We start from the raw sequence: 144179 nt of genomic DNA, 5'->3' as shown, positions 1-144179 counted from the left end.
TGGTGACTGAGAATGATATTGCTGAGATAAATAGATTGAAGTCTTATCTGGCTAAACAATTTGAGATCAAAGACCTTGGACTCTTGAAATACTTCTTAGGAATTGAGGTATCTAGATCAAGGAAACGGATCAACATTTGTCAAAGGAAATTTGTCTTGGATCTTCTAAAAGAGACAGGGATGATGGGGTACAAACCAGCTACTTCCCCCATTGATCCGAATCATAAACTTGGTGATGACTATGGTTCTCCTCTTATAGATGCAAGCAAGTACCAAAGGTTAGTTGGGAAGCTAATCTATCTCTCCTTGACTCGACCAAACATCTCCTATGCAGTTGGAGTGGTGAGTCAATTCATGCATGCTCCCAGGAGTGGTCATCTGGATGCAGTGTATCGCATCATTAGATATTTGAAATCCTATCCAGGAAAAGGTCTTCTATTTGCCAGGCATAACCATTTGCAGATTGAAAGCTACACCGATGCTGATTGGGCTGGTTCAGTCTCAGACAGGGGATCTACCTTTGGGTATTGTACCTTTGTGAGTGGTAATCTAGTTACCTGGAGGAGCAAGAAATAACTAGTTATCGCTTGATCTAGTGCTGAGGCCGAGTTTAGAGCCATGGCCCATGGAGTATGTGAACTCATATGACTAAAAAGGCTTCTTCAGGACTTGAGCTTTGAAACTGAAGGGCCCATGAGACTTTATTGTGACAACAAAGCTGCCATAAGCATTGCCCATAATCCGGTTCAACATTATTGAACCAAGCATATTGAGGTTGATCGTCACTTCATGAAAGAGAAGCTGGACTCTGGGTGCATTTGTACTCCCTTTGTGAAGACAAGTGATCAAGTAGCAGATATCTTCACCAAGGGTCTCTCCCCTAGTCTATTTAGTACCCCATTGTGCAAGCTGGGAATGTATGACATTTATTCTCCAGCTTGAGGGAGAGTGTTAGAATACATTGTATAGGGGTAGTTCTATCACTGTCTAGTTATAAGACATGACTAAGTTGTATTTTTACTTTCTTGTCTTATTTCTCTTTACCTCCCTAGGGAGGCTTATGTAATTTGGAAGACTTAAATTAATGAAGCTAATATGTGTGTTGAGATTCACTCAACACACAGAATCGATTTCTCCCATTCTCTTCTCTTCTTCTTCTTCTTCTCTCTTCCCTCCTTCTTGCTGTAAACTTCTCCTCTTACCAGATTCGATCTACCTTTGAGTTTCAACTGTCTATGCCTTCTTTCCACAGCCCCATTTTGTTCATGGGTGAGAGGGTAAGAAAGCTGATGTTCTATTCCCATGTCAGTTAGGTATTTTGAGATTGACCGGAATTCGCTGCCCCAATCACTGTGAAATCTTTTAAGTTTCCGGTCAAACATGTTCTCTGCCAGGGTTTTGAATTTCTGAAAAACAGTTAGAGCTTCAAACTTCAAAGTAAGTGGATATAACTAGATATATTTACTGAAATCATCAACAAAGCTAATATAATATCGATGCCCCTCTAATGAATTAATTGGTGAAGGTCCCCACAAATCCGAGTAAATTAATTCAAGAGGTGCAGTAGAAATTATAGGGGATGGGGAAAAAGGCAGTCTATGACTTTTGCCTTGTTGACAAGCATCACAAATCACATAGTCCTTAGCAGAAGTAACAGGGAGTTGAAATTTATTTAAAACAAAACGAACAATCCTTAGAGCTGGATGACCCATTCTATGGTGCCATTGATTTATTGAAGCCCGTTCTCTAAGATGTGCAGACGGTCCTTTATTCTGGGCATTGCTATTCAAGACTATTTGGTAAAGGCCATCTCTAGTTTGGCCCTGCAGCAGACATTTCCCTGTTCGCCGATCCTTCACATACACATAAGATGGGTGAAATTCAAATAGTACATTGTTGTCTTTAGTAAACTGAGACACAGACAACAAATTTTTCGAGATCAGTGGGACATGCAATATATCCTTAAACTTGAAATTATTACTTTTTGAATCAGTGAGCAAGGAGGATCCAGTGTGTTTTATGGACAAACCTAATCCATCACCGATTTGAACCTGCTCATTGCCCTTGTAAGGGGCTACTATGTGAAGATTTTCCAGATCTGCATTGATGTGATTTGATGCGCCAGAATCCAGGTACCGCACATTGTCAGTCTGCTGTCCAGCATTATAGTCTGCATAGTTTGCACTTGGTGGAGAGTTATATAACTGGGAATAAGCATGGTTGTAACGATTGTAGCACTCTATGGCTCGATGCACTACTTTGTTGCAAATTTGGCATTCAACAGTTGGTGGATTGGCACCATAATCTTTAGCTTGGGGATGAGATCCAGATGTTTGACCCCCAAAGTGACCGGATTAGTTACGATTAGGTGGATAACGACCACCCAGATATCATCCTCGTCCTCCATTTCTGCCCCGATTGGCAGTGGGATAATTGGAATGACCACCTCGGGTGTTCTTATTTGTAGCATAATTAGCATTCAGAGCAAACAAGTTGGGCAGGGTCTCATCATCTTTGAGACGAATGTCTTGGGTCAGCAACATGCCACGAAGATCATTGTAATGTAATGGGGATCGTTGGGTTGTGATTGCAGTCACAAACCCTTGATAAGCAAGGCCTAAGCCTGCTAAAACTTGTAAACAAAGTTCCTCATCGGTTAGAGGCTTACCATACGTTGCCAATTGATCTGTGATCCTTTTGACAGCAAGGAGATATTGATGAATTGTCAAATATCCGCGCTTGGTTTGGCGGAGCTGGTATAGTTGCATAATTTGAGCGGTGGATGCAGTGGAATAAAGCGCTGCCAATGTAGTCCAGATCTCATTGGAGGTTTGCACCCCACAACTTGAGAGCATAGTTCAAAATCTCGCAAAATCTCGATCGAGATTTCGAGAATTTCAACCCCCTCGAAACGAAATGACCCCTCGAATCAAAAAAATACTAAATTTCGATCAAAATTCTCGAGATTTCGAGATATTAATGCTTTATATAAAATACCATGTTTCGATAGTCTCGGTCGAAATTTCGACCGAGACTGAGAAACAGAGCATTTTTCCTCTTTTGCTTGGTTTTTGAAGGTTTTTGCTTATTTCTTCTTCAATCTTCCACTTCCCACTTGAGTCCTTGCCACATCTACGCCGGAATCACTTGGAGAACAAACTTCTTAGCACATCTGTGAAGCCTTTCCACTATTTCAGGTAAAACCATATTCTCAAAATTGATTTTTTTTAGGGAAATGCTTGATCAACATGTTTGTTTGTGATGAAATAAATATATGTTAGACACCGGAAGCCGATCTACGACTTCACGGTGTCAAAATTTTTTTTTGGTATATATATTATTTATTTATTTTTCTATTTCAAAAATTGGATTTATTTACAACAAAAATCAAAAAATAATAGGGGTTATGTATATTGTATGGTGATGAATTAAATATATGTTAGACACCATTGGCCGATCTATGGCCTCATGGTGTCAAAAATATTTTTCTGCCAATAATTAATTATTTTGATTTTTGAAAATTATAAAAAATATTTTAAAAATTCAAAAAAATAGCAAAAAATAAGAAATAATATGAGCTTTTTGTTTTAAAATTACTGAAAAATATAAAAGTAAATTGTACATACTTCTTATTTGCTGGCCATTTACATATCTTTTCGATTTTGTTGTGCCAGGCCAATATTTATTTGAAAAATATTATTAAAAATTGTTTTTAAATATGAGAAAAATATGAGGGTTAGAGGAAAAATACTAAATAGTTATATACTTATATACTTGTGTTAGTGCTCTTAAATCTTAATTCTTAAACATTTAAAATTTTAAACTAAAAGAATTGATGTGCTTCAGTGATTAATGAATTGTCTTTTATTCATGCAACATTATACTAGTCTGATTATGACGAACCGTGGTATACGACAGAGCCAGAGGCAAGAGGGGCAGAGGCAGCCGGCCCAGACCCAGGAGGAGGGGAGCACACCCAGGCGCACTAGGGGTGACATTGCATGGTTGCATGGCACTCCAATTGATGGGGATAAAAGAAAATCCCAATGCAACTATTGTCACATGCAGTTTTTGGGAGGTGGTGCCACTAGACTCAAACAACATCTAGCTGGGAATTCTCCTGAAGTGGTCGCATGTCATATGGTCCCTGTGGAGGTATCTAGGGCTGTCATTGGTTACATGAAGGGAGGGAGTAAGAGGAAGGCTCAGAGGGAGAAGGCAAAAGTAGATCTTGAGGAAGCAGTGAGGTGTACAGCGGGAGGCCAATCAAGCCATCGTGATGATGATGATGATGACAGTGCTGATGTCTATGTTCCTGATGATATAGAGACTGAGCAAGAGGCTAGGGATTGGAGACGAGCACAGATGATGAGCAGAGCCAGTTATCATGAGGATCAGGGGAGAGTCAAGAGACAGAGAGTAGGTGGTAGTGGAGGAGCTAGTACCTCTAGAGCTGGTGCTAGTGGTAGTGGAGGAGCAGGCACAAGTGGAGGAGGTGGGTTGCCTAATCCCTTTAGGAGATCACAGAGTACGAAGGCAGCTCCCCCTCGGCCTCCACCACCACAAGATGACCAAGCACCTGGTGTTTATAGAAAGAAAGGCAACAAACAACCAAAAATCAAGGGAGCATGGAAAAATCTGAAGGGGATGGTGAAGGAATCTATAGCTAAGTGGGTGTTATACCATACCATCCCAGCAAACACAGCACAAGGCCCCTTTTATCAAACTATGATAGATTCCATTGCTGAGGCTGGCCCAGGGTATAAGGGGCCCACCCCATATGAGATTATGAATGTATATTTGCCCCAACAGAAGAGAGAGCTTGAATACTACATCAATGAAATGAGGGGGCTGTGGGAGAACTATGGGGTGACCATAATGTGTGATGGTTGGATTGGTCCTACAAGAAAGTCCATCATCAACTTTATGGTGTATTATGATGGGAGGCCAATCTTTCTGAAGTCTGTTGATGCATCCAAGGAGAAAAAGGATGTAAAGTATATCTACAAATTGCTGAAGGAAGTGGTAGAAGATGTAGGAGTGGGGAACGTTGTCCAAATTGTAACGGACAACGGAAGCAACTACAAGAGTGCCGGTGAGAGGTTGATGCAAAACAATAAGTACCGGTTGTTTTGGACTCCATGTGCTGCCCATTGTATAGACCTCATGTTGAAGGACATGGGAAAGATCAAATTGGTACAACATGTCGTGGAAAAGGCAAGGCAAATGACCAACTTTATCTACAACCATGGGTTTGCACTAAACCTCTTGAGGGAGAAGTGTGGGGGTGACTTAGTGAGGCCAGGCATAACTAGATTCGCCACCAACTACATTGCACTCAAGAGTATAGAAACCAAGAAATCTGGACTGAGATCAATGTTTGCTTTTGAAGACTGGTTCAACTGGAATGGGTCCAATACCCATGGTGGTAGGGAAGCACAAGCTACAATTTCATCAGATGACTTTTGGTCTAAGTTGCATAAAGTGGTACAACTTCTGGACCCAGTGGTCGAGGTTTTGCATATAGTTGATTTTACTATCAAGGGACCAACCATGCCACATCTATATGTTGCCATAGACTTGATGAATGAAGGTGTTTACAATGCAAATCCACGAGGTAGCAAACACTTTCTCAAAATTATTAAGGAGCGTTGGGAAAATCAACTTATGCATCCACTGCATAAGGCTGGTGAGTGTACACTCTTTGTTTTTTATGCAATTACATCTTTTAAAGTTAATTTCAAGGATATATTATTAACTAGTGAATATGTAATGTCAATTTCAGCATATTATTTGAACCCCAAGTACCAATACAGTCATAGGCTTGGGTTGAATAATAGTCTTATTGACGCAGTCAAAGAAGTAGCTGCCAAGTTGAAGCCGAATAGTAAATTACAGGCGATATGCAACAATGAGGTGAGTCTTATAAGTTATAATTCATTTGGAATTACTTAATTCAATACTAAATAGTAACGAGTCATTACTAATTTTAAATATTTTCCAAATGATTATAGTTGAAGACTTTTAGGGATGCATTGGGAAGTTTTGGAACCGAGTGCATGAGAAGGCCGGACACGCGTGATGTCGGTACTCATTAGTCATTACTTCATTAGTCATTACTCAATTCAATATCTTATTCTTTTAAAATGAAGGTGACATGTTTCTTTTGTTGTAATGCAGCTGAATGGTGGGTTTTGTATGGGGGTTCGACAAACAATTTAAGAAAATAGCAATCAAAGTTCTCTCCCAGACATGTTCAGCATCTGGCTGTGAACGGAATTGGAGTACATTTTCTCTCATCCACTCCAAGAGGAGAAATAGATTGGGTTCTGAACGTCTCTCTGACTTAGTGTATGTGCATTATAATTTGAGGTTGAAGATGCAACACATACGCATGGGACAAGAGGGTATCAGGGAAAATATCGATCTCGCCGACATTTTCCAGGTGGAGTCAGATGATGAAGATCCTATTGTTGATTGGGTGAGGGATAGAGGTGAGCCAGTGTTAGATCAGCCTGGAGGTAGACCTGACCCCATGATAGCTGAACACATACAAGCTGATGTGGATGACTTCATGGCTGCAGAGGGTGAGGTACATGCACGGGACACGTCACCCATACCGTTACAGTCTACTGGTGGTGTTGATGAGGAGGATCAAGATTAGTCTATGTCATCTGGTGGAGATGGTGGTGGTGGAGATGGTGATGGTGGAGATGGTGGTGGTGGTCATGGTGGAGATGGTGATGATGGAGGTGATGATGAAGGTAATGATGGACGTGATGATGATGGTGATGGTGGTCAAGCATATGAGGGAACTCGAGTCCCGTTTGTGGTACAAAAGCAGCAAGAGGCAATCCGTGCCCCCACCGGCCCCACACCAGCCACACGGCCCACATCGTCCACCTTGACCTACTTGAGAAAGCAGCGTGGCCAGTCCCGTCCTGGTGGTCGTGGTAGTGGTACTAGTAGGCAGGCTGAGCTTATGGACATTGATGCCCTATCTGGCTCTGTTGGTGGACTGAGTAGTGGCGATAGAGACAGTAGATCGAGTGGGCATTTTCGTGCCCCATCTTTTCATGTAGACAGCAGTCCATCTCCAGCACAATCAGAGCATGGTTCATCTCATTCACATCCATGTGGCGAAGGGCATTCTGGGCAGTACCCTTGGGGGCAGCAGCCTATATCTTCTCCATCCATTCCCAGTTTTGAGTATGACTCCCACTCACAAGGATATAGTGGATCGTCTTTTGTGCATGACTTCTTTTCCTATACTGGCTACCCAACCCACCAGCCGCAGCCGTACAACCCGTACATGCTCCCAGAGCCGTCATATGACTCATATCACAGTGGATCAGTGGGTAGTACTTCTTCACAGTTTGGTGACCTATATCCTAGGATAGGTTACCTTCAGCATATTGATGATGCAGATTACATGGCCACTGTGGATGACTACACTCGCTTCTTCTCCCAGACTATGACGTGGCATGCATTTGTCCTACAGTCGGAGAGCAATACACGTCGGCTCCAGCGGATCATGAGTGGGGTTGATCCTGGACGGCAGAGTAGTTATTATTAGCAAATTTGTAAACATTTGAGATGAATGATGACTAGTTGACTACTTGACTTGTAGCCTTGCAGGGGACAATTGGGGATATTGACATATTGTGATTTGGAATGTTTGATGTCATCTTCTTAAATCTTAACTCTTAAGTTGTTATTTGTTAACTTGTTATTGACTTGATGTCTTATGCACTTAATATTATGATTTATGACTTAACTTATGAGTCATTATGTTTCCAACTTAGTTCCAAGTCAATTTACTTGTTTAATGTACAATGTGTATGTGTAAATGTGTAATTAACTAAGTTATACACTTATACATTAGGGTTCGACTGTACGTTGCCAATCAATGGTGCACATCCAAAACACCATTTTTGGTGACTATTTTTACAATTTGAACATTTAAATGTGTTTATATAGCCTAAAATAGGGTTTCCATGAAGTATCAGGCCTTAACTTGGCCTAAAACCCACCGAAATGACCTATCGAAACATACCAGGAAAAATACAATATTTCGACCGAAATATCCGAAATTTCGAATATTTCGGATATTTCGGTCAGCTCGAAATACCGAAACGAAATGAGTTCTCAAACTATGCTTAAGAGTGAACAGGCTCGGTCAAGGTTGCAATGAGCCAACAAACCAGCATGGTGTCTTGGCGTTTCCATGTAGTGTATTCAGGATTGAGAGCAGCAGGCACAGTAGCTGTGGCAGGAGTCATTTGTGCAGGACATGGAGTTGAGCCATCGACCAAGGAGAAGAGATCGAGGCTAGTGAGCAGCGGTTCAACTTAGGATTTCCACAACATGTAGTTGGAGTCAGAAAGTTTGATGGTCATGAGATTATTAAGGGTGGTGAGGGTGGGAAAAGGTCCCTTGTCGGCCTGAGCTTCTGATGCCATGTTAAGATTGAGAGAAGACATGAAGAAAGATTAAGAGACAAGAAGAACACAGAGATTTACTTGGTTCAGTGGTTAATCACCTACGTCCAAGGGTTCTCTACTTGAGAGAAAAGATTGTATTCACTTACCTTTCTTCACTCATTCTTACATTATTTAAATCCATCCTTGCCATAACCAATGGATTTATTTTAGGGATAGGATGAGAATAAAATCCTTGATTTAGGAGCTAATAATTAGGGGGAGACATAGGAGACATATCTGCTCTCTTTCCTTGATATTTTGAATTATTTCCATTTAGGAAATTGGCATGTGTTTTGTGTGTAAGCTAAGCATTGGGAGAGGATAGGCCATGAGTCAGCATCGACTTGTTTTGGATTATGGTTCCTCTTTGTACCATGGTTCCATGGTCTTGATGATCATGGACCGATTTAGAATCTTCATGCGTCATAACATTCTCTATGTGGCATTTTCTTAACTGCCCAACATTCTGCCTCATACATCATAGTTGGTCGGACAACAATCCTAAAGAACTTTCCTTTATGCTTTAATGGAATATGTCGGTCACACAGTACTCCGGTTACACCTCTCCACTTCATCCATCCCACCTTAATTCTTTGTAAAACATCATCATCTATGTCACCTTCTTTATTGATAGTTTACCCCAAATATCTAAATAACTCACTTTGTGGTATCTCTCTCTCCTCAATTTTCTCAATATCATTATCCATTATAAAGAGACTAAAGTTACACAACATATACTCCGTCTTTGATCTACTAATCTTAAAGTCTCCTCGTTTCAAGGGTTGATCTCCACATCTCTAACTTAGAGTGATCCCTGCTTTAGTCTCGTCCACCAAAGCGATATCATCGGCAAAGAGCATATACCACAGGACCCTGTCTTGCATGTTCTTGTTTAATTCATCCATTCTAATTATCGCAAACAAATAAGGGCTTAGAGCCGATCCCTAGTGTAATCCAATCGTAATTGGGAACTCCTTGCCCTGGCCTCCCACTGATCTCACACTATTCACCACACCCTCATACATATCTTTAATTACATCAATCTGTTTACTCAACACCCCTCTTTTCACAAGGACATGCCAGATTAAGTCTCTAGGAGCTCTGTTATAGGCTTTTTCCAGATCAATGAAGACCAGATGGAGATCCTTCTTGCTAGCTCTATATCTTTCCATGAGCCTCCTCAGTAGGTAAATAGCTTCTATCGTGGACCTACCTGGCATAAAACCAAATTGGTTCTTTAAGATACTTGTCTCTCTTCTCAGATGAGCTTCAATAACTTTCTTCAATAATTTTATAGCATGACTCATTAGTTTTATGCTTCTATCATTATTGCAGCTTTGAATATCTTCTTAATTTTTGTAGATCGGCACTACAATGCATCTCCTCATCCATCTATCATTTTCCTTGAGTTCATAATCTTGTTAAACAGCTTGATTAACCAATATACTACACAAACTCCTAGCAAATCCAAGTCACACTCCCCAATTACATCAAAATGTAATAAAAATTTACAGAAAAAAAAGGTTTGGAGACTGATCTAGCCCTACTGGTTGCTAATAGTAAATCCAAGTCACACTCTAAATATGAATCTAAGATTCAAGCTTATTGACTTCTAAATTTAGCCACTCCTATGGGAGCTACCCAAATATAGAGAATATGAAGTTTAAAGTAAGAACAAGTTGAACTCCATATTCACATGAACTTTCAAAAACAAACATCCTGCCACAATTTGACACCCTTTCATTGAATTGATCATAGCTTTCTCAAAAGAGATCAAAATCACCCAATCCTGATCTTGTTGAAAAGGTAATAGAATAAGATTTAAATGACATTGGAAACAGGCGACAAGAGTAGCATTGAAGGGGACAAAAACATATAGCTTATAAAACTACTCAAAACTCAAAAACATGAAAATAAAAGAAACCTGGACATGCAAATCCATGGAAACATCACTGATCTTGAGTTGGAATTATAAGCAACAAGATGAAAACAATATTAAAGCTAGAGACTCCTATAGAAGGTGATGATTTATTTGAAATGGTCACTTCCAAGAGGAACATACATTTTTTTTGCTAAGAATTAGCAAGTAGATTATATTAAATATCAAAAAACAAAAGAATGAGAGAATACACCTTTGAGCTGCTATTCCACCTTCATGGCCATCAGCAGAAAAGCAACTCAAACAAAAAAAGGAAACACCCAAATAGGTTAAGAAAACCTATATTTGGGTCTCAAAAGAGCATCCCAAGATACATCACCAACTACAACCAAGAGGAATATACAGGTTCAATAGCAAGCAGATAAAATCCTAACGCACATGGAGGGAAAAAACTGGTACAACAATATAGTGAAGATTAATGTCTTCTTGAAAACATTAACCTATTTGGGTGTTTCTTTTTTTTAAGAGAGAGCTTAGCTTCATATGTGCATTGGAGTTTCTACTAATTATCATGTCACAATAAAGATATTCAAAGGAGGCAATCACATATAGGGAGGCTACAAGAAAACATTATAATGCTATGATATTCAAGAAAGGTGCAACTAGGTGACATCAGTGTCTGATTTAGGGCTTGAATCATAATATTCAAATCAACCTCCTGAATCCCAAATCATGAAGAATGCCAACTCGGTTGTGCAATTCACTCACCGAGTCATTGAATTGTAGATATCAGTTCCAACTCATGATCCATGCAAGGCCCTTTTATACTAATTCCAAGCATCTGTTTGCATTTCTAATTTTAAAGAAGAGATTTAAAGATTAGTATCTTAGTACGTTACTTCTTTCTCGTTTAATGGTGTTAGATTCTTATCCATTTATATATGTGACATATGAAGCATACAGAGTAGTGACCAGGGTTCAAGGAATCAGCATTGGATCGGCTGAATCAGCCGATACCAATTCCGGCTGATCTGATGACAGTTTGCCAATTCGGATCGATCAGCAGCAGTCAATTCTGATGCCGATTCAAATCTCTTGAACCATGATAGTGAATTGAAAGCTTTTGACAAATCAATGTCAAAACAATAGATCATACATCTTCTCACAGTATGGGCACGTAGTCATTAATTCTTCACCACATGGCCACAAGATAAAATATATGCATTAAGGTAGGTGGATAATTGGTTATTTCATTGCTTCTAATATTTCATAATTTCTCTATTATCTAAAAAAATCAAACATTTTTTTGTGTGAATAATCAATATATTCAATAATGCGCAGACCTTTTTTTGGTAAATTCTTTCATTTTCTTTTCTCTTAATAAAAAGGATCCTTTACCTAAAAAAAACAACGGGCAAGAAATAAAAGGAGTCCCTTACAATAGATGACTTAAAAAGCCTAAAAGGGAAAAGGAGAAAAAACTTTACAACCATGAACAAACCACCCTTAAGAAGGGTAAATAATGGAACCACTAACCAAGTAGGTAAATCCCAAGAACAAGTCACTCTTAAGAAGGGGAAAAAATGGAACCACGAACCAAGCAGGTAAATCCCAAGAACAAGTCATCCTTAAGAAGGGGAAATAATGGAGCCACAAACCTAATAGGTAAATTCCAAGCACAAACCACCCTTAAGAAGGGGAGACAATGAAAATCACGAATCAAGTAACTAAATGCTCCTTTCTTTTTTCAATATAGGTGTTTACAATGGATAAATCATAAGCCTCAATAATATGTAAGACTGAGATTGCCTCCTCATTCCTCTCTTCAAAACCATATCCCCCATGTACACCTTCATAGCTTTTACGATCTTTCACAACATGTCCATTCAGATCACTCCATATAATAATCTTTTCTCCTTGACTAAAACCAAACCTTGCACTAATCCATCCATGTATTCCCAAAATCGCATCTTAATATTTTCTTCTGATCCTACTGTAGATAGAATTAAAGCTAGCCTTGTCGTGTGGAAGGGAAACCTTATGTCGATGGTCGGTCGAGTAGGGTTGATTAAATCGGTTATGATTAGTATGGCAATTCACAACTTTAGCATTTATCTTTGGACTGCTTTCCTTGTTTTTTTAATGGAGAAATGGCTTTGCAATTTCATCTAGAGCGGGGACCTAAACTCCGCTAATGCTACTATGGTGAAGTGAATTTCTTTGTGCAAGCCAAAGAAAGAAGGTGGCAAGGGTCTCCGGTGTCTGAAAGAGGTAAACATGGTGCTTCTCGCTAAACTCTGTTGGTTTATCAAGCATGAGAATTCTCTATTCCCCTCTTTTATGAGGCGTAGATATCTTACATCCAATGGACAGCTGGGAAAAAAAAAAAACAATTGCCTCTTCTTCCATTTGGCCCGATTTTAAGAAGGTACGACCTTTTTGTTGTTCAATATGAAAGATGGGTTATTGGTGATGGACTAAAGATCAATTTTTGGCTTGATCGCTAGCTTTATGATGAGTCTATTGCTGAGGCTATCCATTTATCCCCTGACGAGGCAATGGGGCTTCAAACCAAGGTTGCAGATTTTGTGCTTGACGATATTTGGGTTTTACCTCCGGTTACTTCGGCTAAGGTAGGCAATGTTTGTAATAATATTTTGGCATTTTCCCTCCCTTCGGTGTCTTCTGCAGAGGGCCTCGTTGGTCCCTCGCCCTATCAGGCTCTATCTCGGTAAAATCGACATGAGAAGGGTTCCGTGACAAATCTCCGATGGTTTCTTGGTCCTCTCTGGTGTGGTAAAGTGGTGTTCATTCTCGTTGCTCCCTCTTTGTCTGGAGGCATGCTCATGAGTCATGGATCTCTCCTCCTGATGATAAAATAGCCAAAAAGGGAGTCCTTGTGGTCTACGATTGGGAAGAAGTTTTGAGTTGCTTTAACTTTCATTGGTTTGGCTTCCCTTAGTTTCAAGAACTATTTTCTTGGTGGAAGCATAAAGCTTCGGTGGTCCCAACAAGGGGATATGGTTGGCTTCCATTTTATATGTCCCTTATCACATTTGGTATGTAAGAAATTGTTGTCGGGTTGAGAATATGGAGCGCACTTTGACTATGGTGAAGAAAGCAATCATTCAAAGTTTTAGGAATCTTGCTTCAGTGGCGCCTTATGTATTTACCTCTCTTCAAGATCTATTGCTAGCAAGGAGATGGCATACTTTATAGATTAATCTCCCTTTAAAGCAGATCGTTGAAGTTTTTTGGATTCTGCTAGCTCTGGATTTCCTAAACTTAACATTGATGGCAGTTTGCTTGGGAACCCAGGACTGGTGGTTATGGAAATATTTTCAGGAACTATCTTGTCGATCATGTAAGGTGTTTCACCAGGTTTGTGGGCATTGCAACAAATTATTGGGCTAAATATTTTGCCTTTTTTGAGGGAGTAAGAATTGCTAAACAAGTGTGAATTTCCTGCTTAAAGATTGAGTGTGATTCACAATCAATTGTCCATGGTATTCAGGGAGGCCAAATTCCCTGGTATTTAGTTCAAAAATGGTTGTTCAATAAGAATTACCTGAATAGCGTCTCCTAGTCTATCTGCCACTACTACTGTGAGATCAACCTTGATGCTAACCTTTGAAGTTAAAGATGGTGGTTTCTTGACGCAGACGGATCAAAACTTTGAAGCTCTGATGAATGGTTCCAAGTTCGTTATTCCTGCAAGGCCTCCTACGCCTAAGAAGAAAAAGACAAAAAAAACAAAATTGTCTTTGTCCCCTTCTGATCCGCAACTTTTAGCTTCATGCACCGGAGAGTCGGCGAGTCATTTTGCATGGGGATGCCCCTTGTCAGATGGAAATTCAAGCAAGCTCTCTAGCGGGGTTGGAATTAATTGTTGATTTGGGGGGGAGAAACATCTCCCAGCCCGGTGGAGGAGTGTGGAAGCCAACCTTTACCCACCTCATTGAGCTTAAAGGACGTTGAGATGGTCGCCATGTTGCGAGCTCTTACGCAAGCTTTGCTAACTCATCTACATTCTCAGTCGGATAATCCGAATGGGGTCATGGTGACCACTCCACATAGTGTGGATGACAGTGTTTTTGACATCAATGTTAGGGGAGTATTTGGATCTAACAATGCTTTATTGGATCAGGAGAGTCATTCCTTAGCTTCTAAGAATCAAAGTAGGAGTTGGGTGATTCCTCGCATTCCTCCCTATAATCTAAGGGGAAGAAGGTCAACTTTATATATAGGAGACTTGTTGCTTAGGACTGATTATTTCCTTTGTTTCTCTTTGGGTGCGGTCTCTCTTCAGCTTGATTAGGTTGTAAGTTTGTCTGTTGTTTTGTTTCGGAGCTTTCTCCTTGTTCTTTCCCTTTTTATTTTTTTGGGGGAAAGAATCTCTTTGCTTCGTTAATATATATTTCATTCATCCAAAAAAAAAAAAACCTTGATGCTGACAAACTTGCCAAGCGAGCTGCAATTTCCAAAGCTCAGGAATCCTGAGATGGTGCGCTGCTTTTGCTTGGATGATATCTCTTGGGATGTGCAAATAAGACCTCGTTTTCATTGTACTTGAAGATTTTGTACTTTTTTATTATTTGTTAAATAGTCTTCTGTTGATGGCCATGCCGAAGGTGGTTAGACTACTTCTTTCTTTGGTCTCATTCTTTATCTTTGTGTATTCCATTCATTCTTTTTTATATTAACATCTTTGCTGATTCCTAGAAAAGAAAAGGGGGGTTATTATACCAGGGGAGAGCCTAACCACACAACATAGATTAGTGGTCATGGATATATGTCTCACTACACTGAATCGTAAGAAAAGTGAGCATATTTGCTCTAGGATAAGGTGATAGAGCTTAAGATTGTAGATAAAGCAAGAGCGAAGAAATATGATGACCTCTATGAAAACTTACTACAAAGGAAGGGTAAAATGTAATTTATAGGATCGCCAAAATAAGAGAAAGGAAGAGCAAAGATTTGGACCATGTTAGATGCGTTAAGAGTGAGGATGGTAGAGTACTAATACGAGATAAGGATATTATGGAGAGATAGGGTGAATATTTTTATGACCTATTAAATGGAGCTACCTTGACCGATAAGATGGATTCGAAAGTGGAGAGGAATAGTTTTGAAGCCAACACAAGTCATGGACAGCTACAACGAGTTGACGAGGCCGAAGTTAAAGAAGCCATATGAAAGATGAAGGTAGGTAAAACGTCAGGACCAGATGAGATCCCAATTGAAGTGTGGAAGAGCTTAGGAACACGGGGGATATCTTGGCTAACCAAGTTGTTTAACAAGATTTTGAGTACAAAGAAAATGTCAGATGAGTGGAGGAGAAGCACTGTAGTTCCGATTTATAAGAATAAAGGTCATATCCAAAACTGTAATACCTATAGAGGCATAAACCTTATGAGTCATACCATGAAACTTTGGGAAAAATCATTAAAGCCCACTTAAGAAGAGAAATTGATATATCGGAGAACCAATTTTGTTTTATGCCAAGGAGATCCACGACAAAAGCTATTTACCTTTTAAGGAGGTTTATGAAAATATTTAGAGCTTATTTAGAGCTTATAAAAGGAATCTCCATATGATCTTTATCGACCTAGAAAAGGCTTATGATAGAGTCCCTAGAGAGCTCATTTGGCATGTCCTAGGGAAAAGAAGGAGCTCAAGTAACTATGTGGATATAATCAAGGACATGTATGCGGGCATGGTGACGAGTGTTAAAACTGCAAAGGGCCAAAGTGGTGAATTCCCTATTACAATTGGGTTACACCAAGGATTAGCTATAAGCCCTTATTTGTTTGCACTCATCATGAATGATTTACCTAGGCACATCTAAAATGAGGTCCCTTGGTGTATGCTTTTCGCTGATGACATTGTGTTAATCGATGAGATAGTGGAAGGGATTAATACAAAGCTGGAGTTATGAAGATCAAGTTTGGAATCACGAGGTTTTAAGTTAAGCATAACAAAAATAGAGTATATGATGAATAACTTCAGTCAAACCAAAAGAGGTGATGAAGTGGTGAAACTTGAGGAGTGAGAGCTACTACAAAGTGATTGCTTTAGATACCTGGGGTCAACCATTAACAAAGACGGTGATATAGAGAATGATGTCCCCCATAGAATTAAAGTAGGGTGGATGAAGTAGAGAGGTGCATCGGGAGTGTTATGTGACAAACACATAACTGTTAAGCTTAAGGGGAAATTCTACAGGACAGTAATAAGACCAACCATGACTTATAGAGAGGAATGTTCAGCAATTAAGAAGAGTAATATAGATAAGTTGAGTGTAGTGGAGATGAGGATGTTAAGGAGGATGTGTGGCAAGACCAGGAGAGATAGAGTAAGGAATGATTATATTAGATCTGGATTGGAAGTTGCACCAATTCAGGACAAGTTTTGTACGAGCCGCTTGAGGTGGTATGGTCATGTCCAATGGAGACCTTTGGATGCACCAATAAGGACGAGTGACCAGATTCAGTTTGACAGAGCTAAAAGAGGTAAGGGCAGGCCTAAAATGACTATTGGAGAAGTGTAAGAAAAGATATGCATGTGGTAGGGCTCGATCCTAGTATGACCACTAATAGAGTTGTCTGGAGGACAAGGACCCGTGTAGTTGATTCCTTGTAGGGGAATGTTCCTGGGATGCTGCTTTGACTTTCCCCTTTACTTATTTCCTATTCTTCTTCCTTTTACTTCTTTTACTTCTTTTTATTTCTCTTATTTATTTTACTGTCATAGCCTCTATTGGGTCCATGTAGCAGACCCCATTTAGTTGGGATAAGGTTATGGTTGTTGTTGTTGTTGTAAGGTGATAGAGCTTAAAAGGAGAATTTTGAAGTCATTTATTGATGAAGTGGTCAAATAAGGAAAGTGGAACTTTGAGGGAGATTCTAATACGATGTGGAATGAGATGACTACTTGTATTAAGAAGGTTGCTAAAGATATCATAGACGAATCGAAAGAAAACCGTCATTCCTCTAGAGAGACTTGGTGGCGGGATGATGAGATTCAAGAAGCCATTAAGACTAAGAAAGTAAATTTTAAGATATGGCAAATGATTAAGGGTGTAGGGGATCTAAAAATAAAAAAAATCTCATGGGCTTCGATTATTTGGGACTCTAAGTTGTTGCCTTGGATCTTTATTTTTTGATGGAGACTTTTACATGGACAATTATCATATGACGATCAAATGCAGATACTTTATCTCAACGTTCCACCGTTTGGAGCCATATCGCAAGCTGATGTAATAATTCTGACTCTTGGACAAATAGGTCTATGTTTATCTTAGCCACTGTCAAATTTTCGAACCTAATTCAATCAAATATCCTCTCATGTATTAGCAAACATTCTTGTTTTTAGCCATCGTCGAATGCCCCTCAACTCCTTGGTCCCTAGATTCTAAAAGCTTTATTGTCACTTGGTGTTGTACTAAAACTTCACATATAAGCAAGGGAATTGGAATCTATCTGTCTATTAAATCTACACCTCATCTAATCTGCCATAATGGTAGATATTTTGTCTGTTGAGATATATCTCAACATGGGCCATTGATAAGAAACCTTTGCCCCAATTGGAAAATATTTCATATGGGCAAAGGTTGGGCACAGAGTTGGGCAGCCTAACCATGTGTCTGCCTCTCTTCCCTGCTCCTATAATGAAAGTCCCCTTGCCCATGGCTATCCGCCTCCCCTATGTCTGTCGCCTGTGAGCTTATCTGGAGCGGGTGACGTGCCCAACTGTCTCTCATTGTATATTTACCTTTCATTTTATAGAAAGAAAAAAAAATTGAGATATTGTTGCACGTGATCAAATTACCTAATCCAAAATCCAAATATATTCTAATAAAGTACTTAGAGGGATTCATTACGTCCATGACAATAATTATCGCCAGGCTGAGTTTCCCTTCGCCCACAATAGAGAGACAACTTCTTAAGCCACAACATTTGACCTTTATATTAGATTGGGGACAGGTAACTTCAACCTCTATAATGAGGGTGTGGGAGCACAACTATGAAACTAAGTCTAAAATCTAATCATAGGCATGGTTTAAAGTATCCTTCTGTATTTGTCGATACTAATCGATACGTATCTTATTTTTAAGATACTGATACGATACGATACCTAAAAAAAAATTGCTATTAGCACATGTAAGAAACCACATCTATATATAACCAAAAGAGTATCTTGCGTCTCTCCGATAGGATATGATACGTTTCTTAAAATCACCTTTCTAATACGATACCCGATACCAATACTTTAAACCTTGATCATAGGTCACATCGATCACCTTGGATAATCTTCGTTGGTGGCAGGAACTTTCTCCATTACGACCATTGTCTTTTATCATGCCTCCACTCCATGTACCAACAGGCAACAGCCCTTCCCATTGCGTAGGATCCTTATCATAAATTGACATATATCCATATCATTTTTTTTAGGTTAAGTTTATATTCATATTAGTTGATGCAATGAACCATGTTAAGAATATATATATATATATATATATATTTTGGTTAAGGAGGTATCCGGCCTTCAGCCGATTAAATTCCCCAGGACTCGTGTACGACCCCGCAACACATACGATCTGAAAGATACTAAGGCCCCCATGTTCGCCAGGAAGTTTCCTCTCAGGCGGGGGTGGCTCTAAGGGTGGAGGCGGAATCGAACTAAGGATCTTTAGCTTTCTTAGGCCTCGTCCCTTGCCAACTGCGCTGCCCCTTAGGTTACCATGTTAAGAATCTTGTAATGGTTATCATCCCTCAGTGCCCCCAACTTACTTTGAGAGAGAGAGAGAGAGAGAGAGACCCAAACGTGTGGAAGAAGACTTGAGACAGAGGGAGAGATTTTTGGTTGAGAGCAGTTAACATTTTCAGAAAAAAAAAAAAAAGAGAGAAGGAACTCAAATAGGTGAGACCAACCACAACCAGGATGAAAGCAGATGTTGTGTTGGGGAAGAAAACACGTATGGAGAGGAAAGACCAATCAAATAGAATGTTTATCTACTGCATTTGACACTCTTCGGTGGGGTGATATGAGGTACTGATAACGACTAGATAAACATAAACAACACTAAAATATTCGAAGGAGAATCCACTAATCCATCACTATGAAGAAATTATAATAATCAGGTGATTAATAATAACCATCATCCATCCCATGTGCATATTTTAGAGATGATTTGCATCACATTCCAGTGCTTACTTTTTGGTGGGTCCCACTCTCAACATCTCAGAATTTGTAACTTTCTCACACCCATCACATTCATGAACTATTCCATCCTTTTGTGAGATTGGGATTAGGAGGATGAGATTCAGACTTACTTTATTCATACAACAAGAATAATTCTTGAGTCATCCAATGGGCTTCCCATCTTCGGAATTAAGGGAATTAATTAATTAATTAGTCCAAAACCTACTGTAATGGTGCAATTCCAATTCCCAAAAAAACAATAATAGAAACACAGTCATGCATGCAGAGCTAGTAAAAATTAATACAAAAACCAAAGATTTAAATTTGAATTAATCACACAACACAACTCTTGTACTGAAGCTATCATATAGTCCAAGAACACCACAGAGACCTCAGATGTCCAAGATATGCATGGAATGATAAAAGCCAAGACAAATAAGGACAAAAAGAAGAAAAGAATTTTTTTTTTTTTAAAAAAAAAAACCCAAAAATAGAAAGAAAGAAGGTGGATATAAAGGGTGGTGGTGGTTCATAGAATAGTACCTACTTTTACTGCGAAGTTGCAATCTTCATTGGACATTAACCCATGAAACCTGCTAGCTTTTCTTCCATAAATCCGCCTCTTTTAGCGTCTTCTCCCCCTATATAGCAAAAAGGAACTGAAAAAGGTAAAGCTTTTAAGGCTGAAAAATGAGAAATGGAGGACACCTGAAGAGTTAAAAACAAAGACAGAAATAGATGAAAGCTTTAGTTAACATAAACTTTTAAAGTAACAACAGCAGTACTAATAGGATTTCAGATTTCGTGGTTGCAGTTGCAGGTTTAAAGATAGAAGCGGCAAACCCGGAAGAAAGACGCTTCGGTGTATGGCTCGAAAAGGATGGGATTCCATGGAAAGATCTCTTGGCTTATTTATAGGCTTTTTTTTTTTGTAAGTTCAGAAATCATAAACAGAACAGCTGTCACTGTTCTTCTCTCCCATTCCTCTCTCTCTCTCTCAATATAATATAATATAATATATTATATGATTAGTTACTTTGGAAGATGTGAATCACTGGTGAGATCTAACTGGAGATTGCAGTGTACGGAAAATCAGTATTCAATGAATTTGGCTGCCAAGTGGATAAGATATGGGAGGATCATAAATTCATAATTCATACAAGAAACAATGAGAAGGAAATCTAAGGCTGAGGTTGATCCCGAGGGAGTTCTGCACCTTTTTAGACTTTCAAACAAAGGGCCTTCCAATATTTCCTTCCCCTAATTTATTTTCGACCAAACAAAACTCAATGATTTTGGCACCATCAAATCTTTGACTTTTTTTACCCCAACAAAAAAATCTTTGGCTCTTGGTAAAAAATAATAGATGCAATATCATACCTCAAATCATGAGTATAATCCCCCATATAAAGATTAACACCTTCATCAGGGATGAGAGCTTGAAACATGGAAGATGCTAAATCCAATGGTGCTTGCTTGAGTAATCCAGTTTTTTTTTTTTTTTTTTTTTTTTTTTCTTGAGTTTGATATCATTGAATTTAATATCTTCCACATATCAAGCTCTCAACATCAAACTGCATTATACTATACTTGTAGGGAATTGAAGAAGATTTTTTTTTTTTCGAATATATATAATGCATCAAACAAATTAGGGAAGTGGATCCCCACATGATTTCATGGGTCCTACTTATGATTTGAGGCATGATATTGCACCATTTTGAAGGTGATTGATAATGATAATTTATCAATGAAATAGAATGGACAAAGGGTAAAATAATAAAATAAAATAAAAAACATTTTTAAGGAAAATCAAATGTAAATTTGTTTGATAAGACTGATATGTACCGATATTGTATGTATCATGTATACCAGTTTTGAAAGTGACCCATACCCAATCCAATACAGTGCACTAAAGCCATGGTCCTATTTAAGATATCATCTTCTTTGTGAACCTTGAATACCTCATAAGTAAATAATCATAGGGTCACTATTTCACTACATCCCTCCTATATATATGGTCATAGAAGGAAGTAGGGTTTTAATAGTAGTTGTTTTAGTAGGTGAGAAGCATTGGGAGATCGAAAACCCATCCCATCAACTTGATATTGTGATATTGAGTAAAAGATATCTCCTTGATGGGACCCAGGGGAATTGGTGGGGTCCAAATTAAGCGTGAGGAAACAAATCCGCATGCCCAAATTCTATTGATGGAATATTCATTCAGACAAGGAAAGAATACTAAATTGTCTCACACGCTTGGGGGGTATCATGTTAATTAGGTCATTAAGATCAACGGTTTCTAAAAGATTGTGCCTAACCCTATCAAATCAAAGATTCTAATCAAGAGGCAGCTCTACCCTCTACCAGCCTCCAGTTCGAAACGAATCCTCTAATAAGAACTCAGGATTTGATGATCTCTACCTCCCTACCCTACTCTAGATAGTCTAATAATTAAGTAATCTATTACTTCCACGGTTCTAGCTCCGGCAAGGATTAATTATTTATTTATATCAAAGCAGGAGGAGAGAAGATCTAGCTAGAAGGGGATGAGAAAACAATCTTTCAACGTTTGAAAAGGACGAAAGAAAAGTCTAAAGCAGAATCCCCAAACTCAAAACTACTGCAATTAGTTAATTACCTCAATCCATCACTGTTGAATCCCCATAAGCCCCAAATGAATCTCGACAATACCTGCTTCTGCAACTCTACTTAACCTGTCCATTTAAGTGTAAATGAGTGAGTTCCTATGAGAAGAAGAAGAAGAAGAAGAAGAAAGGAAACCAAAAAAAAAAAAAAAGTAGAAGAGACATGGCAAGAAACTGATAATACCTTTCAGATCGAAGAAGCATGGGAAGAAGAAAGTGGTAACAATGGCAAACAAGGGAGGAGGAGGAGGGGAGGAGGAAAAAGAAACTACAAAGGTAGGTGAAAAGGACAAGTCTATTGCACTAAGAAAAGGAGGTTAGAAGCATCTAGCCGTTTCCGCAGTTCCTTTATCACTTTATTTTCTTTTTTGGGGTTGAAAAGGTGAAAATTCTTTCATGAAAGAACATCAATGGAGGGAATTAAGATTCCTCTCCAGTCCCACTTAGTTGCAGGAAACTTGTCCTCAACATGTAAGTGTGGCTAGGAATTTGAAGACTTTTTTTTTTGCAGTTTTGATAGAAAGAAGTTTCATACGGAACTGCATCGTTACAGAGAGCTGAAGGCATATGTCACAAAAAGCCAAAAAAGCCAAAAAAACAACAAACCAAGCTTCACTTCATTCGGTATCATTGTACGTAAAGATTATGAGAAGCAATTCTCAGACTCTTCTGATCTCACTGACCATCAGCGAACGTAATTAGGCTTACAGTCCCGTAATCGAAATCCTTTTTTTTTGTTTTTCCTTTCTCAATTACTGACAATTGAGAGGAGACTATAAAAAGATGGGATTGTGGAGTAAAAGTTGAAATGAAGTAAAAGTATTTCACATCTACCCTAAAACATAACTTACCTTGATAACGAAAATTTTATGATCCAATGATTCAATCCATCGTGTCATACATTCCGTCTTTTGTAATCAGATTGTGTATTGACTGACGGACCCAAATAATCATTATTACATAATCTACTTAAATTTTTTTTTTTTTTTTTTTTTGTGGGTAGAATCTACTTAAATCTCTTACTATAGTAAGGGAAAGAGAACAGTACCTAAGTACAATGGGCCAAGCCCCCGGGGATTTTTGTCTTTCCATTAGAACACAGTGGTCATTTGGTTCAGCCTTGTGTCTAGGTGGAGGGGTCGTAACGTTCTTTCTCCTTTGTAGAAATTATACTTAGGGTAAGAGATTGATGCCTAGTTGTGTAGCTCCTGCACCAACGTAGAGTCAATGAGAGCATGCGCAAGGGGATATACATGGAAGGAATTTTTTATTTTCACATGTTTGTATTTAGAGGCTACGTAACTAGAAAGATATATACTTGGTTGCATGGCCCCTATGCCTTGACACAGGAGCGGATGAATTTACTGTTCCTCCCTCCATGAAATCAAATATCTGATCTATGTTGATGTTGTTGCATGTACTATCATTGGCTCTGCGCTAGTGTAGGGACTACACACCCAGACAACAATCTCTTGCCCTTCCTTCGTTTTAAATCAAAATGATTTTGATTGTAAAATGCAAAATAGTAAAGCAAAATTTAATAGGAAGAAAGTTCTCTTTGGGGGGGTGTATCGCCCATGCCAAGACATAGGGGGTGAAATGACCACCCCGCCCCCATGATGCACGGGCTTTGGGTCCACACTCCCCCCCCCCCCCCACAAAGAACACCGACCCAAATTTAAAACTAGGTTTAGAATGTTTTAGAGTTAGTTTCTTTGGAGAAGCTTTCCAACACGTACAGTGTGGGGGGGAACCTACAAACTACATCAATAGATATTTTGAAAAAGGTATTATTTATTTGAGACCTATATTTTTAGAAATAAATTTAAAATTAATAAAAAAAAAACTCATGTGAGAAGAAAATTACTCTCCAACAATGTAGCAAATTCCCTCCCCCTTATTTTTTTGGTGTGTAATCAAAAAATTTGAATAATGAAAGGAATAATATTCTTACATAACCACAACCTTTATCTAAGAAGACAAGCAAAACCATAAAAAGAAAACAAAAACAAGGAACCTTTCGAGATAAGCATTAGGAGAAAATTCCAGAAACCCCTAACATGGCTATTGAGGACATGGTTCGTAATCCAGGGATCGATCAAGGCCGATATTGATCCAATATCAATCTGAATCGGCCAAAAATGACAAAAATCCATGTTTTGCTGGATTGCTTTTGGTATCAATCAAAAATTTTAAAAATCAGTAAGGATTGGTCAAAAATATTTAAAAAAATTCAAAAAATCAGTGAACACCTCCCCCCCCCCCCCCCCCACCCCCAACAAAAAAAAACACATAGGATGGGATCGGATCAAATGATCCAGCCGCAAAGACAGATCCAGGGAGCGATCCACTAATACCTTACCGGATCGATCATTAATCAGGATTGGTCTGGACCGATACTGATCTGATTCCGTGATTTTTAATAAATTTGATCTGATTCCTCAAACCATGATTGAGGATGAACGAGGAATAGTGCTATTCAACTTAGTATTACTATAGATTCCAAAACCGTCCTTTAAAGAAAAACATCTTCAAGGCAATCCAGATACAAAAGACGATAGCTGGCTGACTGCCAATAATAATACCCTCTGAATTCATAAAAGATGATGCAATTAAGGATATAAGACAAGGTCATAGATGGCATCCACAGGGAATAGTCCCTCCACTTTGCTCCTCCCTTGGACACATCAAGACAATCCATCACTCTGCTATGCTCCTTCTCTCTTGGGTACTACAAATAGAATCAAGGGAATACAAGAGAACATATACTCACTGAGGAGAAGATATATTTTCAAACAACTTATTACATAATGAAAATAAAGAAGTACACATCAAGGTAGAAATCTAATGTCAAGGAACCACCCTACTAGGATTAGAGCATCTAGTTTCTACTTCAAATGAGATTTGGCCTCATATGAAGTTAAAATTGTAATATTTCTTTTTTGATTGGTTGAGCATAGTCATGTTTCTTGTATATCTAAAATCGGATTGGTAAGTGTTGACTGCTGTGGAATTGGCTCGCTCCATCCAATAGTGGAAAGTGATATCATATGGATATTGGACTGAGATTTAGCACACCTTAATTGGTATGAAAATATTGCACAATGTGGACCTAACTATCATATCCTTTAATGGGAAAGAAAACTTTTATTTCTTTTTATAGTGTTGGTCCCCGACCCTCACTCTATATATAGTCGACACTGGCCCATTAAGTGAACGACTTTAAAAACCCTAAAGTAGAGAAGAGGGTAGACAAGACCGACGGCGACCATTACAGCTGAGCGGAGATGTTCGTGCAGCCATTGTTCCTCGATGATGGATCTAGGTATGCCGAAACTTGTCTCCGTAATTATTTGTTGTATGCCTATTGAATCTCCATGTCCTACTGTATCCGTGTATTTTCTATCAAAAATATCTAACATGATATTTAAATCTTCTATTATTCTTCTCAACTCAAATATGATCATATGATACAAAATTACTCCTACCCACATGAGTAATATGTACCACCCCTTGAATGATTTTTCTAACCCAATCAAAATCCCCAAGCCATTGCCTAGTTTTTCTAGAAACAAAAAAGACAAATATAGCAAGATAAGGTAATATCCCATAATCTCATAAAAAATGAGCATTCAAAATAAAGATGTTCCAAAGATTCAGCAAAAGCCCAACAAAGCACGCAAGAAGATGAACTTACAATAATTCTATCCTTCAAAAATAATTGAGTAGGAATAGACTTAGTACATAATCTCTGCAAATTTAAAAGAGTCTCTTGGAATGGTAGAGAAAGACTAAACTATGTCTCTCCAGTTCACTTCAGAGGCTTTGAATCGAATAAGATTATACGCTTATTTGAAAGAAAAGTTCCCATTAACCATTGGAGTTGTTAAGACTCATTTGGTGGTAATCTGATATGATTCCATTGAGAAATAAGAAGAATAAATATACAAAGATAAGGAGTGATTCACTCCATAAGAAAGGAAAGAAATAAAAGAATTCCTACCTACCTATTCTGTAGTTTACATAAAATGACAATATTAATACAACATTATAAACATGTGTGATAATGAGTCAAAACTCATGTATATCGTTAACAGTCCCCCTCAAGGTGGAGCATGACGGTCACGAATGCCCAGCTTGGACCGTAAATGTAAAAATTGAGGACGCCCGAGAGACTTGGTGAACAGGTCGGCAAGCTGGTCTAATGACGAAATCTTGAGGGTGCATATGAGATCCTGTTGTAATTTCTCACGCACGACATGGCAATCGAGCTCAATGTGTTTGGTGCGTTCGTGGTAAACAGGGTTAGCAGCAATATGAAGGGTTGCTTGATTGCCGCAATAGAGGGGAATGCGCACCGGAGGAGGTAGACCTAGATCACGTAAGAGATACGTGAGCCAGGTGAGTTCGCAAGTAGTAACAGCCATGGCGCGGTATTCGGCCTCCGCGGAAGAACAAGATAGAGTGACCTGTTTCTTTGTCTTCCAAGATATGGGAACAGAGCCAAGAAAGATGCAATAGCCAGTTGTGGAACGATGAGTCATCGGGCAACTAGCCCAGTCTGAGTCGCAGTAAGCACTACGTTCAAGAGCATTCTTGGCAGGGATGAGGAGACCTTGACCTGGAGTACCCTTCAAATATCTAAGTAACCGGTGTGCAGCGTCAAGGTGCGGCTGACGGGGTTGATGCATGAATTGGCTTAAAATATTGATAGTATGTACAATATCCGGCCTTGTGATTGTGAGATATATTAAGCGACCAACCAACCGTCGATAAGGAGCTGGGTCATTGAGAATGGGCCCCGATGCATCTGAAATTTTTAAATTCTGCTCCATTGGAAAATCAGCAGGCCGACATCCAATGAGACCACAATCATCCAAAATATCCAATGTATATTTCCTCTGGCAGAGATAGAGACCGTGCTGAGAACGGGCAACTTCTATGCCAAGGAAATATTTGAGAACCCCAATGTCCTTTGTATGAAACTGGGTGCAGATGCGGTCCTTGACGTCCTGAAGTAAGGTGGCATCAAACCCGATAATGATGATGTCATCCACATAAACGAGTACAAAAACTGACGCGGGTGCCCGATGTAGAAAAAATAAGGAATGATCAGCCTCGGATTGGGTAAAATCGAAACTAATCAGGGCAGTAGATAGCTTAGAGAACCAATTGCGGGAGACATGTTTAAGACCATATAGAGACCGCTGCAATTTGCTAACCATATTGTCCCCTTTGCGCCGATAACTAGGTGGGGGCTGCAATGTAAACATCTTCAGTAAGATCCCCGTTTAGGAAAGCATTGTGGACATCGAGCTGCCTAATAGGCCAAGCATTTGCAACGACAACAGTAAGTAGAACACAGACGGTTACTAGCTTGGCAACCGGTGCAAAAGTGTCATGGTAATCGACCCCTTCAACTTGGTTGTAGCCCTTGGCAACAAGGCGGGCTTTGTATCACTCAATTGAACCATTGGGCTTCCGTTTAATTTTGAAGACCCATTTTGAACCAATAGCGCGCTTACCAGTTGGAAGTGGGACAAGGGACCAAGTTTGATTGGCTGTAAGAGCATTAATTTTGGATTCCATGAAAGTGCGCCATTCCGGAAATTTCATGGCTTCTACAAAAGTGGTAGGCTCAGAGGTAGCAGTTAGAGCAGTGAGAAAAGATCTGTGAGTATTAGAAAAACGGTTGTAACATAAGGAATGAGCAAGAGGGTGAACCGTACTTGAACCAACCACTGAAGATGGTGTTGCTTGGGCAAGTGAGAGATAGTAATCTTTCAGATAGCTCGGTTTCTTTGGGATTCGAGTCGGATGGGTGGGGGTGGTGAGGGAGGTGTTCAAGGGGTTGGATTGCGAAGGCTCCAGGGTTAGGGGGTGGGTTCGGTTCAGGGTTTTGAGCATCAGGTGTGGCGTGGGGGGGTCACCCGGAATGGGTGGTGGGGGGGTTTCAGCATGATCAGGAATGGGTAAAGGCAAAACCGAGGAGGGTGTTGTGGTGGGGTTTGATTGGAGATGGAAGGGAAAAATGGATACATGAAAAACTACATCTCGAGAAACATAAATTTTTTGTGAAGTGAGGTCATAAATCTTGTAAAACTTTTGTCCATGAAGGTACCCAACAAAAATTCCCGGTAAGGCGCGTTGGTCAAATTTGTGGTGAATTGAAGTATTACGCCCAAAACAAAGACACTCAAATACTTTGAGGTGGGAGAGGGTGGGTTTCTTGTGAAAAAGAAGCCCATGGGGTGTACGCCCTTGAAGCACAGAGGTGGGTAACCGGTTTATGAGATAGCAAGCGGTGAGGACACAGTCGCCCCAAAATTCGAGGGGTAGACCACTTTGAAAGCGAAGGGCATGGGCAACAGCCAAAATGTGACAGTGTTTACGCTCCACAATGCCATTTTGTTGAGGAGTATAAACACAACTTGATTCTTGAAGTACCCAAAGTGATGTGAAATAGGCAAAGGTGTCTTTGTTAAAAAATTCACGCGCATTGTCAGAGCGTATTTTTCGAATGGAGGCATCAAATTGAGTTTTCACCATGAGAAAAAAAGACCGAATTAAATAATTCACCTCAGTTTTGTGGTTCATGAGAAATACCCGAGTGGTGCGAGTGTGATCATCAACAATGGTCAAAAAAGAATGTGCCCCAGAGTGGGTGGGGGTGGGATAAGGGCCCCAAACATCAACATGTATAAGATCAAAACGAGATGTAGTAGATATCATGCTTGAATTAAAAGGCAATCGTGCTTGTTTAGCAAGGGGACAAACAGTGAATACATGCTTAGGTAAAAAGGAAACTGAATTATTTAAATGTTTCAAATAAGAAAATAAAGAGGGAGACGGATGACTGAGTCTCCAATGCCAAAGGTCGAACTGGGGTGAGCTAGTGGTAGAAGCTATCGAAACCAAGGGATCCAAGAAGTATAAACCACCATGTCGGTTATCCGTCACAAAAATCATCTTCGTCCGTCGGTCCTGAAAAATACAAGAATCAGGCAAGAAAGTGAGAATGCAATCAGAGGAGGCAGTAAGCTAGCTAACAGATAAAAGATTATAAGTGAACGATGGGACGTATAAAACATCAGTAAGGTGCAATTTGGGAGAAATAAAAACGGTTCCAATATGGGTGACTAGGGCTATCGACCCATTGGGAAGCCTAATGGTAGAGAGCGATGGTTGGGAGGTTAAAAAAAAATTCAGATCTGAAACCATGTGATATGTGGCTCCAGTGTTGATAATCCAAAAAGACGGGGAAGGCAAGGCCATTAAGGCTGTACCTGCAATGTGGGCTAGTAGGTACCAGTAGGAAGGAGGGATAGGACGGAGCTGCCGTAGCTGATCGGCAGTGAGGGAACCCGTGGGGGCAGTAGAAGCCTGGTCCGATGATTGGGAGAGATGGGCAGCAGGGCAAGCGGGTGGGGCGCACGCTGGTGCAGCAGTGCGCATTCCAGACTTGTTGCACGGGGTCCAATTGGCCGGGTACCCATGTTGTTTGAAACACCGGGAGTCAGAATGTCCATTAATATTGCAAAAATTGCAGTGATAACGGGGTCGTTCAAGGCGGGTGGTAGACTGCTGAGCAGCCATGGCAACCTGGTCCTGGGCAGGTGAGCGCGAGCTTTGCAAAGAATGTTGGTGTTCCTCCTGAAGGAGCAGCGAATACGCCTTGACCATGGTGGGTAGGGGATCCATCAGAAGGATCTGACTACGAACCGCCGAGAACGAATCGTTTAGGTCTTGAAGAAAATCAATCAATGCATCCGTTTCCACAAAGGAGTGGAGTGTAGTCATGGCAGCACAGGTGCATGTAGGCAACGATCGGTAGGCAGGGAGTTCATCGCGAAGGGCCTTCAATGTGGTATAGTACTTGGAAATAGAATCAGTTCCCTGTGAAAGGTTGGAGATGGAGCGCCGTATCTCGAAGATATGGGGTGCATTCTATTGAGAAAAACGTCCAGATAGGTCTTCCCAAACGGCATGAGCATTGGTGCTCCAAAAGATACTGTTGGCAATGGAAGGAATGGTTGAATGGATCAACCATGATGTGACCATGGAGTTGTAGCATTTCCAGGCTGGTAGATCATCAGAGTCATCGGCCGGTTGTGGGAGAGAATCGTCGATGAAACAGATTTTGTTTTTTGCTTGAAGGGCCATGGTGATTGCGCGACTCCATGTCAAAAAGTTGTCGCCGTTGAGAAGTTGGGTGACCAGCGGCATGCCGGGATGGTCGGAATTATGAAGGAAATATGGGGAGGTGGGATCAGAGGCTGCCGGAGCCATTAGAGATGCTCAGGACCGGTATTAGGCTGATACCATGTTAAGACTCATTTGGTGGTAATCTGATATGATTCCATTGAGAAATAAGAAGAATAAATATACAAAGACAAGGAGTGATTCACTCCATAAGAAAGGAAAGAAATAAAAGAATTCCTACCTACCTATTTTGTAGTTTACATAAAATGACAATACTAATACAACATTATAAACATGTGTGATAATGAGTCAGCACTCATGTATATCGTTAACAGGAGTTATAAACAATAAAAGAATCTCATATATTCTTAAGATTAGAATCACAGACAGAATACTCTCCCCAACCATTTTCCGACAGAGCATTTGATACTGAATCATTTCTCTAAATACAAGAGCTTTGATAACAAAAGTTTTCATTTTAGTATTAATTGGATTTCACTTTCCTTCCCTTTATTTCTCTTTCAACCAAACAAGCCTAAGGATTTTGTAAACCTCATAAATTCCTGAGGGACAGTGTTCACATATTCAATACAAATACAGTATACAGGATCTTTGGGCATCAGAACTAAGGGTGTCAATTGTGATGGTTCCTAATCAGTTCCGGTCCCAAGGGTCCACCCTAGAATCGTTGCATTTATTAAACGGTTTCTAAACCAGGATCCGGTCCTTTTCTAAAAGTAAGATGGTCCCGTCCCAATTCCCTAATGGTTCTTGGCACCCAAAATCTCAAATAAGACTGATGCAAGGAGCGGAAAGGTTGGACCGAGAGAGTGAATTAATTGCACAAACACAAAGTTTGCAAATGTGGACAAAACGATAAAATGAAGAATAAAATTAAAAAAATAAAATAAAAGGGATAACTATGGGCTAAAACACTTCTCTTCAAGGATGTGTAGTAACACCAAGGGGTTACAATCTTTTCAAGAAGAAATTTCCATCAGATACTGTAATCCAAATCAACTTGTCATACCTACTTGAAATTAAGACATTATTGTTGATGATGTTGTCTCGTACATCCTGATTATAAATGAGATCTAAGGTTGCCTAATCCCAAGAACCATCTTCAAAAAGCACATCCTTAATACGAATGTCAAGGTGAACATTGAGGGAGCCATCCAAATAGTCTATGAGAGGACCCACTCCAAGCCAGTCATCTAACCAAAATAGCACATCGCCTTGTCCAATCAACTACCTTGGTTTTGAGAGAATAAATTCTCTAAAATCTAATGATCTCCTCCATGTTTTTTATCCCATCTTGCTTCCCATAGCGAAAATAATATGAGTCCCCTTTAGAAACTTGGCTTTAAAGAATGAACACCATAGAGACTTTTCTGAAAGAATGTGCCATAAACCTTTAAGTCACATGGATAACTTTAAATCTTCTAGAGATCTTAAACCCAAACCACCCTCTTGCAAGGGCCTACAGATCTTTCGCCAACTCACCCAGTGATGCCGCTTGCCAAATTCTAAAGCACCCCATAAAAGTCTGAACGAAAAGAATAAAATCTTTTCATCATCATACGAGTAATCTCCAAGCTGGATAATATATGAATTAACATAGATGCTAGCATATGCTTTAGAAGGATTAACCTCCCTGCTGATGTTAGCAGCCTTCCCTTCCAACCTGACGCCTTGTTTCTTACCTTCGCCAATATATCATCAAAGAATGAGACCTTAGCCTACCAGTATAAAGAAGAGCTCCCAAGTAGGTAATCTATAAAGATTTTCTAATAAACCCGGTTATCTCCAATCATCCTAATCCGAGCATCAGAAATTTTAAATCTACTGACATAGCAACTTTTATGTCGATTGACAAGCTGACCTAAATAGCTTTCATTCCCGCTAATAAAACCCATGATCTACTTCAGAGAAGATTTGAGCCCTTTAAAAAATATAATGATGTCATCAGCAAAAAGACTATGGGAGATACAAGAGCACCCTCTAGGAAGATGAAAGTAGGTGGTGTTGCCTTCTACGACCAAAGCGTTCAGGCCCCTTCTCAACACCTCTTCTGCCAAAATAAAGAGACTAGGAGATAAGGGATCTCCTTGACGTAGACCGCTAGAAGACTTGAAGAAACTTGTGGGTCCAGAATCCATCACCACTGAAAAACAACAATTTTTCAAAGATTTCTTGATCAAGCCAATCCAATGTCTACTAAAATCAAACATGGAGAGGACATCTAAAAAAAAGTTCCATTCCAAACGGTCATAGGCCTTGGCCATGTCCAACTTCAACACCACATTTCCACCTCTAGTCTTCCTACTTATATCTTGTACCATCTCTTGAACCAGAGCAATATTATCATGAATGCACCTCCCTTGAACAAACGCTCCTTGTCCCTGTAGAGTTAACACAGGAAGAAGAGTTGTCAACCAAAAAGAAATAATCTTTGCAATAAAAAAACTGCAAAGACTGATAGGTCCAAAATCGGACATATACTCTGGATTATCCTTCTTGGGGATAAGAATTAGATGAGAAGACGTGAAGCTCCCTAGCAAGAAACCCCCTACAAAAAAACCCTACCATCACCGCCCATACATCAACCCCCACAATATCCCAACATGATGTAAAAATATACCCAGTGAATCCATCCGGATCCGGTGCACTATCCGTAGAAAGAGAAAAAACAGCACTTTCAACCTCTTCCATAGATGGGGCTAAAACAAGGTGGGCATTACATTTGTCAGTGACCACAGAGGGGATGACATCAAGTGAACTTGTGTCCCATACACTAGGTTCCAAAGAGAAAATCTCGACAAAATATTTCACCACTTCTGCAGTCACCCCTTCCAATAATCCAATCACTATTACTATTTTTAATTTTCTCCACGCTATTCCTTTTACGTTTGACACTGACCATAGCATGGAAAAATTTAGTGTTTCTCTCCCCTTCCTGAAGCCATTTCACCCTCAACTTCTCTTTTCAGAAGATTTCCTCTTGGAGGAGGGTATATAGAAGCCCGTTTCAAGCATCTCTAAGATGGTTAATGGAGTCTTCGCAAGGATTTAAATCATAATCCACTTCCGTACGATAAACTTCATCCTCAGCATTTTTGACATTTTGGTGAATATTTCCAAATTCCTCCTTGTTCCAACACTTCAAACGAACTTGTAATACATCATACGTCCTTCACAAAACATTTAAAGTCTGGGTGAGAAATCAACATTTGTTGACATTTAAAGGAAGAAGGTCTGTTAGCGGCAGAGACATCCACTTCTAACCAAAGCAGAGATGGTTTGAACATGTTCTATTAAGGTGATGAACCCGGCTAATTTGAAATTGGCCAGACCAGAGACTGTTACAAAGCACCTTGTCCAGCCTTGCTTAATTTATTGGGAAATTATCAGCGCCACCCCCTAACGTTTGCCTATATTTTAAGGCACACCCACTAACTACCATAATATCAACCATTACCCATTTTTGAACGGTGTTAACATATGATATTTCTTTGACCAATATACCCTTTATTGTAAAAACATAAAAAAACCTATCCCTAAACAAATTTCCTATTTTACCCTCCCCATCTCATCCTCCACCTCAACTTCCGCCCCCACTCATTTTCAGCCACCGCGGCCCTGCTACGCAACCTCCACTCCCACTCCCCACTGCTCTCCCCTACCACCACCCATCCCTACCACTCGCTCCCATCCCTAAACAGAACAATAGGAACAAAAACAGTAACGACCAACAACCGAAAGCAAAACCAGAAAACCACTTCCACGATTCTGGTTCCAGACCAGACAACTTTCTTAGAAGGTTTCTACTTGGGGCAGAGACGCATCTCTCATAAAAAACGAGTATTACCTCTGCTGCTCGGTTCAAAAGGTTTAATTAAGAAACCTAAATTTGTTAGAGTTATTATCCAATGTCTTTATTCCCTGGGCTATAAAAAGTCAGCATCTCAATTGGAATCTGAATCTGGAATTTCTTATAAATCATGGAATTCATAGCATACTGCTTCCATTAATATATGGATGCTATGGGCACCCACCCAGAAGTGCACACACTCAATTAACATGTCATGCAGGTATTTGCTATTGAGAGACAAATGTTACAAATACACCAAATTCTTAATGCGAATTGGAATGACTGTATCACCACTTTTGTTGCACTTGAGGATTTGGTAGAAGAAATTCAAGCTTCAGCTTCTTAATCTTCAGGTAGTTTATCCTGGAGTGCTTGAACCATGGAAGCAATGTGGGGCTGGGCTCGGAGGTGGGAACGATGAGAAGGAGCAGACCATTAACCAGTTGTTGACGGAGATGGACGGCTTCTCCGGCAACAGTGGCATAATCATGCTTGCTGTTACTGACAGGCCTGTTGTTCTTGATGCAAATTTTGCTAGTGCCCGACAGAGGGTGAGGAGGAGGTGGAAGGGGTAAAATAGGGTATGATGAACATTTCAACCATATAAAGCTGCTGATTCTCCCATCTAATCAGTACTACAGAGACGTATCTCTCATCGACAACGAGTATTAAATGAATCAGAAACGAAGCTCAGGCGAGAAATTACTGGGATCTGAACTGACGGAGGAGCAGAGCTAGGGCTTCAACAGAAACTCAAAAGTGAAGTAGAAGAAGACAAGGCAACCAAGGAAGCTTCATTATTTCTCTCTCCATCTCACCACTTCTAATGACTTGTTTTAAAAAATATGGCTTGCTCTGTAAGGTTTGTTTACAGAGGAGTGAGAGAAGAGGAAGGGGGCTCAATCGAAATCAGACAAGAAGAAGAAGGGGGTCGCCGCTGCAGCTCAAGTTTGTGATCAAGTGAGACTGAGACTTGGAGAGAGAAATAGCCTCTGCAACTCGAGCTTGGTCGGAGAACTGAAGGATGTACGATTCGGGGTGAGGAAGATGTTACAGTGGATTCTCCAAGGTTGTTCGGTGAGTGTGAGGAAGAAAAGGGTTTGTGGGTGTTTTAATTGAAAGGGTAGATTAGGTACTTTACCAACTAAGAAGGGCAGAATTGTCTTTTAAAAAATATTAAATAGCTGACATCACCACTTAACAACTTTTAACTAACGGTAGGTGGACTGTGTGGAATTAGTTTGGTAAAGCAAGGGGTGGAGCTGATATTATGGTAGTTAGTGGGTGTGCCTTAAAATATAGGCAAACGTCAGGGGGTGGCGCTGATAATTTCCCTAATTTATTTTATTGTTTAGTTTGATTTATTAACGAGCATTGATAATTCATAGGTCTTCACCTAAAACTTGTTCACGAGTAGATACGGGATTGGACGCCCTGTTCATATGGTCGTCAGTTGTCACATTGTGTCGGTTTAATTGGAATGAAATTCTCATCAGTAGGTCACGGTCGGTCCCATATATATATATATATCAGTGTATTAGATTCACAGTGTTTGGTTGTATTCGAAAGAGATGTCCAACATAAATCCACTGCCCTAATTGGGTGAATATCAAGGAGTGTACAAAAATCCAGATCGAGTGGAATATGATAAATTGTTTTGAAATGTTTTGAAAATTAATATAGTTTATTAATTATTATTATTTAATTTCTATAAACATTTTTGGAAATGTTTTCTCGATCCAATCAGAATTACAGAATCTCTATAATTTTTATTCCGATTCACTGGGGTCTTGGCAGTAATTTTACACATGCCCTACTTAATTTAGGTTTTATTGGTTACACCCACTTGGCAGGGTATGTGTAGATAAATATTGTATAGGAAATACATTATTGGACTAACACGTGGCGTGAAGGGTGGAATCCTAATGGATCCTACCCCTTTCCTATTTGTCCAACCCATTTATGTAGCACATCTATTATTTGGTCATAGACTTTTGGTTTACATCCATTGAACAGGGATCCTGATGAGAGATGAGATCTCACACCAAGATAAAAGAGATGATGTGGAAGGGAATCATTTCCCTAGCATTTTTTGAATTGTGAATTCAATTACTATTAAATCTGTTGAAAACCCAATCCTAAAATGATGCGGAAAATAATGGAAATCACAACAACAATCACACAAGCGAACGCAAGGATTTACGTGCTTTGACAAGATTGTCTACGTTCACAATGAGGTGAGATTTGTTTCACTATCAATGGAGAACAGAAAATCGCTCGTCCTCACACCTTTCTCAAATTACATTACTGAGAAAGAACCCTCGCTACATATTTATAGCGAAATCCTATACAAGAATTTTACAGAAATACCCATATAGTACTTAACGACCCTTTGAAATCTACCCACAAACCAAGCAACAGAATACAAAAACCCCCCAACAAAATCATACAGTAATTGTATTACATCCAACTAGATATGATTTAGGGGAGATTTTGTGATTGACTCCAATAAAGTGAGCCAAATCACAAAATATATGCACAAAGAGTTTGTATGTAATTGGGGTATGAGATATGGACCAAGTTTCCCTCCACCCAGGTGAATGGATCCATCGATTTTATAACCCCTAATCCCTCCTTTGGATTAATTTTTGTTAGAAATCTGCATCGGTCAGACGATCTCTGCCTCGGCTTCCGCAACACATTACTCCATAGTACATAGGCCACACTGGCATGGATCACACCTCTGAATCGTGTTAATTGACCCAACCTAAACAGATTTTTTTGGGTCATAAAAGTGGCAAGCAGAAGCAATTAATGGCTTAATAGAAAATACCTCAACTGAAATCAAAGGAGGTATTCCTGGTTTGACCATCAGAAGAGTCCTTTAACCAAGATTTTTACCCTTTCCGTTATCTTACTCTTATCATTTATTTCCCTTCTCGAATACTTCATATTGCACATCTTAGAGCTCTCTCGCCCTGCTTGAAGCCCAATCTATCATGAATGCACTGTCTGACCCAACTCCTCTGACGTGGGTGGACCTCTAACCGGCTTTTATTGAACAAAATAGATGACAAATTGACTAAGAAACAGATAACCCAAGAAGATTCATAAAATGTAGCACAGAACCTGTAAGTTTCTTAATACAAAATGGCACTGTTGAGATACGATCAAGAAATTTTAAAATAAGATTATTTCAGGGTTATATAAATTAACATGAATTACAAACAGAAAATGCATTAAATTCAACATTACAAAACAAAAGCAGCCAACAAATCCATCGTAACAATCTTTAACCAAGGAAATAAAATAGACACATGACAACATTAAGAAACGTAAAACTAGCAAGTTTAAGAATCCAGTAACAAGATAAGAACCAAAAGAACAAATAATGAAATTTAATGTACTTGACAAAATCAAACAGAATGACCATCAATCTTTTCAGCTCATCAAAGCCTGCACAAAAATAAGCAGAAGGGATGATATTTAACGCAGGCACCTGACTCGTGAAAGAGAGAGAGAGAGAAGCATGGATTTTGAACTAATTTATGGAGGAGCTTTATTGATGAGCACAGGGCCAAAATTAGAAATTGCCCTGTTCTTGTTCCATGAAATGGGGCCAGCTCAGATGTCACTCGAAAGTTTTGGCTTCAAACCAGGTAGAGATACAATTTCTGTAAAAAGTTTTTTTCATCGTGTAATATTTGGCAACTTCATTAGCTGAAAGAAAGTGATCTCAACTACAAGCTAAGGTGACTCCACAAAAGAAACTACAAAGGTGGTGGTGACAAGCTTGCAAGAACGGAAACAAATTTTTTGCTTTGATATATGGTCAATGAGTAGACAGAATCATACTTCGACTACAACTACATTCTCTAATTTCACATATCCCGCAATGTACAAAGCAGTGCTAGACATCAAATCACCATTCTCCCAAAGGAATGGGGGGTAAAATAAAAACAAAACGGTCACATACAGATGGAGTGAACTATTTTTCAGATCACCATACTACCCTTTTTTCTTTTTTTTTTGGAAAATCCTCCATATTAAAAAGTTTGAAACACCTCTAAACTGACTTTACATCTCTTACATTTCATTGTGACTGATTGAGACTCCGGTTCTTGAATTTGATTCGAAGCTTGTGAACACCTTCTACAGCCTGACCTTTGGTTTCTACGCTCTTTATCACCGCTTCGGATCCACTATGTTCACTTGGTTTTGCTGACTTCTCTCTGACTTTCTCTTTCATACTCTGCAACGGCCCCTCAGATGTTTTTGCATCCCCACTGAGCAACTTTGCCATCTCTTTCTCCTTCTGTTTCTTCTTCTTCTGACGCTTCCTTTCCAAGTACTCAGGATCATCACGATGCCCTTTATGCTCATCTTTCTCCTCGCGCTTCCGTTTCTTTTCTTTGTCCTTTCTCTTCTTCTCTTTCTCTCTCTCTTTCTCTTTCTCTTTCTCTCTTGACTTTCCACCCTCAGACACTGGAGCCCCATCCTGATCATGCCTGCCCACAGGTAGCAATTGAAGACTTGCATATTTCTGTGCATCAGTCTCTCCATTGGTACCCTTAATGATCCCAGGCGATGACCTATCATCGGACCGAGGCAAAGAAGCACCTTTTCTTGAGTCAGCAGTGCACTGCAATTCCTTCCCAATTTCATCATCATTCACAAGTTTGGTACTACCAATACTGGCAGTCATCCGAGAACCATGGTCATGGCATGAGTTTACTTCCTCCACATTTTGGTTGCTTGTGCTAACAGGCTCATTAGTGACCCTTTGGGGTGCATCCACAGACATGGAACTGCTAGCATCCCGCTCATTTTCATTGTGTCCACCTTTAGACTTGTCAATTGTATTATCAGCATCTTCAGCTCTACTGGATGTAACAGATTGCCTGACTCTGATCTTAACAACAGGCATCCTTCGCTCATTACCATTGGAAATTGTATCTGTATCCTTGCAAGCTTCAGGATTGCGCAAACCATCAGGAGAGAGTTTTAGAATGTCTACAGAAGGATCTTGAGGCTTGGATATCCGTAGCTTTACAGATGCTGAAGGTTTGTTCTTTGGTTCATTACAAGTTTCCGTATCACCCATTGGCTGCAATTGAATTCTAGGGACACCATATAGTGTTGGAGGCCTGAAAAGCAAGTCAAGATCTCAATTGCAAACCATAATGTACAAATGGAACTACAAAATAAAGCTCATAAGCTCACAAGATTTAGTAAAAGTTTTCAAGGCCAGAGAAACAGTCTAAAAACCAAGTTGTATTTTTAATAGAAATGAAACATAATAATAACTCACTTGATACCATGAGAACTTGTACAATACAACAGTTAATTTAATAACGTAAAAACTTCCATAATGACATAAATTTATGTCATTGAGATAAATACATCGTGCTGTTAAAGAGAAGCATGGAAATGGACACAGAGGACTAAGAAATAATATCGAACATATATCCATTTTTATATTTTCAGTGTTTCTAGTAGGGTTTGTTTAGACCTCAATTTTCCCTTCTTTGTCTTGCTTGGATCCATGTAGCCAACTCCATTAAGTTGGGATAAGGTTATGTTTGCTGTGAGTGTTTCTAGTAGGGTGGCCACTTGGATGGGATTACCCGCATCCTCATCATCATCAGCAGGATAAGCATGGAAGCCTTTGTCTTCATCATCATCGTGGACTTCCTCTTTCTCAGCCACGTTGATGTTCTTCCTTCTGTTTGGGCAGTCCCTAGCAATATGCCCCTTGTCTTGACAATAGAAACAAGTGAAAGGGTCATTACGTCCCATAGCAACTTTGCCCTTATCATCAACACGTGGGGAAACAGCAAGGCGAGAGGTGCTGCCTATAGAGGAACCCTGTCGTGAGGTGCTAGTGTTGATGTAGGCCAGCTTGGAAGTAGAACCCGGCTGTTTGCTTGAAGGTAGTAGCTCCTCTGCTTTCAAGGCCTTTTCAAAGCAATCTCCAATGTCTGTAACTTCAACCACCCCAATTGCCCTGTTGATCTCACTTGTCAAACCCAACCTGAACCGGGAAAGCATCTAGATGCCCTCCTCTCTAATACCAGTGCAAGAAGAAAGTGTATCAAATTTCCTCATGTACTCAGATACAGTCATGGTCCCTTGCAAAGGGAGTTGAACTGATCCTGTAACTGAGACCTGAAGTGCCTATGGCAAGTATTTCTTACTTAGGTCATATTTCATGTCCTCCCAAGTGCGGGGTGCTGTTCCATCAAAGTCCATCTCCCTTTCAGTGGTTCTCCACCACTCACGTGCTGGTCCAACAAGTTTAGTACGAACTAGCTTCATTTTCCTCTCTTCAAACAGATCATACCAGTCAAAATAATCATCTAGGTCAGCAATCCAATCATAAAATACCTGAGGGTTAGGATCACCATCGAATTCTTTCAGATCAAGCTTCACCTTCTGGTTGTCAGTGTAGCGCCAATTAGGGCCCTGATCTCCAGTGAAGTAGGATCTCATGTACTCCTCAAATGTAGGATGGCGACCTCTATTTCTGTCCCGGTCTGCTCTATCTCTGTCTTTGTAACCTCTGTATCGAACTCTGTATTCCCGAGAAGGCTCATGGGTACCTCTGGTTCTGCCCCGATGATATGATCTCTGTAATCTTTGTCATATCTGAGTCTGTCTCTGTAATCTCTAGTTCATCTCTATGAACTCTGTACCCATCTCTGGTATTCTCATCTCTGTCAAGCAGCCTCTGTACCACTGAATTGGGTTGATACCTGTCTTCATCGATGGGTAAGTTGCTGTTTCTATCAAGGGGAACTCTTTGTTCTTCCACTCGTTGCACCCTAGCCATGATGGCATCGGCAGCGGCCCTCTGAGCTTCAGTTGCAGCCCTCTGTTCAGCAGCCAATTTCTGAAACAGCTCTAAAATAGCAGCCATTGGATATGTAGGTGGGTTCAATACTTGATTACCAAGATGATCCATGGCTTTGATACCACTTAATGTAGCTCTAAATAGGAGAAGGATCCTATTAGAGGCCAAGCAACAGGATCTCAAAGGGGGCTGCTGGTTCGAATGGGCAGAATTAGGGTTTTTAGGCCAATTTCTAGGGTTAGGCTTGGGGGAATGGGGTAATTCTTATAAGGTTTTAATGGGCAGGTTTTAGGGAGTCTAATAATGTAGGTTTGGATGATGTTTAACTAAAAAATTGAATTCCAGAAAATTAGGGTAAGGGTTTCGGGTTTTGGGTTTTAGAATCTAGGTCAAAATCAGGGTTTTTAATGGGAGTTTAGGGCTAGGGTTGGGATCGAATTTTCCAGGTAAGGAGGGGAAGGTTCGATCCAAACATGGGAGGTTTCTTATGGCTGGAAGTACTGATTCTGGAATTTTGGGGTTTTGGGGAATTAATGAATGATGGGGAATCTGGGGTTTGAATGAAAATTAGGGGCAGAACTTAAGGTCGAGTGTGAGGGGTGAGGAGAAGGGACTGGCTAAATTTTGGCTGAAAACTGATGGAAGGATGAAGGCTGGACAGGTTTAAGACTAACTAGGGTTTATGGGAATTCAAATAAAATAAAGGGGATCGATTGGGGGTGGGGGGAATTAGAGGATTAGGAGAAGATGAATGGGATGGGGTTTCAAACTTACTTGCAGTTGCAGCAGGTCTTCAATGGAGGCAGCAGCTATGTGATAGAAGGATGGAACCACCTTCCAGCTGAAGAAGATCCTCCCAACCGTCACGGCGTAAGGAGTCAATTGGATCCCACCTACCCCTTTCCACCTTGAAATCCACAAGGATGCACACACTCACAAGGAGCAAAGGAGCAGCAGCAATGGCAGCCAAGCTAACACGATTTTTATATTCAATAAACTGTGGGGGAGCCTCCACGATATTCTATTATTTAAACTATGGCCTTAGGCCAAATCCTACTACAAATTAACCTCTTCCTTGATAAATCATGGAAGGGAAGGAATTAAAACTAGGGTAAAATACACGTACCCCCTGTAATGCACCCAATATTCCTCGTACCCCCTAAGCTTCTGATAAGTCCACGTACCACCCCTGCTTTACCCCCCTAATGCCAGACAAGTCCAAACCGTTAAGTTTAGCCATTAAGTGCTAAAAACTTGACCATTCTACCCTTTCTTTTATTTTTACAAATTTGAAAAGACCTAATTGCCTTGACCTATTTGTTCATAATATGAAAAGACCTTTTTTCCCTAACCTAATTTGAAAAGACCCTTTTACCCCCACTATTTGTTTTTAAGAACCTAACCTAACCTACTTACCAAAATGCCCTCATCTTCCCCAAAATCCATCTTCCATTTCTGAAACTTCTCTCAAAAGTTTATTTTACCCTTTAATTGACCCCAAAACCCTTTTTGTGTCTTCTTCTCTTCTGCTTGCAGGTCATCAATGGCGCTGGCGGTAACCAGAGCTTGGTAGCCAAACTCCATGGCTGCTGCCAACGAAGAAGAAGTTTGAACACTCTCCTCTCGGACGGTAATCAGACCTTGGAAGCAAAATCTCCGCGGCAGTAATCTTCCAAGATTGTCCTCCTCCGTTCTATGATGTTAAAACCCAGCTCAAACCTCCAAACTCCACGGCTGCCGCCAACGAACCTGCTTCTTTTCTTTTTCTTCTTCTTTAATACCCTAAACCTGTAAACCCATCTGTTTCTCCATACGAAACTGAAACCCAAGCCCCCATCTCCATCTCCAATCTTCTTCCCGCCTTCTTCTTCTTCTTCTCCAAACACCCTAACCGAACCCATCTCTCCACTGAACTTCAAATCCCATCTCTCTTTTCCTTCCATTAACCAAATTTATCATCACCGTGACCCACTCCCTTTCCAAAACCCCAAAAAACGAAACCCAGGCACCGCCTCTGTTGCGACCTCTGGTTTCAACAATCATGGCAGCCATGGCTGCCCATTCTTTTCCTCCCCTTTTTTTTTTTATTACTTAATGCTGCCACCATCATTCCCTTCTTATATATTCATGGAAGGCTGCCATTAATGGCGGCCATGGCTGCCCACAAAATTTTTTTTTAAATCTGCCAGCCACCGGAGCATAGCTTGAACTCCCCCTTTTCCATCCATAAATAATACCCTTTCATAGAGAGGAGACAGAGAAAGGGAGGGGTACAGAAATGGGGTTTTCTCATTTTCTGCAAATTCTGGGATTTACCATGGTAGCTCTTCTCATGTTCATCTGCTGGGTTTCGCCCATCCAACCTTATAAAAGGCTTCGAAAGAATGGTTTTGGAGGTCCAAAACCGAATTTCCCTTTGGGGAACATTGAAGATATAAGAAAAAAGGAGAAAGATTCTGTTTTTGAATCTGCAGAGAGACAAAATGGGTTCTAAGGTTATCGATTTGGGTGTTGGGGAAAGAAGACTCAAAAGAGGTTTTGGTGTTGAAGAGGGCAAAATTGGAGTTTGGCTACCAAGCTCTGGTTACTGCCGGCGCCATTTATGACCTGCAAACAGAAGAGAAGAAGATACAAAAAGGGTTTTGGGGTCAATTAAAGGGTAAAATAAACTTTTGAGAGAAGTTTCAGAAATGGAAGATGGATTTTGGGGAAGATGAGGGCATTTTGGTAATTAGATTGGGTTAGATTCTTAAGAACAAATAGTGGGGGTAAAAGGGTTTGGACTCAATGGCTAGGTCAGGGCAATTAGGTCTTTTCAAATTTATAAAAATAAAAGAAAGGGTAAAATGGTCCAAGTTTTTAGCACTCAACGGCTAAACTTAACGGTTTGGACTTGTCTGGCATTAGGGGGGTAAAGCAGGGGTGGTTCGTGGATTTATCAGAAGCTTAGGGGGGTACGAGGAATATTGGGTGCATTACAGGGGGGTACGTGTATTTTACCCTTAAAACTAAGGGTTTTTTACAAATGCCCCCTACAACTTTTCTAATTGTAAACTGACTAAACTCCCCCCTACTTTCAAAACATTGTAGCAATTTGATCCCTGCTGTTAGTCTTGAACGTTATGTGCAAATGGACTGACTTTTTTTACCAGTCTTAGACCATTCTACCCTTAAAAGGGTAGAATGACCAAAATGACCCTCTGATAAAACCCATCTAAATTAAAGAATAAAATGACCAAAATGCCCCATTAATAAAAACCCATCTAAATTAAAGAATAAAATGACCAAATTGCCCTCATCTTCCCCAAATTGTTTAGGGTTTGAAACTGAAAATCAAACCCTAAACCATTTGGGGAAGATGAACCCTAAAATCGAAACCCTATAATCACCCATCAATCCAATCGTAATTTCTTCTGCAAATCGAAAATTCGATGACAGATGGTATTGAATCCAAACTTTACATCTATTTTTCAAAAGATCCATTTGCAAGAATCCATTTGCCATTGAGAAGTGTCAAAGCTACAGTGGGAGCAGGGGTTGAGTTCAAAACGGTCTCACCCCACAACTCGCCCAGCCGATCAAAAACCTTGACCCTTCAACCTCCATCCCCTTCCTTGACGAGATCCCTACAGAATGAACTGTAACTGTGGAGAGCAAATTCTTCATCCTGAATCCCAGATGACCCTGCTTTGGGTTTGCAGACAAAGAAAGGGTCTTGCAAGGGAAGGGATTGAAAGATGAAACTCCTGCCATTTCTCTGAATTGTGAATTTTTAATGCTTTCGTGGAGGTTTTATCACCCAAAGGCAGCAATTGGAGAGTAAATAGAATCCCCAAAGGGCTTCAAGTATTCAATGTGAGCCTCTCAAGTGCTCTTAGCTTCACTGGGACTTGGGAGAACAGCACCTGCAGTTTCGCATTCTTGGCTGCTGAGGACTTGTTCAGCTTCAAAGCATCAGATGTCTTCGAAAGCAGCCTCAACAGGAACAGTATTCCAGTGGCTCTAGACTGGGCGATTGGGAATTTAACGTGTGCTGAAGCTGCCTTTGCAGATCCAACTACGTATTACAGCTGTGGGCCTTATAGCCATTGCTCTAACTCCACCAATGGCCCTGGTTATCGATGCTACTGCGATTCGAGTTTGGTCTCTGTGGTTCTACATTGAGGAGATGGAAGAAGAGGGAACCTCAGAGGAACATCTCATTTCCCTGGCAGCCCCAAGATCTTCCAATAAGATAGACAGATCATTCATATTGGTGGGTGATGGGAAGCATTTTATCTTGCTCTGCGAGAAAGTTGGCTTTATCAAATAAAGGCAGTTCTTCCACCCTTGCTTTCAGAAGCTTTTTGTTCATGGAACCAATTCCCTTCTTTCTTTGAAAGAAATTAGATTTGGTGGTGGGTTTCTTCTGGCCATGGATTACGGTGGAGATGTTGGGTAGATGATCCCTGAAACCCTTGGCAGCGGTGGTGCAGGCGATTGGGTTCCGACCATGGATGACGGTGGAGATAGCTAGGGAAGATGAGGGCATTTTGGTCATTTTATTCTTTAATTTAGATGGGTTTTAGCATAGGGTCATTTTGGTCATTCTACCCTTAAAAGGGTAGAATGGTCTAAGACTAATCAAAAAAGTCAGTCCGTTTGCATATGACATTCAAGACTAACAACAAGGACCAAATTGTTACAATGTTTTGAAAGTAGGGGGGAGTTTACAATTAGAAAAATTGTAGGGGGCATTTGGACAAATGGGCATTTTCAGGGGGGCATTTGTAAAAAACCCTAAAACTAAAGCTAATAACTTAAAACAATAAATTGACCTATCTACCCCTAATGACTTAAATTAAAAGACACTTAGCTAAATAACTTAAATTGACCCAATTGAACCAATTGGATGCAACCAATTTTGAACCGGCTCAATTTAAAAACAGAAAATAAACTAAGTATGGAAAATGCTAACAAAGCAATCCTAATCTACGGCTCCCTAACTAAGCCCTAATGTCAGGACTTCTTCTTCTTCTTCTTCTTCCTACTTGGTGCTGCATCAATATGATATATGACATGGATGTGCAGTATAAATGACACTAAACTATAGCTATGGACCTCGTACATGCCAATGGTTGGTGGAGATGATTAGTTTGGATTTATTTCTTGAAGCACTCAGCCAGAATCTTACACATGAAATATCTTCAATTTGACCAAATAATAGTAAAGATAGATTCTTTCTATTTCAAAGCTTGTATCTTGTATCATGCATGCTGAGACCATAGGAGTCATGTCCTGTATATCGTAGATAAGGACCATTTCCATGCTTGCTAAGATCTAAAACAGAAGGGCCAAAGATGTCTAATTGTATTATCAGACATAAAATATTGGCTTCACAGGGAACTCAATACCATTATCAGAATAGTGGTCAATGGAATCATTTTTCAGTTCCATATCTAGCTCGGTTGATTTGGTTTTCTTTTCTTTCCTATATTTTGTGATCTTTGATGTCACTCTGTGACCTTGTATCTTCTTCCTCTTTCTCTCAGCACATTTCTATTGTTGCTTATCACAAAAGAAAAGGAAAAAAAATGTTGCATAATTTACTGCAATAACAGCTCTCCCCTAAACAATGATAACACTAATCAGTCTGACCAATAATTAGGGTTTTGGTACTCACTGCAAACTGAAGATATCTGTACTCACCTTCCTGCTAGGATCTGTAAAATGCAGAACAGGCAATGCCGAAGGAAGATGTTGTTAAATGCTTTATGGCTTTCAAGAAGGTTTAGTAATGCCACTAGCGTGGGGCTCCTAATTTCATCATCAGAGTCAGAACCACATCTTATCTGACATAACCGCATTGCATGCACAGCTAGTTTCACCTGTCCTGCAATCAGAAAGCATTATAGACTCAAGAGATGCATCCTGCATATTCTGAGATCAGATGTGAGCGGTACCAAACCTCGTAAGGATGGCTCTTCCTCTAAATATTTCATAAACAACGATAAAGCTGCATCAGCGCCTTTGCAGTGGAACTCAAGATCAAGGAGTGCTCTACTTGCCTCAATTCGAACTTGCCAGTTTGTTCCAAAATTTTGGAACGGTTTAATAAGTTGAAAAACATGATCCTGCAGGAAGCAAAATAAATAGACAAAATAAAACCAACTAAAACAAATGGCATTAAAATTTTTGAACAAAATCAATTACTACAAGGGGACTACTAAGTAAAAAGATATGACTTGCACTAATCAACAATTACTAATTCTGAAAGATAAAAAATGACTTCAATAAGAATGGTGAAATTTGTTGGTAGAAAGATGCATTACAAGGGGTATGGATGCTGAAAGCTTTAATGCAATCTGTGTCAGAGTGCGGATGCAGCTGATCGTCAAGATCCCATTGTGGCTTGGCATCAACCTGAAAAAAAGCAATTCGAATTTCATGCAATTAATACAGGTATGATTTGATGAACTCACAGAGGACTTTCCTAATATAACACCCAAACACACCTGTCAAACTGTAGAAGTCGATCAATGCATTTGAGAAGGGATGATAAGAAGAGTATACTCTGCCAAAGATACAAAAGGAAACACCTGAGAATAATGGCATCTTCAGAAAAGAGTACGCACCAAAAAATTGCATGCTCCGTATATTGAATTGAAGTAAATGTCAAATCATCTTGTGATACAAAAAAGAGTACTAGCTAAAATCAGTCCAAGCTTGTTAGAGAAAAATGGCCATCAACACTCCCTGCCAGAAAATAATACACACTGATAGAAGTAAAAAAAAAAAAAGTGCATGGTATATTTAATTGAAGTCGATGTCAAATAATCTTGTTGTGCAGAAAGAGTACCCATAAAATCAGTCCAAGCTGAGTAGAGAACTTGGCCAGGAAAAAGATCCTCTCCAACCACCCATCCAACGGCGGGGAGGACTTGGACATGCATCCCCAGGTGTTGGCAGGTGTTGGAATGCGTGTCCAAGACCTCCCAGCCATTGGATGGGTGGTTGGAGAGGAGTTGGACGCCCAAGTAGTTGGAGAGGATCCGGATCCACTTGGCCATCAACACTCCCTACCAGGTCAACATATCCTGGGTCAACTATGTTCCAGCTCATGCAGAGATTTCTTGAAAGAATAAATTTCATACAGACTGATTCAGAATTATCTGAGCAGGGCATTAAATTGGTCAGATAATTCAAATTCTCATCAACATAGCCAGGTCCTTGTCATCCAAGTCGGATCATGATGGTTGATTCACATCTGACAGTTCCGACCAAAGATTGAAGCACAGTTATCAAGGCGGCAAAGAGACCATGGCATTGGAGAGGGTCTAAAATCAAGGCGACACCAACAATGCGGCAACGCGTCCGCCTAGGTGACCAAGGAGCCTGGACGCCTAGGCGACACCTTGATAACTATGGATTGAAGTTTATAATGAATATGGTTCCAAATATTTAAGCTCAATTTTAGCCTTTTTATTCAAAATGATCCAAACCCTTCCCCACACACCCCAAAAAAAAAAAAGGCTCTCACAAGCCAGTAGTTATCATTATAGATCTGACCGGCTCCATTTTAAGAAGCCCATCAGCATGTGTATCAAGATGCGCACAGATATGAAGATCGACACTGACTATGACAGGAATTTGAAGATGTGAAACATTTCTAGAAATCTAGCAGACAGATACACGCAGAGCAAATTTTCCAGCATGGCCCGTTTAGAAAAGCTTATCCTCACAATCCATGTGAGACTACAGTGTGAGCCAAGTGGAGGTCTGATCTATCAAAATCAACAATGGATAGAATATTTACTTGCTCAGGCCCTCAATAACCTAATCACATGAACCTTCTACAGGAAAATTGATTGGCCAACCAGACTAGCTAGTCGACCAAGAGAATTAACTCCCCACAAATAAAGCTGTAGAGCTGGAAACCTGACCCACACTGGGATCGAGCTCACAGATTTGGTCTCCGAACTCGCATCTGGCGACCACATTTTCAGAATCAAGGGCTTGCCATCATAAGTACAGGACCCCAGATCTAAAATAGTTTGACGAGCTTCAGAGCTTTGAAAGTTGAAAATAAAAACGCCAGTGTTCTGACCAAAGATCTACATAGCTCCTCCTGCTTTCCATCTATTCGCAACAAAATGTTTAATCGCCGCAAATGGAGGGTGGTCTACAATCAGGCACAAACCCCACTAAAGCGTATTGCCATCATGTGATCTCTCCCTCAATCTCTTCAACAGGGAAGGTAGCCACCTTCTTCCATTCCTTGATCGAAGGTTGGAAAAACTGAACCTTCTCTGAAGAGAAGAGATAGGGGGACTCAAAGCCATCAACATTTGTCGGAAAACCCTCATCTTCCTTCCTAGCCCACCCACAACCCATAAAAAAGAAAATTCCTCAGCTTCCGATTACATGGATAATTCCTCGTCTGAAACAACGTTTGGTACAACTTCCGATTCGGGATAAATGGGATCCGTCATTGGTTTGCCCATGGGTAACAATGTTCTCAATTGGGTCAATTCTTTCCGAAGAAAATTAAGTAGCTCTCAATATGTACCAGATGAGCATGAGAACTACAATAAGCGGAAGTCATCCAAGCGTATGCCCTGTAGTCCCGAATTCGGAAAGAAAAATACATACATCACAAAAAATCAAAGTAGCAAGAACTTCCTTATCACTGAGAGAGAGAGAGAGAGAGAGAGAGAGAACCAATGTTTTATGGATCAGGACAGCAAACAATCTGAGCCGTTCCAAAGAACTGAATAAACTGGCAGACCACACAGCATCCAGAATTTGGCATCTAAAAACCTAGAGACCAACAAGAGAAGTATAACCTTAGAGCACTCAGGGTTGTAATTATAAATGCAACAGCTGTTGCATATCAGTATCCTTTTTGTGAACCTCCTATTTGTTAGGTTTTTCTCCCAGACATGTAGTACATTAAACTTTATTATATTGAAAGTCCCAAAACTTATCAGACGTAACAATATGACTGCCCACATTGAGGCTCCAAGCCAGTTTGTTTATGGTCAGAATTAGTCAATCACAGGATTCCTTTCAGCAGACAGGCAAGAGCTATCAGCCTATAGCATTTATGTTTTCAAAAGGAATCAAGAAGTGTCAATCGGCAAAAAGACAGGGATTGATTCAATTACTATTATTGTAATAGCCTGCTACAAAAGATCCTTGCATGCTTAAGGTGCATATGTTCTGTTAAGGGGTTGAAGAAGTCCAACCCAAAAGCCTTAGCTATAAGTTAGAGAGGCCCAACTGGTATATGAACGATCCAAGGTCATAGAGTTTTCCAAAGTGGGATTATTCCCAACACTCCCCTCACGTGTTGCCCCTCTTTCGGGTGTAAGTATATGTAGCATGTGTGGCCCTCTTTCGGGTGTAAGTATACGTAGCATGTGTGGTCCCTCTTTTGGGTATCCGTACACAGATATCTAATTAACACAGTGGGCTTGATGGCTCTGATATCATGGTTAGGAAGTTCAAATTAAAAGCTTAAGCTATTAGGTGGAGAGGCCCAACTGGTATATGAAAACATCCAAGGTCCCAAAGTTTTCTAATGAGGGATTATTCCCAACACATGCCGCCTTGATAACCATGTCTCAAAGGTTCTTTACAACACATTATATTCACAAATGTAAGTCAATCTAGGTTCTTAGAAATGTGGAGGCCTAACCCCAGTAACCAACAGATTCACTGAACAGAATAATCATATTAAATTTAGTATAATTTAGGATCACACGAGAAGAGGGGAGAGATACTACTGATTTCATTTCTTTTCCATACAGCCTTTTTTTTACAAGGATAATCAATCAAGTACGAAGAATAATATTCAGAAACTCAAATGGTCCCCAATTTGAGTTATAAAAATGAAACAATGATGATAACTAACCATTAAATGGCCAGCAACAGGCCAAACAATGATTAATTAAGAGTGTCAAATTCTGTACACGTATCGCAGGGGTATTTATTTCTAATCCTCCTGCAGTATTGTTGGTGGCTAAGTGTTTGTTAGTGATTAGGATAGAGGGAGTGTCCCTATCATGATATAATATGGTTGTTTTGTATTTTTTTAGTTTCCTTCTTTGTTTTGTAATCAGTGTAGCATTCTTAGCAGGAGTACAATACCTATTGGAAAGATTTTATAACTAAGGCACAGGCCACAATAGACTCTACATGTGCTATTTATTCCAAGGAATTATCAATCTACAGGATTCAAGATCTATGGATATAAGGGCCGGCGATACAAGTTCTGGAATTTTTATTTTTTTTTACGACATGATGAACTCAAACCCATATCTAGCCAGCAGAATCTTCTCGGCTTTTAGGGGTATATTGTCCCCACTTGGAGGTAAACTCGACCTGTGTTTTGGAATGATCAGAGTTTCTGATATTATGTAATTATTTTCTTCTATCAGCACATGTGATACCCTGTTTTAGGAAGATTTTTCAGAAACTCAATTTCTGAATTTTGTTTGGGTCTGACCAGCAGATCCCTTTGATATTTTAGGGTATTGTTGCCCTCTACTAGAAGGTCCTTCGACATTACTCTGAGGTCCACCTGACCTGTTGATCTCATGCAATTGGAAACATAGTTGTCACGGCGTCATGGCGATCCAAGTCGGTGGAGGGGTGTCTGATCGATATATCGACACGTCGCCCGCCATGGCGATCATGTCGACCATGAAAAAATTGTAATTAAATCCAAAGTTGAATGGCAAAGTTGAATGGCAAACTAGTAGATAAATCAAGATTTATAAGAGCAATGCCAGAATTTTAATTAAATCCAAAGTTGAATGGCAAACTAGTAGATAAATCAAGATTTATAAGAACAATGGCAGAATTGTAATTAATCTGAAGTTGTAAAGGAGTGGCAGAACTGTAATTTAATGGAGTTAAAGAGAAAACTGAATGGGTTAAACAGAATAGCAATAGAGAATATAAGGGGTTTTATATAAATAATATAAGTTGTCCTTACTAGCAATTTTAAAGACTTAATGTCTTCTTCAACCTTGCAATAACACGATAGAAGGAGAGGCAGAGAGGCGGTGGACTGGAGTAGTTCAAGCAAGGAAACTCCTCCTTATGAAGACGATTCTCCCTGCAATTTCTGGACCAAAATCGCAGCACCAAGGTCTGCCGATCCCAACGAGAAATAGCCCCAGAATTCTACTGGCAACCGAATGGTGAGATCTGAAATCAGATCTGACGGATGTCTTAGTTGCAGGTTACTAAACCAAGGCTAAAATAGGAGATTTAGGGAAGCAGGGAGTGGGTCTTAAGGTTGGGGAAGAAACAAAAAATTAAAAAAGAAGAAATCGAAGAGGGAAAGAGAGACAGGACGCCATGGCGAAGGTCGATATGCACAGACCTCCAGCGCCAGGATGCCATGGCGACGCCATGACAACTATGATTGGAAATCACCCAAATTCTGGATTTTTAAGTTTCAGATTTGAATAATTTCATTGCTGGATTCTGGATCTTCATCACCTACCTGTGATTTTATGGGGTTTCTTTTACCAATTGATCTGCTATATCTATCCAGATTTGGAGACCTTCAATCACTGTTTTCATTGAATTTTGCTACAAGGCTGTTTGCTGCCCAGAGGTGCCTTACCTGCCTAATTGATTTTATTCTATTGGCTGCCTTATCTGGTTTTTGCATCTGCTCTTTATTGGTGCCATTGCTGCTGTGCATGATGGCTGATCCCAAATCCCCTTCGGATAATGTTAATGTACAGATTACTACCATTAAACTCAATGGAGTTTCCAATTATTTATTATGGGCACAGGCCGTTCAAGTTTACATTCATGCTAAGGGGAAGATGCAGTATCTTACATCTGAACCACCCTTTGCTGTTTCTAAAGAACCATCAGCAGTCCAAGCTTATGAGGAATGGATGCGTGAGAATTCCACTCTTAAAATATGGTTGTGGGACACAGTATGGATCCCGCTATTGCAGAAAATGTCATGTACCACACTACTGCAACAGGAGTTTGGGATGATTTAAAGGAAAGCTTCTCTCAAGCAAAGAATATGTCCCAGACTTATGACTTGCATGAGAGAATGTTTAACTTCAAACAGGAGGACAAGTCTTTGAATGAGTATTTCAGCACTTTTTAAAGGTATAATTGAAGAACATCAGATTCATCAACCTCTTACTATTGGTCTGGAACAGTTGAAGATTCAGGGGGCTGAATTTCATGTTACTAAGTCTTTGGCAGGATTACATCCTAACCATCAGTCTATCAAGGGCCTGCTCCTTGCTAGAGAGAAGGTGCCTTCACTGAATGAGATCTTTGCTCTCTTCTTCAACGTATGGTTACTCCTTCCATAGCTGACATCAAACCCTCTCCCAAGAAAGGGTCTACATTTGTGTCTGGCCGTGGCCGAGGTTCTACCTTTTCTAGGAGAGGCCGAGGCTCATGGGGAGGTCGTGGTCATGGTACAGGTGGTCGAAGAACAGGTGGACAGCGCCTCATCGATCCCCCGAACAGTATTCCTTCACAACCATACAGTTGATACCTGTTGGGCTAAACACGGTAGACCAGATACACCAGACTGGGCCTACCAATTAGCTAATACTGCTGTGACTAATGGTAGTGCTGAGAAAATGTCTCTACCAACACCACTCTTGCCTCTACATTCGGAGCTTCTTCATTAGGTTCTGTATCTTGAGACGACTACAATCACATACTGTAATGTTTTCAACAGCTCGAATCATCCATCACTGCTTCCTCATCCACAGCCACTCTGAGCCACACAGGTACATCAGCTTTCCTTACATCCACATCTTCCACACCATGGATAATTGATTTTGGTGCTTCTATCCATATGACTGGTAAGTTGAATTATTCTCTTCTTTGTCTAAAGTTCATAACTCTTCAACTGTAATTATCGCTAATGAATCCTCTACCCATGTGACTGGTCATGGACTATGGTATGGTTTCACCAATTTTATCCATGACTTTGTCTTTTGTTCTTCACGTATCTCAATTACCGTTGAGCCTTTTTTCAATTAGTCAACTTACTAAATCTCTTAACTGCTTTGTCAACTTTTATACCTCTTATTGTGCGTTTCAAGATCTTTAGGCAAGGAGGACGACTGGTGGAGGGCTTGAGCAACCTAGACTCTACTATCTAAGTTGCATTGGTCCCTCGACTGCTACTGCTACTACTATGGGTATCCTTTCTCCTCTTCAATTGCATTTTTGGATGGGGCGGCATATATCTTTATCCAAGCTTCAACATATGGTCCTAATTTCAAATTGTATCTCGCCTTGAGTGAGAAGCCTATTAATGTAGCTCTAGATAGGAGAAGGATCCTACTAGAGGCCAAGCAACAGGATCAAAATGGGGCTGCTGGTTCAAATGGGCAGAATTAGGGTTAGGTTTATGAGAATGGAGTTAAATCTTATATGTTTTTAATAGGCAGGTCTAGGACAAGCTAACAGTGAAAGTTTGAACAAGATTTGAATAAAATTTCAAATTTTAGAAAATTAGGATTAAGGTTTTGGGTTTTGAAAAACAGAAAATTAGGTGAAATTAGGGTTTAGACTTGGAATTTAGGGAAGGGCTTTAGGTCGAGTTTTCTAAGGGTAGAGGAGAGGATTCGGCCAAGGTTTGATGAGTCATGATGGCTGTAAGTAATGGTTCTGGAATTTAGGGTTTTTGGGGAATTAATGGGGTAGGATTTTCTAGGGTTTGGATGGGAGTTTGGGGACCAAACTCAGATCGAGTTTCCCAATTGGGGAGGGGGATAACCGATCCAAATCTGAGAGGAAGGTGATGGTTGGAATGGGCTGTGCAGGGTTTAGGGCTTTAGGTTTTAATTTGTGAAGGGGGGAAAGTTAGGGTTGCTGTTTAGAGGAATTAGAAGAAGAGGAATGACTTAAAATATTAAATACTCACTGAAATTGCAGGTTCGTCAATGGCCGCAGCTGAGAACTTAGAAGGATAGAACCACCTTCAAACTTAGGGATCCTCCCGTCACGGCGCAAGGAGTCGTAGGAGATCCACCTACCCTTCCCACCTTGATAAAACCACAAGGATGCAACACTCCAAAGAGCAGCAGCAGCAACAATGGCGGCAGCACAAAAAAAGTCTCTTTTTTTTTAATTCATAAACTGTGGGGGAGCCTCCCACGATTTCAATATTAATAATAAAAGGCCATAGGCCAAATCCTAATACAAATTAAACTCTTCCCTCACTTAAATCATAGAGGGGGGAATCTAATTAAAACAAGTTAAAATTTTAAGTTAAAAGACCTATTTACCCCTAATAACTTAAAACAAAAGACAATTAAATCACTTAAATTGAACCATGGTTTGAACCAGTTCAATTTAAGTTTACAAATAAGCTGAAATAAAACTAAGTATAGAACCTACTAAATGTAAACCTAAGCTATGGCTCCCAAACTAAGCCCTAATTTATTCTTCTTCTTCTTCTTCCTTCGGATGTGGGCACATGGTGCTGCATCAACTCTCCCCGACTTGAAAACATTCATCTCCGATGAATGACTGGAGATCATGGAATGGTCATTCAAATCAAGATCAAACTTCTTAAAATCATCCTCAACAGTTGGATCAGACTTGTAGGCGGACAGCAGCTATTTGATGGGTGAGGAAGGCTGGACTTCTGGCTGAATAGCAGCCTCTCGTATCATCACATGATGCCTCTTGTGTCATTACCCAAGTCTTCGAAGTAATTAGCCACATCATCATCATCATCAGGAGGATAAGCATGCAGGCCATTTTCTTCATCATCATCGTGGGCTTCTTCCTTTTCAGCCACGTTGATGTTCTTCTTCTTGAGTGGGTAGTCCTTAGCAATATGTCCCTTTTCCTGACAATGGAAACAATTGAAGGGTTCACTACGTTCCATAGGAGCTTTGCCTTTATCATCAACACGTGGAGAAGCAGTAGAGCGAAAGGTGCTGCCTATAGAGGGACCCTGTCATGAGGTGCTAGCGCTGGTATAGCTCGGCTTGGAAGTAGAACCCAGCTGTTTACTTGAAGCCAATAGCTCCTCTGCCTTCAAAGCCTTCTCAAAGTAATCCCGGATGTCTGTAACTTCGACCACACCAATTGCTCTATTTATCTCACTTGTCAAACCCAACCTGAATCGTGAAAGCATCTGGATGCCCTCCTCTCTAATGCCAGCGTGAAAAAAAGTGCATCAAATTTCTTCATGTAGTCACTCCGATACAGTCATGGTCCCTTGGCGTAGGGAGTTGAATTGATCCTGTAACTGAAACCTGAAGTGCCTTGGCAAGTACTTCTTACTCAGGTCGTATTGCATGTCCTCCCAAGTGCGGGGTGTTGTTCCTTCAAAGTCCATCTCCCATTCAGTGGTCCTCCACCACTCACGTCCTGGTCCAACAAGTTTAGTACGGACTAGCTTCATCTTCCTCTCTTCAGACAGATCATACCAGTTAAAGTAATCATCCAGGGCAGCAATACTATCATAAAATACTTGAGGGTCATGATCACCATCAAATTCTTTCAGTTCAAGCTTCACCTTTTGATTGTTCATGTGGCGCGGATTAGGACATTGGTCTCCAGTGAAGTAGGATCTCATGTACTCCACAAAAGTAGGCTGGCGACCTCTGTTTCGATCTCTGTATTCCCCGGGAAGGCTCACGGTTACCTCTAGTTCTGTCCCGACGATCTCTATAATGGTCTGTCATCTCTACAATCTCTTAGTCTATCTCTGTGATCTTTGGATCCATCTCTGTGATCTCTGGGTTCATCTCTGTGAACTCTGCATCCATCTCTATGACCCCTGTAATCATCTCTGGGATCCTCATCTCTGTCAGGTAGCCTCTGTACCACCTAATTGAGCTGGTACCTGTCTTCATCTATAGGTACATTGCTGTCTCTGCCAGAGGTGACTCTTTGTTCTTCCAATTGTTGCAATCTAGCCATGATTGCATCAGTTGTAGCCTTCTGGGCTTCAGTTGCAGCCCTTTGTTCTGCAGCAAGTTTCTGAAATAATTCCAACATAGCAGCCATAGGATCTGCTGGTGGATTCAATACTGGATTACCATGCTGATCCATGGCTCTGATACCACTTAATGTAGCTCTAGATAGGAGAAGGATCCTACTAGAGGCCAAGCAACAAAATCAAAAAGGGGCTGCTAGTTCAAATGGGCAGAATTAGGGTTAGGTTTACGAGAATGGAGTTAAATTTTATATGGTTTTAATAGGCAGGTCTAGGACAAGCTAACAGTGAAAGTTTGAACAAGGTTTGAATAAAATTTCAAATTTCAGAAAATTAGGGTTAGGGTTTAGGGTTATAAAAAATACAAAATTAGGTGAAGTTAGGGTTTAGACTTGGAATTTAGGGAAGGGCTTTAGGTCGAGTTTTCTAAGGGTAGAGGAGAGGATTCGGCCAAGGTTTGATGAGTAATGGACGGCTGGAAGTAATGGTTCTGGAATTTAGGGTTTTTGGGGAATTAATGGGGTAGGATTTTCTAGGGTTTGGATGGGAGTTTGGGGACCAAACTCAGATCGAGTTTCCCAATTGGAGAGGGGGATAACCGACCCAAATCTGAGAGGAAGGTGATGGTTGGAATGGTCTGTGCAGGGTTTTGGGGCTTTAGGTTTTAATTTGAGAAGGGGGTGGGAAGTTAGAGGAATTAGAAGAAGAGGAATGACTTAAAATATTAAATACTCTCTGAAATTGCAGGTTCTTCAATGGCAGCAGCTGAGAACTTAGAAGGATAGAACCACCTTCAAACTTAGGGATCCTCCCGGCCGTCACGGCATAAGGAGTCGTAGGAGATCCACCTACCCTTTCCACCTTGATAGAACCACAAGGATGCAACACTCCAAGGAGCAGCAGCAGCAACAATGGCGGCAGCACAAAAGTCTTTTTTTTTAATTCTTAAACTATGGGAGAGCCTCCCACGATTTCAATATTAATAATAAAAGGCCATAGGCCAAATCCTAATACAAATTAAACTCTTCCCTCACTTAAATCATGGAGGGGGGGAATCTAATTAAAACAACATAAAATTTTAAGTTAAAAGACCTATTTACCCCTAATAACTTAAAGCAAAAGACACTTAATTAAATCACTTAAATTGAACCATGGTTTGAACCGGTTCAATTTAAGTTTACAAATAAGCTGAAATAAAACTAAGTATAGAACCTACTAAATGTAAACCTAAGCTATGGCTCCCAAACTAAGCCCTAATTTCTGCTTCTTCTTCTTCCTTCGGATGTGGGCACATGGTGCTGCATCACCAATGAACTTGGGAAGCCTCATCGGTCATCTTTCCCTGCTCGTAGTGTGCCTAGAAGTTCTTTATTTTCTTTAGTTCATTCTAATATTTGGGGTTCATGTTGTGTCAAAAAATGTTAGCTTTTCTTATTTTGTTATTTTTGTGGATGATCATTCCCAGTTAATTTTGGTTTATTTATTGAAAGATTGTTCAGAGTTTCTTTCTGTTTGTAAAAATTCCTATAATGAAATACAGACCCAGATTAATGCTTCCATAAAGTATTAACCGATAATGTTTTTGAATACACTTAGCGTGAAATTCCTAACTTCTGCTTGGCTAATGGTATGATTCATTAAACGAGTTGCTCTTACACACCACAACAAAATGGGGTTGCTGAACAAAAAAATAGACATTCATCTGAGATTGCTCGATCTCTCATGATCCATATGCATGTACCCAAACATTTTTTATTGGATACCGTTCTCACCGCTTATTATTTAATCAACCGCATGCCCTCTTCTATGCTAGCTAACCGTTCTCCTATATTTGTTTTGTTTCCAAAATCTCCCTTATTTGCTTTGTTGCCTTGAATTTTTGGTTGTGTGCTTTGTTCATATATTGCAACCTCAAGATGGTAAGTTGTCTCCCAAGGTTATCAAGTGTGTTTTTTCTTGGTTACTCTAGAACGCAAAAAACGGTACAAGTGTTATGATTCTCTTACTCATTGGCAGTTTGTCAGCACCAATGTTAGCTTTTTTGAAAATACATCAGATTTTTTCCCTCCTGCGATTAGCTCCTCTATTGATACCATAGTTGTCATGGCGTCGCCACGGCCCCACCATGGCGTCCTGGCACTGGAGAAGGTTGCATGGCAACCTACGCCATGGCGTCCCTCTTTGATTTCTTCTTCCTGTCTCTCTTTCCCTCTTCGATTTCTTCTTCTTGTCTTCGATTTCTTCTTCCCTCTTCGATTTCTTTCGATTTCTTCTTTCCCTCTTTGATTTCTTCTTCGATTTCTTCTTCCTGTCTTCTTTCCCTCTTCGATTTCTTTCGATATCTTCTTTCCCTCTTTGATTTCTTCTTCGATTTCTTCTTCCTGTCTTCTTTCCCTCTTCGATTTCTTCTTCAATTTCTGAATTTTCTTATTAAAACTTGAGAAACAATAAAGAAAAAATAAAACATGGCTTGAGTATACATCTATTAAAACATTAAAAATAGAGAAAATAAAAAATAAAACATGGTCGACATACTCGCCATGGCGGGCGACATGTCGATATATCGACGTGACACCCCTCCACCGACTTGGATCGCCGTGACGCCGTGACAACTATGATTGATACAAATACTGGTTGTGCACCTACTCTTCCTATACTTGTGCATTTTGGATATCAATAATGTCTTCTTATCATGGAAGAACTCGGTTTTGCAGCCTACCGAGACGAGATGTGGGTCGAGTTTAAATTCAACCTGGTTTCGACGGGTTTTGACCCTAGTTTGGCCATATTTCGGCAATTTCGCAATTTTCAACCTGAACCCCTCTATAAATTCATTTATCACCCATCAAAATTTGAGCAAACCTGGCTCAAAACCAGGACAAACACTTATTTATGCCATATATCATTCAAGTAAATGAAATTATTTGTTATTTCATTTACTTAGGATATTATTCTTAGACAAGCAATTACCCCCTATTTTTTTTATTTTTTTTTGGTAATGAAATACCCCCTATTTGAATCCAATAAAAAAAGTTAAAAAATCAAATTCTAAAAGGATAAAAAGTCAACCCCCCCAACTCAAGAACAAAACTGGATTTTCGGCGGTAGGTGTAATTTTGAACTTTTAAATGCTGGGGTTTTTCTCCAATCTAAAAATTCCATAAATCTTAAAATGATAAAACATTGTTAACAACCAAAAGTGCGGTATAATATTCATTTGTTTTGATGTCCAAAAATTTATTTCCATTCAAAGCAATTTTGAACAACATTCATGTACACCAAATTAAGTTTGACTAGAACATAACTCCTTCAATATAAATCAGATTTAAGGAATCTTGGATTTGTTTGAAAGTTTTGTTGCCGGTCAAACCTTATTCGATAACATTTCTAAGAACAATATACACTATCAAACTTAGGTCAAAACCACAAGTATTATTTTGAGTGTTCTCTATGTGAAACTAATGCATGGATTGGATTCAAAATATCAAAAATAGGCAGAACAACCAAAATCAAGGCAAAAAAAAAGCTTCTAGGCCTCGAAACCAAGGTTTCAAATTGGCTTGTAGAAAGTACCAAATTACGACTGAGATATGGTCGAAACCTGAGAAATCTTGATTTCTGGCTGGTCGAAACCAGTGTCTGCACCAAGTTCTTGATCCTTGTTTCTTATATGGTGATCTACATAAGGAGGTATCTATGGAGCAACCTCCCGAGTATGTTGTTCAGTTATCAGGGGGAGAATTCTCAGAGTCTGTAAGCTACATAAGGAAATTTATGGTTTAAAATAGTTACCTAGAGCCTGGTTTGACAAGTTGCGTTCAATTGTTACTCGGTGCGGATTCATACAATGTTTTTTTTTTTTGGGAGGGGGGTGACAAAAAAATCATAACCAAAGAAGAGAAGGGAGGAGGGAGAGAACAGACAAAACCAGAAACAAATTACAAGGCCTTGCCTTTACTAAGTGGAGGCAAGGACCTGCAAAAGGGAAGGGGAAGAACCCCAAAGGCCTAATCTCAACTCGGTAACCAGACCCAACTTCAAGAAAGCGACGAACTCAGCGAAGAAGAGGCCGCTAGAAAAAGCTTGATAGCCCACTTTATCATAACAAGTTGTTATTTTGATCATTGTTTTTGTTCTGCAGCGAGACTCTAAAGTGGTAGTTTTGGTTGTGTATGTCAATAACATTATCATATATGGGGATGATGCATCCAGGATTACAAAGGTAAAATCTTGTATCCATAAGCATTTTCAGATGAGTGCCCTCAAGTCTTTTCTTCGTATTGAAGTACTACGAAGTAAGAAAGTTGTTATCACAGAGAAAATATGTGGACATCTTATCTGAGACTAGTATACTTGCTTCTAAATTAGTTGATACTCCTGTAGGTCCACACCAGAAGTTTGGGACAAGTGATAGTGAGGAGTTGGAAGACAAGCAACGATAGAGGAGATTAGTTGGGAAACTCATTTATCTAACTATTACTACACCTGATATATCCTTTGTTGTTGGTGTTATAAGCCAGTTTATGCAATCACCTAAAAGAGGTGGCATGTTGTATTTTAAGGTATCTAAAGGGGGCTCTAGGAAAAGGACTCATTTATCGTCCACATCAACATATTGATCTTGTTGGATTGTTTGATGCAGACTGGGCTAGTTCTAACAGTGATAGGAGATCTACCACCGGTTATTGCACATTTATTGGTGGCAATCTTGTCACGTGGAGAAGCAAGAAGCAAACAACTATGACTAGATCTCCAGTACTAAGGCTGAGTATAGGGCTATGGCTCATACTGCAGCTGAATTGATGTGGTTGAAATCACTACTTCATGAGTTTGGTTTTCGGGTGACTAAACCTATGAAGATGTCCAGTGATAATCAAGTTGCTATCAACATTGCAAATAACCCGGTGTTTCATGAAAGGACTAAACTCGATCCAAATTTCAGCAGGTTCTAACGGTTAGATTTGATTGGGCAGAATTCTCGCCAAAATCACCTTGCATGTGACTTCTAGAAGGGAAGAAGAATAGTTGCAGGTTTTTAGTTCTAGACTTAATTGTGGATGAAGAACAGATTGAATAAGACTTGGGGTTATGTTGTAGACTTGAACAGTGCTTGATGAAGAATCACTCTTGAAATCAGAACTTGAATGTAGACTTGAACGTAACAGCAATGGAGAAAACAAATAACCAATTCGAACCACCCGGGATTCACACCGCAAGGTGTAAATCGGATCAAACACCAATTCCTTTAAACGATCCACTCAGGCTTCATACCGCAAGGTGTCGATTGGATCCAAACACCAATCCCACCAGCCTTGATCAAACACAAGACAAAAATATTCAATGGAGAAGAAGAGCAGCAAAAAGCTCTTCATTAACCAAAATTCGTGTCCAATACTTGCCTCCCTTACAACTTTATATAAAAGACTCAAAAATAGATGCCTACACTAAAAAGGAAAGGCCTAACCCAATCTTTAACCTATTAGGTAACTTAAACTAACTAGGAAAGTGAAATAACAAAAGAAATAGACTCAAAACATGGTCGGACATATAGAGTCCTAATCCAGCCCAACTTAAACAACAATTAAATAGTCACATGACCACTTAACCAAGTCACATGATCACTAACCAAATAAAAAGAAATCTACTAACTAATCCCGTATGTAACCTTATTACTCATATTTTAGGGCCATAAAAGTGGCCTATTACATAGAACACCCATGGGATCAAAGGCCCAACATGTATATAACCCAACCCTAGACTTATTCCTAATAAAATAAAAGCCCATTTGGGTGATGGACCTGCATCACATTGAAGACGATTGTCACTTTGTGTGGAACGTGGTTATGAGGAAGTTGATTGTTATTCCATTAGTTCTTCTACAGATCAGTTGGGTGAAATGTTTACCAAGCCTCTGTTTCGTCCTACTTTCTTAAAAGACTGCTCCAAGCTGGGCATGGGTGATTTATAAGCTCCAGCTTGAGGGGGAGTGTCCCAATCGTGATATGTTATGGTTGTTTTATATTTATTTAGTTTCCTTCTTTGTTTTGTAATCAGTGTTGTATTCTTAGTAGGACTCCTACTAGGAGCACAATACCTATTGGACAGGTTTCATAAATAATTCTTCTTCTTCTTCTCACACCTTCAAGCTCTGTTTGATTGACTGGTTATTGATTTGAATGAAGTTACAAAAAGTTAAGGCACAATAGCATAAAAGAAACACGAAAACCTGAAAAGAGAAGAATAGAAGTATTGCTACATTGTCACAAAAAAAAATTATCAGTAATCAAGAAACAACAATAGTTCAGTGTTGAGATGAAGGAAAATGATACTAATGTTCAAATACCTGTTGTCCAAACTCTAGTTCACCAACTGACTCGACCAATGCAGCAAGCCAGTAGACGTCAGAGTAAGAATTTCCATTGTTATCATTATACTGTAGGATAATCATCAAAAGGCCAAAGAGAGCAAGTTAACATTGTGCATGATAAAAACATACAATCTCAACAACAAACCCAGGAATCCTCATGGACTTCACATATTTGACTAAATAGAAATATTTAAGGCAATGGAGAAAAAACACAAGAGTATACACACGTCTGCACTCATGCATGCATACATGAGTATGCACTTCAAGGCAACAAAAAAAAAATCTTTCTACTTAAATACATCATAAACTTTAAAAGATTGGTATTTTCTAAAGGGAAAATCTTGTTGTAACTAAGCTTAGTGAAAAAGAAGTCATAAAAAACTTCTTTTCAATAGGGGTAAAATCTTGTCCTTTCATATGTCAACTAGAAAAGTGTGCAAAACAATGACAGCACTTGATAGTGACAATGGTAAAAATCCCTTTTTACTCTTGACTTAAAGAAATTTTGGGAACAAGAAAAGGGGCAATCAAAACAAGGTTACAACTTCTAAGTTCACCACTTTGGTGACAAGAAGCACCCTTTTCTAAAACCAGAACCAGGTAATATGAACTTTACGTATTTCTATTAAAGGGAAAACAAAAGATCACTTAAGTGGGTGTCCCAGAATATCACCCTCTTTCCTTTAATTTTTAAAAATTAGTGTTTAGATCCCATTTCTGAAGGTCAATACTTTAACAATCCAAGCATTACCCATTTAAATATTTAGTTGTTTACAATCAATCAATTTATAAACAAAATAAAGGATTCGCCAATATGGTCCACCCAATAGTGAAAAAAAAACAGACTGGAGCTTGACTGTTTGGTACCAGCAGTTTGCAGTCAAAGTGATCCGATCACCCAGCCTGACAGTCAGCTAGAATCATACCAGAAAACCATGAACCATTGGTAATTTTTTGGTTTAAGGTACAAACTGTTCAGCATGACATTGGACAGGTGGCTCCGGGACGTCTGAATCCAGGACTGGTGTATCCACCAGAATGATCTTCGGACACTTGGGTCATGGGTGGACTACACATGTTTAAACTGATTCTGTAACCAAACCTTATTCTATTTTGGAAGAAGTTTCAAGTTGTCACAGAAATCCAACCAAATTCCTCTATTATTCAAAGAACTCCACTGTTAAAGCTTCTATTTCTGTTGTGTGTTTCAGTATTTAAATTCAAGTACCCAGCCCAGACCCAGCTTAACTAGTTTGAGAACTTGTACCACTCTAAGTTACAAGTGAATGGTGTTAACATAAATCCCTCACTGGGCTATAAGATCAAAGTCAATAACAATGGACTGGCCTGTATCCAACAATTGATATGCAGCCTAAATTAAACCAAGATGGCAAGATCCCAGACCATGAAATAGAATCATTTACAAAAACTATGCAAGCAATACGAAACTAGCAAAACAAAGCAAACAAAAAGAGCCATTAAAATTTGAATTGAAAAAAAAAATGTGAAAGATATTCTGCAAACAGCATTGCTGAATGTCATATCATTCCTGTGTCACACAAATAAATTAGTGTCTCAAGCAAGCTAAGTTGATATCTCATTGATTTCTATTTCAGCATTAACAGCTGTTTTGGACAACTTAGCCAAACCTTTCGCTTAATGCTTTCAGTGTCATACACATCATAAATTAATTCCTTTCAGGACATAATAAGAGGAGAGTGAAAGTGCTTCACCTTTTTTTTTGGGGGGGGGGGTGTGGAGAGTGAAGAGGGGAAAGATTGACAATTATGATTCAAAAACTGTGAGAAATCATGTGGGAGGATGGCACCCAACTGTGCTTCAAGAGATTATGAAACAATGGAATATTTCAATAATGTACAAAATAATTTTTTAAATACTGTATTTAGTAATCCGTGGAGGGTATTTTGATCTTATTTATTATTTTTCCACTATAACCGACTCTAATTAAATGGAGTCGGCTATGTGGGGGCAATTCTGTAATTTCTCTCTCCCTTCTTCTATTATAAATAAAGGAGCTTGGATGTTCTTCAACACATCCAAGCATTGAGCTCTATATTTCTCCTGTTAACATGGCATCAGAGCAGGTTTGAGTGTGAGTTCAAATCCCTCTTCTTTTTTCTCCCATCTCCTTTTTTTCCTTCTTCTTCCCTCTTTCTCTTTCTCTTTCTCCTCCTTTTTTTCTCCTTTTTTCTTTCTGGTTTCTTTCACTGTTGCAGGACAGCACTAATGAGGTGATCCATGGATCTAGTTGCTGCCCCTCAATACCTAATTCAAGATCGATAGCAGTTGTGCCAATTCCCACCTGCGATTTTTGAAGCTTCAATTTAGGGACTGATTCTTTTTAATATCAGTGAGGATCAGATCTCTGTTCTTCGAAGATCAAGACCAGCAGGGGTTTCTCGGACAAGCTTCTATCTTACAGCCTCTTCTCTTCATCGATATTAACACTTTTCGGGTTTTTTTCAAAACCCTGACAATATCGAGGGCTTCTGTTGTTGCTGACTTTAAAAGGAGTGTCTCACCACCATCACTGGAGAACTCGACCTGATTATTGGCCTCTTCTGCCTTTTTTTGGTTCTCTTTCAATCGGCAGCTTCTTGCGATTTGGGTTTTGTCAAAACCCTACCAGATATCGATCTCCTTGGTGACTTCTTTTCTTGAGCTGAGATTTGGAGATTTTATTCCTCTACCAGGGTGAGCAATTCAGCTATGATTTGTGGACTTTCTGCCGGTTGGTTTGTGAGAATTATTCACATCTTCAACTGAGCCGATTTCTTCTGACATCTCTTCTGCCAACTCTGGTTCTGAAGGACAAGGTCGCAATGACTACATTCCCTTTGTTGTTAACTCAATAAAATTGGATGGATCCAATTATTTGATGTGGTCTAGATCTACATACCTCGCTATTGCTGGACGAAGGCTCACTGGCCACATTACTGGTACAACTCAGAAACCGATTGCCCTTGGTTCTGCCCAAGATCGCTGGATATCCAATGATTCACTTGTTATGTCGTATCTACTTGGTTCGATGCAATCTGATCTTGCCAGTGGATATTTATTATTGGAGACTGTCTCTCAAATATGGTCTGCTGCAAAGGAAACCTATGGACAGGTAGGGAATTATGCACAGGTGCATGAACTCCGAAAAAATTTCATGACACCACCCAAAAGGATCTCTCTATTTCCAAATACTATGCTGTCCTGCGTAGTTTATGGCAGCAATTAGACCATTACTCTGATTATCAGCCCACCACTCCAACCAATATTGCTGCCTACCGGAAGCATGTGGATAAAATCAGAATTTATGATTTTCTGACCAGATTAAATGTTGAATATGACCAGTTTCGAGTTCAAGTTTTGGGCAAAGTTCCATTTCCTACTTTAGAGCAGTCCTATGCCTTGGTTCTTTCTGAAGAAAATCGTAGGGCAACAATGCTACATACACCCACCACTGACCGATCTGCTCTACAGACTGCTGCAACTGCCGCTCCCATATCTGCTGCTATTGCTGCTTCAAGTGATTCTTCTAAATGGCCTGTGAAGTGTGAACACTGTAACAAGTCCTATCACACCAAAGCTACTAGTTGAAAGCTTCATGGTAAACCAGCTGATTTTGAGCCAAGCGTGCTGCTCGTGGGAAATCGAAAAACAAAGCCAATCATACTGAAAGTGTTCCCACAGCTCCTACTACTGACACTGATCTCTCCCAGGAAGAACTTCAGGCATTCCGTCGTATGTTACAAGCTTCTGCTGCATCTAGTACATCAGCTCCTGCCAATCAATCCACCATTTAAGGTTCCAATTTTACCCATTCAGGTATTATTTCATTTGCTGGTCATTGTGCAGCGGTAGTCTCCACTCCTTGGATCATAGACTCCGGTGCCACCGATCATATGACTGGACCCCCCAGCTTCTTTCATCGTTATTCACCAACTTCTGGGAAAGACAAAGTTCGGGTAGTTGATGGTTCTCTCTCCTCTGTCTCTGGGAAAGGCTCTATCAACTGCTCTCCTTCTCTCACTTTATACTCTGTTTTACATATACCTAATTTTACCACTAATCTTTTATCCATTAGTAGTCCTACTCGTGACTTGAATTGTAAAGTGACTTTTTTTCCTTCTGATTGTGTTTTTCAGGATCTGGCAATGGGGGTGACAACTGGATGTGGTAAAGTGAATGATGGACTGTATCTGCTTGGTGGTGGTTCCCCTCCATCAAAATTCATTAGTCTCTTCTAAACTTCAACAATGGCACAATTGATTAGGTCACCCTCCTTTAGGAATTTTATCCCATTTACTTCCAGCATTAGTTAAGCATTGTAATAAGGATGAATTTTTTTTAGGCTTGTGTTCTGGCCAAACAGACTCATTCAACTTATTCTACTTCTAATGAAAGAAGTATTTCTACTATTAATATGCTTCATACTGATGTGTGGGGTCCTAGTCGGAAACCTTCTTTTTTTGGCCATCGTTGGTTTGTTTCTTTTATTAACCGTCACTCTAGGAGTACATGGGTGTATTTGATACATAATAAAAGTGATGTTTTCTCGTGTTTTCAGCATTTTCAAAAGTTGGTTCAGACCCAATTCAATGCCTCTCAAAACTTTTGAGTAACAATGGCAAAGAATATGGAAGGTCAATACCAAAAATACCTTGCTGCCCATGGGATACTTCACCAGACCATTTGTGTTGATACACCTACCCAAAATGGAATGGCTGAAAGAAAAAACCACCACCTCCTATAGGTGGCTCAGGCTCTTATGTTTGCCTGTAATGTTCCTCCTCAATATTGGAGGGGGATGTTGTTCTTACTGCAACCTACCTTATTAATAGGATGCCAACCCGAGTTCTTGACTCGCGTACCCCTACTGACCTTTTACATGGCATTTCCGCATTTGTAGTTCCCCCTAAAATTTTTGGTTGTGTTTATTATGTTTGGGATACTCTATCTACTGGTAAACTTAAGCCCCGTGATCTTCGCTGCATTTTCTTAGGATATTCTCCCTCCCAGAAGGGTTATAAATGTTTTAAACCCCCCACCCGTTGTACGGTGGCGAGTATGGATGTTATCTTTCATGAAACCCTTTCCTATTATCCCATTACACCTCTTCAGGGGGAGAATTCTAGTGAATATGTGTTGACTCTTAGGGCTCCTCTTGAGGCTCTGGTGTATAACCAGACTTATAACCAGCCTTATAACCAACCTGAACAGCCTGAACCTACTCCTCTTGTTCCTCACATACCATCTACCAGACAGAATCCTACACAGGGGAAGACCTCGGATACTAGTAATGATGTTGTTCCTGTACAGGGGGAGCTCACTCCAGTTCAAAAAACCATTGGAGAATTTCAGAGGAGAATTAATGACTCCAATCTCAAAACATATCAGAGAGGATGTTCCAAATACAAGTAGCTTCCATCCATTACAGCACCAGTACCCATCCAGTTGCTGATTCTGGATCCAGATCATCCTCCCACTCCAGGTAATACTCCTCCTGAGTTACCTATTGCTCTTCGCAAAGGTACTAGGACTTGTACTCAGCATCCTATATCTCATGTTGTTTCTTATAATTCTCTCTCTCCATCCTTTCGTGTTTTGTTTCTTCTCTTTCTTCTGTTTGTCTTCCCTAGAATTGGTAGGAAGCTCTTACAAATGGAAAGTGGAAGGCAGCAATGATGGAAGAAATGAGAGCCTTACAAAAAAAATGACACATGAGATCTTGTGGTTCTTCCTCCGGGGAAAAGACCAGTTGGATGTAAATAGATATTTATGGTGAAACAAAAGGTTAGTGGCAAAGGGGTTCACTTAGACATATGGGATTAACTACCAGGAGACATTTGCACCTATTGCTAAACTTGTGGTAACTGGGAATGATGGTGATGTGATCAAGAAGTTGAAGACTTTCCTTGGTCGTGAGTTTGAAATAAAGGATCTGGGAAAGTTGAAGTACTTTCAAGGGATAGAGGTTACTCGATCTTCAAAGGGCATCTTTTTTTCTCAAAGGAAGTATATCCTAGATCTAATATCTGAGACGGGGTTGTTAGGATGTCACCCTTCGGATACACCTATGGGGTCTACTACAAGACTCAAGGAAAAAGAGGGTGAACCAGTTGACAAAGGTCGCTACCAGCAGCTGGTAGGAAAACTTATTTACCTCTCTCATACATGACCAGACATAGCCATTGTCGTGAGTTTGATAAGTTAGTTCAAGCATGATCTTTTATTCCTCTCATATGGATGTTGTTCTTCGTATTCTTCGTCATTTAAAGTCAGCCCCGGGAAAAGGAATTCTTTTATCTCCTCATGGCCATCTATAAGTTGAAGTGTATACTGATGCTGATAGAAAATCCATATCTGGTTGTTGCTCATTTGTAGATGGAAATCTTGTCACTTGGCATAGCAAGAAACAGAACATGGTGGCAAGGTCTAGTGCTGAAGCAGAGTTTTGTGTTATGGCACAAGGCATTTGTGAGCTATTATGGCTTAGAGGTTTATTACAAGATCTTGGTGTCACCATCTGTCTCCCTATGATGTTGTATTGTGACAACAAGGCTACCATTAGCATTGCTCACAATCCGGTTCAGCATAATCATACCAAGCATGTGGAGGTTGATAGGCACTTTATCAAAGAGAAGCTGGAAGAACGACTAATATGTGTTTCTTTTGTAAAGTCTGTTGATCAATTGTCTGATGCGTTCACTAAAGGGTTAAGTGGGAAAGTCTCTCATCCTATTTTAGTCAAGTTGGGCATGTTTGATATTTATGCTCCAACTTGAGGGGGAGTGTTAAAATACGATATTTAGTAATCCGTGGGGGGTATTTTGGTCTCATTTATTATTTTTCCACTATAACCGACTCTAATTAAATAGAGTCAGTTATGTGGGGCAATTCTATAATTTCTCTCTCCCTTCTATTATAAATAATGGGGCTTAGATGTTCATTAACACATCTAAGCATTCAGCTCTAATTCTCTCCTGTTAGTATAATTGAATCCATCAATAGAAGTTCACCAGACACGCATAAAACTGAAAACAACCATTTATGTAAACATTGCAAAAGCTTGAGAATTTTAAAATGTAAATTTCAATTTTTTAAGATAAAAAACTGCCAACATTGCAATCTCTCCCCAAATTTGGATCTTAAAACAATTGGGAAATTGTTCTAAACCTTTCCATCAATGAATTGCAGATCAGAGGGATTTGGCAATAAAGGACCAGAAGAATCTTCAAGAGTTGAAGAAGACGATTTTCTAATATGCACGGAGTTTTACTGGACTGAGTTTTTGCTTGTACAGAGTCTGGTAGTGGAGATGACAGGAGTCGCATATTACGATTTGTTTTCAATCCTTGTTAATTGATATGAATGAGATGTCAAATATTTGCTCAAATCTTGTACGATAGTTTGTGTATCTTATAATCCATAACATCTTAGCCGTTCGGTCAAACATATCATTTAGTATGTAATTACACTCTGCAGAACAATTATAGAGATTGAAAAAAGATATATAGAAATTTGGGTGGTGGGGGACAAAATGTTTGGGCAAGTGCCAAGAATCACCTTCAACAGTTGTAAAACAAACTCAACTGCTTCTCTTGGACTTTTCTTGTCTGCTGCTCTGACTGTAGCTATTGCATGAGGAATGGCCTAATAAAATAATTTAATTTAGTCCTAAGACAGAATAAATAGAGCTTTTATCAAAGTGGAAAGGCAAAAACTTCTTAATTTAAGGCTTTCAAAAGAAAAAACTTAAAGGTCAGTCTCCCAGCAAGTAGAATTAATTTCCCATTTACAATAGCATATGTCAGATCAACAACAAAAGACATGTTGTAGAGCATTTAAAGCCTTTATGTCAAAGTTGAACAGCTGTAACCACAAAGAAATACATATTATTGAAAAAAAAAGCACCACTTTTTCCTTCCTTTTTTTTGATTAAACAAGAAAAACAGTAATCAGTACAGCAATTTATCCATATAAAGGTATTTATCAAGAAATAACCAACATTAAGTAGCATAGGATGTACAGCATTATTTTAATTAGTTTTACTTTCAAGATTTTTAATACTTAACATAAATAGAGCCATTACCCAGAGTTGGTCCAGCCTATGCAGGGTCCAGGGACGGGTGAATTTGATGACGGTCCTAAACTTCGCCATTTTTTTGCTGAAAGTGGCTGGCTCCCAAGACTCAAACCCAGAAATTTTCAATATTTAATATATATACCCATCTAACTTGTTAGTTTGCCTTTTTTTCGATGAATGACTTAATTTATTGAAAGATGATGCATGCAAACACAACTGGCATCACAGAATAATCATAGCCAAAACCAAGAGAAAGCAAACGAGAAAAAAAAAACAATTGAGGAATAAAGCCCAAAAACTAATATACATCTCAATATACCCTGTTTGACAAGCACATCAGCTAAAACGTTTGAAGTTTCTCTCTCCATTGACTCAGATGTTTCCAAGTGGAGGCCAGACCAGAGCTTCCCAACCAAGATCTGAAATCTCCCCACCCATTAGAATCCCACAGCACTAAATGAAGACTATAGTAGAGTAACCCTCCACAAGGAGATGCCTGAATCCTTGGAGAGGGCTACACTACAGCCAGGTAAGTGACAATATCTTAGAGCAGTTAGAATTACTCGTACCAAGAAGACCACAATAAGCAAATAACAAAGAACCTTAGCTATCCCTTAAGGCCTTGCCACCCCCTCCCCCTCCCAAAAAAAAACAAAAAAAAAATGCCTAGGTGAGCATCCATAAATATAAGGTTGAATTGCGCTCCCAAAGGATGATGCTCTGCCAACCCTATCATATGAGTATTATTCATCAAAATATAGGCATATAAACATGTCCTGAACAGATAGTATGCCAAATTTAACAATTGTTCCGTAATATAACTTTTATAAAAGCCTACATGATCTTTCAGGCACTTCCACTTTCAAAATTGGTTTATACGGGTCGTATGACCCGAGATACCCAATCCATCTCAACAAAAAGACTGTGACCAGCACTTCAGAAACAGGCGGAAACCACCTGTTACCGAGAACTCATTTGTGACCTCCACTTCCCTTTGTTTCTCGATCTGAGCTTGGGAGACTCCTTGGAACTCCCGTACGACTCTGTAGGAGTGATCAAAGTGAAGAAATTTTGCATTTACTAGCATGAAATTTGAATTCGAAACCAATTTGGGCAACTTCAGACAAACTCCTAAATCTCGCTTTTTTTTTTAATAAAAATCTTTTTTTTTTTGGAAGGTTGCTATTTTCTTGTTATGGATCATAAGAAAAAGAAAAAAAAAATATGTGATTACATCAAACTGGTTAGTTTAAAGGACATGTGCATCTAATATGTGCTTTTTACCCAAAACCAAAAGGTATATCTATTTTCAGATCATTTTTTATTATTTTCTTGTGAAAATGCATGATTATGCAAAGGGGGGGAAAATATATATCTATATATATATATACAGGAAATGAGATCTATCATCCTCTTTCATTGTAGTTTTTTTCTGATTTTTTTTTTGTAATTTTTAATTAGTCTATTTTTAGGAAAATAAATACTAGAAAAATGTTGCAGTATATATGTATACATATATATATATACACATATACATATACATATACATACATACATATATAGATATACACACATACATATACATATACACACATATATTTATGGTTTTCTCGGTGGAGCTCTAACATGAAGCTATTCGGCTGAAAGTACCCAGCTCAGGTAAGTAACCTCCATACTATCTCGCCCCCACCCCCGAGCCATGATTCCCCCATTCACACATCCCCAAATCTCCCTTGCACCTCCTTCCCCTGACTTTCGTCCCCGCAGACTTAGTCCCCCAATTTTCTCTGTCCCACTCATCCCTTCACACATTCTCGACAATCTCAATTTCATGAATGTCTCTCACTTCACCCACACCCCTGATTTTCTTCATCTCAGATTTCACCCTCACCTGAAATTTTCTTTGAATATCTCTCACTCACCTATCCAGACCCTTTACCCTCTCGCAGCACCACAACTCTCCCTCACTCCACACTCTTTTCCTTTTTCCGACTATCCCATCCCTAATATCCTTCGTTTCAGATTCCACCCACCCCAAAGATTTTCTCCTAATCTTTCTCAACCACCTCTCTCCATACCCCATTCCCTCTCACAGTCCCACAAATCTCCCTCCCACCATCTTACCCTTTCCTGACTATCCAACCCCATCCCCGAGTATCTGATTTTATCTCCCTCGGACCTCGCCCCCTCCATCCCCGACTCTTCCTCCCTTATCTCACCACTCATTCCCTACCCCCGCCTTTCCCTCACCATTCCCAATTTTCCCTTTAGCTGACAGATTCCCCACCCAGGATTTCTTTTTTAGTCACACCAACTCACCGAGTCTCCGACATTCTAAGTATCTCTCTCACAACCCGACTTTCCCCTATCCCCACATATCAGCACCTCTCTCACTCACTGCACCAACCCCGAATCTCTTTCACGCGCCTGACCCATCCCCAATTTTGGTAAACACCCTCGGTGGCTACCTGAGTGTAGCCCCAAGGCACGGTGGAGCTGCCCCGCGAAGCTCTTTGGTTTTAACCAAGTTCTGCCGTGCCTCCCAAGCTGGTAAGACCCTTGGGAATTGGTGGAGACCTTCCCAGTAGCATTTTCTATTCTGTGCTTGATACTGTACGCTGTCTTCCTTCCTTTTGGTCAGACCTTATTTCAGTAGAGCACTTATTTATATTTTTGCTACTGATTTTGTTAATTGATGAACTAAAATCATAAAATCCATCATCTTCACTTTATTTATTACTTATTTCATTCTTGCTACTTATTTGTTGGTGCATATACTTGTTGGTTCATCCATATGAGTTGCATTTTCCTCTATTTTTGTGTACGAACTGTAAGTATATATAGTCCAGTCCCTATTTCTCTTGTTTCATTATTCTTGCTTGATCCTTTTAAGTTTAGCTGGGCTATATTATTTGCTCATCTCTATTTCTGGTTATCCTAAATTGTCTATACTTCATTCATTTAGATTGCATATTATTATTGTCTTACTTACCTATTATGAGCTTCTACATGGTATTTTTTTACTAACTCCATGTCCCCCTTTGTTTTAAAACCTTTCCATAGTTTAGCGTCATGCTGACCTTGTTTACTTAGTTATTATATACCCCTGTAGTATAAATTCTTATTTTTGTCTATTTTGTTGGTGTGTCATGTAGACAGCCGGCATTAAATTTTATTCAGCCAATCCTCTTTTGCATGGATCCTTTCTTGAGTTCCAAAGACTCCGTCTTCTTTGTTTTGATGCCATATGAAGGAGAGATGCAGTCATAGGATGTCAGAAGACACCTGAGCAGGTATACGCCCTTCCTCTTCTTTGTTTTGATGCCATATGAAAGAGAGATGAAGTCAAAGGAAGTCGAAAGACACCTGAGCAGGTATACCCCCGTCCTCTTCTTCCTTCCTCTTTCTTCTTCTTCAGTGACTGCTGCTGCTACTGTTAATTCTCCTTCTTCCTCCTCCTGCAGCAATTACAGCTGTTGCAGTTTCAATTATTCAATCTTCTCCAGAAGAAGAAGCTGCTGTTTCATCCCCTCTTCCTTTTCTTACCCCTCCACCCCCCCTAAACAAACAATTTTAAACCCATTTTCCCTAAGGTTACCCTTTTCTGGCCCTGTTTCATGATTTTTGTTGAGATAGGCTAAATTACCCGATAGGGGTAATTTAGTCCTTTGGTTTTATTATTTTTATCTTTTTTTTTTTTTTCTTTTTCTGTAATTTTTCCCCTTGACCGATCTCTATTTGGGATTCCTAGTTGTAATGGGAATTCCTAATAGGAATAGGCAAGGGAGGCATTCCTAGTTTGAGACATTCCTACTTTGATTAGGAATAAGTTGTATTCCTACTTTAAATAGGAATAAGTTGTAATTCTGGATTATTATAAATAAAGGGGCTGGGTGACCAATTAAGACACTCAAGCATTCAGTTCTACAGGGCTTCAAACATGGTATCAGAGCAGAATCTGATCTAAGAAGCAGTTCTCAAGCTTTTTCCGGTTTTCTTTCTCCCCCCTCCCACGGTTTCTGGTTTCTCCCTTCTCCACCACTCTCGACTCCTCTCTTTCATTCAGGGCAGCACCTATGAGGTGATCTAATGCAGATTTAGATGCTGCCCTCGCATTCACCTCATTGAAGATTGCAGATTACTGGTGTTGCCTACTGCCGACAGGTTCCCTCCACCATTGGAGATCGAGTTCTTCCCACAAAGCTGAAGATCGATTTCTGTTTTTTCTGGAGATTGGTTCCTGCTATCCCTGGCACACACCTCTTCCTGTTTGAAGACTGCAGTTTTGAATCAAGCCAAGACAGATTCAGCTCTGCGATTTCTCTCCAAACAGCCTTTTTGCCCTAATTTTTTGCTAAAATTAGGGCTTCTTATTTGCTGGTCAGAATCAGCTCCTTTTTGGAGGACTTCTTCCCCACTACTAGAGGATCACTCGATCTATCTTTCAGCCTATTCTGACGGCTGAAAGTGCCGCAATTTCAAGTCACTCGATTCAGTTTTTTTTTGAAGATCGGTGTTTTTCAAATTAGTGGCTCAATTTCTGCCTAGCTGAATTATGGGCGACTCAGAGATGACTACTGCTACTTCTGGAGGAGATGGTCAGATTAGGAATGACTTTCTTCCCTATACTGCTGCCATTAAGCTTGATGGTACGAATTATTTCATTTGGGCCAGATCACTATCCTTGACCGTGGCTGGTAGGGGACTCACTGGCACCACCAAACAGCCTACTGAAGAAGGTGCTGCCCGTACTAAATGGGCTGCCAACGATGCTATGGTGATGTCATTTGTTTTGAATTCTATGACCACTGACCTCTCCAGTCAGTATCTACTCCTTGACACTGCTACTCAGATATGGACTGCTGTCAAGGGAACTTATGGTCGTTCAAGTAGTGGTGCTCAGGTTTATGAAATCAGGAAGACACTCCAAAATACTACTCAGAAGGAGATGTCTGTCACTAAATACTATGCTGCCCTCAAATGTTTATGGCAGCAATTGGATCACTATGCTCAGTTTCAACCTACTACTACTACTACTGACATTACTGCCTATCACTCTTATGTTGATAAGTTTCGGGTCTATGATTTCCTGGCTGGCCTTAATGATGTTTATGACCTATTCGGGTGCAAGCTCTTGGTCGGGTTCCTTTCCCCACTTTAGAGGAGACCTTTTCTTATGTTCACAGTAAAGAGACACGAAAGGCTGCAATCAGCATAGCACACAACCCAGTACAGCATTATCGTACCAAGCATGTTGAGGTGGATAGGCATTTCATCAAAGAGAAGTTAGAAGATGGGCTGATTTGTATTCCCTTTGTGACATCTGCCGATTAACTTGTTGATATCTTCACCAAGGGATTGTCTGGGAAATTGTTTCATCCCAATCTAGTCAAGTTGGGCACGACCGATATCTTTGCTCCAACTTGAGGGGGATTGTTGAGATAGGCTAAATTACCCGATAGGGGTAATTTAGTCCTTTGGTTTTATTATTTTTATCTTTTTTTTTTATTTCTTTTTCTGTAATTTTTTCCCTTGACCGATCTCTATTTGGGATTCCTAGTTGTAATGGGAATTCCTAATAGGAATAGGCAAGGGGGGCATTCCTATTTTGAGTCATTCCTACTTTGATTAGGAATAAGTTGTATTCCTACTTTAAGTAGGAATAAGTTGTAATTCTGGATTATTATAAATAAAGGGGCTGGGTGATCAATTAAGACACTCAAGCATTCAGTTCTACAGGGCTTCTAACAATTTTTTTGATTAAGATCGCCCAGACAGAAAAGCGATCAATGCCCTTGACCCTCAAGAAGTCTTGACAACTATGATTCCTAACCAACCTTCCAATATCTACAGAGGCTGAGGCTCCTTTAAAGTCACTGCTTCAGGGGGCTCACAAGGCAACTCATCTCCAGCCTTTAGGATGATCAAAAGTTTGGGGTCCACAAATTGGATAGTTTTGATTGACGAGATTATGCAGAAGCTGTAGGGTAGAGCTAGTTTGTTACTACTACTGCAATCCCATTTTTGCACTTCTATAAATGGATAAATAATCAGTTATTAAACCTAAAGGACATAAAACCATGAAAAGAAGATCAACATAAACCATTAATTATGTTTTTAAGCCCAAAATAAAATCTCAAGGAAATAAATATAGAATCTATGACATGCATCACATATAATTCATATAACGCCTACCTCATTGCATTACCTCAAGAACAAAGTACTCAGGGAAATCATGAAAGTCATTTGGCCTGGCAACAAAATAAATAAAGAAAGCTAAATGCTGCATAATTAAAATAAGAACAGAAACTTTGATTTGGTAAATATTGCATAGCATTCTGTTAGTCAGCTTGCAGAGCTTGAAGTGAACAAGTTAAGAATCTAACCTCGGGAGTCCAATGTTTGGGTCAAATCTTCGGTTTTTATAAAATTTAACCAGATGGAGTAAACCAGCCCAATCAGTTTCCTGCCAGACAATCACCATGGTCAAATACATACATAGAGCAAAATAAAACAGTACACATATCACCACATAACAAATACAGCCTTTCACTTTAAAAATGTTGAAGGATCCACAAGAATGGTGCACAATGGACTACTGCTGAATCTCATGATCTTAGTAATATATGAAGTACACAAAAGGGTAAATATTTATTTTGGATTTCAGATAGGATGTAAGAAATTCATTTGTCTTATCATATAACTTATGAAATTATAAATCGGAGTACCTAATATTCATCTTTGATGAAATTCTATGCATAATTGTTGGAAATTGTGAACCAGAACTTTCAAGCAGATGGTACACAGTTTCCCAAAGAGCAGGTAAAATATCAAGTCTCTTATGAAAATAGCCTGGGAATCAGAACACCTTCGGCACATACACTGAGGGGAGAGAGAAAAAGAGAGAACAGGAAGCATCAAATTCACTACTGTTGAGAATAGGAATAATGGCTTTTGACTTTATGATCACAGCCTCTCTTTATTTATAATGTTAGTAGAAACATTCTACAATAGGTACAAGGACTGAAATACCCCTATGACAAAAATACACTTGAACCCATATTACAACACTCCCCCTCAAGTTGGTGCATAAATATCAAACATGCCCAACTTGCGAACTATAGAACAAAAACTCTTACTACTAATTCCCTTAGTGAGAATATCAGCTAATTGCTCACTAGACTGGATAAATGGGACACAAATGACTCCTTGCTCTAACTTCTCCTTGAAGTGACAATCAATCTCAACATGCTTGGTGCGATCATGTTGAATTGGATTATGTGCAATACTTATGGCTGATTTACTGTCACAATAAAGGCGCATAGGCAGTTCAACATTAACACATAAATCTTGAAGAAGACCTTGGAACCAAAGAAGTTTGCATATTCCATGAACCATAGCCCGAAACTCTGCTTCAACACTGGATTGAGCAACAACTGCTTGCTTATTGCATCGCCAAGTTACCTCCTACGAAAGTGCAATAACCTAAAGTAGATCTTCTGTCATCTGGACACTCTGCCCAGTCAGAATCAGTGAATGCCTCAACTCGTAGAGGATTTTGAGGAGAAAAAAGTATGTCCTTTCCAAGAGAAGACTTCAAATTCCTCAAGATCCTATACGCTGCCTCCAGATGAGTAGAATGAGGATTATGCATACATTGGCTAACTACACTTACTGCAAAGGCTATATCTGGCCGTGTGTAGAATAGATAAATTAGTTGCCCAACCAGTCTTTGATAGCTGCCCTTATCCACTGGTTCTCCATCCTTGCTCTTTAAATGAGTATTCGGTTCCAATGGTGTATCAACAGGCTTACATCCCAGCATTCCAGTGTCAGACAAAAGATCAAGTGTATACGTTCTTTGACAAAAGATCAAATGTATACTGTCTTTGAGAGAGAGATACCTTGAGTGAATGAGCAACCTCGATCCCAAGAAAATATCGAAGCTTCCCCAGGTCTTTAATTTCAAATTTTGTCCCCAACTAGGCTTTTAGTTTGCCTATTTCATCAACATCACTCCCAGGGATTACTATGTCATCCACATAGACAATCAAAGTTGTAAAATGCTGGCCCGTCTTCTTGATAAATAAACTATGATCAGCATTGCTTTATTTATATCCAATGGACAGCATGGCTCTATGGCAAAGACCGAACCACGCTCTAGGAGACTGTTTTAGGCCATATAAAGCTCTCTTCAGACGACACACCTATCCCTGTCTATGGGGCAGCAAAGCTAGGAGGGATTTCCATGTATACTTCTTATAGCTCCCCATAGAGAAATGCATTCTTCACATCAAGTTGTTGAACATCCCATCCTTGGTTAGTAGCACAAGAAATAACTACCCTAGTAGTATTCATCTTTGCTATTGGGGCAAACGTTTCCTGACAATCAATCCCATAAGTTTGGGTAAAGCCTCTACCAACCAACCTGGCTTGTATCATTCCACCGATCCATCAGCCTTCGGTTTAACAGCAAAAACCCATTTGTAGCTCATGGGTTTCTTTCCTAAAGGAAGTGTCACCAATTCCAAGTGTCATTTTTTCCAGAGCACTCATTTCTTCATTCATTGCTTCTTTCCACCTCGAATTAGCTAATAACTCCTGCCAAGTGTTAGGAATAAAATCAAAGGACAAGGAGGTAACAAATGCATAGAAAGAAGTAGAAAGAGAATTATATGAAACAAAAATGGAAATGGGATGCTGAACAGGTTCTTCTTGGCTTACGAATATCAATTGGTAAGTCAAGACTAGGATCAAAAGCAGACTCACCAAAAGGAGAACTTGAAACAGGTAGTGCCAATTGAGTTGGGGCAGTGGTGGTAGTTCTTTTATGCCACGTTCCTCGAGAGAATGTCTTCAAGGTGTTGGGCTCCCCTTGAATTAAAGGCTGCTCCTGCTCCCTCTGAATCAAAGGCTGCTCTTGTTTTTACCCTATTATACCATCCTCAAGTTCTATGGATGGATCTTCCGTTGTAGGCACATGCACATCTACCAATGGCGCAATGAGGGGCACCTCTTCACTTACAGAGTCCCCCTGAAGAGGTCCAGGGGATGAGAAATAGGCCTCAAATTCCCTAAAAATTACATCCATGGTGACCAAAAACTTCTGTGTAGTCGGGTGATAGCACTTACCCCTTCTAGGTAGCAGAGTAGCCACACAAAAAAATGCAACGAAGACCCTTGGAATCAAACTTCCCACGGACATGATGATTTCGAGCAAATACAACACGACCAAATACCTTAGGAGGCACCATAAAGGCAAAAGATCCCAATAGGACATCAAGAGGGCAGCGAGCTACTAGCACCCGGGAAAGCAGACGATTTATGAAATAAACGGCAAGAAGTACGGCATCACCCCAAAAACAAGGAGGGACAGCCATTGTAAACATAAGAGATCTAGCCACTTCCAAGAGATGACGATTCTTCCGTTTGAAGCAATCCGTCCAGGTATTCCTTCCCATTGTCCGTCCAAAAATTTTTACTTAGGCATCAAACTGAGTCTGAACCATTTTGTGAAACAGTTGAAAGCAGGAGAAAACATCACTCTTCTAGTGCATAAGGTAACCTGAAGTAGTACGACTAAAACAATCAATAAAGGTGACAAACCACCGGTAACCAGAGGTAGAAACACAACGAGTAGGGCCCCACACATCAGAATGAATTAAACCAAATGGAATTAAACTTCTACTATCTGAAACCAGATTAAAAGCTCTAGTTTGCTTTGCAAAAATGCAAGCATCGCAAGAAAATTTTGTTTGAGTTACAACTCTTTACCAAACTGGGAAATAAGGTAGATAAAAATCCTAGATGAGGGTCTCCTAAACGACGGTGCCACTTATGCAGTTCAACCAAAGCATATGCCGACAAATCAGGAAGAGGAGCTTGAGAGACCAAAGTTGATGGGGTTAATGGGGAACTATCAAGCATGTAGAGACCACCAACCACTTTACCACTGCCAATTGTACGACCAGTTTCCAAGTCCTGAAAGATACAATGGGTAGGAAAGAAGGTTACATTCAGTTCAAATCCCGTGTAAGACCACTAATGGAATTAGTAGAACATTTGGGAACATGCAAGATAGAAGAAAGAAATAAAGGAGGAGTTCACTTAATGGTGCCCTTCCCAGAAACAGTGGAAAGAGAACCATAAACTACACGGACTTTACTGTTACCTGACAACGGACAGTATTGAAAGCATTGAGTAGGAGAACCTTTGAACCTTTCATGTGATCAGTGGCACCTGGGTCAAGTATCCAAGAGGTGGACATGACTGAGGCACAGTTGCCACTAAAAGAAATACCTGGTGTGGATGAAGATGAAGCAGAAGGAGCAAAAGTCCCTGGCAGCAGAAGGTGTTGATGAAGAAGAAGTGTCAAGCCAGGTCATCAAATGACGAAGATGCTGAAGTTCCTCCTGAGATAGGGACTGAGCAAAAACAGTGTCCTCAGAAGAAGTCTGGTTAACTCTAGCTAAAGAAGGACGACTCTGCCCATGTCCCTGAGTATCAGTGGGACGTCCATATAATTTCCAGCACCTGTCTTTAGTATGTCGTTCCTTGCCACAAAAATTACACTTCACAGGAACACGATCAGGAACGAAACGATCACCAGTTGATGCAGAATTATCACAAAACTGGGCTTCTTTTATTAGGAAAAAGACTAGGGTTGGAATATATATATATATGTTGGGCCTTTGATCCCAAGGGTTTTCTATGTACTAGGCCACTTTAATGAGCCTAAACTAGGGGTATATAGGTTACATACGGGATTAGTCCAATACTTAGTTTATTTTTATGTTTTTTAATTGAACCATTTCAAATTGGTTGCATCCAATTGGTTCAATTTTAAGTGATCATGTGACTTGGTTAAGTGGTCATGTGACAACTCAAGTGGTCATGTGATGTAAGTTGGGCTGGATTACGACTCTATAAGTCCAACCATGTTTTGAGTCTATTTCCTTTAGTATTCTAGTTTCCTAGTCAGTTTAAGTTACCTAATAGGTTAGGGATAGAGTTAGGCCTTTCCTTTTTAGTGTCTAAGTCTATTTTTGAGTCTTCTATATAAGTTTGTAAGGGAGGCCAGCATTGAATACGAATTTTGATTAATAAAAACTCAGCTTTATGCTTGCTGCCTTTGTTGCTGCTGTTGCTCCCTTGTGTAAGTGTTGCTTTGTGGATCTCAAGGTGCTAGGGTGAGTGGACTCTCACGACTCCTTGCGTCTGTCCAGTACCTGGAGGTTCTTCTTCTTCTTCAATCGAGCTTCTTCAAGCTGCTGCTGCTGCCTTTAAAGGAGATCAAACCAGTAAGTAATTTTAGTTTCCTGCAAACATCCCTCCCTCTCCCTCCTACACTTGATCCCAATTTGAGTCCCATCTGACCATCTAAACCCTAGTTTTCAGCCTAGATCCTTAAACCTAAAACCCAAAACCCTAACCCTAATTCTGCAGATTTTCAAACTTAACCAAATCCAATTATTTTTATCCCATAATAACCCCCTAGACCTGCATATTAAACCTATATAAGACCCATTCCCAAATTTCCATCCTAAACCCTAGAATTAACCAAAAACCTAGTGTTGTCCATTCGAACCAGCAACCCCTTTTTCTATTGATCCTGTTATCTGGCTCCTAGTAGGTCTCCTACCTATCTAGGACTACATTATTTGGTATCAGAGTCCATGGCTGACCCCATGGCTGCAATACTCGAGAAGTTCCAGAAGCTTGTTGCTGAATATAGGGCTGTAATTAAAGCCCAGAGGGCTGCAGCTGATGCCTTCATGGTTAGGTTGCAACGATTGGAAGAACAGAGAGTCACCCCTGACAGATATGGGAATCCCAGATATGGATACAGAGATTACAGAGAAGATAGAGAAAGGTATAGAGAACACAAGGGACAGCAGGTCATTCTAAATCCTCTTAATCTACCCTCCGAGATGCGCAAACGACAAACCATGCGCACCAGTCAGAAGGGGACAGATTATGAGAATAAAGTTTTAGCTGTACCACAGAAGGAATTTGAACAGACCAGCCATGATTCAGGTCTGATCCTAGCCGTGGTTACACAAGAAGTTGCTGCCCAGCTTGAGGTCAAGTTGGCACAGCCCATCAAGGAGTTCTTGCATGATTTTTCTAATGTAGTGCCAGGGGAGCAGCCAAACGAGTGACCCCCATTGAGGGATATTCAGCATGTAATGGATTCAGAGGTGATTCTACAGAAGAACAATGACCTTCAAGATGCTGTTCTTGAAGAGGTGGAGCTTGTGTCTCAAGTATTAGATAAGAAGGTTGCTAACACTGAAGACTCTTTGGGTAGGACATTCACAGTTGGTGCTGATTCAGAGGTAAAGCATATAGAGTTTGTTATGCCACCATGGTTCCTCGAAGAGAAAACTCCACGCCTGGAAGATTATATTCCTAATGTTCCTGCCCCACCAGAGTTTTGTTTGGGAATGGTCAAATCTGCTACTCACATGTTGTTTCCCCCTTACAACTACAAAATTCGAGGACGAATTTTTTCAAGCTAGGGAGAGTTGATGCAGAATTATCACCAAACTGGGCTTCTTTTATTAGGAATAAGTCTACGGTTGGAATATATATATGTTGGGCCTTTGATCCCAAGGGTTTTCTATGTAATAGGCCACTCTAATGAGCCTAAACTAGGGGTATATAGGTTGCATACGGGATTAGTCCAATACTTAGTTTATTTTTATGTTTTTTAATTGAACCGATTCAAATTGGTTGCATCTAATTGATTCAATTTAAGTGATCATGTAACTTGGTTAAGTGGTCATGTGACAACTTAAGTGGTCATGTGATGTAAGTTGGGCTGGATTACGACTCTATAAGTCCAGCCATGTTTTGAGTCTATTTCCTTTAGTATTCTAGTTTCCTAGTCAGTTTAAGTTACCTAATAGGTTAGGGATAGGGTTAGGCCTTTCTTTTTTAGTGTCTAAGTCTATTTTGAGTCTTCTATATAAGTTTGTAAAGGAGGCCAGCATTGAATACGAATTTTGATTAATAAAAACTTAGCTTTACGCTTGCTGCCTTTGTTGCTGCTGTTGCTCCCTTGTGTGAGTGTTGCCTTGTGGATCTCAAGGTGCTAGGGTGAGTGGACTCTCACGACTCCTTGCGTCTGTCCAGTACCGGGAGGTTCTTCTTCTTCTTCTTCAATCGAGTTTCTTCAAGCTGATGCTGCTGCCTTTGAAGGAGATCAAACCAGTAAGTAATTTTCGTTTCCTGCAAACATCCCTCCCTCTCCCTCCTACACTCGATCCCAATTTGAGTCCCATCTGACCATCTAAACCCTAGTTTTCAGCCTAGATCCTTAAACCTAAAACCCAAAACCCTAACCCTAATTCTGCAGATTTTCAAACTTAACCAAATCCAATTATTTTTATCCCATAATAACCTCCTAGACCTGCATATTAAACCTACATAAGACCCATTCCCAAATTCCCATTCTAAACCCTAGAATTAACCTAAAACCTAGGTGCTGTCCATTCAAACCAACAACCCCTTTTGCTATTGATCCTGTTATCTGGCTCCTAGTAGGTCTCCTACCTATCTAGGACTACATTACCAGTACCTCGGGAAGGGTCCCCAAGGGATGAACTTTGTGGACTAGAGAAGAGGGGGAGTAACTGGGTGAACCATAGTATTGCAACGACTGTCCTTTGATTGCACCATGGCATAAGCCTGCTCAAGTGTAGGGAATGGATTGCAGGTGAAGACATGAGCCCGAATCTGGTCAAACTCAATGGTAAGGCCATCGAGGAAGTCGAATACATGAAGACCATCTTCCCATCTTTCGAAGGCAGTAGCATCATCGCTAGTAGCAATAAAGGGCCCATAAAAATCGAACTGAGCCACATGCTACGCAGCTTGGAGTAATACTGGGAAAGAGATAATTCATGTTGTTTGGTAGCATGTATCTTTTAGCGAAGTTCATAGCATTGGGCAGCATTACTGACCTAGGAATAAGTGTCCTTGGCAATCTTCCAAATTTTGGCAGCGGTATCAAGAAGAAAATAACCCCCAGCGAATTCAGGATCCATGGAGTTGATGAGGTAAGATATCACAAGAAAGTTGGATGTCATCATCCATTTATCTTGAGCCGGACCAGCATCAATAGGCTTAACAGATGTTCATGTGATATAACCAGAAAGACCACGGGAACCAATGGCAAGGAAGCAGAACCGCGACCACATCAAGTAATTTAATGAAGCTCGCAGGGAACGAAAGGAAGTCACGCTAATTAGCCCCTTCGTGTCCAGTAGATGCGGTGGAGATCCCAGGATCAGTTATAGTTGCTAGTCAGGGAAGAACTCAACAAATCATCAACACTCCCAAGGGATCCCGAGAAAAAAACATCAACAAATCCCAACGAAGATGGATTTAAAACATGGCAGGGATAACAACCCTTGGTGGGAGATAACTCACCACCAAGGGTGAAGAGAAGAAGGTGGTAGCAGGTGGAGTCGTGACTGAGAGAAGGAAGCAATGGCAATGGCAGTGGTGCTTGGCACTGGCGGCGAGACCGAAAAGGAGAGAGAGGGTCGGTGGAAGCTGGCGATGGTACCAGCAGTGTCTGGAAACGCTATAGGCGAGAGAGAGAGAGAGAGAGAGACGGGAGATGTGGTAGTGGCTGGCAGCACAAAAAACGAGAAAGGGAAGAAGAAAGGGAAAGCTCTAGGGTTTTGTGATGGTAAGCATTAGGGCTCTGATACCATGTTGAGAATATGAATAATGGTTTGTGACTTTAAGATCACAGCCCCTCTTTATTTATAATGATAGTAGGAACATTATAGAATAGGTACAAGGACTGAAATACCCCTATGACAAAAATACCCTTGAACCCATATTAGTACCAACCCAGTAAAAGAACCTACACAAAGCCCAAACCCATTCTTCTACCACACAGCAAATGGAGAGAAAGAGAAGGCACAATTTCAGAGCCCATAAAGGCAGCCCCAACCCCCAAAAGAAATAAAATTAGGACGTGAATTGCAACATTGACAACCAAAGAAGTGGCCTGCTTTTTTTTGGCACAAATTAACACTACCAAACAAAGAGATTCACAAGTAAACAGGAACTCCGTAGAACTAGGAAAACCATAAAACTAAAACCCATCAGGACCACCACCAGCAGGATCACTATAATGAGACTATGATGCAAAACTTCACTAACAACCAACACTTGTCATACTTGACTGTCATAAGTTTCTAGTATAAGGAGTATTTCTGTAATCTGACCTTTAGGACATATTTGGGTTATTATTCAAGTATAAAGGTACTTTGCAATTTTGTTTAGGGCATTTTGTAATTTGGCTCGGGTAATTTTGTAATTTTCTATCTACTTGAAAGTAAAGTAATGCAAGCCCGATCTAGAAATTAGTGTTATTTTAATATCTTTTGGGTATGGGCTATTAATTCATTGAGTTTTTATTTGTGACGAAATGATTAAAAGGCCCAAAAGTGGGGGATCTAAAGGAGTGTACAAAAATAGATATTTAATAGTAATGGGTCCATAAGGTAGTGTAGTTGCCTTTAGTTCAGTCATTAAAGAATCCTCTTTTAGTTAGTTGGTTGGGGTCCAAGTAATCTAGAAGATTTAGGCTTCAACAATTATAATTAACTACGTATTTTAGAGTCCAGTAAGCAACCCATCAAAATAGACAGATTTGAATGAATGAAATAGTTGCTGAGTTTGTGTGTTGCAGTGCAAGCCTGTTGGCTGAATGCTTTCTCCCTCTCGGTTGGTCTCTTCCCCTACTTGATTCAATTTGAATCCTTTCTTCCAGGTTTGTTCCTTCTTATCTTCTTTCTTCTGTTTCTTCTTGTTAACTCTCTTCATACTGGCGGTACTTACAATCCCACAAGTTTGGTTTGATCTCGCCCGTCTCTTCCCCTTCTTCTTAAGATTTTTGGAGTGAGTCCCTCTCCTCTAGGTGACTCTAACCCTAGGTCATTATCCCCTGAAACATATCCTGCTTTGAGAACTCTGTCTGAAACTATCTCTGAACCTACACCCACCGTCAAGTTCTGTTTTCAGGGAGTTTTGTCTTCTGATTTCTGTTTCAAGTGATGGTTGGTCAGAACCAATAGTCCCATGCGTTGGGAAGCTTCTTCTAAAATCTTAGCACCCGATTGGACTCTATTTGAAAGAGTTCTCTCAACCGCAAGCCAATAAACTAACCAATGGTTTGTGATGTGGTAACTCATGAGGCTGAAGGTGACGCAGGTTTTGGCACAGGACAGAAACTTATTATTACCAAACACCCACACTTTCAAAATTGTTTCTATTTTTTCCTCATACTATTCTGAAATTCCAGAATTTTCCTCATTTATTTCATGTTTAATCCTAGAATCTGCTTTCTTACCTGAAAGAGGTCCTATATTTCAATACATTTACAAATTTACTATTGTCTCTTCGAGTTTTCACCTGTGGGCCCATAGCTACCCAAAATTAGAGTTTTGAAACCCTAGGTTGCATTAGCAGTTTTCTCTCCCTTTATCCATCTCCCCCTCCCCCTCCCCCTCCTCCCCTGTGTTCTCTTTTTCTTCGAAGTTACTGTTCACAATCCCAAAACAGAAGCTTTCCCTTACACTTTCCTTGTTTCTTGTATATTCCCTAAAACCCTAATACATCCTACACTTCTCTGACAACCTTTCTATTGTAGTTCAGCCTTAGATTTTGAAACACTAGGTTGTCCTACATCAGCAAGTTTTAGTTAATAATTGTAAGTAACTAATCACTTGTGTTACAAGTAGCTAGTTGCCTAAAGCAATAGGCGACGCCTTGATAACTATGCTTATGCTCCATATAAGTATATAACTAGTTCCTTGGGGCATAAGCAACAAAGGGATGTGGAAGTTCATGTCTATAGAAAGGCTTGTAAAACATTTTGTATGGGTGATTTTGCTAGGGAATGAAAATGTATTTTCTGCTGATGGCTGTTCACTCCATAGAGCTTTGATGTACTTCAAGGAGAGCAAGAGTTAACTGTTAAGTACTAAGTAGAAGCAATTCTACAACTATTTCCTTTTCAATTTTTTGTTACCTCATTACATTTCGCTGCTCTAGCTTTGTTAGACCATAACACACTTCAGACTGTTGTTTAGTTGCAAGTTTTCCCAATTGGTTCTAGCGTCAGATATTTGAAACAAACCAGCCTAGATTTTGTTTAAATCTACCCACCACCTTCCCTTGGGGTTTATTCCCATCATACTACCAAACTGACTACCTTGACCTTCTCTCCCCGCTACCAGCTGTATCTCTCAGATTGCTACTGGCCAAAACAAACAAGCTATGAAATTGTTCCCAAGTTACGGCGGTGTGGGGGGGGGGGGAACAAAAACAAGATTCTTCAAGTGAATAGAAGAGTTGATATCAGCACATGTTCATGTCACTAATGAGATACAAAGTTACAGATTGCAGGAAGGCCCACGCAGAGTTTCTAGTTTGCCAGGAAATTTCTGGCTGTTTTGCCCATAAGATTATCATTTATAACGATTAAATTAACACCTAACACACAAAAGCAAATACCGCTGACATCACCTTAAAATAAACATTCTATTAAAGGTAAAGGAATAGAGGGAGTTCTATATACAACAAAGACAGAAGATTATATGAGGTTTACAAAACTATGAAACAGAGGAAAGGCAACGGATCAGAATACCTCAGACGCTGTATGAGCTAATGCAAAAGCTGCCTCTATTCGGACTCTCCAAAAGGCCTAGCACCAGGAAGAAAACAATATATATAAATCAGAATTATAACAAGAGAATCAAAACAAAAAGTACCTTAAAAGTTGAAGAGATACCTTTGAATCGCTGAGGATATTATTCAGAGCATTCACGACTGAAAAAGAATACTGTGGTAAGGCCCCCAATGTTGCAATTGCTTGTGACTGAGCAACGACGTCTTTTTCCTTCTCCAATTGATTAATCTGAAATAGACATTGTAATGTTCAAAATTCCTATCAAAATGGTCAAAATTTGGCGAAATATTTTGGTTTTGATGGAGCTAGATACAAAATCACATGCAAAACACACAAAAAAATACAATATTTCATTGAAATGAGCAAAGAGAAATGATTGAATTGTTAAAATTATGTCACATGTCTTCATATAAAGTACCAAATTTCGAGTCGAAATTGATGAAATGAGTCAAAATTGTCAAAATTTGGGAAAAGAGTTGAATTTGCTTGAACACTTGAAATTTGTACAAAAACTTAAAATCTTTAGGGATTCAAATCCCTCCCAAACTCATCTAAGCTCCCATGAGAAGATTCCACAGATATATTTGGGTTGAAACTTCAAGAGAAAGGTATGTCCCTAAATCTTATCATCTTGGTTCAATTTTTTTTCTAAAATTTGAGCAATGTTTGAATGCTTACACTAGTAAAATAGGGTGTGGAACCAAACCCCCACTCTGAGTATTCTTTTTTTTTTTACATCTAGTCATTCATATATGCATATTTACGCTTTAAAAACCATCCCTACAGCTTCATTTTAAAACTTTAGTATTTGCCTTATTTCCCCTCATTTTTCTCAACCATTTCAACGAATCTCATCCATTTTGATTTCGATAGGGCTTGAATTAATTTACCCTGTCAAAATCTCAAACCTTAGATCAACAAATAACAATGCAACAGTCAATTAGAGAAAGTGGAAGAACAGAAGGTGCATTTTAGAGAAATGCATCCCATCAATCACTACTGTAGGATTAAATCTGTGTCAATGTCATGCACATCCTGAGCACTAGAAGACCAACAAAAAATTACAGAACTGCAACCAAGGATTTTAGAATTGGTGATTCTTGCCGGGATCAGGCATGGACCATCCAAGTGCTTCAGCTAGATCCGCTGATCCAAGCTAAATTTCAGTAAGCATTGGCCAATTGAGACGAACCAGACCCCTATCCCGATCCCTGGATCCTCCATTGCAAAGTAAAAACTTCATTAACTAACTAAATGTAGCACAGGTTCGTAACTGTCACAAAAAGGAAAAAATTCGATAATACAACTATTAAGTGGAAAGAGGGAAGATACAGAGACAGAACTAGAGATTCAGAATTGGGACATACGGCATTAAAACTTAAAAGAGTGTGCATGAAACAAGCACAAAATATTTTTACCATCCCAAACAAAATGCAAAGGAATTAGCTACCCATAGCAATTTTTCCTTAGTTGTTAAGAACATGCACATGCATAGCACGACATGTACCCAAAAATGCAAAAAAACAGTAAATTTGTCGAATATTATAAATATAGGGAAAGATCATTCATCCAGGAACATAAAATTATTATGATAAATTTAACAGTACATAAAATATAAATAAGAATTTACAGATGGCAGTATAGCAATTAACACTAAAATACAAACCTTACAAGGTTCCAAGGAGTCAATGATTGAAAACTTAAATTATGTAAATTTAAAAACTCTAACTATGTAGATATTAAAACTATGAACATTAATCATTTGGATCATTTGTTGACTTCAAAAAAAGTTCATCATTATACCCTGTTAACACATAGAATGATTAGAAAAGCAAAAGATAAATGTAAAATAACCTCTAACTGCAACAAAAAAAAAAGGGGTTAAAATCCCCTTACCCACATCTGGATGGGTTGATTAAAATTAATTTCCGCAAGATATTCCATTTCCGGATCAGCCCTGATCCATAGTAAAGGAGATTCCACACTGCACAAAGAACTAACTGCATCATACTTGATACGGAAGTCAAAAACACCTGCTTTGATATTAGAACTTGACTTTTAGAGACAAAACAAGATCATAACATACTTAGAACGCATATCTACAGAAGCAACAACTTCCCCATTATCATCTGAGCCATCAGGTTTGGAGCCTTTCTTAGGCTTCTGAATGCGCCTCGCAGCAAGCTTCGAGTGCAATTGTATTTCTAGCAACTGCCAAGACTCTCCAGCCATGGGAAGAATTGGATGGTCATACATTCCATCAAGTTCGTGAACTCTAATGCTCATCATCCCAGGCCACCCAACATCACCTTCTCGGGTTTCAGATTCGGGAATACCATTAGGAATTGATGTAATTGAGTCCAGCATAGCTGTGCAGCCTCGAAGAACCGCCAATTCAATCAAATTTTTCCTTTTGTTATAAGACAATCCCATCCTTCAAAAAAAAAAAAAAAAGGAATAACAAAAGTAAAAACATTAAATAAAGGGAATCAGTTATAGATGCAACTCAAGCAAAAAAGGTGACGAAGGTGAAAAAGTCAGTTTAAATGGCATCCAACCTTAGGACAGGACATCCACAAGATCCCACCCAACGAGGAAAAAATTCTTTAAGAAAAGGACGCTCAAGATTGCCGACCTTATTAGCAAACTGTCGGAACTGCATCACAAAATTAGAAATAAAAAAGGACAAATTGAGGACTATAGAAACACGCGACAACATCATGATATTATCTTCATCCTTTTAGATGAATAACAATTAAATATGATATCTCCAGATACTTGAAAGTGAAATACAAAAAGAGCCATTTTCATATCGCTGAAGTAATTAATTTTAAATACAAACCTTAAAGAGAATATATTTATCGAATATAATTTGATTAAAATGCAACTAGCATGACGAAGATTCTAATTAACAGACAGTTTGCATCAAATGAAACCCTTCCCCTAACATTTAGTTTTTAAAAGTGACATAAGAAAATATTTTGTTTTCACACAAGGTAAAGAATTTTATTTCACAGTACATATAAGCGCATGCCTACGTTATTCAGTAATCTTATTAAAGTTACCTCAGGTCCTCAAAATTTTACATCCTTGTTGCCAAGTAAGAGAATCAAGTCAAAATCTATAAATCCATGAACTTTTACGTGATCCATGAACTAGTTGATGGCACATGCAAAGCACAACCAACAAGCATGTGACAATATGTCTAGTACATGTGCATAGGTAGTTCATTTCATGAAATTGTTTCACAGCTTTGAAGTTTGAAATCAATATACTGTACACCAAGAAGGCAAGAATAAAGATTTTGATCTGTTCATTAAGTTTTGAAATAGAGTGTTACATGGATCTTGAAGGAATCTTTAAAGGATGTGTTACGAGCATCTGTAAAATTTTAAGTTGAAGGTAGAAAAGGGAAAAAGCAAGTAGGAGCTTGAAACGGCAAACTCTCCATTTTGAAGTAGGAGCTTTAAAATGGAAAACTCTTTTTTTTTGGTAAGGGATAATGGATAGGATTGAGAAAGATATCCCACAAAGAGAAAGAGAGAGAGATGGGAAATGGGAACATAATATGTTGTTGGTCCATAAAGACTACAATGAGATTTTAGAGTATCTTTGAAATATTTCTTCAATTGAAAGACTGAAAAGGAAACAAAGAAGCAAGAACATTGAAATGGCAGACCGTCCTCTTGTTATTATAATGGATAAAAGATAATAATAGTTTGGGTACATAGCGCTCCATGATCCAAAAGAAAGATTATAAGTTGATCAAGTATGTTTGAAATTTTCCTCAAGTTGAGGGGTGAAAAAGGAAACAAGCAAGTAGCCAACCCCTTTTCATAAACAGCAATATATAATATGAGAATTCATACAAGCTAGTAATAATATATGAACAAAAATTGTATTTAATTATCTATAATGCAAATAAACGAAGGTGGAAGAACCTCCAAACTAGGAATAATACTTCTAAAATGATTAGACAAAAGACTTCAACAAGATGCATTAAGAGCACGGAAGAACAACCTAGAAAGTTCATGAATACAAAGTCGTTTTTTTTTTTTTTTGAAAACGAGGACACTAACGGGATATACAAGTACTAATAAAATTGGAGATAAGAAAATACATAGAGGTAATGAATCATAGCGACAAGAAGAAGAATGAAAATCATACCTTATTGATGAAAATAAAATACAGCACATGGAAGAGTAATGCATATCATCACAAGAATAAATTACTAACTCTGATAGGCTGCAATTACCTCCTTTGTACTAAGGGTTCTCAAGGGATGAGCTGTATGTTGAGCCCTAAGAATTATCATCTGCAAAATCTGAATATTTGATGGAAACAAAACCCAAAACAGGATGTCATTCAGAGATTAGAAATCCAACACCCTAATTCTATGCATGTGACCCAAAAAACCATGATAGAAACAAAAATTGAAAAATAATATATTTCGCCCAAAGATAGTTATCGGAAGGGGGAAAATACAGATTAATCACTAACAATAGCAAAAAGCCAGAATAAACTGCTTCTAGAGCCTCAGCCCTCACCTTACGAAATGACTCGGGCCCCATCTGTTTTTCCAACATTTGAAGAACCGCCACCTGTCAATAGAGACATGTAAAACAAGAACATGAAGGATATAGAGGGGACCTCAAAAGGCAGCAAAATTAACTTACAGACTTCCATGATCGAATCTTGCCATATAAACCCATGCATTGAGTCCCATACAGGCTTGACAAAGAAGCAGAGGAGCTCAAAGCGATTGCACCATTGACATCTGCCTTGCAAACAGTACAGTTGGCCTGCACTTGATAAAAATAGAAAAACACAAATAAGTGCAAACTTTGCAATTAAAGAACTAGAGCAGTCCAGGAGGCCAATTTCTAGGCTTGTTAAAGGAAAAATAAAGACTGAGACAAGTTTATCAGCTTTAACACTCAGACAAAACTTAGCATTGGAAGAATTTGTAGCTAATCAATAAAGAAAAATAGGGTGCTCAAGTGAGTGAGACCAAATTCAGAGAAGGTACTAAAAAAGAACATTAAGAAATCCAGGTTTATTTTCATGGCATACAATGTGAGATGAATGAGAGGAATGTCTCAAAAGATTCTTACCGGTGGTGAATGATTAGGCAACACCAGCAAACATATGGTAAATTATATTTCCCTGGTACAATTTTTTTTTAAAAAGGGAAAATTGTGATGCAAATCAGAGGAAGGAGAAAGAAGGCTTGCAACTCTATTACAAAACCTGCAGATCTGGCTTTTTCTGAGGCTTATGGCTTAATTCTGGTTCAGGAACTGAACCAACTGGAAGGCCCAGTCCTGGGACTCAAAAGTAAAGCTTGCGATTAGAAAAATCTCCTAAATTGCAGGCGATAAACTCTCAGATTCTGCAGCCTGCGTGCAGGAAGCTTGGTGGGGCCTGTGGAGGAAGATTAGGTGTTTGCGGTTACTATCTCCAATAAAACTAGAAACTTATCCCAAGTCCAAGCTGTGCCTGGCATGTGAAGATCTCTTATCTCTTGAAGACAACAGCTGTGGGCCCAATTAAAGAGGTGATTGTGTGGATTAAAGATTCCTAGATTTTAGGAATCATATCTCCAAGTAACATGGAATTCTTTCTTTAGTTAGTTATTTATTTTAAGAGATTGTAATCAGGCCACGCAGAAAATATATCATCATTGTTTATTTTATTAGTTTCGTTTTTTAGTCGAAGTTGCTGTTAGCATAGGTTTCAGTCATTGGGTCTTTTATTTAAACAATGTACTGATAAAATAGAAGAAACGATTTGAGAAATAATTTAGCATTGAACTTTTGAGTTCTGTGAGAGACAGAAAACAGTTCTTTGGGATCCAGAACTGCTCGATTGTGGGATGCCAACGATGGAGATTGGTGAGAGGCCTCTCTCTATAGCTGGTGAGAAGCCAACATATCCTTTTACCTTTCTTCTTTCATGTGTAAACAAAATTAAAAAAGAGTGTAAGAGAATTTTGTTCTTAAAACGGCAATCCTGTTATGATTGATCACTCGCTAGCTTTACTGCTTCAGGATTGATCCTGCATTAAATTGCCTTTACAGCTTACACTGTCCCATTTTGGAAGAGCTTTCTAAAAGGTCCATCATTTTGAGCCACGTTGACAGATGATGTAGCAATTTCGTCCTTGGATACAGAGGGCACATGAACTGCATTAGCCAGGTGTCAACTTTCAGAACTTAATTCAACCAAATACCCTCCCACGCGGCCACGCATTGACATGTATCCCTTTGTATGTCTATGCACACCTATGGTACTTCAACCACTACTGTGCACTCTCCCATAGTCCTGGATTTTCAAGGATCTATTTTGCCACTTAGAAAACTCTGTGATCCAGTAGGCCCTCCCATAGTCCTGGATTTTTAAGGATCTATTTGCCACTTGGCTAACTCCGTGATGTAGTAGCAATGCCTTAGACCATTACAAACCCATTCGGAGGCATATCAGGATGAACCGGGTCCAACTATGGTTGGCTGGTTGGTTCAGTAGGATATTTTGGGAGCTTTATTTTATTTGGAAAAATATTTAATCGATTATTTTGAGTAGGATAGGAAGGAAGAGTTTAGCAAGTTTTGGAGTTTCTTTTTTATAGTAATCCTAGTAGAGTTGTTTTCTTATTGGAGTCTTTTTCTTTACTTATTATATGTTTGTAATCAACCAATTTAGAAATAGTTCAATATGGAATGAAAATTGAGTTGTACCACACGGGTGAGTGTCATACTGTCATATGCGCTACCTTCTCTCCCCCCCCCTGCGATTCTGAACACGTCCCTCCCAGGTGTGCTCTCTCTTATTTCTTCTTCTGTGCTTAGTTCTCCTCCTCCTCTCCTCTTCTCTTCCTAACCCGTTTCTTGTCTTCACTTCCTGATATCATTCTTTGCTGGTATATCCTATTCTGGGCGGTAGTTGCAGCCCAGGAGAACCAAACTGTCCTCCCTTACCCCTAACCCTTTCACCTTCAAACTTGGGGGCTGGAATCCTTACCCTAGGGAGACCTAAGGCCTAGAGTTTTATCCCAAACCAACTCTCCTGCTGTGAGATATCTCCTTGAGTTTAAACCTGGTTCTAGAGTTACATCCCGGCCTGATTTCAGAACTTTTCTTCAACTGTCGGGCTTCAAATTTGGATGCTTGATGTGTTGGTTAAACAAGACAGTGAGCTAGGAATCTTCCCTAAAATTTCAGTTCAATCCAATACCAAGTGGAAGAGTTCTCTCCATCGTAGTCTTGCTGGTTTTTCCACCCCTGGTTGATGGAAAAGAGATTGAAGACAACCTCATATAGTGATGTCTTTTATCCCTTATTTCATTATTTCCAGTTACCCCTCCTGACTTTCCTAACCTTGCCCGTTCCAACAGCCCTTCCAAGCTGCTGATTCAAATAGGGCAACTCAGAATCACCAACCAAACCGGAAACTCAATCCCAAAATTCAGAGTGGAAAATAGCAGAAGGCAGGTTCTCTGGATGTTGGCAAATGGGCATGAGAAGGAGCACCGTTCCCTACTGGAGATCCTTTACTAAAGCCCCAGGAAAGCCACCTCTTCTTCATTTTGCTTTTCTGTCCAAGGCTCTTTTGGAGCGGAATGAATTCTGCTAATGTGTACGGAGTTTAGATGAACTCAGGGAGGGCCTTAGGGCTGCTGCCTCTCATGCCACTGCAGAATTGGGGGTTTGGAACAACTTTGACAAATCCTTTAGTTACTTTCGTTCTAAGATTACCCCTGTTCAATAAATATAACTCCATTTTGCATCCTTTTCCTATTTAGTTACCAAATACTTATGACTTGCAGATATAAGTATTTACCACTTCAGTGGACCCATAGCGACCAAAATCTAGGGTTTTCGAACCCGTGGTCGCATCACTCCGACTTAGCTGAAGATTGACATGTGATCAAGAGACTTAGGGTCTACCTGTCCATAAAATTTGGGCCTACACTGATCTGCCACATGGCAGTTTTTTGGGACCGTTTATGTAATAGGCTTCTTAAGTGGACCATGTAGGAAACCTTTACCCTTTTAAAAAAGGGACCGAGCATCAGATCATTCAGGCAAAAAGGTTTGTGGTTCAACAGCTGACCAACTAGTCCAGCAGTCCAAACGGTTTGATGTCAATTAGTTTAGTATAAGCTTGTGTTTGTAATTAATAAACAATGATCAATAGCTAAGAAATAACCAACAACATATTGATTGGGATTGCATCACATATGTTGCATCAACAGTTCAAGTCTTGTCACTTACATGAGGTACCTCCAAACTGTTTTCAAAATAATATACATCACGGTCAAACAGCTGGACCAAGCAATTGAAACAATAAGTCCAACTTGTCAATGGCTTCTGACTACCCTTATGTCAGCAATCACCACAATCAGCACATTACAACAAATCCTCTAAAAAGGTCAACAATTTGAACAGCCAACCACAGTCCAACAGTCTGTGAAAACGCTGCCCCAGAGTTTGGTATTCTAACTCATCTTGCACCTTTTCTTTAAGTTTTCCTATTCCATTTTATTCCTAATGCCTTGCAAGATTTTGGGGACATTGTATATTTATGAAACAAATGGTGCCCCCAAGGCAATGAATAATCATGAACACCATGCTCTGCACTGATGTATGGTGCAGATTGCATTAGAACCAGTCATTTGCCTCAACTCTAAACAATTACTGACCATTGCTTCTTCAACATGGGCCATTTTTTAGACAGGAAACTACTTATATCAATGCCCAAAGAATACAAACCTTGTATCGACGATAACGTGCCTCATTATTTCCAAGAAATCTCTTAATAAATGAATCAGTGAGAAATCCAGCAAGACCATCCAACAGCCATTCTGCAATCAAATAACCAGTCATATGGGAAGCAAACAATTTTTCTTATTAGATATGACTTCAACTACACGTAAAATTTAAACCATAAGACTGCAATTAGCAGATTCCAGAAAATTACCATCATTTGGTGCTTCAGCAGTGATGTATACTCCAAACCACTGTCTAGCAAGGGCAAAAGCAAGTTTTATCCTTGTATCTATGGTCTGTTTCAAAAGATCGTAATGGAATGTTAAAAGAGCCCTCAACCAATTGGGTCAAGAATGCACCATGAAGTAAAACATTAACAAGAACTAATTCAGATAAGTTAACTGATATTAGTTCAAAATTTTGAACGAAACAATCGAAATATTTCAGTTTTCATGGACCTTATTTCAGTTTTGGTGGACCTGAAAACGAAATCACGTGAAATACAAATAATACAATATTTTGTCAAAATTAGCAAAATGAAATTGGAGAAATATCGAAATTTTGGCCAAAATAATCAAAATGTCCTCATCCTTCATATAAAATACCAAATTTCAGGTTGAAATGAGTTGAAATCAGCAAGACGAATGGAAATTAGGAAAATGAGTCAAATTGAGAGCACTTCAAAATTGTTCAAAAATTTACAAATCTGTCAAGAATCAAACCTCTCTCAAATTCATCTAAGCTCACAACAAGAAAGATTGCATAGAGAAATTTGGGTTGAATCTTCAAGAAAGAGTATATTTGGCCGATTAACAGTAAGGTACATAAGTTTCCCAACTAATCTTCTATACCGATGTACATTTGTAAAGTCCTCACTCTCACTGGTCCCAAGCTTGTGATGGGAATCCATGGGAGTATCTGCTGGTTTGGATCATGGAAAACGAACTCGGTCAAAACCAACCAAAACCACCGAGATATCTCGGTTTCGCAAGATGAGAAAGAGTGCGAGTTTAAAAAGTTCAAGGTTTCGGTTGGTTTCGGTCGAAACTGGTCGAAACCAGTTGAACCAAACCAAACCGGGACTTAAAAATAGCAAGTTTCGCTAGCAAGTTTTGATCGAAACATAGGAGAACTCGGTGGGAGTTTGGCTAAAAAGTGTGGATTTCTTTGCATATTTCATTCGTTTGGTGCATCTACAACCTACATCAATTCTCTTAATCCAGTGTGTGAACCTCTCTTCTCAAAGGTAATAGTGTTATGGTACCAAAAAACAAATTGGCCTCAAAGCATGTCATGGGATACATATGTGGTACATTCAGAGGAACGGCTCCGAAATATTCAATGGTACGCAGCTCGTGAATTGGACCCACCAAAAAACTCAGAATGGAATGAGCGAGTGTTGACTGTTGAGCACCTTAATGTTTTATTTGGATAACATGTATTACTCAGTGTTCTTGTACTTTAGCTTTATGTGAACTAAGTATTTATAATACCAGATTTAGTGTATCCTTCAGCGCACACTAGTAAACTTGGGCCAATAACCACAAGTGCCATTTTGAGTGTTTTTTTTTTGTGAAAATAGTTCGTACATTATGTTTAGAATATCAAAAATAGGCAGTATACAAAAATCAGACCTAAAAAACTATTTCTGAGCCTCGAAACCACAATCTCGAGTTCGCTGGGGAAAAAGTACTAGGTTTCGACCTGGTTTTGGGCTGGTCGAAACCCGAGAATTAGAACCTTGATTTGGAAGCAAGCATTCCAGTCTCAGATAGAAGGTCAAGAACATATTTCCTTTGAGAAAAGCAAACACCTTTCTTGCTACGTAAAACTTCAACACCAAGGAAGTACTTGAGAACGCCCAAGTCTTTCATCTGAAAATGCTAATGAAGATATGATTTAACTTGAGCAATACCAGAAGCATCATTACCAGATATAATGATATCATCCACATAAACTACCATCACCACCACCTTTGAACTTTGGCGGCGAACAAACACAGAATGGTCTGAATAACACTCTGAGAACCCAAACTGAGTGACAATGGAGCTGAACTTATCAAACCATGCTCTTGGAGATGTTTCAACACATAGATTGCCTTACGAAGCTTGCACACTTTAGTAGAATTCTTCCCTTGAGGAACATACCATGGAGGTTGCTCTATATAAACCTCCTCTTGAAGATCACCATAAAGAAAAGCATTTTTGATATCCATCTGATACAATGGCCAGTCAAAGTTGAAAGCCAAAGAAATAAGAATACAAACAGAATTCAAGCAGACAACAGGCAAGAAAGTCTCAAAGTAATCAACACCAACCGGGCCTAGAGCCGCTCAACAGAACCATCTAGATTATATTTGATAGTATAGACCCATCGACACTTTACTAGATCCAGTTAATGGAACCAGAGTCCAAGCAGTTCTAGATAATAAAACATCCATCTCTATGTCCATTCCAGCCTTACAGCCAGAGTGAGAAAAAGCCTAATGATGGGTTTTAGGAACAAAGTTAGTAGATATAGCAGAAGCAAGTGAGTGATAGTGGGATGGAAGATGTGATAGTGGGATAGAAGATGTGAAATGGACATACTACTCAATAGGGTTAACAATTAAAGACTTGTGTGACTTTTGAGTACAAGAACGAATACCTTTACGAACAGCGACTGGTAAGTTGACAGAGCCTTTGGCATCAGGATCAAACTGAATGGATGGAGGAGCAGCATTTGCAGTAATAGATGGCATCGTCGGGACACTAGGAACAGCAATAGGTACAGTGGTATTCGAAACAGTAGTACTGGTAGTGGTGGTGGGTGGTATGGTAGGTCGATGGGGTCGTTGATAAACCTGAACTAGTTTAGGTGATGGTATGGGCATGGGAACTGGTAGGGGTGGACCCAAAAGATCTTCCTTGTTTCTTGTAGACCGTAAAGCAGAACTAGGAGAAAAATAAGTAGTTCAAAAAATGTTACATCAGCACTAATAAACTGTTTACTAGAGACTGGGTCAAAACATTTATACCCTTTCTGGGTTCTGGAGTAACCAAGAAAAATACATTTAATAGACCGAGGAGGTAATTTATCAATAGCAGGTTGGAGCTTGTGAACAAAGCACATACAACCAAAGACCCGTGGTGAGGAAGCAAATAAAGGATGATCAAGATAAAGAATAGAATAAGGAACTTTATTGTCCAAGACAGACGACGGCATGCGATTAATAAGATAACAGGCAGTAAGGACCGCATCACGCCAAAAACGTTTGGGAACATTCATGTGGAGCATAATAGATCGGGCAACTTCCAGTAAGTGTCTATTCTTGCGTTCAGCCACCCCATTTTGTTGTGGAGTGTATGAACTAGTTTGGTGAATTATATCATGAGTGAGACAAAAATCAGAGATCTCATTTTGGATGTACTCAAGAGCATTACCAGAACGATATATTTTAATGGACACATCAAACTGTGTTTTCATTTCTTGATAAAAAAATTTGAAGACAATAAGAAATTGAGATCTATCTTTCAACAGGTAAACCCAAGTAAAACAGGAGTAGTCATCCACAAAACTAACAAAATAAGAAAACCATAACCTATTATTGACTCAACACAGACCCCAAATGTCAAAGTGTACTAAAGAAAATAATGAAGAACTTCTAGGTGCATCAGGGGCAGGAAAGGAGGTACAGTGATGTTTTCCCAGTTCATAGGCTTCATACTCAAGACGAGATATAGACTTGCAACTAGAAATCATTAACTGGAGCTTAGGTAGAGACGGATGACAAAGACGTAAATGTCATTGCATGGAGGATGGTATGGTAATAGACGTAGTAGCAGTAGAAGGGCCCATGTCATCCAGGTAATACAGCCCATCGTGCTCAAGCCCTCCACGAATCATCTTCCTTGTCTGAAGGTCCTGAAAAAACACAGTAAGAAGGGTGGAAGGTTACAGAAAAGTTAAGGGATAGTAAGTTGACTGACAGATAAAAGGCTTAAAGGTAATTGAGGAACATGAAGAACATGAGAAAAGGTAATGGAAGATGTTGGAGAAACAATTTCATGACCAACTACCTTAGTAGAGGATCCATCAGCAAGGTTAACATTGGAGGAGGTTTGAACTTTATTCATTGAAGAAAACAAACTCGACTTACCAGTCATATGACACGAAGCACCTGAATCAATAAGTCAAGAGGTAGGAAGAAGGAAAAATAGTAGAGTTACCTTTATAGGCTAAGGCAATTGTAGAGGCAGAGGCAACTTCAAGTTGCTGAAGGCGTTTAACTAGCTGATTGTAATATCTGTTAGAAGTTATGTAATAAGGAGAGTTTAGGAACTAGTTTTATGTCTAGTTGCCTTATTATGTATTTTCTCTTTTTTATCCTTTTTTACCTTTTACCTCCCTAGGGAGGTGGATGTAATAATTCTCTTAATATCATTGAAATAATATAGAAGTGTAGAGATGTCTCTCCAACACTAAGCCATTACAACCGAACTCTTCTCTCTTTCCTTGTCTTCCTCTTCTTCTTCTTCCTTCCTCCTCCTTCAACTTCCTTTCCCTCTACTACTCACATGATAACCTAAAACTCAACTCAGTATCAGAGCTCTCAGGTTTGAGAGTCGTACCCCTCTTTTTCTGCTCCTCTTTTTCTCTCTTTGGAATCCCTTAAACCCTAGGATTCCAAAGAGAAGACCTCTATGTGAAACAGCTGTGAAGGAGTATGGAATAGGTTCTTTACAACCTATTTAGTTGTTTGAAGTCCATCTTTGAGCTCTATCGAAGCTCTCTTGAAATTATGAAGCTGCTTTGCAGATTTGGAGCTCCATCCAAGGTTACCCCCAGCCCCTAGTTGCAGGCCCTATATTTCTCTTTCTCGGCATGTGTTTGGATCTTGGAATAGCTCTCTAGGAACATACAAAGGTGCTTATTAGGCCCCATGTGTTCCTCCTTGATGAATGAGGATCTTGTTTGAGCATAGCTCATTTTCGTGGTACCACATTTCTGCCCAGGTAAAACCGAGACTGCTACTACTATCTTCTTCTTGCATTTGGAATGACATGGGCTTCCACCTTGGTTGAGGAGTGATTATGGGCACCTTTAAATGAAGTCTTGGAACTTGTTTAAGCTGGTATTGCCTCTTGGAAAATGTTTGGGTTCAGCTTAGTCCAGCTTATACCTGTTTTTTCTTCTTTGCTGGAATTTCTTTCTTGTGTTGGGTTCATATTTGAGTTGAGTGTGTACTCCCCACTTGTCTTTGGCACTCTTGTTTGTGCTTCCTTACAATATGGTTGATTCAGCTACATCTGAGCTTGGTTCGGCTGATGCACAGTCCACTCCAGCTCCTCCGTTTGCTTATGAGAACCCACATCCACAGATTTCCATTGTGAAGCTTGATAGCACTAATTACTTGGACTGGTCGCACTCTGTGAAGCTTTCCCTTAGGAGCGAAGGGAAACTTGGCTACATTACAGGCGCTATTAAAGCCCCAGGGCATGGTTCTCCTACCTATGAGAAATGGGAGACCGAAAACTCCACAATCATGACATGGCTAATCTTCTCTATGAAACCCGAGATTGGGAGAAGGTTTATACGAAAAGAAACTGCCAGTGCAATCTGGGACAGTGTCTCCCAGACTTTACACAGGGTAGGTGACTCTGCTAAGGTCTATTAGCTCCATCAAAAGATTATTGCAATGAGTCAGGGTGACAGGACTATTTCTGAGTACTACAATGCTTATATTAGTCTTTTGGAGGAGTATGACCACTACAAGAACCTCCAATTGACCAACCTAGAGGATGAAGCAAAGGTGTATCGCACTTTTGAAAAGGAGCGTGTCTTCACTTTACTTGGTGGCCTGAACCCTGATAATGAACCAATTAGGCTCCAGATCTTAGGCCGGTCCCCTCTCCCATCTCTTGATGAGGTTTGCAGTTACTTACAGAGTGAGGAGACCCGGCGTGTTGCTATGGCATCACCACCAGCATCATCTCTTGAGAGGTCAACCCCCAATTCTAGTTCTTTCCATAACACCCATGGAGGTGGTAAAGGCCAAGGGCCTAACAGTGAGGAAGGCAGAGCAGTGGAGACAGGTGGTGGTAATGGAGTAGGTCGAGACAAGTTTAAGTGTGACCATTGTGAGAGGTCTTGACACACCAAGGATAGGTGTTGGACTCTTCATGGCAATCCTTCTGGCACACAAGGTGGTGCTAGTGGTACTCGTGGTGGCCGTAGAGGGGGAGCTCGAGCACACTGTATGATGATTGAGGCTGATGCTACACCGGATAACTCCACTTTGGCAGATGCAGTGTTTCGCAGGGTCATGTCACAGCTGAGCACATCTCCTACACTTATAGTGGTCAACTCCTCGTCATCCTCCGCTTTGCAGGTCTCCACCTCAGCTTCTACTGCAGCCCAATCTTGGGTCATTGACTCTGGTGCCACTGACCACATGACTGGTACGTCCCATTATTATGATTCTTATACCATTTGCTCTGGTAAGGATAAGGTTAGGGTAGCTGATGGCTACCTTTCCTCCATCTCTGGTAAGGGCAGTATCCCTGTTACATACTTACATCATCCATTTCCCTTACTTCTGTTCTTCATGTCCCTAACCTTACTCTTAATCTTCTATCTGTGAGTCATTTAACTTAATCTTTGAACTGTTGGGCCACTTTTTTTCCTTCTCATTGTTTGTTTCAGGATTTGGTGTCGAAGAGGATTATTGGCAATGGTCGTGCGGAGCAAGGCCTTTATCTTTTTGAACCTTTATTGCCCACAGCTCAATCCTATGTGCGTGAACGTAATGATAGTAGTTCTGTGGATTCTGTTCTTTTATAACATCGTCGTCTTGGCCATCCATCTTTTGTTGTAATGAGGAAACAATTACCTCACTTATTTTCTTATATTGCCTCTTCTCATGTTTTTCAATGTGAACCATGTGTGTTTGCCAAACACTGTCGTTCACCTTATCCATATCATGGTAATAGATCTGCTTCTCTTTTTCAAATTGTGCATACAGATGTTTGGGGACCTTCCCCTACTACCTATTTATTTGGCTATCGTTACTTTGTTTTCTTTTATTGACGATTTTTCTCGTGCTACTTGGACTATTCTTATGAAACATAAAAGTGATGTCTGTGATGCATTTAAAAATTTTTATCAAATGATTCTTACTCAGTTTGATACTCGAATCAAAATTATTCGCTCTGATAAAAAGGGGGAGTACATGTTTGGTGGCCTCCAAACCTTTTTTTACTGACAATGGCATTATCCATCAGCTAGCGTGTGTTGACACCCCCCAATAAAATGGGGTAGCAGAGAGGAAAAATCGCCATTTATTGGAGGTCACTCGGAGTCTTCTCTTTGGCATGCATGTCCCTAAGACCTTCTGGTCTGAAGCTCTTCTCACTACTTTTTTTCTCATAAATCGCATGCCTACCAAACTCCTTGGTTCCAAATCTCCCTTAGAAACCCTATCTCCATAGGTTTCTACTTTCTCTCTTACTCCCAAAGTCTTTTCCTGTGTTTGTTATGTGCATGTTAACAAACCCCATCGCACTAAACTTGATCCCAAAGCTCTCAAGTGTCTCTTTCTTGGGTATTCTTCTACTTCCAAAGTCTACAAGTGCTATCATCCTTCTTCTCATCGGTGTCTTCTCTCCAAAGATGTCACCTTTCTTGAATTTGTCCCTTTCTTTGCCCATTCTCAACATCCTCTTCAGGGGGAGAATTGTGGAAGTGAACAGGCTGCTGATTTCCTTCATTCTCCTCTACCTATCTCTCCTTTTATGCTTGACATTGGAAAACACAAGATTGTGGATGTGGTTGATACTGCTGATCAAGTAAGTGTGAATATCGAATTGGTTGTTGAAAGTGATTCTGGTAATGAGAAGGATTACCACATTCAGTACAAAAAGGGTGAAAGCTTGAAGAGTAAAGGAAAGAAGACATGTCAACAGTCCTCTTTGGATCCAGATCCACATCCTGAGATTCATTCTCCTCAATCAAGTGACATCCCTTCTCCTCCATATGATTTAGACCTTCCTATTGCTGTTAGAAAAGGGAAAAGAGCTTGAACTAATCCTATAGCCCAATTTGTTTCCTATGATGCTCTTTCTCCTACAAGTCTTGCCTTTATTGTTTCTCTCCCTACTGCTTCTATTCCCAAGAATGTTACTGATGCTATGTCTAACCCAAAGTGGAGACAAGCTCTGCCTGAGGAGATGATGGCTCTTCAGAAGAATGGTATTTGGCAATTGGTGGATCTTCCCAGGGGACGTGTCCCAGTTGGATGTAGATGGGTCTACACAAACAAGTATAAATCTGATGCTACTGTTGAGAGATACAAAGCAAGGTTGGTGGCCAAGGGGTACAGTCAAGTCTATGGAATTGACTATCAGGAGACATTTGCTCCTGTGGCTAAGCACAATTCTATAAGAGTTCTTTTATCATTGACTGCCAATCAAGATTGGTCATTATATCAGTTAGATGCCAAGAATGCAAGCTAAAGGGAAAGTGTGTCTTCTTAAGAAGGCACTATATGGTCTCAAACAGTCACCAAAGGCATGGTTTGAGCGCTTCCGACAGACTATTCTGAAGAATGGGTATTCCCAGAGTCAAGCTGACCACACTCTCTTTACCAAGGGGGGCAATGGTACCATTACAGCCCTTATTGTCTATGTTGATGATATTGTGGTCACTGGAGATGATACAGCTGAGATAGATAAAGTGAAGATCTACTTGGCTCAACAGTTTGAAATCAAAGATCTTGGTCCCTTGAAGTACTTCTTAGGAATTGAAATCAAAGATCTGGGTCCCTTGAAGTACTTCTTAAGAATTGAAGTATCAAGGTCCAAGAGAGGAATCAACATATGTCAACGGAAGTTTGTTCTTGATTTGTTGACAAAGACAGGGATGTTAGGCAGTAAACCAGCAAGCTCTCCTATTAAGCAGAACCACAAACTAAGAGAAGCTTGTGGTCCCTCTCTTGTTGAAGCAGGAAAGTACCAGAGACTAGTGGGAAAGCTTATCTATCTTTCCATGACACGCCCAAATATTTCCTATGCAGTGGGAGTATTGAGCCAATTTATTCACACCTCCAAGAGGGGCCACTTAGATGTTGTGTATCGTATTCTCAGATATTTGAAGTCTTCCCCAGGGAAAGGACTGCCATATGCCAGGCATGATTACTTGAGAGTGGAAGGTTTCACTGATGCTGATTGGGCTGGATCCATTACAAACAGGAGATCTACCTCCGGCTATTGTACCTTTGTGGGAGGCAATTTGGTTATATGGAGAAGCAAAAAACAGCATGTTATAGCCAGATCCAGTGCAGAAGTGGAATTTAGAGCTATGGCTCATAGAGCGTGTGAACTCATTTGGCTGAAGAGACTAGTTCAAGAATTGGAGTTTGACACTGAAGGGCCTATGAGACTCTACTGTGATAACAAGGCAGCCATCAGTATTGCTCACAATCCAGTGCAACATAACAGAACAAAGCATATTGAAGTGGATCGACACTTTATCAAGGAGAAGATCGACTCCGGCTGCATTTGTACCCCTTTCGTGAAGACTGGTGATCAACTGGCAGACATCTTCAACAAGGAGCTTACCTCCCTTCAATTTAGTACCCTCTTATGCAAACTGGGAATGCACGACATTTATTCTCCAGCTTGAGGGGGAGTGTTAGAAGTTATATAATAAGGGTAGTTTAGGAACTAGTCTTATGTCTAGTTGCCTTATTATGTGTTAGATATATGGGCCAGAATACCATGGGGGTATTCTGGACTATTTCCCTTTGTTATTTTATTGTTTTTGTATATATGGTTTAGTCCCACATTGCTCATGTACATATTTTACTATTTTATTATTCTTATAAATAAGGAGGTGCTTGGGATGAATTAATCATCCAAGCATTCAGCCTAATTCTAATCTGTTAACATGGTATCAAAGCAGATTTCGAATTAGGGACCCCCCTCTCTTCCATTCTCGATTTCAGTTCCTCCTTTCCCCCTTTCATTCTCGGTTTCTTCCTTCTCCTCTTCTCTTGCTCTTCATTCTCCCACTAGGGCAGCACTGATGAGGTGATCTACAAGATCTAGTTGCTGCCCTCCATTACCTCTTTCCATGGTGCAATTTTCTGCTCGATAGGGACACTATTACCTGTCTGCGATATTTGGCTTCTGCAGTTTTTTGGGGACTGCTTCCATCTCTGCTACAAGGGACCACTCCTCCTATTTGAAGACCAAGAACTGCAGCAGGCCATCTCTTTTATATCTGTTCCTATCTTCAGATCTGTTCTAAGACCCCCCTAAGATCGATTTTTCACCAAAAAACAGGGTTTTTTCCAAAACCCTGACAACTATCGATCTAGGGGCTGGTGACCTCTATTGGTTCTGATTTTTTGAAGGCTGGTTCTCTACTTATACAGGCACACTCGACCTTAGTTGGAGCTGCAACACTTCAGTTTTTTGGCATCTTACATCCTTTATCGATTTCAGCAGTTCAGGGTTTTTTCTAAAACCCTGACCAATATCGATCTAGGGTCTGCAGATTTCTGTTGCGGCTGATTTTTGGTAGGGTGATTCAGCATTACTAGAGGACCATTCTATCCTATTTTCAGCTCCATCTGCAGTGTTTTTGCTCTCCTTCTTCCCTACATCGATTTCAGCACTTTCAGGGTTTTTTCAAACTCTATATAAATCGATCCAAGGGATTCACTTTGCTGCTGTTGCTGATTTTTGGAGACCATTATTCCATCATTACCAGAGGGCACTCCTCCAGTTTTCAGCCCTTAACTTGCAGACTTTCGTGGGTTTCTCTTCACAGCAGCCCCTCTCTGTGATTTGGGCTTCTCTACTGCTCTCATGGGTGACTCAGTGGATTTGACTGCTACTTCTGTTGGTGATGGACACAGCAAATCAGATTATCATACCTTTACTCCTAATCCCATCAAGTTGGATGGCACTAATAACTTGCTTTGGTCTAGGTCTGCTTCCTTTGTCATTGCTGGTCGTGGCCTTACTGGTCATATTACTGGCACCAGTGTTATGCCAACTGAGCTTGGAGCTGCTCAAGACAGGTGGCTGGCCAACAATGGAGTTCTCATGTCCTACCTTTTTGGCTCTATGACTACAGATCTACAGCATAATTTTCTTCTTCTTGACACAGCCTCGGAGATTTGGGCTGCTTGCAAGGAGACCTACGGGCAGCTTGGCAACGATGCCCAGGTCTATGAACTCAGGAAGAAGGTCATTCACACTACTCATTACTCAAGGAGAATTGACAGTCTCTAAATATTATGCTACTTTGCATAGCCTTTGGCAGCAGTTGGATCACTTTTCTGACTTTCACCCAAGTTCAGCTGCTGATATTGCTGCCTATAAGAAGCATGTGGACAAGATTTGGGTCTATGATTTTTTGGCTGGCTTAAATGTGGAGTATGATCACATTCGCGTTCAAGTGTTGGGCCATAAGCCTTTTCCCACACTTGAACAATCTTATGCCTTGGTGTCCTCTGAGGAGAACCGTCGGGCTGCCATGTTGCACCCTCCTATTACTGACAGATCAGCTCTCAAAGCTGCTGCCCCTGCCACTCCTGCACCTAGTAGCACTACTTCTCTTGGTGATTCTACCACAGGGACTGTTGTTTGTGAGCACTGTCACAAACCCTATCACACCAAGGAGAAGTACTGGAAACTTCATGGGAAACCGGTTGACTTTGAAGCTAAAAGGGCAGCCAAGACAAAGACAAAGACAAAGACCTAGGCCCATCATACTGAGACTGTTACTGCAGCCCCTGCTACTGACACTGGTCTATCCCAGGATGATCTACAGGCATTCCTACGTATGCTCAGGTCTTCCGCTGCTGCTGCCTCTACTACATCAGCTCCTGCCAGTTCTTCTGCTCCCTCAGGTTCACACTTTGCCCGGTCAGGTATTGCATTTGGAGGTCATTGTGCTTCTGTAGCTTCCCATCCTTGGATCATAGATTCTGGAGCTACAGATCATATGACTGGTTCCTCTAGTTTGTTTCACAGATATTCTCCCACTTCTGGGAAAGACAAGGTCAAGGTGGCTGATGGTTCCCTTTCTTCCATTCCGGAAAAAGAATCATCAACTGCACTTCTTCTCTTCCCTTGTCTTCTGTTTTGCACATTCCTAACTTTACTACTAACCTTCTTTCCATTAGTAGTATTACTCGTGATCTTAACTGTAAAGTCACTTTCTTTCCTTCTCATTGTGTGTTTCAGGATCTGGAATCTGGGAAGACGATTGGATTGGGTACAGTGCACGGTGGGCTGCACCTGCTTGATGACGGTCGCTTCTCTCCACCACCATTGCCTTCTCCGTTACACCAGAACTCCGTGGTCTCTTCTGAACTCCACCAATGGCACTCTCGGTTAAGTCACCCCCCCTTAGGAATTTTAGCTCATTTATTTCCTAGTTTGGTCACCCTTCGTACTAATGATGACTTTTTTTGTGAGGCTTGTGTTCTGGCCAAACAAACACGTTCAACTTATCCAATTTCAAATAAAAGAAGTTCTTCTTGTTTTCAATGAGTGCATTCTAATGTTTGGGGCCCCAGTCTTAAAGCATCTATTTCTGGTCATCGTTGGTTTGTCTCTTTCATTGATTGTCATTCTAGGCACACTTGGGTGTATCTTTTGCATACAAAAAATCAGGTTTTCTCATGTTTTCAGCATTTTCATAAAATGGTACAAACTCAGTTCCAGGCTACTCTCAAAGTATTGAGAAGTGATAATGGAATAGAGTACACAGAATCCCAATTTCAAAAATATTTACCTGATCATGGCATCCTTCATCAAACTAGTTGTGTTGATACCCCTGCCTAGAATGGTGTGGCAGAAAGGAAAAATCGCCACTTATTAGAGATGGCCAGGGCTTTGATGTTTGCGAGGAATGTCCCCTCTCAATATTGGGGGGATTCGGTTCTCACTGCGGCCTATCTCATAAATAGGCTGCCTTCTAGGGTTCTTAACACCCGTAGCCCCTCTGATGTTTTACGGGGAAATTCCTCATTTATTGTGCCTCCCAAGGTGTTTGGTTGTGTGTGTTATGCTCGAGATACTAGATCTCCAGGCAAGCTTCAACCTCAAGGGCTCCGTTGTATTTTCTTGGGCTATTCTCCGACCCATAAAGGATATAAGTGTTACCATCCCCCTTCCCGCCGTACCATGGTTAGTATGGATGTTATTTTCCATGAGTCCCTTTCTTACTATTCTTCGCCACCTCTTCAGGGGGAGAGTTCTAGTGAAAATGTGTCTTTTGAGATTCCTCTACCTAAGGTTCCTCAAGCAGCTGTCCAGCCTTCTTTACCAACACCCACGGCTGCTGCCCAGCCCCGATGCTGCCCATCCTATTTTGGTTGATGCCCAACATCCTCTGGTTGTTCCTCCCTCACCTGATGGGAATCCTTTACAAGGGGAGACCATAGAAAATAGTGTTGTTAATGTTCCTATCCAGGGGGAGCTGACTCCAGTCCAGAGAACTATTGGTGAATTTCAAAAGAGAATTGACAACTCCAACATACTCACCTATACAAGGGGCAGATCCAACAGAGGGCAGCTGCAACCCACTGTAGCACCAGTACCCATCCAATTGCCGGCTCCAGACTCGGATCCTACATCTCCTGGTAATCCCTCTTATTCCGACCTAGCTATTGCATATCGCAAAGGTACTAGGACTTGCACTTTACATCCCATATCTCGTTTTGTTTCTTATAGCTCTCTTTCTCCCTCTTTTCGTGCGTTTGTATCTTCTCTTTCCTCTATCTCGATTCCTAACAATTGGCGGGAAGCATCTACAAATGGAAAGTGGAAGGCAGCAATGTTGGAAGAAATGAGAGCACTACATAAAAATAATACGTGGGATCTTGTGGCTCTTACTCCAGGGAAAAAACCAGTTGGATGTAAATGGGTCTTCGTGGTCAAACAAAAGGCGGATGGTTCGGTGGATAGGTATAAGGCAAGTTTGGTTGCAAAGGGGTTCACTCAGACTTATGGGGTTAACTATCAAGAGACCTTTGCACCAGTGGCAAAGCTCAACACCGTTAGGGTGTTATTATCTTGTGCTGCAAATCTTAGGTGGGATCTCCAGCAGTTAGATGTGAAGAATGCCTTCCTTCATGGGGAGCTTGAGGAGGAGGTATATATGGACATTCCACCAGGCTTCCCTGATGACAGGACTAGGGGCAAGGTCTGTAAATTGAAGTGTGCTCTTTATGGGTTGAAGCAGTCACCTAGGGCCTGGTTTGGCAGATTTCATAAGGCTATTATTTCAGCAGGTTACAAGCAGAGCAATGCTGATCACACCTTGTTTATCAGACGAGTTGGTGACAAGGTTACTCTTCTCATAGTCTATGTGGATGATATTGTGGTCACTGGTAATGATGATGCTGCAATCAGCGATTTGAAGCTTCTCCTTGGCCGTGAGTTTGAGGTCTAAGATCTTGGTACTCTAAAATATTTTCTAGGGATAGAAGTTGTTCGATCTTCAAAGGGCATCTTTCTTTCTCAACGAAAATATGTCCTTGATCTATTGACTGAGACAGGACTGTTAGGTTGTCATCCTTCAGATACTCCTATGGAAGCTACTACAAAACTTAGGGAGAAAGAGGGTGAGCCTGTTGACAAAGGTGGTTATCAGCGGTTAGTAGGCAAACCAATCTATCTTTCCTACACACGACCTGACATAGCAGTTGCTGAAAGTTTAGTGAGCCAGTTCATGCATGATCCCTATTCCTCTCATATGGATGCAGTCCGTCGTATTTTGAGGTATTTGAAGTCTGCTCCAGGAAAGGGAATCCTTCTATCTCCCAATGGTCATCTTAAGATTGAGGCTTATACTGATGCCGATTGGGCTGGTTCTACCGACAGGAAATCTATCTCTGGCTATTGGTCCTTTGTGGGTGGGAACCTTGTCACATGGCATAGTAAAAAGCAGAATGTTGTGGCAAGGTCCAGTGCTGAAGCCGAGTTTCATGCGATGGTGTAAGGCATTTGTGAACTTCTATGGCTTAGAGGATTATTGCAGGTTATCGGTGTTGCTGTCCATCTTCCCATGATGCTTTATTGTGACAATTCACAATAAAGCTGCCATTAGCATTGCTCATAACCCTGTCTAGCATGACCGCACTAAACACGTGGAGGTTGACCGACATTTCATCAAGGAGAAGCTTGAAGCCGGCCTCATTTGTGTTCCCTTTGTGAAGCCTACTGATCAACTGGCTGATGTGTTCACTAAGGGACTAAGTAGCAAGTTGTTTCATCCTATCTTAGTCAAGTTGGGCATGCATGATATATATGCTCCAACTTGAGGGGAAGTGTTAGATATATGGGCTAGAATACCGTGGGGGTATTCTGGACTTTTTCCCTTTGTTATTTTATTGTTTTTGTATATGTGGTTTAGTCCCACATTGCTCATGTACATATTTTACTATTTTATTATTCTTATAAATAAGGAGGTGCTTGGAATGAATTAATCATCCAAGCATTCAGCCTAATTCTAATCTGTTAACAGAAATCCAGAATCAAATGGCATGAACTTGGCGACTCTAACACCACCTTCTTCCATCGATCCCTCAAAGCCTGATCCAACTCCAACTCTATTCTCTCCCTTACCTCCCCTGATGGCTCGACCCTCTCCTACGTTGACTCCATCAAATCTAAAGCCGTGAACAACTTCACCGGCATCTTTTGTCCCCCTGCCACCACTCCCTCCCCCATTCCTGCTGACCTTATCAACAAATTCCTCCCCCCCCCCCCCCCACCTCCTTAACACCCTCAGTTCCATCCCCTCTGACTCTGAAATTACCTCTGTTGTTCGATCCCACAAGGCTAGTAAAGCACCAGGTCCTGATGGGTTCAGTCTGGGATTCTTCTCCTCTTGTTGGGATATCATTAGTGTCAAGCTTATCAATGCCATCAAGAGCTTTTTCAATCCTCACCAAATCCAGAACATTAACCACACCTTCCTCTGCCTCATCCCCAAGTCCTCTGGTGCCTCTTCCATGTCTGACTTCAGGCCCATCTCCCTTTGCAACCTTCTCTATAAGTTCATTGCCAAAATCCTTGCCAATCGGCTTAGCCTTGTCATTGACTCTCTTGTCAGTCCTAACCAATCAGCCTTCATAGCCGGGAGAAGCATCTCAGATAATATCATCCTTTGCCAGGAAATTGTTCGAGGCTTCGATCGCAAATCCCACTCCCCCGCTACTCTCTTTAAGATAGACATTCATAAGGCTTTTGACTCCCTTCACTAGGATTTCATCTCCCAAGTCCTCCTTAAGATGTCTTTCCCCCCCATTTTTGTCAACTGGATCCATTATTGCATCTCCTCCCCCCGCTTCTCGGTTCTCCTAAATGGCAGTCCGGCTGGGTTTTTCCCTTCCTCTGCTAGCATCCGCCAAGGCTGCCCCCTATCCCCTTTTCTCTTTTGCCTCTCCCTCGAAGTCCTCTCCCGTAGCATCCAATCTAAAACCGACCTTCATCTCATCTCCCCCATTCTTAAATGCAAGCCTACCAACTTGACTCACCTGGCCTTCGCTGATGATCTCATGATCTTCTCCAAGGCTGACCCCCACTCCATTAAGTCCATCATGTCCTCCCTCCTTCTTTTCCAGAACCTTTCGGGGCTTCGCATTAACCAGATGAAGTCCCAAATACTCCTTGCTGAGGTTTCAGACCTAACCAAAACCTCTCTGTCCCTCCTCACTGGCTTTACCATTGGAACCCTCCCAGTTCGATACCTTGGCCTTCCCCTCATCCCTGCCAGACTTTCTGCCCACCACTGCTCTCCCATCCTGGATCTCCTTCGCAAGAGGTTGCAGCTTTGGAAAGCAAAGCTACTTTCCTATGCAGGCCGTCTTAAGCTTATCAGATCGGTCCTTCAGTCATGTTACATATATTAGAGTGGGGTTTTTGGTCTCCCGAAGGCAACTATCAAGGCAGCTGAATCCATTATGTGTGCTTTCCTTTGGAAGGGGGTGGACACTACTAGGTTTCTGCATCCGAAGAGCTGGGCTTCTCTTTGTGTTCCCAAATCTGAAGGAGGGCTCGGGCTTAGAAGAATAAAGGATGTCAACATTGCTGGTTCCATAAAGCTTATTTGGAAGATCCTCACCAACAGATCCTCCATCTGGACTTCTTGGATTTATGCCGGGCCTCTTCGCAGAGATTCTATTTGGTCTGTTAATCCTGGAGCTGATTCCTCGTGGGTTTGGCGCAGTATTCTTCAGGTCAAACACCTAGCCAGAGAGGCTATTACTTGTAGGATTGATGATGGATCGACCACCCTCCTTTGGCTTGACAAATGGCACCCCTCCGGAGTCCTCTCTTCTATTGTGAGCCCTAGAGATATTTACTCCTCTAGTTTGGACAGATTTGACCATGTTGCTACCATCATCTCCAGTGGCTCTTGGTCTCCCCCCATTCCCTCCTCCCCCCCTCTCGCCGACCTTTGGAGCACCCTCCCCCCCATTCCCCCTGGACATCGAGGGAAAGGTGACACCATCTTATGGCTCCCCTCCCAATCTGGCAGATTCAGCTCTCATTCAGCTCGGGACTTGGTTAGACATAGAGGGACCCCCTGTCCTTGGCATAGAGTTGTTTGGTTTCGTGGTCACATTCCTCGCCATAGCCTCACCGCTTGGCATGCCCACGCTGGATGCCTCCCTACCCAAGCCTTTCTTGCTCATCGACATATTCAAGTCCCTCCCAGCCGCTTTGTTGGAATGGGACTGAAGATGTTGATCACCTTTCCTTCACTTGCCCCTTTGCCTCCTCCATTTGGACCCGTGTCCTCCGCCTTTGCTGGCCAGGTAGACGCACCCCTCTCCCTCTCAGCCGAGAGTGGATTTGGATAGACATGACCTTCGGAGGGAAGTCGATTTGCGACTCGGTTGGCAAGATTGCCTTCTGTGCCACTATTACTCACATTTGGATGGAACGCAACCTCAGAAGATGGACATCCAACTCCCGCTCTTTCGACATGATTTGGAAGGCCATCTTTTTTTATGTTTCATCTAAAGTTAGATCCCTCCCCCTTAAGGATGTGAAGGATTCCCCAAGGAACAGGCTCATTGTTGTCTCCTGGGGCATCCCTTCTTCTATCCTAACCCCCAGTTAGTTTTTGCTTTGGCTTGTACATTCTTTCTCTTTTCTTCGTAATTATATTTTTATTCATCCAAAAAAAAAAATCTGTTAACATTATGTATTTTCTCTTTTTTATCCTTTTTTACCTTTTACCTCCCTTGGGAGGTGGATGTAATATTTCTCTTAATATCATTGAAATAATATAGAAGTGTGGAGATGTCTCTCCAACACTAAGCCATTACAACCGAACTCTTCTCTCCTTCCTTGTCTTCTTCTTCTTCTTCTTCTTCTTCATTCCTCCTCCTTCCACTTCCTCTCCCTCTATTACTCACATTATAACCTAAAACTCAACTATATCATCACAACATACAGTGGATGAAGGACTAGACGTAGAACTTTGTGTCACATCACCAATAGGTTTCCCAGTAAAAGTGCCAGTCATGGCGGTATTGGCTAGTTCATTTGCCCATTCAGGTTTTCCATGTTTGACCCAACAAGTATCCAAAGTGTGATTTGGTTTGCCACAATAAGTGCATTGGTGGGAAGATTTGTCAAAGTATTGAGAACCTTACCTCGCCCATCAGTACCAGTACCACGGCCTCTGACTTGACCATGACCACGTCCTCTACCACGATTGGCGACAAAGGCTGAGTTGTCCTTGAGAGTAGTATAAGTTTTCAATGGATTAACCAGACAATTAATACGAGAGAATACCTCATTGAGAGAAGGAACCTTCTCTCCTGTAAGTAGTTGACCCTTCACAGACTGATAGTCAGGGTGTAGTCCAACCAAAAATTTTGCAACATGGAATTCAGCTCTTTGTTGTTTCAACTGGTCCAGATTTGTAGTGAGTGGCTGATGTATCTGGAGTTCTTCAATCATGCCATTATAACTGGCAAAGTACTCTTTTAAAGATTTATCTCCCTGTTGGAATAGAGATCGTACATGCGGGAGATATTTCTTTCTTGAGAGAAACTTTCACGCAAATCATTCCAGACATCTTTAGCAAGAGTATGAAACATCACGTTGGATGCAATGGCAGGTTCAAGGCTGTTCCATAGCCATATCTTGATAATAGAATTCTCATGCAACCACTCATCATGGGCTGTAATTGTGGAAGGGTCCTTAGGATCAGCTATAGGAGGATCATCAGTAATGTATTTCAGTTATCCCTTGGCATGAATGTAAGCTTGCACTGCCTGGGCCCATAAGAGATAATTCGAAACTACGGAGAGTTTAATGGTAGAAATCTGAACTTGGACACTGTCTATTGGTAATTTAGAATCAGCCACAAGGACTGATCAATCAAAAGTACTAGCAGCAGTAATATATCAATCGGTTCTTGGATAGAACCAGATTAGGTTTGAAAAACAACCCAAAATCAGTAGCACAGTCGGCAGCAATTAGATTAGGGTTTAAACAACCCAAAACAGCAACAGTAGCAATGTTAGGGGTTTAAGAACCCAAACCAGCAGCAATAACAATCGGCAGTAGCAATGTGAGGATTTAAGAACCCAAATCAGCAGCACTAACACAATCAGCAGTGAGGAATATTAGGATTTAAGAACCCAAAAAAAAAAAATCAACAAGATAGGTAGATCAAGGACAAGCAGATCCCAAAAGCTTTCACCAGAATATTGGATTGATTGGAGAGATAATACCCTAATTAGGGTACTGTAAAGCAGATAACAGAAATACGTTGTAGAATCTGGATAGAAAAGATCTTCAGTCTTCAATAATGATCCACTGACTGGATCAGAAAATAAGAATAATAATAGTTTTCAAGAAGAAATCGCAGCCATGATCTTCAAGAGGAAATCGCAGCTATTGTCTTCAAGAACTCGCAGCATTTATGATCTCCAATTGATCTTGTACTGTAGGTAAATTGTAGAACCCTAGTCTTCAATTGAAACTTCATCTAGGGTTTTGATTTGAAGTAATATGCAGCATAGGGTACTGTGCCCCTTTAGGAGAAACTTGAAAGGATTTTCAAACCAGAATCGTAGAGTAATTAACTAATTAATGGCTGAGCTCTGATCCCATGTAACTTAATACTTGCTTAAAGAACCAGAACCAAGAATAGGAGAAGAGGAGAAGAGAAGGGAGGAAGAAAACTGTGAGAATAATCGATCAACACAGCCTCCCCTCACTGCCTTTATTTATATATAAACCAGGCAAAAGAGGACTCCTAATCAGATTCGGATCCATACTATAACACTTAATAACAATAGGAGAATGAAAACAGAAACTAGTCTGAACCTAATTATAAACCAACACAACCACAGAACCACAAAGAGAGGAATCTCGATTAGAATAATGGAATCTTCTAATCGAGATTCCTCCTCAACCTTATAAGCTCGATACACTTCAACACTTTCAAAAACCGTATGGCATAGTTCAGAATTATTAATCGCTGAGGGGAAAAGGTTAAAAAAAGTATGAAGGAGTTCAATAATCTTTCCATAATACAGAAACAGGCAACATTATAAACCCAAGATATCTTCTTTTTTCAAAGAAGTTTGTAAACCATAACAACAAATCATTCAATGCAATATTTGAGCCCGAGGAACCAACCAAATGGACTATGATGGGTTTACAGCAATCAATGGCCGAGAGAGAGAGGGGGTATGCATGTGTGTGGATCAGTGCAACTGATGAGGAGTAAGGAGTCTGGTCCAAACTTCAATACACAATTATAGACTGCACATGTACAAAGTCCACACTCCAATATACAATCATAGACTGCACATGTACACTTTTCTTGATACATAATACCCACTTATCATTATGGCCATTCAGGGAAAAGAAAATGATGGCATGGTTCTTGGCTTTTCTAAACGAATTTACAGAAGAATGCATTGAACACATTCTTTCAAGAATCAAGATCGATCACCATGTATTGGCCAATGAAGTTGAATGGCCTGCCCATATAAGTATCCTTAGTAATAAATTCATCAATATCGTAGGTTCAAGTAAGTTAGTGTACCTGATCAATAACCTTCTCATCAAATAGAACTTGAGAAGTAAATATGATCATGGAAGCACCCATACTCAATGAAGATATTGCCATTTCAGGAGCAATAAAAACTTGCTTGTATGACCCAAATGGAAACGGTGCTGAAAGGTACTCCTCGTAATGGCTGTGAGAGAGGGAAAAAAAAGAATAAACATTTAAGAAGAAAGAATTCGTGCACAGGAGATTCTGTGCATCGATTCATCAGATAGGGGGTGTTATGGTCATCTCGGATGGGCATTTATGCCCATCTGATGATATTTAATGACAGATGTGCATAAACACTTCTGCCTTCAGGCTATGTTTGGATGTCAAGAAAAGAAAATTTCAAAAAAAAATTGAATTCGAGGAGAGAGATGGACACATAAATCAATCATTGTGTCATCATCAGTTTTGTCTTATTAAGTTTTTTCTTTTCTTTTCTTTTCTTGACATCCAAACATAGCCTTAAAGAACAAAGTAAAGATTTCAAAAGCAAGAAATATTTTTCCATGTCCTAAGAAGAACTTCCAAAGTACTAGAAGATAATAGGCCACCAAAAATGTCTTGCAACCATGAAGCCAAACCTGAACGCGGTATGGAAAAACCCAACAGTATTCCGAAGCTTTGGAAGGTTAGATGGCAAGCACATGTGTGATACAATACCACCATGGCGGTCAGGAAGAATTTCAAATGGTGCAACTGCCAATGATATCCATCCAGCAGTAACTGGAACATCTAATCTGTAAACATATGTTTTGCGAGGTGGATTATCCTTGCTCAAGACCTGCAAAAAATATATATACATAAACTAAATAAAAAAGTTGGAACTTGAAATATCAAAAATATCCTTTCGACACTTAATTACTTGAACATCTAATTTCAGGGAGGTTTCCTGCTTAGGACTTGCATAAAAGAAAAAAGGATAACATTAAATAAAAGTAGAGAAATATTCTTTTTATCTCGTAGAAATGTATAAAGCCACTAATTTAAAAAGAAGAAACAGAAGGAAAAGAAAGATCAAGCTAACTACACAAGAAACCACTAGATTTAATGCAGGTCACAAAACAGTAAGATGGAAAGCAATTTTATCATAGAGATCTTTTTCTTCTTCTTTTTTTTTTTTTTGGGGGGGGGGGGCAGGGAGTAGAGTTGATGAATGCTCACACAAAAAACCTGCTGGTGCTGGGAACATTTTTTCCATAGCTTATAGGATACAAAAAATTATGTCTCAATTATCAATTCCCATCAAGCACCATGTCTATTTTTCTAACACCGACAAGACGACAAACTCCTTCTTAGCCTTAACCCAACCCATCAGTTAAGATCCAAAGCATGCAAATGTCCACGGCAGAGCTTCAGATTATCATTGCATAACCTTATAGTCCTCTCCTTCCACAAAAATCACATATCAGGAAAAGTAAAGCCTTCAATCAATCCCAGGGAGGAGTGAATGAGTGATGCAGATCAAAAGAACGATCTGCTATGGTGGGCTTGAGAGAGAGAATAAGGGAAGGAGAAAGAGAAGACAAGGGGCTGTTCCAGGTAATGTAATACTGCATTTGAAGAGTCAAAACAGTACCAAGACAGAATCAAATCTTAGAAAATAAAATTCCAGATTAGGGAGAAAAGTCATGAGACAAAATCAAGCCCTGCGATGGACCAGATATTTTGGTCGAGTTCTCCTTACAAATTGGTGTGACCTTTGCTGAAAGTTTCAACAAGATCCAGTGTATAGATCAATAGATAACAAGGAATCCTAGTTAGACTAGGAGAGGGGCACCTGGGCTTCCTGCAGCAAGGTGTTTGGATGGATCAAACACAAGAGAAGAGCATACCACGATAGGCAGCAAAGACGAAACTTTTCATATATCAAAATTCGTGTACAATGCTGGACCCCCTTACAAACTTATATGGAAGACTCAAAACAGACTCAGACACCAAAAAGGAAATGTCTAACCCAATCCTAAACTAATAATATAACAGAAACCGACTCAAAATAGGACTGGACTTATAGAATCCTACTCCAGCCTAACTAAAACACTTAATAACAATTAAAATAGAGAAATAAAGACACTTAACTAACTAATCTCGTATGCCAAGCCTCTACCCATATTACAGGTCCATAAGTCCATTAAAGTGGCCCATTACAAAGAAAACACATGGGATCAAAGGCCCAACACATACATAACCCATTTCAAGGCTTATTTATAATAAAATAAGCCCACTTATGTGATTTATCTGCATCAATTCTCCCGATGTTGAGAAAACTCACCTCGAGTTTTATAAAATGAGAGATTCAGCACCACTCGTTCAACATCCACGATCATCAACTTTGATGGGGAAATGATTCAATGCGTCTCACAATCAGCTGCCACGATCTCTTAACGGTCATTGGCAAACAATATCTCTCTAACTAGAATCTGATCGTGAGGTTTCACATTTACAATAGGACCGTCGATCAATTTATCCTTGATTCTAATAGTGGGTTCCACTTGACAATCTTCATCGTCAAAGGCTCCTCGTTCAACTTGGCTTCAACTTGTGGTTGTAGATGATGCAGTTGCTCTAGCTTGGTTGGACAAACATGAACCACTTTGGAAGTCCAAACCGAGGATTGGTTCTAAACCAGTTTTCTGGTCTGGCAAGGGCTAGTAGTACTTAGGATGCAATATTCTATTTTATTTTATTGGGTAGATACATAGGGGATCTTTGCTTGGGGTTATTTAGTTTCTATTGCAGTTAGTTTCTTCTTTTAGTTGGTTTCCAATTTAGTTAGATTTTTATTATTATGCAAAAGAGTATTCTTTATATTCACTGTAACACATAGGAGAACACAGACTTGAATATTGAATGAGAATGAGACTGAATCAAGCTTGCTCATGATGTTGAGTGTTTGTGTGCTTTGCTGGTCGGGTTGGTTTACCACTGCTACCCCTCTTCTTCTTTGTCTTCCCCCCTTCTTCCCTTCTTCTTCCTATCTGCAATTTCTTTACTATTCCTTCCCTGTTTCAGGCGGCAACAGCAGGCCCTATCCTTCGCTATTGTTAACTCTCTCCCCCTCTTTTCACCCTGAGATTAGGATCAAAGGAACCCTTCCCCTGGACGACCAAACCCTTACAGCCTCTTGGCAAAAATTCCTTCCTGCTGTGAGAATCGAACTCTGCAACTCAGATTGACTCAAGCTACCACCAGAAATAACTTCAGGAAGAACTAGTTACCTACCTGGTCGATTGTTGGGGCTGACTTTAGGTGATTTCAATATGGCTCTTCATTTGCCTAAAATTTCTGGCCAAACAGAGGCCTGCCATGGAAGTTCTCTCGATCTGAGTTATTCTTCTTTCCACTGGACTTGTTTGTGACTTAAGGTTGAAGACAACCTTCCAATGTAAGTGATTTAATTCCTTTACTTCATGCTAGCATCTCTATATGCAAAATTCCTTTTTTTTTTTTATCTTAAGTTATTGTGCTAGCATCTCTATATGCAAAATTCCTTTTTTTTATCTCGAGTTATTATGTGGATGATCTCCATCACTTTTCCTGGGGATATTTTGGAGCACCAAAACTTGTCAATATAGAGTTACTTTGGAAGTAGACTAATATCTTGCCACTTTGAGAGCTATTTTGGGAAGAATGGGGATAACATACTAAGAGCATCTCAAGTTGTGATGGAATATCTATTTTTGGATGTTTGAGGCAACTTGGGTTTCAAGTTAGTACCTATAATGAACTTCCTTATAACTACATCAAAAGGTTCACTCCAAAGGAGCCACGGTTTCTTGCAGGGAATTGCGGTTCCTAAATCCTAACCAGTGTCAGTTCCAATATGTCATCTGATCAGACAGATTTTATCTAACTCCACAAAAGGAGTATAGTTCTATGGTTCTACCATTTGTCACTGATTTCTTTCAGTTGCAGACTTATTATGGTCAATCAATCACAACCAAACTTTAAATTTCCTCACTAGAAAAATTCAAGTAAACAAGTTTTACTTGGCTATCCTATACCATGACATTATCCAAGCCAAGGATTTTAACGCAAAAATTCAGGCAGGGCACATTGTTCATGGAAGCACTCCAAATTGCCACTTCTGTAGCTTCCAAGAACAAATCAGAAAATCCTTCAATAAAGAGTCCAACAGTGTAGTGAAATCTTCTAAATTGGAGATTCAGTGACAAGCAACTTTGTCAAGAAAAATGGTCATCCCCTCTCAAGTAAGGGACACAATTTCCTCCACCAACACTTTAGCCACAAATATCCAGTAGTATTCTTCTAGCTTGGAACTGAATGCTTTTAGCACCAAAATCACATCCACATTGGAATCAGAGTTGAGAGAATGATGTAACTTATCATTAATGATAGAGGTCCACTTTATTTATAATCACGGTTCTAAAACTCGGGTGTTGACCAGGTTTCGACCAGCCAGAAACTGAGATATAGTCCAAACCTGTGATTTTTTCCCAGCCAACTCGAGTTGGTGGCTTCAAGGCCCATAAATGCTTTTTTTTATCTACTTTTTTGTAATGAGCCTATTTTTGACATTCTAAACACAATGCATGAACTATTTTTACAAAAGAAACACTCAGAATGGTACTTGTGGTTTTTGACCCAAGTTTGATAGTGTATATTGTTATTGGACATTGGCTGGAAACCAGGCCAGACACTTATTTATGCCTAATATCATTTAAGTAAATGCGTTCATTTACTTAAGATATTATTCATAAATAAGCAAATACCCCCTATTTGAATAAAATAAAAATAGTTATAAAACCACATTCCAAAAGGATAAAAAGTCAACCCCCCAGTTCAAGAACAAAAACAGGATTTTCGGCGATAGGTGAAATTTTCAACTTTCTAATGCTGGGGTTTTTCTCAAATCTAAAAATTTCATAAATCTTAATATAGTAAAACATTGCTAAAAACCAAAAGTGCAGTAAAATTTTCATTTGTTTTGATATCTAAAAAAATATTTTCATTCAGACCGATTTTGACAGCATTCACGCATACTAAATTAGGTTTGACTTTGACCGGAACATGAGTCGTTCAATATAAATCAGATTTAAGTAAATGAAATACCAATATAAAAACATTTACTTAAATAATATTAGGCATAAATAAGTGTCTGTCCTAGTTCCCATCCAGGTTTCCTCCAGTTTCGATGGGGATAAGTGACACTTATATAGGTATTCAGGTCGAAAGTACTGAAATATGGTGGAGACATGTCAGGTTTCTTCAAGTTTCGATGGAGATAAGCGACACTTGTATAGGTATTCAGGTTGAAACTACTGAAATATGGTCGAAACTAGTCGAAACAAACAGAAACCCTATACTTTTTATATCAAACATGCCCAACTTGGAGACCAATGGATAGAACATCTTACAATTCAGGCCCATGGGGAATACATCAACTAACTGATTATCAAAACTAACAAAAGGAATGCGGATCACTCCTTCCTCAAGCTTTTATTTGATGAAGTGTCTATCGATCTCCACATGTTTGGTGCGGTCGTGCTAAACAAGATTATGAGTGATACTGATGGCAGTCTTGTTGTCACAGTAAAAGTGCATGGGATCTTCAGCAATGATTCCCAGATCACTCAAAATTCCCTTAAGCCACATAGTTAACAAATTCCCTGTGCCATGACACGGAATTCGGCTTCTGCACTAGAGCGAGAGATGACTGATTGTTTCTTGCTACGCCATGTGACAAGATTTCCACCAAGGAATGAGCAATAACCAGAGGTAGATCGCCTATCATCAATGGATCCTACCCAATCAGCATAAATATCGCAACATACGATTGACAACTTCAAGGTGAGATGTCCTGGGATCATAAAGAAAACGACTGACAATGCCCACAACATAAGCAATATCAAGTCTAGTATGGGACACGTAGATCAACTGGCCAACAAGTCTTTGGTATTGTTTTCTAACAAAAGGATCACCCTTAGCACTGCACAACTAATGATTGACCTTACCAAAAAACAATACTGATTAACCTCAATAGGGAGTCTGCAGGCTTACACCCTAACATGCTGGTGTCTGGAGAATGTCTAAGACATACTTTCGTTGGGAAATGAAAATGCCCTTATCTAACCTTGCCACTTCAATCCCAAGAAAAAACCGAAGAGAACCTAAATCCTCAGTTTCAAATTCCCCTGCAAGTAATGACTTTAAATGGGAGATTTCATCATCATTGTTCCTAGTGATCACTGATCACTATATCATCAACATACACAATGAGAGCGGTGATCCAGATTCCATCTCTTTTCACAAACAAGGTGTGCTCCGCCTGACTCTAACGATATCCAAATTTTTTATTGCTTTCAGAAACCAACCAAACCAGGCCCTGGGAGATTGCTTGAGACCGTACAAGGATTTCTTCAACTTGCAGACATGACCAGTAGTTGAAGGGAAAGAGAAACCAGGAGGTAGATCCATGTAAACTTCTTCTTCAAAATCTCCATTCAGGAAGTCATTCTTGACATCCAATTGTTGGAGATTCCAAACCAAATTGGCAGCACAAGACAGTAACACTCTTACTGTATTCATCTTTGCTACAGCAGCAACGGTTTCTTAGTAGTTGATCCGATAAGTTTGGATGCAACCCTTTGCAACCAGACGTGCCTTGTATCTCTCAATAGTGCCATTACTCTTTGCTTGAATGTGAATACCCATTTGCAGCCCACTAATTTCTTCCCTGCAGGGCGAGGAGTAAATTTTCGGGTACCATTTTTATCCAAGGCCTGCATTTCTTATATCATGGCACCCTTCTAATTTGGATCGTTGATGGCTTCCTTCCAATCCTTTGGAATTGACACAAAAGACAGAGAGGAAACAAAAGCCCAATAGAAGGGTGATAAAGACTCATAAGAAACAAAGTGGTTAATAGGATGTTGGGTACATGAACGAACCCCTTTTCTAAGAACAACGGGGCGGTCATCAGGAGCATTAGCAGAAACAAGTACAGAATTAATAACAGAAGAGATGTTACCGGATGGTGAGGGCAGATCTTGTGGAGGCGCCACAATGGGTAATGGTTGAGAATCGTCCATGGTATCCTTCCGCCTAGATTTGTTCCGAGTGTAAGTTATCAAATCTGGAATAGGAAGTGATTGTGTGACCGATGTTTCCCCCTGAACAGAAATAGGACAGGTAGACTACCAACTACTAGAGTGGGTAACAGCAGCTCTTCTTCCTCAAGACTCTCCCTCTAAAGAGGTGTCGTGAAATACGGTTTGGACTCATGAAAAAGTGACATCCAAGGTAACATAAAGACGGCGAGAAGGGGGGGTGATAACATTTGTAACCCTTCTGAGAGGCCGAATAATCCAGAAAAATGCACCGAATAGCACGAGGATCCAATTTTGATCGAGAGGGAGAAGAATTATGGGCAAAACAAACACATCCAAATATTTTAGGAGGAAGAGAAAGCTGCAATTGTGGAATCCGGTAGGAAAGAAATAGGTGTCTTAAAATTAAGGACGCTAGAGGGAACCCTATTAATGAGATATGCAGTAGTAAGGACAGCATCACCCCAATATGTTTTAGGGACACCAGTAGTAAACAAAAAGTTACGAGTCACATCCAGAAGGTGACAATGTTTCCGTTTGGGGATCCCATTTTGTTTTGGGGTCCGAACACATGAAGTTTGGGAAAGGAGATACTGTTGAAAGTTACCAACAAGATATTCAGTACCATTATCACTCCTAAGAACCCAAATGGTAGCATTAAATTGGGTATGGAGGATGGCATGAAAGGACTGGAAGCATGAAAAGGCATCAGATTTATTGTGACCCATGTGAATTGAGTGCAATTATCAATAAATGTAATAAACCAATGATAACCATTACGAGCAACAATCCTAGAAGGACCCCATATATCAGAGTGAATGATAGAAAATGGAACATCACTAACAGGATAATAATCTCTAGTGTGTTTAGCAAATTCACACACATCACAATGAAGCTGTTCTAAACCACAAATTTTAACAATTAACAATAAATGTAATAAACCAGTGATAACCATTACGATTAACAATCCTAGAAGGACCCCATATATCAGAGTGAATGATTGAAAACGGAACATCACTTTTAACATCACTAACAGGATAAGAATCTCCAGTGTGTTTAGCAAATTCACACACATCACAATGAAGTTGTTCTAAACTACAAATTTTAACTAAATCTAGAAAATTAAAACGTAAAATATGAAAACTAGGGTGTCCCAAGCAGCGATGCCAGTGGTGAAGCTTCGTTAAAGCACTATCAGAACAAAGGGTCTGAGCAGAGGACAGGAGAGGTGTTGTTGGTGGAGACTCCAAGTGGTAGAGACCATCACGGACCCGACCATACCAATCGTCTCGCTCATCACTAGATCCTAAAACAAACAATGATTAGAAAAGAAGTGAACGGAACAATTCAACCCAGTAGTCAAGCGGTAAAAAAACAACAAATTCGCACACTACTTGGGAACATGTAACACAGAAGAAAGAGAGATGGGAAAGAACAATTAACCGAACCTTTACCAGACTTGGAGGACATAGACCCATTGGCAACGCGTACTGTATCCCGACCAGAGCAAGGAGTGTAGGTACAGAAGACCTCTGAGTTACTAATCATGTGGTTCGTGGCTCCAGAATCAATTTACCACTAGGACTCGAAGATGAAACATGAAAAATACCTGACAGAGCAAGGTTGGACACAGGAGAAGAAGTAGAACTAGTGGTTAATAGTGTCACCAACTTTTGGATTGCAGCCATCTGATCTAGAGAGAAGGGTGCCATAGTAGAAGTGGTTGGCACAGTATCGGATGCTTCAGAGAGATTAGCCTGGTAACGAGTGCTGCCTTGTTTAGAGTTGCGCCCACCCTTAGGGCACTCATGAAGCTTCCAACAAGTTTCCCATGTAACGAAGGCAACCACGATAATCACACTTCACGGGTGCTCGTGCAGGAATAGAAGCCTTGCAAAAGATCTACAGCAAGTGATGTAGCCAATGGAGGTGGCATAGTGAGCAAGGCAGATCGAACAGGGACAACAAGAGGAATCGTAACAATCCTTTGTTGTTCTTCAGACTGAACCAAATTATATGTCTGACGAAGTGTAGGGAATTTATCACGCCCCAATATTTGCACCCTAACTTGGTCATTACTCAAGATTCAGGATAGTCAAGAAATCATATGCATGTTCCATTTCTCTTTCCTTCTGGAAGGTGCAAGCATCATCAGGGTGGACCAAAGGAACGGGATGATAGAAGTCCAATTCCTGTCAGAGAATGGTCAGGGCAGAGTAGTAGGCAATGAGAAAGAGCTCCTTATAAGTAGTATTACAAACCTGATGACGTATCTCATAAATCTAGGCATAATTTCCTACCTATGAGTAGGTCCGACGAATTGCATCCCACAGTTCCTTGGCCGAATTAAACAGAACAAAGCTGGGACTAATAGAGGGCTCCATCGAATTAAGAATTAAGGACATAACCAGCACATCATTAGACAACCATGTAGAAGCGGCTGCAGGATCGGCTAGCTTGGAAGCACCTCCTATAATGAGGCTAGAGTAATTATGTCCTCGGAGTGTGAGAAGGCAGCCCGGGACCAGGTAAGGTTGTTCTGACCATTCAATTTGATAGGGTCAGGTTGGAGAGTGTGATTCCCAGTGCTACTCGATCGACCAAGTGGGACCCCTAGGAGTGCCAAGAGAGGTAGTACTCATACTGTCGTCGCCCATGATAACCAAGAGAAGAGGATCCAGAGAAACAAATGGCAACCAGAGGGATCGCGGAGAAGGAACTCCATCGGCGATAGGAGAGGCCAGTGAGAGAAGGCGCGGCAACCTAGCGGGTCGCGACGGCATCGGCAAGAGGGACTAGCGAAGGAGGCAAGACGACCTGGAGGGTCGCAGCGATGGCAGGGTCGATGGAGAAGGACCGGCGGGGAGGCATGGCGATCTGGAGGTCGCAGCGGTGGCAATGCTGGCAGCGAGAGGCTGATAGAAGAGGCACAGCTACATGACGGGTCGCAACGACCGCGCCAACGACTAAAGGATTAGCCGTCAGTAGAGGCACGGTAGAGGGCGTCCAGTTGGGAGGTTGAGAGAGCAGAGGGAAACAGCCAGGCGATGACCGCGACAACGAGAAGAGGGTCGCGGTCAAAGAGGCAGAGACATAGTGGCAGCTGCAACAGCGGTAGGAAAGGCGCGGTGAGGAGGTGCAAGGTAAGGGAAAAGTTTAAGGGTGCATGGTACAGTGATCGTCTACCATGCTAGACGAGGAGGCTACGGCCTTCAACGGGCGGCGGCGACGATCGTGAAGAAGGTCAATGTGAAAAACCAAAAAAGATTTCCTAGGGTTATAGGCTCTGATACCAAGTTTGGAATCGGAGTCGAGAGAATGATGTGACTTGTCATTAATGACAGAGGTCCACTTTATTTATAATAAGAATTACAACCCAAGGGCAAAATAGTAAAGAGGGAAAATAATAAAAACCTTAAAATAAACTAAAGACAAAGAGACAATATTTCAATCCCACGGTTCTCAACACATCCTTTTGGTTTTATTTTGAACCACGAAATCAAGGCATTTAGAACTTAGAAGACAAAAACTCTATCAAGTAATACATCAAGTAGACTAAGCAATACCTTTTTCCTTTGTGGAGTCTATCCAGTTCCAGATTGAAATAAACAAAATATTGAAGGCAACAAGTTTGATTATACAAGAAGGATACAACCACCATTACATTTCATTCTAGATTGATGATGGATTTCTTTTGAACACTTGAACAAATGCCAGACTCACAATTTAGTTGACTATTCTGTATTTGAGGTTTTCAGCTTTGTTTACTTATCTGAATACAACAATTATTCTGTATTTGAGGTTTTCAGCTTTGTTTACTTATCTGAATACAACAATTAATCAAACAATACAATTGAAATAACATTATAATGCTTTCAATACTGCTTGAAGTAACTTCCTTACTCTTCTTTTTTTCACTTTAGAATAAGAAGTAACTATTTACTGTTCAAAATAACATTATAATATATTCTCTCTACCAATAACTTAGCATTTCTCCACGATGTGAGACTGTGTGCTACGTGCAAGTGCAGTAAGCCAAAGAGCATTCCTTCTAATGTCTCTCTGCCGCCCTGTTCATCATCAAAACCTAAAGGGAACTCAAAGGATGAACTTAACATTCTAAGAGATGCCTCACACACATGAATATAGCAGTGTGAGATCCACCACCATCCCTCCCCCCCCCCCCCCGAAATGATTAGAGTTTCATAACCAAGCCTATAATCATCTTCTCTTAATCGAAAGGGAAAAAGTTTCCCAGGACACCAGTGTACTGCCACCCTCTGACATGGGGTTTTTTTATTATTTTTTCTCTTCTACACTGTCCATGTGGACCTATGTGGATGATACCGTCCTCCTTGCTGCCATTTGTGTGACCCTCTTCCTAAACAAAATTTAACAAAATAACAGAATTCACAAACTACCATATGAACAATCTCACCTGATATAGTAAGCAACCATTACTGACAGCCACAAGATTCTGGGCCACCGTAAATTCCAGATCATAGCTGAACAATGAGAGCAATTGTTAAGAAGAATTTCGTGATAATTGTACACAAGGAAAATGATCAGTAGACTACACAATACAAATGGAGCTACAGATAATTACATGAAAGAACCAAATCACCCTTACCAGCATCGTTGCGAACTGGAGTCCATACAAGGGAACCAGCAACGTGCACGCCTCATCTGGTTATTAGTATGCAGCACATTACTCGAAAAATGAATCCCTGTCTCCGCTTTCTCCACCCAATAGTCAATACGGACAAGTTTCAAATTCTGCACCCAATACCAACCTACATGAGAAACCACAAACGTGTGAAACTCTTCACAGCGACTTCCCACGTAAAGAACAGACAAATTTTCAGCTCATGAACACCACATAACGACAATATGGGGGGGGGGGGGGGAACCTGCTTGGGTTCGCCAGAGGGTTGCGTACTGTTCCCGCCATTCCCCTGTTCCTCTGGCTCACTCACTACTTTTGCTGGCTTACAACACTTAATTAACAGATTCGAAGCCATTTCTTTATCGAGAGACGATAAATACGTCGAGCATGCAGCGTCAGCAGCAAAAGAAGCGGATGAAACAAAGTGCCATCTCCGCTTATCCTCCACTGGTTGACATAGTGGTGAGAATTCATACTCAGCTGGCTCTCCATCAACAGAGACCTTATCGATTTTCATATTGTCTGCGTGTAATCCAACTATGCCACTCTCCGGAACAGCAATTTTCAATTCCGTATACCTAAACAAGAGAAATTGCAGTGAAACACTGAAAGTTGCAGTCCAGCATGAAATTGCAGCTAAACTGACGAGAAATAAATCGAAGAAATGAAGTTGATCTCTGTAACTAACCCGTAAATCAGACGTTTTTCCATGTCGATGGATAGACAGAGCTTCTGATGTCGAACAACGGCGCCTAAATTCTCGACTTTTTGGTCGTCATTCTTCGATTTGCGAGGCTTCGCCATCTTTTCGCGTCCCTTTTTTCCTCTCGGAGGCCCTAACCGACGAGGCCTCTGCTTTGCCCAGAAGCAGCTCTACTCAGGGAGCTAGCGCGCGAGGCGAGCTTATATTTATAGAAGCCCTTCCCGAGCTTATTGGGTGTCAATGCCTCTTCCTGCTATAGCTCCCAAGCAATCTCGGTGGCCACACCGTACACCCTAGCTTTGTTGTCGTGATCTCATCCTTTGACATATGAACGGCATCTTTATTCCAATCAGATGTATTCGATTCTTCCCTGAGAAATTGAGTGCATTTTCCTCTATGTGGCTGCAAAATGAGATCAAACCGTTCACATGATTGGCATGGCACCAAAGTTAATCCGGACCGATAAATTGATGACTCCTAGCAATGAATTTTAAAGGCGATTAGATAAACACTCTCTATCCATTATCCAGCTTTTTTTGATGAAAGTGTAATCACACAAACCACACACCAATCCCAAAAGGTCTTTATACGTATTAAAAATCTTATGTTCATTTTTTATCTTATTGCAGCAAGATTCGATCCGAGCTCTCCTGCGATCGGATGAACCTACACAGAAGACCAGAACTAAGCAATGGAGTGCCAAATGAACCGGCAAGGTCACTCCAATACCCAAGTTAGACCTTGCAACAGATAATTCTCAAGGCAGAGAACGGAAATAAATTTGAACCTCTTTACCTTAGCTATGAGTCGCTATTTACAGGGTTGCGATGGTAGATCGGTATAGATTTGATGTAATGATTGACCTTTGTGGAGTGTCACTTGTTTAGAAGGTGGCACCTCTCGGATAGGACACCTGTCAGCTAGGAGTTCATGTGTGATACATGACTCTATTCGAGAATGTTTTCTTTTCGATTAGGGTTTTCTTAACCGAGGTTATCTCTTGGGTTAGATTATCTCTATGGTTTAGTTGCTTATTGGTCAAGCTATATTCCTTGCTGAAGTGGTCGTTGTTTAGTCTCGAACCATGCGTGCAGTGATTGTCAAGTCAGACAAATCTCCAAATAAGGTTAACAAACTGACTCGATAGTCCTGGGGCTGAACCAAATGGTCGAGCACTATGATATACCCCTAAGCTGATAGATCCCTCTCAAAACCACTGCATTGCACCATGGACTCCAGAGAGACCGATCAGCTAACCATATGTTTCTTCTTGTACCTTTTGGGAACATGTTGTTCAGTAGTAACGAGATGAAGATCCACATCTCTTTGTGTGGTGATGAGGCATAAAACACCCCACCAATCAGAAGCGGCCACATGGCCGAGCCGAGGTCATACCAAGAACCGAACCAAGCTAAGCGAAAGACCAGGCTGACCCGATCTGGGTAAACCCTACTGCTTGGCCGAGCTCGTCAGACACTTCCCAGTCAACCAGACGCTGAGCTGAACTTGTACGGGTCCGACGAGGCCGACCTAGCAGGCCGAGCTCTTCTGCCGATCTTTGGCCCCACGCCCGCCGACCCCATGGTCCGCCGACATAGATCAGTACTCACCCAAAAATCCCCATCACGGCTGAGCTGCACGCCCGCCGACCCCATGGTCCGGGCCTACGCAGGTCGGCCTCGATTGGAGCACCACAGCGCGGCAAAGCCCACACAACTAATGATGACCCTCAGGTCATACGGGCCGAGGCCGAGCTTTTAGACCAAGGCCGAGCTCTTAGGCCAACCTCTGTGGCCGAGCTCCGACGTCGAGCTCTCCACGAAGGCTACCATAGCGCCCCACCAAAGATCACGACGCCACGTAAGCACCACCCGGGAATCACGGGATAAGAATCGAGTCACGATCTCATTGCGATACCGAATCACACTCCCATTAGGACTCTTACCTTAACAAGAGTCTGACCCCGAAGAAAATTCTCCACTCCACTCCGCTCCGCGGGGAAGAGCCTTACCAAACAAGGACTCTTACCATACTAGGACTCCTCCAACTGCCTCATCTCCCTTTATAAATACCAAGGTATGGAGCTCTATTGCTCATCTCACTTTTACTAGCTATTACGTTGTTGCACTGGTGATCTAACTTCAGCATCAGAGAGTCCTAGGTCGGAGCCACACCGGCTCTCTTGTGCTCATCACTTGGTCTTTGCAGGCTCATCCGTGGGCGAACCAAGCATCGGAGGTTTCCACACGTAACATGTGGTATCTGAGAGATCTGTCGAAGGTGCGGTCCTTTGATTGGGTTGGGGGAAGGTATGCCCATATGCTAAGGACCTTGGATTCCATGGCCATGCGGCGCACCCAATGTGTCGGTGGCACCTGGTTTGTTCCAAACGTAATCTTCTTACATTTCCCTTTTTGTGCTTTCAACATTTAGACTTGTTCTGGCATTCTCTTTCTTTGTCTATAGTGCTGGTGTTATGATCATTTGAGAGTATGTGCTCCTAAGTTGAGAACACGGGACGAGACTTTCTTTCCGAGGGCTAGGATGTGGTTAGCTGATAATACCCGCCCTAAGGAAAGGGTGGTCCCAGTGTTTGTTGTTAGGGAGATGCTGAACCGAATCTCCCCTCAGGAGGTGAGTTTTCTTTCTAACATTTCGTTCCTTCTTACTTTGTTTTTTATTCTTGATACTGACTGTGTTCACCTAGCAGGTGGTGTGGCAACCTTTTTCCACTGTCGAGCTGGGAGTTCAGGCCCAGTTGGAGGCTACCAGGAGACTTGTACCTTAAAGCATGGTCTTTGTTGGACCATCGGGGTATGCCTAGTACCTGGGTGATAGGGCCTACCAGTAATGGCCTAGAGTCAATAGGCTTTGCATTCCTGGGCAGCCTCCTCATCTCATGCTGGAGCCAGAGAGGCTCTCAAATATTAAGATGAACCGGTTATTGAAGGGGGTGGATGCTCGGGCCTTCGTAGAGCCAAACTCATGGGGGCACTGCTGCGAGTACAAGACGAAGAAGCTAGCATGTCTTCGTGTGACTCCAGTTGGTCCACGAGTAAGTCTTTTCCCTTTAACTTTTAATCCATGAATTTATTTAATGATGATTGACTTGTCCATGTTTATTGAGGTTATTAATGCTGTTGTGACTGCATCTTCTCGGGGAGATGAGACCTCGCTAGGATCTCCTCCTGTAACTACTCCTCACTAGTCTAGTGATAGTACTCCGGTGAGATCTTCTGTTGTGCCTTCATTCTCGCACAAGGTGTCAGATGCTTTCTTTCCAGTACCAGGGTGGTCGTTCCAGTTTGGGCAAGGAAGTCCACATCCCTAGGCCCAAATCGACTGTGGTTGGCTATCCTTGTGACTACGATTTCATAAGTACCCAACTTGTCCATGAGTCATTGTCTTGGCAGTTTGATGTCATTATGGACTTATTTGGGTGCTTGTTCAGGTCACTGGATATAGGTATGGCGATATGTTAGGGATGGTGGCTGCCTAAAGCAGCTTGCGACCTTCCTCAGTGAGCGAGCAACTCAACTGGTAAGTGGACTTCCTTTGTTGTTCTTTGCATAATTAATGCATAGAAAATAATAATAATGCTAATATTAGTATGCAATGCAGGAGGACGACGTCCCAGGGTATGAGGCAACGGCCAATCGACTGCAAAGGGAGAGGGACGCGGTAGTGGTTGCTCTTCAGCCTGCTCCGACTGTGGAGGTTTTGGAATCATGGTCTCCAATGATCCCAACTGACATGTTGTCACTTGTCGAGGGGTCATGATGGTGGTGGCGATGATAATGATGGACTCGAGGAGAGTAGTAGTAAGGAAGAAAAGGAAGAAGTTGGTGAGGAGAGAAATGGTTTCGAGGAGCAGTAGCTCTTTTCTTTTTTGTCTTTTGGTTTTTTTTTTTTTTTTGTGAATGATGAACAATTTTGGGCCTTGTGGCCTTGTAAATATTTTGGATTGATTTTGATCAATTGAATACATCAAATGATTGAAGCGTGATGTGTGAATGTGTATAATTCGGGCCTTTTGGCCTTGTAAATATTTTGGATTGATTTTGATCAATTAAATGCATTAAATGGTTGAAGCGTGATGTGTGAATGTGTATATGGAAAGGTACAGTCCATCATATCATAACGCTAATGTGTAAGTTGTGACATTGAAATGGCAGGAACCCAAGGGCGCAATGCCGATTGCCAAAAAATGTGAAGTGTAACTTGGCTATGAAATGACAACATTCGACATTGAACTATTGTCGATCGACACTGAAAAAGGGTTCATCGACATCGAGTGAAGGTACTATCGACATTGATTCCGAATTGTTTCTTTTTCCCTTGGCTCAAGGATGGTGCTTTACGAATTCCCCCCCCCCCTTTCTTAGGCCCTTGCACGTCCTTATAGGGTGTATTAAGACCTTAGGGAGTGCAAGGAACTTCTTTTTTCTCATTTGAATTGTTGGTGTTCTTCTTCTTGTTCCTTCTTGAGTCTTTCTCTGCGTGTTCTTCTGTTATGGTTTGCTAAAATTATGGACAAGGCTTTGGGTTCATGGATCGATTCCATATTGAAAGATGACCGTGAAGCCTCGGGAATAGTGCATCTTCAACCCTGGGTAGACATAAAGGCTATGGTATTGTCATAGGACCTCATTCGTGGAGCTTCTTGCTATTGGATCCCTGATGTACATGTGTTTCGCTTCAATACTGGTGAGGTAGGTCCCACTTATGGAGAATTTTATGCATGCTTTCTCTATCCTCGGTATGGTGCCATGATTTGTCCAAGTTTGAAGAATGATTACTCGAAGGACATCATGTCCTTTGGTTTAGAATGGAATCGTCTACCCACTTTATGCATGGCTCTCGTATCGATGTCTTGGAGATAATCAATCTTTTTGCAAGTCAGCGTAGAGGTGATCATGCTTTGTCGAAAGAGGGCTTTTTTTTTTGTGTGATCTCTCAATTTCTCTTTCGTTATGGTGCTCGTGGAGCTTCTCCTGTGTTGATGGATGTAGTCAAGCAATTTCAACGGGATTGTAATGTCATTCTCAATGTTCTCACTGAAACAATGTGAAGAATAGACACTTTGAGCAGGAATCGTACTCCGCGCAGAGGGTTTTTTCTGGCAGTCCCTAGTTACTGCAAATACATCTCATCTACTTACTCGCTTCCCCTTAGGCTATATGTTTTATAGTTACCCTTACCCTGTGGCAAGTATAGCTTTGTGAAAGACTACAGTTTGTAAAACCTATGAGGGGAGACTTCAAAAGCAAACACTATTATCTCCGCTCGGTGGTTATGGAGTATCATCACTGGGAAACTTGGGAGCGTGCTCTCCCCCGTATTTCTTCTGAAAATATCCGTTGGAGGTGTTCTTGGTGGCCGGTAGATACCTCAATATTGAATTCTTCTAGATGTAATTATGTTCGCTTGATGGGACTATCCTACACTTCTTTCTACATACCCAAACTGACTACACTGACAACAAAGACTGACTCAAGATGTTCCTAGGGAATTGGTGAACTTTTTCTCACCCAAGCAGCTGAACCAGGAGTTGGTGAATAAGATCGCGAGTCTGTGGCGATTGAAGACAATTTTGAAGAATGTGGATGCTTATGAAGGTGGAATGACTATTGAATATGAAGCATGGATACAACCTCATGGCGTAGAGAAGAAAAAAAAAAAAAAGTAAGAAGGAAGCTAATATGGGAAAGGAAAGTTCTTCAATCTCTAAGCGTTCCAAAGAAGCTGACGAGGATGATGGTGAAGACATCGATGATCCGTCCATCTTGAAGGCCATGATAGAGAGTGGATGATTGGAGTCATCATTAGAATAGTTTAAGATGTTTTAATTACCAAGAGTGAAATCATATTTCAACATTGCTTCTTTTTTTTTTTTGAAACCAAGTTGCCTTGAGACTTTGAATTTATTTCTGTTTTGAATTGGTACTTAATTTTTTATTTTATTTTTTATTATTTTTGTGATCGAACTTGATGTTGTTTTACCTAGCTGCCTACGTACCTTTAAGTTTTAAGGGATTAGGTTAAGCGTAGTTCCCTTATAGAAAACTTTCTAAATGTAGTACTTCTTGGGTTGATCCATATTTTTCAAGTAAGGGAACTCAATCCCATCTAGATCCATTACTCGAATTGCTTTTTCGTGTAGTATCTCTTTGATGATGTAAGAACCACTTAAATTGGGCCTGAATTTTCCTCGTGGATCGTGCATGGGTGCTCTTTGCTCTTTAAACACCAAATCACTAACGGATAGTTGGCGTTGTACAACTTTCTTGTTGAATGTTTGCATCATTTTCTGTTGGTGTTTCTTCATGTTGTCGATGACACACATCATTTTCTATTTAATGAAGTTTAATTTTTTAAATCTTGTCTTGACCCATTCTGATTTTAGAATGTCACAATCCTTCAAGATTCGTAAAGAGGGGATCTCTAGTTCGACTAGAAGGACTGCTTCCATTCCATAGACCAATGAGTAGGATGTTGTCCAAATCGCAGTTCATATGGATGTCTTTTATGCCCAAAGTGCATAAGGTAGCATGTCAACCATTTTCTGTATTATTCTTTTGATGTTCTTGTTGACGGCTCTACTGCACCATGGTTTTGAGGTCTGTATGGAGAAGATGTATGTCTCTGAATGTTCAATTTGTTGCACAGTTGTAAGAACCATAGATGAAAATCCATATCCCCCGACAAGGGGGTTGGTCTGTTCTTCACGCGAACCGAATCTCACCGATGAACCCTAAAGCAAGAACCCTGATCTCTCCTAAGAGGACAAATGGGTAATATTGACGTCACCACCTAGAAAGGGTCTAGGACCCATAGATTCCTCCCATTGACGAGGGAAGACTAATGACTCAATGGATAAAGGCTGAGGTCCAACCAGGTTGTTGGGTAAGTGTCAAGTTATGGACTGGGAAGGTGTTAGGCACCCAGTCCGCCCGGCCCAAAGCTGGTCATCCTTCTTTGACCTTTGCTAAGACTTGCCTGCAAACCCGAAAACTAATTCTTCTAATTTTAGGTCATCCTAAAACTAGGCACCTAAGACTAGGTATCTACGTACAAGATGTGCAATCTAAACCATATATCTGAATTACCCTAAGCTAAGGTATGACATGAAACATCAATGCAAGGCATAGGACTAATCATATAAACTAAGCTAATTACACTAAACATGTGATAATATATTAAGCACGAAGCATGGAATACGGAACATGGAGCATGGAGCAAAATAATCTAGCCAATCACACATCATGAGGATTTTAAAACATTCAAGGGCTAGATGACAGGATAGCCCAACTCCCGTCCTAAGGAGTGTGTATCTACGCCCCACAGGATCCCAACATGTAGCATTTTAACTTGGGCCACTAGATGGGCATTCTCACTCCTTTGCACACGTTCTAATTCTACCTAAAATCGATTTTAGAAATTCATTTGGAATCCCTTAAAGCTAATCGAATGAAATGGGGAGATGTGAACTTTGGATCCCAAATTATAAATTAAAATACACTCATAAGCCCAAAACAATGGGCCCAAACTCCCCACACATGACTTATCCTTAGTCGGTGGGCCTAAACCCAAGACAAAGTCCAAATCCACTTGGCCCAAACCATTAAATCCAAATCGATCTCACACGACTTTATTACTCAAAAGGCCCACGCCCGTTTATAATAGGCCGATCTGACTCATGCAAGGACCTCTGATTTGACATAAGAAAGGGCAAAGGATGTTTAGAGTCCTTTATGGGCTCAGGTAAGTGACCTTCCTTTACTTAGTCTGAGCTCCGGCGACAAATGTTCTACTAGTTCCGTCATTAGGTAAGCAGCCATTGGTCAAGCTTAATGGGCTTTCCATAGATCTTCATGGGAATACCCACTTGAATGGTGCATATCAGAATTAAGAGCCCAACATGACTAATATCCACAACTTTCGGATATCGACCTTATGATTCAAACGAAATCAAAATCTTTTAATTTCTAAGAAAACCAAAATCCAAAAAGGGATCCAAAGCCCAAATTGCTTCAAGCCACCCATACTATGGCTCCATGCTCAAATTGTTATTCAGGCTGGATTAGCCTAAAAACAAACCCAAAGGCCTAAGCCGGGTTTGATAAAATCCTAAAACCGACAAGACAAACCGATTTCATTCATTTCATTAAACTTAGATGAATATCACCCACAGAGCTTACACCAATTCCTTTGATCCACTCATAGGACTGAGGTATGAGCCCAATCTTTTCGCACATGACTCAACCTTGATTGGTGGGCCAACGCCCAAACCAAAATCGAAACCAATTGGGCCCAAACTAAATTCATAATCTTAATGGTCTGAAACCCAATTCCAAATCTGGGATGAAATTTGATCAAGCCCACAACAAATTGAAACCTAGACCTAATCATCAAAATCCAATTAAATATGGAATGTGACTTAAGCCCAGCCCACGAAACACGATCCGATTCGAGAATTAACTCACGAAATCCAAAGCCCTAGACCGATAAACGACTTTGATAGTTTAAATTATTATAACCAAAGAGTCAAAATTAATAACTGGCATCTCCTTCATTAAATTATAATAATTTAGAATAGCCCAAATACCCAAATATTTGGGTTCAATTTTCAGTAATTGAATCGACTAACGCAAACAAATGAGAAACTCAAGTTTCAAGATGGCACAAAGAATGAACAGGGAAAGAGAATGACTATGGCAGAATTTATTTTATCCATCAAAATTAAACTTGACATGGTCACCACCAAGAACACATCAAGGCAATTCTCATCGGAGTTATTTTTAATAGTAGATAGAAAGAAACTTGTAAGGAGTCCTATTGAAATCAAGAAATATAGGCCTACCAGCCATCCACACCAGAATAGATGGAGTTTTCCGAAAAGCCTATGAGGGAGATTCGGTTGACGTCATTTTGCATCTATGTCCGAAGCAAAAATGCGACTTATTGATCGAGCTCATATGGGAAAATCATCGATGTCGCTTTCCCATATATATATAAGAGTGTTAAAACCAAACAGGAAATCGAACCCAAAATCGAGCCGAACCGAATTAATTCGGTTTGGTTTTGGTTCAAATGTACGATAACTTAATTCGATTCGGTTCGATTTTGGTTTCATGTCCAAACCCGCCGGTTTGAATCGAAACCAAACCGAATTACCCATTTAATTCCCAAACCCTATATCTTTTAATATCTTTTGGGTAAATGATATTTAATAAAGTAACTAACTAAGTAAAGTAACCAAAATCGTATGCACCAAAATCAAAAACCATATTTTTCTTCTTTGTTTTGTTGGTAATTGTCCAACACTGAAACTCTAATTCTCTAACAGAATAGCCTTTCATATTCTCTTTCTTATTTTATTATTTTTATTTTAGTTTTAGACTTTTAGTTATACTCTTTTACTTCAAGTCTAAAATCTTTCAACTCTTTTAACTTCAAACGTGCAACCTCCATTTTCTCCCAAGTCCCAACGATCTAATCTGCAAGGCTGCCTGCAACGTGCAAGTGTGCAACCTCCAATTCTCCATCTTTTTCAACGGCGACGGCGACGGCGACGACAACACTCTTTTGTTGGATTGGTAAAGTGGTAAGTGTTTCAAAAAAACCCTCTCTTCAATGGTCGTGGCACTATGAAAATATGAAATTATGAATGAAATAATGAATTCATAACTTCAATGGGATTGCACAAACTAGAATTTTGGAAAAAAAATTTCACCCTAGGTGTATGGATGTAAATAAAATTTTAAGATTTTAAAAGTCATGGGCCTTTCTAAAATTTGACCTAACACTAATAACTATGGGCAGAGACAAAGTGGGTCTTTTATGTGTATCGGACTGGCATGGCATGTCTAAAATGGTGACTTAGTTAAGCCTGAAATAGAAAACACATATATGTAGTTCATGTATTATACTGTATGTTACTGACCTATTTTTTATGTGGAAATTGATTATAAAGGAATATGCTTGTAATGGGCTGATATAGATGAAAAATTATATGAATGGCAACGGTATGCAGTATACTGTTAAGAATCTAAAACAAGAAATATTGGTTAAGTTAATTTTGTATAAATAAAAATATTTAACATGCATCTCAGACATGAATGTTATGTGGCTATCAAAGAAGAACAAAGCACATGCTAGAAGGACTGGATCGTTAAATCTAGCATCAGATTTAGAGTAGACAATCTTCAATGAAAATTCTTTGTTAATTTTTTTGTGTTTAATTCTTTGTTGTATTTTGTAATGTTTTATTGTACATTACACAATCTTCAATGAAATTCTTTGTTGATTTTTTATTGATGGTTATATTTCATGTTCTTTTTCTATATGTACTTTGCAGATGTTTTAAATATTATATATTTATATTCATACTTAAAAAATGAGCCAAAATCTAAGTGAGATAGTTGAGACCAATGTTGGTTCGGTGCCGGTACCATCTCCTTCTTAGCCTTCTGTTGTCGTAGAGGTAGACACAGTGTGAGTTAGTAATGCTGCTGCACCTTCTAATAGAAGGGAAAAGATTAAGACAGCAGCATGCTGGACAACTAATTGGTTCAAACCAGTGGATCCAAAAAAAAATCCGGATGGAAAGCCTAGGGCTGAATGCAATAAGTGTGGGAGAGTGTTTATGGCTGATCCCATAAAAAATGAGACAACCAACTTGAATAAGCACATGAAAAAATGTCCTAAGCGTGAGAATAAGGACATAGCCCAAATATTTATGCAACCAATCGATGGGAATGTGACCTTGAGAGATGTAAAGATTGACCCCAATGTTGTGCGTGATATGATTTTAACATTAGTGGTCAGGAATGAACTTCCTTTGAGATTTGTAGAGCATGCAGATTTTAGAAAACTGATGTTGTATGTATATCCTGAATACATTTCCATTAGCAGAAACACTATTTTGAATGATATTCATAGAATTTTTAAGAAGGAAAAGAATGCAATTAAAGAGACAGTTAAAAATTCTGCTGGGAGCATATCAGTGACCACTGATTTATGGACTTCAATCTCTAATGATGGTTACATGACCCTCACAGCTCATTACATAGATAAATCATGGGTTTTGCACAAAAAATTGATAAAATTTACCATCTTGACACTCTCCCACAAAGGTGCAAATATTGGTGGGGCGTTAAGAAAGATTTTGATTGAGTGGGGGGCTTGAAGAGAGATTATTTTCCATAACAGTTGATAATGCGAGTGCTAATGATGTGGGCGTTTCTTTTTTTAGAAATACTTTGACTGCGAAGAAGGCATTGCTTTGTAATGGAGATTTTTTTCATATTCGTTATTGTGTCCACATCATGAATCTTATAGTCCAAAGTGGTATCAAAGTAATTGACACATCCATTCAGAAAGTTAGAGATAGTGTCAAATTTATTAGAAGTTCACAAGCTAGAAAGATCAAGTTTGAAGAATGTTGTGAGCAAGTGGGAATAAATACCTCTAGGGGCTTACATAGAAATGTAGTTACAAGATGGAATTCCACATTCAAAATGTTTGATGATGCTTTGTATTACAAGAAAGCATTTGAAACTTTAGACTATTCGGATCCGACTTATACACTTTTACTTTTCGATTATGAGTGGGAAAAGATTTCAAAAAGTACACAGTTGTTGATGCCCTTTGATGAAATCACAAATGTGTTGTCGGGTTCAAAATATCCAACTTTCAACCTTTATTTTTCATGTGTGGTGGAAGTTCATCAAATTCTAAATGATACATCTTTATTAGAAGAGGAGTTTATGGAAGATATAATACGTTCCATGAGGGAGAAGTTCAATAAATACTGGGAAAAATATTTATTGATTTTATCAGTAGCTGTTGTTTTGGATCCCCGTTACAAGTTCACAATTCTTCAGTGGATATATTATAAGATTCATGGTGGATATGATATCTTGGTTACAAAGTCTATTGATAAAGTGAGAAAAACTTTGGAACGAATTTATGGGGAGTATAAGAGCATACCAAAAGAACAAGGGTCTTCTTCAACTAATGATGATACTACTCTCAAGAGGAAATTTTCTCAGGTAAACTATTTTTTTTTTATTTTGCTTGACATGCAAATTTTGAAGTTTCACTTATTTTTGTTTTTAATATTGGCAACTTTTTTATATTTTGTAGGATTTCCTTACTTTAAAAAAAAAAGAACGTGCATGTCAACGCCAGTACCAAGTCTGATTTGACCTTATATCTTGAAAAGCCAACAAAAACATTAAAAGATGATTTTGACGTTCTTGCATATTGGAAAGTAAATGAGGCTCAATATCCTGATTTGGCTTGGCTGGCCCGAGATATATTGGCGATTTCAGTATCCACAGTTGCATCTGAGTCAGCATTCAGTGTTGGGGGTAGAGTTATTGATAAATATCAAAGTAAATTACTCCTTAAGAATGTTGAGGTTTTGGTTTGCTTACGTGATTGGATGTACAATGAGAACTTTGGTGGTAATCTTATTTCTTTTAATTATCATGTGTTGTTCATTGTGAATTGTTAATTTATATGGTAATTAATTATTTTATTTTTAATTTGTAGCTGAGCCAGATCCAGATCAGGATGATGACAAATTGTTTGAAGCATTAGGAGATGT

General features: G+C 40.2%; 2 protein-coding genes across 5 annotated transcripts; both read right to left on the bottom strand.

Moving 5' to 3' along the window:
- Positions 1–26313: 26313 nt before the first annotated feature.
- LOC122665692 (uncharacterized mitochondrial protein AtMg00810-like) lies at positions 26314–27483 on the bottom strand. Its single transcript, XM_043861844.1, has one exon. It carries the CDS (start codon positions 27481–27483, stop codon positions 26314–26316), a length of 1170 nt encoding a protein of 389 aa, XP_043717779.1.
- A 10598-nt stretch (positions 27484–38081) lies between these two features.
- On the bottom strand, positions 38082–131777 carry LOC122664213 (transcription initiation factor TFIID subunit 2). Of its 4 annotated transcripts, none has more exons than XM_043859937.1 (25): positions 131549–131777; positions 131105–131438; positions 130825–130970; positions 130633–130699; positions 119709–119908; positions 119116–119269; positions 98243–98327; positions 98035–98126; positions 93940–94065; positions 93811–93864; positions 93519–93587; positions 91822–91919; positions 91350–91697; positions 91160–91259; positions 89366–89491; positions 89222–89278; positions 77934–78013; positions 77756–77798; positions 71028–71114; positions 63426–63515; positions 47631–47689; positions 47448–47538; positions 47084–47249; positions 46825–47008; positions 38082–39430 (listed from the first exon to the last, which is right to left on the bottom strand). In XM_043859937.1, exons 1-25 carry the CDS (start codon positions 131662–131664, stop codon positions 38377–38379), a joined length of 4026 nt encoding a protein of 1341 aa, XP_043715872.1. In that variant the 5' UTR covers positions 131665–131777; the 3' UTR covers positions 38082–38376. The 4 variants fall into 4 exon arrangements, with proteins under 4 accessions (XP_043715872.1, XP_043715873.1, XP_043715875.1 ...); XM_043859938.1 differs by having other exon boundaries at positions 91160–91247; positions 131549–131776; XM_043859940.1 differs by lacking the exon at positions 131549–131777 and having other exon boundaries at positions 130825–130987; positions 131105–131244.
- Positions 131778–144179: the final 12402 nt, after the last annotated feature.

The sequence above is a fragment of the Telopea speciosissima genome, chromosome 6 (assembly GCF_018873765.1).
Source record: "Telopea speciosissima isolate NSW1024214 ecotype Mountain lineage chromosome 6, Tspe_v1, whole genome shotgun sequence".
Classification (NCBI taxonomy): domain Eukaryota; kingdom Viridiplantae; phylum Streptophyta; class Magnoliopsida; order Proteales; family Proteaceae; genus Telopea; species Telopea speciosissima.
Note: the sequence above shows the minus strand (reverse complement) of the source record. Positions and strands in the feature narration are given on the sequence as shown.

Coding starts and splice junctions, on each gene's coding strand:
- LOC122665692 (XM_043861844.1), bottom strand. CDS start 27,483: ATGTTTACATTGCAGCCCCCACCTAGTTATCGGCGCAAAGGGGACAAT.
- LOC122664213 (XM_043859937.1), bottom strand. CDS start 131,664: ATGGCGAAGCCTCGCAAATCGAAGAATGACGACCAAAAAGTCGAGAAT. Junction 91,260..91,349: donor TCTGTAGATATGCGTTCTAA/GTATGTTATGAT, acceptor TGATGCAGTTAG/TTCTTTGTGCAGTGTGGAAT. Junction 71,115..77,755: donor CTGAGTACTTTGTTCTTGAG/GTAATGCAATGA, acceptor TTATTTTATTAG/GCCATTCCTCATGCAATAGC.